Genomic DNA, 112,525 nt, shown 5'->3' on the forward strand with positions numbered 1-112,525 from the left:
GATGGTGGCTAGATCCACCTCTGGTCGACTAATTCGTTCCAGAAACGAATGTGTCATGAGAATCCTTTCATAAAACCTATGAAAAACGTTTTGCGACTAGATCGTAATGAAATAAACGTCGGTAACACTCCATGACTAACTCCAAGCAACTTTCACCTAGGATCAAAATCACGGCAGAAATGTTTCTCGTGAAACCTACAGAAAGAACGCTACTTTAACATATGTTTACATATCACCGATCTACAAACTTCGTAAAACCGGTCCCCGTTACTTACGCGAAAAATCCTTCGTACAATCAGACCAAGTCTTACGAAGAAACTTTCTAAAGTTAACATAACAGGCTTTATGAAGAACCATGCGGCTCGCTGGCTTCTTCTTTCTTTTCCCTCGGTCACATCCGAGAAGGCAGTTGTCCCGCCACTGACTCCACACTGGTTATGTAGCAAACCTCTTGGGCTTCGTCTTCCTCAAGCAAAAAGATTTGATTTTCATAAGACTATAGGTCACATTGTACGAAATATTCGTCGTATAACTGAAACCTAGAGCGGAGAATCGTTTTCTACGACTATCGGCCATATTAGCATGGATAACCCCGACAAACTTGGCCTATCAATCTCAACAAGCTCTCTTTAGCCCTCGGTCAATTACGCCTTCCACTAAAGGTCCACACCAATATTTGCCATCCTCTTTAAGGACGATCGTAAACTAACATTACCTTAAATGTTAAAGTACCATGGTCTGATCCTCGACCTACAACATCCATGGCTATCTGAGTGAACACATCTCTCATGCCAAGCAAAACTATTTGAGAAACCATAGCTCCATCACTTAACGGCTAAACGACAATCTACGATTCGTCTAAAAACGTCGTGTGACTATTAAGAGAATAATTATCGTATAGCCTACAGCCAGAAGTCATATGATAAATTCTTCGTAACGAAACTCAGTCCTAACAACCAAATGGTTAAAGGAGGATTTAAACGTTTCGAAAATTGACCGAGTTCAATACGCTCCACAATTCACTTTAAGCCCGCAACGTTTTACCCATAATACGCGGCATGTAAGATAAAATCCGTAACAAAGCTTCTAGACTATACGAAACATCCTAAAAAAAATGCACGAAATAGATCTCGGAAAGCCAACACTTCACAAAGCACTATGAAGGAAAACGCTTCTTCCCATTAAAAAATTTACGCGTCACCTCAGTCCTAATTCCTCGATCGCAAATCAAATCATTAGCATCCAAACAGGAACAACAATTTTGGCTGCGAACATCCGTAGTCAAACAAGAACGTTTCTCAAACGCAGGGCTAAGACTAAACCCTTGCAACATCGCAAAACATCTTCAAGCCCGTGAACATTTCAAGCAAGAAACGCGGCATACGAAAGAATAACAAATCTTCAGTCTCGCGAGACGTCGCAGACGCCTGAAGATTCGTTCTTCGACGAAATTTCCTTCCTCGATAAAAACACTTTCTTGGAAGACCAGACAGTCGTACGCACTAACATCTTCTCAAAACATATCCTTCGCAAAGACTCGAAACAGTATTTTTTACCATTAAGTTTGTTGCTGATAACAACGAACTCTTAACGTCCTAAACAGACTTAGCCATCTCGTGGAGATGACTCTCGTACATCCGACACAAGGATAATAGCGCTATAAAAGAAACCCAAAATTTTTGGTCAGCACTTCCAGGAGGCTTAAAAATTGTCCTTGGAAAGATTCTCGGTTCCAACCATACAAGTCGTATAAGCCGAGAACCTATCGCGGACTTTAAATCGGTATGGAATAAGGATGAAACTGAAACGGGATACGTAAGTCGAATTAGTCATCGCACTCTCTAAAACCAGGAGTAAACCTAGGTCTTGCCCTAAACCTAGCGCACTGGTCTCTAACATCTCTAGGCATAGTATCAAAAACCTTGATACGAGATCCCAAAATTTGTCTATTTGCCAATATTCGAGCGTCTTCAGAAATCCCGCAAGATTTACACACTGCGGAAAACTCTCGAAACAGATCACGGATATAGCAGTTCACACAGAGTTAGATTACGAGATGACAACTCGTAGTCTTCCTTCTACACCCATATAAAATGCCATCGGAAGCAACACGCCTGAAAACCGCTACATAAAAACTAGACCGTAAAGGTCTCGCTGGAAAACAAGTCATAAGAACCTTAACTCCAAGACGAACTACGAAAGGCTTGATCCCTTCAACAAGGGTGCGTAGGCAGCCGTCATAAGGCGCAGCCCCAATCTAATCGCGTTCTACTCTTAGAAGAGCGAGAAGACCACTTACCACGAACCTTTTCGACCATTAATTCTGCCGAACTCACCTAACTTGCCAAGCCACTCGCTAAAACCTCACGCTAGAAGCTCATGGTTCTAACGAGCTGGGGGCTAACTGTTGGGGTCAAAATCGGTCACGACGGAATCAATGTCTGAAAGTCCGTGTTGAGGTCGAAAACGGTTGCAACGAAGTTAACGTCAAAATCCCCGAAGAAGAAAACGTAGAAAACTTCTTCGACAAATACTTTTTCGAAATAGATTCTTCTTTACAAAAAGCTTTGCGGAAGAAACGCGAGCCATCGGACAAGAGCTCGAAGAGGGTCGCTACGCAGCAACCGAACGCATGTTCCGCTCGGTCGCTACGTAGCGACCGAGCTCTTCCGAAACGTTGATACGACATCAGTCCATGCATTCTCGTCTACCCTTCGATGCTATCTCTCGAATATCGTAGCGAACCCATCTCACGTTCCCCGCCATTTCTAAGTTATCAATCAAACTCTACCGTAAAAACCCACGGAAAGTTCATTTTTTTTCGAAAGAAGCCATAATAAACGCTTCGAGTCGAAAGACGGCCCAAAGGGACCTAAGACACGACTTGAGGCCCAACTTACGATTTCTTAACCAACAGCCCGTAAACCGCATGTCGGTTTACGCCTGGTCCGCAAGGGAAGGTAAATGTCAATTTTCTGCGGATAAATACGAAATTTCGAAGATAATTACGAAGTTCAGAAAAAATGGAATATCTCCATTTTTATTCTATGACGGCTTAAGGGCAGAAGAGGAAAGGCGTAAACCGACCTTGGAGCTAGTATATAAGGGGTCCTAGGCGAGAGACATAAGGGGAGAACTCTTTTAGACTCAGAACTCTCTGCACTTAGAAACTTAGGCTTATTTCTCGACAAGTTTGGTTTCTATGACTGGCACTCAATCACTAGACGAACTCGCCTAGGCAGTTTGATCTCTTGTCCAGCTCTACCAATTGAACTACGTTCGGCTTGATCCTCGAAAGGGGTACGTAGGCAGCCTTTCATAAGGTTTAGTCCGAAATCAATCAAAGCCTTTTAGATATCTTTTTCGTCTTTTGTTATCGAGCTGCGACTCAACTAGGATTAGGGTTTTATGTTGCTAGAACTAGGTAACTCGCTGACGGCCCCTGCGGCCAAAGCCTTTGTATTCTCTTGTAATGATTGCAACGCTCTTACGCGAATTCGAAATAAGATCTACTTTCTTTGTAAATTCGTTTTATCATGTTTTCTCATATTTTCCGCATTTATTTGGTTACTTGTCGTTGGCTCTCGCAGAGATCCGGGTTCTCTGGAAAATTAGGGTTTTCCTAAGTTTCCTTATTTTACGGAAATCGACAGTGTGAATTTCGGTTCCCATAGAGATTATACCATCGGCGGCTCAAGAAAGAGAGAGTCGGTCAGCTTTTTCTTTTTTTTATGTCTTTATGTTTTCCTTTTCCTAGTTGGATTATGATTTGTACTGTTTCTATTTATCTGTGACGGTCTAATTTCCTATATAAAGAACCTCTATGTTATGAATAAAGATAGACTTTTTCATTACTTTCACAACATACGAAGGATTTATAGTATCTATGTGTCAGAGTTATGGACTGATACGACAAATCATTATTACAAATGCGTTTTGACTTTTGACACAACTTACTATTTTCTCCCTTCCGTATCAGTTTAATTTGTGTTTAGAAAGAAAAAAATTGTTTCAAAATAATTGATGTTCTCATTATTCTAGGTATAATTTAATATCATTTGAGCTTTATAACCAATTACAAAATACTGAACTTTTTTTTTATTGGTTGAATTAATTTCATTTAATGATATTTTTATTTAACCAAGATAAATTATATAGAATTTTGTGTTTTCTTAATCGATGAATTTATGTCGGGCGTGTTTTAGGCCCTATATCTCGGTAAGCATAGGTAAATAGGGTCACTTTGGGGATTAAGGAAAAGTGTACAGTCTCATGTCCACTTACCTAATAAAAAACCTTTTTGTTGTTATCCAGCGCAAATTCCTTATAATATTTGTATACTATATTTTGTTTGAAGTTGGTTAAAACTTGTCTGTTTCTAGCCTTTATCTATCACGCAACACATATATGGGCATGATCAACATATATATATATATTATTTTTTTGGTGTAAGATCAAATACCTATATTCCATTTTCTATAGGCTCTAGCTACAATATGTAATATAAATATTCTTACAAATGTTGTTAGGTCAATCATGTTGGGAATGTCATAAAATCATTTGTACTTACTCTTGTTAAAGTCGCAATGTCAAAGTTTGACAATCATATAAAATTAGGTGGTTATAATGTTTTGCTAGAAACCGCTTATAATCTACGGTTTAAGAATCTGTTACTAATTTTATATGATCCTAAAAAATCACACACCTAAGCAGACTAGCAGACTAGATCAATAATATTTAAGGTTTAAAGTAATATGTTATATACAATATAAAATGTTATATGTATATATACATATGTGTTATGCTCGTCTGCACAGACATATATGAGAAGAATGATTAATGTAATCACTTTTTAAATTGGGCGGAGTCCATTAACCTTTAATTAGATTATTGTACGTGTATTATATAATGACACAAGATGTTGTATTGATGATGGAGTTTGGCCGTAACCTAAATATTAAATCAAAGGAGACGAATTGTTCGTTGAGAAGATCTTGCGGCACTAGCATCCCATTCCGATCTAGTCTGTGTGCGTGTGAATACCGGTAGAGGCACGACGTTTAGAGTGCTCGAAACTTTGGGTTAATCATGCTCGAGAAACTACATCAAGAGGGTTCTCTGAATATGCAGTTTTTAGTTGTTTAGTTTATAAACTTATATATTCACCAAAAAGTCATTTTTTTTAAATCAATGCTGGTGAATCAATGCTGGTGAATGAATATGAAAAATTAATAGTGAAAGAGAGTGACCACAACAAGGAAATGGACCTTCATGTAGACAATTACTTACGGAGGCAAAACACGCGTTCCTTCACTTTCCCCCTCTCTCTCTCTATCTTTCTCGGGATTAGAGAAAACAAAGTTTCTTCCTTTTTTATCTGACTCGACGCTTTGAGTCGCTTAGACTCAGACACTCAGGTGAAGAAAAATAGCAAACGGGTTGGGTGAGTTCTCATCTCTAAGCAACAAAAGTTGTTTCCTTTTGATCTCCTACGTCACCATTGATGTATGCTTAAAGCCTTATCGTTTGCTGGTTGCTTTGAGCATTATGATAAAGTTTCGTTCTTTATCTCTCTCCCTAGGATCAAGTTAGGAACTTTTGTTAGTACTTTCGTTAATTTATGATAAAGTTTCGTTCTTTATTTCTCTCTCTGTGTGTTTTATGAAGTAGAAGAGGAGTCTTTGAATGGTTTGGTGCTTCCATGGACATTCACGAGCATGGAGTTCGGGTGGGCAAGGAGAAGAGGCGGATTCAATGCAAACACTGCGGAAAACAAATGTCTGGCTGGTATCGTCTGAAACATCACTTGAGTGGTGTAGGTGGAGATGCAACTCCCTGCCTACAAGTTACATCTTCTGTTAGAGAGGCGTTTCGTACTACTACTACTACTACTGGTTCTAAGCGTGGGAGAAGCGGAGATTCTAAAGCTAACGAACAGGTTTGGTGCTCGTATCCAAACTGTTTTGATTTTTCATCCAATGGATTCAGAGAAATGATGATGACTGTGAGTGGTCGTACCATCCCTGATCCTCACGGTTCGATGTTTCGAGAAGTGTTGAAAGAAGTGGAAGATCATGTGGAGAAGGTTAAAGACTCGTGGGCTGTCACGGGTTGTAGTATCTTGCTGGATGCTTGGGTTGATCACAAAGGCCATGATCTGGTTACTTTCGTCGCGGATTCTCCAGCTGGTTCAGTTTATCTGAAGTCCTTTGACGTTTCTGATATTAAACATGACAGTAAGGCGTTAATCTCCCTAGTAGATGGGCTTGTTGATGAGGTTGGAGTCCATAACGTGATTCAGATCGTTGCGTGTTCAGCTTCTGGTTGGGTTGGTGAGTTAGGAGAGTCTTATGTGGGCAACAAGAAGGGAGTATTCTGGTCTGTGAGTGTGTCTCACTGCTTCGAGCTTATGCTGATGAAGATTGGAGAAATAGATTCACTTGGAGAGTTAGTTGAAGCAGTTAATATGATCACAGATTACGTCAACAGCAACCCTTTGGCTTTGAAGCTTGTCAGAGATCAAGATCACAGTCATGGACTACTAGACATGGCTGTACTCTCCTCCGAGTTTGAGTTTTTCATGCCGTACTTAACCGTAGAGAGTATTTTCAGAGCCAAGGACGAGTTGGCAGCCATGTTTGCTTCTTCATCTGATTGGAACAAAGAAGAAGAAGACATAGCGATATCCAACTTGGTTAATGATTCGAGTTTATGGGAAACTGTTGAGAGAGTTCTGAAATGCTCGTCTCCTCTGATTCACGGTTTAATCTGGCTCTCTAGTGCTAACAACAATCAGCATGTTGGACATGTCTATGACAATATGGATGTCATAAAGGAGAGTATAGCGAGGGAGTTTGATAACGATGAACTATGTTACATGCCGTTATGGGATGTGATTGATGATGTCTGGAACAAGCTTCACAGTCCTCTTCATGCTGCTGGATACTTCCTGAACCCGGATGCTTTCTACTCGACTGGTTTCCATCTTGATGCAGAAGTAGCCATCGGTCTTATCTCTTCTCTTGTTCATATTGTAAAAGAACTTGACGTTCAAGTTAAAGTTGCCACTCAGCTTGATGTGTACAAAGTCCGTGAAGGCTGCTTTAATGAGACCAGTCAAGCTGATCAGGTTTATGGATTGTCTCCAGGTGTGTGTGTGTGTGAACCTCTTGACTTTTCATATATAATTGTAGACACTTGTGTTGTTGATACTAATCGGTGAGCAAAGGGTTATGTTAATTTGTTTGAATGTCTCTTTGCAGCTGAGTGGTGGGCTGAGAAGGCGAGCCAGCACCCGGAACTGCAGAGTTTCGCTATTAAGATTCTGAGCCAGACATGTGAAGGCGCTTCCAGGTACATGCTGAAGAGAAATGTGGCAGAGAAGCTGTTGCTTACGAGGGGAATGAGTCGTTGTGAGAAACAGCATCTGGAAGAGTTGGCGTTTGTTCATTACAATCTTCATCTACAGAGCTGCAGAGCCAAACTAAGTGAAGAGCAGTGAAGAGATTGTGCTGCAAGGTATGTTCATTTATGGGACTGGCCTGTTCAGATTAGCCAATGCGCAGATATTAGTTTAGTAGTTTGTACTTTCCTTGAAGTTTATATTTTAAATCAACGCTGGTGAGAATATTGGATATCATGGGATAGTAGTTATTGGCTTACCCAAAATTTGTGTTATATGTTAATAAATGAATAAAGTCCCACATCACTAGTTTGAGAAATAATTAACTAACGTATAAAAAATAGAGTCAATCTAATTATAGATAATTGGTTTTAAGTTGAAAATCCATGATAATCCTAAATCTATATATAGAAAAAAAATGTTTGCTTCTCTTACATGACGCCACGTCATAAATTCGTTGATCGTGAGTGCGACATCTGTCATCTTTACTTAAACTCATCGTTTCATTAATTTTTGATGTGGGCTGCTGCATTTCAATTTTTGATGTGGGCTGCTGCATTTCATAATTGTTTACAGTTTAGTGGACTTTTTGTTCACACCGTGATATTGTCCAAATACAGAGAGATAGCCACTATAATGAAAACATATGTAAAGACTGAAACTTTGGAAACGGGAAGGAAAAGAAGGAGCGTACCGTAAGTTTCTGGATGCTACTGACTTCGCCTTGGTTGGAGGCGATATCAACGGTGACGGTTCATTTCGCCGCCACCTTCGGTAACTCAATAACATTCAAGAGTTTAAAATTATTGGCAATGGGTTTTGCAGAGTATGAAGAAGCAGAGGGACGAGGATGATGAGCAACAACACTGAAGAGATTAAAAAGGAAAATCAAGCCAATTAATAAAAACATTCCACAGTTTAAGCGGTGACGAGTAAATCAGATCGGTTTCTCAATTCCGCTATGACTCGATCAAGAGAGAAATATAGTTTTTTTTTTGTCTAAAGAAATATAGATATTATGAAAGCAAAGATTGCTCCGAACGAATCATAAGAAGATAAAGGAAGCAATCAAAGGTTTTTATTTCATTTTTTAATTAGTTATTGAGAATTAACATGAATGGAAGTGTCATACACGCGCAGAGACATGAGTGTTGGTGAGATATGAGATATACAGATTTTAAACTTAAAAGGAAAACAGACAGGAAGCAATGCGTTCAATTTCCATTGAGTCTTTTCTTTTGAGCCTTTTGTTTCAAAGAAAAACGACTAAACATAGCCGGATTTACTTCGGTTTAGTTTAGATTCGATTCAGCTTAAATGCATGCATGATTTTAAGCTACACAAGTTTCATTCAATAAATAAATCAACGGAAAAATTTATTATAAGAAATTGAGTTAATTGAAATTCATAAGACAGCAAACAATAAATAATTAAAAATAATTTTATAATTTTATAATTATCTAGTTACTTATATTTATATAATATTTATATATCAAAATAACATAAATATATGATTATAATTAATATTTAAATAAAAAAAACCCGGACATAGTCCGGACCGATCCTAGTTTAACATATTTTTTTTTCATCTAGAACCTATCCTCCCACCTCGTTATTGTGAGTCTGTTACTTGATTACAATAAACCGGGTCTTTCATTTCCTTTATCGAAGAAATGGTTAGGTTCTTTCTTGTATCCTTTAAAAAATATCACATATAACACGGTAGTAGTTGAACCCAATAGAATAAGAGACGCGGCCACAGTTTACTATCATATTCTTATTCGAACGCTGGCTTGACCAACTCGTCCCTTATTATATCTAATCTATCAAAATAGAAGTACAATTTGAAAGTAACTTTCAATTCATCTTTATAATTACAAATGAATATCATTGAATTAATTAGTTTAATAAAGTATTTTACTTTTGAAAGTAACCGAGTAGAACCAACAATCAATGTGATTATTATTCTAGAGAATATTCCTTAATTCATTTCAATCACACTAACCATAAAGATATCAATCTTTTGATTCTGAGAAGTTTTATTTAACTAACCAGAAATTATACTAGCCTTAATAATTATTATAAAATGAGTTTTGAAAATCGAGCAATGCTTTTCATATACCACTTTACATAATATACGCAATATATGTTATAGATTGTAAATACAAATTTTAATTATTTTTCATATAAACAATAATCAAATAAAAGTACCCACCAACATTACTAATAAAGTTACACAACTTACAAAACTAAGTTATAATTTCTTAAAGTAATTGTATAAACAAACTGAAAAATTATATAAATCGAAAAACGTATCCGCACGGGTGTGCGGGTCAAACTCTAGTTCACTAATTAAAATCAAAGAAACCGTATAAATGAACGAGAAACCAAAGATTTTATGAACAACCTGCAAGGTTGCAATCATATTCCTCCTTTGCGTTATCTCTCTTCAGTCTTCACTCAAATCTTTTCTATTTTTCAAAAATGAAGGTTCGTTTCTTTTTTTACAATTCTCTGAACAAATTTAAGAAATTTACATTTCAATGGTTTTAAAATTATATATATTACGTGATGCGGGTTATATGCTTATACCATCGGCTTCTAAATTAAATTGCAGAAGATAGTTGTATTCCAGTTCACAGTTTTTGATGAAAGCATCAAAGAGAGAGCTAAGGAAATTGCCAGCGAGTTTCCAGGTACACAAACACTAATTCATGTTTATGTTAAATTAATTATGAACTAGACCATGATCCGCGCGCCAGCACGGATATGAATTTTCAATTTTTAATTATTTATTTTATTAAATGATGTATTTGTAAAATTTATTCATATTATATTCATTAAGTAAATATTTTTTTTTTTGCATCTTAAACTATCTATTTTTTTACGAATGTGTGATATCATCTAAAAAATATAAAAAAATGAGTATACATAGTTAATTAGATAATTGTAAAAACATAAATTTTTCTTTCGTTTGCGATATCATATAAATAATGATCCGCACAGTTAACAAAATCATGATTTTTTTTATGTGTAATTTTTTTTATTTTGACAATTTCCTTAAAACTATATTAAATTTTACATATTTTAATTAGAATATTTTTAATATCTTTACCTTTTTATTTGAAATGCAACTCAATATTTTTTAAAAAATTATAACAAAATATTTAAAAAATATTTTTAGAATTTGTTTGAAAAATATGAAAATTACATTTTAAATTAAAATTATCCTAAAATATGATAAGTTTTGATGTATACGAAAACTCAAATTATGTCAAAAATAATTATATTCAATGATAATAAAAATTTAAATTGATTATTTTAAAAAAATATATATTTACAAAAATATTGTTTGAAAGAAAATTCATTTCTCTTTCAAATATAAAATGAAAATATTATAATTAAATAATAAAAAATATAAATAAAAACCATAAATTTAGCAAATGACAACTGAGTTATATTATGCTCAAATTTTATTTCTAACAATTTAGCAAATGACAAATGAGTTATGAGCAAATAATACCATATAATTTAGCAAATAACATCGATCATCTATTCTGGAGAGTTTTTCCGCAGATGGAAGATCATCAGTTTGCATGGATACTTTGGTACATTTGGAAAGGTAGAAATAATAAGGTTTTCAGTAATTTGGACATGGATCCTATGGACACGCTAAAATTGGCTGAAACAGAATCCACATTGTGGGCTGAGGCACAAGTAAAGAATGATCAGAGGATACCATTACCATCAGCAGCTACGGTACTGCCGGCGATCCCAGGAAGATGGTGTTTTACGGATGGCTCGTGGAAGGAGGGTTTTAATTTTTCAGGACAAGGTTGGTTCAGTACTCTGGAAGGTTTTGATGGTTTGTTGGGGGCTCGAAATGTGAGGGCTACTCTCTCGCCTCTCCATGCAGAAATGGAAGCATTATTATGGGCAATGGAATGTATGAAGAACTTGCGTCAATCTCAAGTGACGTTTGCAACGGATTGTTCTCAACTGGTGAAGATGGTTTCGGAACCAGAGGAATGGCCAGCTTTTGCAAATTATTTGGAAGATATCAAGATCCTGAGGGAGAGCTTCACCCGATCAGAGCTCATCTATGTACCACGGACGCACAATTCAAAGGCGGATAGTCTAGCACGCAGTGCTCGAAATCAATCGTCTTTCGTCGTTCACATGGATGCAGATCACCCAGTTTGGTTCACAGAGTCAGTATGAGTCTGTATTTTGATGACAAAAAAAAAAAAAAAAATACCATATAATTTTTAAAAACATAGCAATTCTTAAATATTTTTTGAATAAATAAATATTTTTTTGTTTAATCAACTGAAAATAATATCCGTACAATTGTGTGAGTCAAATTCTTGTTTTATTGATGCATGTTATATATTAGTGCTGTATGTTTTAGGTAACATTTTAATGATGCACGTTTTTTAAAATCTCCATTATTAAAATTATGCACGTAAGGATAACTCATGAGTTTTTTTTGTTGATTAAATGACATTATGTCCAAATTTATTTAAGGATATTTCATTAAGGTAACTGAAAAAGACAAACAATAAAATAGGAAGTTTAAATTCATTTAAGCATATTTCATTAATGTAACTGAAAAGACAAGTAATAAATTAGGCAGTTTTATTCGTTTTAGGATATTTCATAAATGCAACTGGAAAAGACAAGCAAAAAAATAGGGAGTTTAATTAATGAAGTAGGAACATTTTCAAATGGGTACTTCTCTTTTAATAATATAGATTTATGATGATTGATATTCAATTTAGTAATTTACATATTATCTGCTCGGGCTTTAACAAAAAAAATAAGAGTTTGTTTTATTTCATATATATATATATATATATATATATATATATATATATTAATATTTGTTTTACGTGTTTAGTGTTTACTATTTTTAATATTTACCATATATTTAAACATTTATATGACTTTTCAAACATAAAATTTGATAGTTTACATGTTGTAGTTGAATTTATTGTTTCAAACGTCAATTATTTTTTCGTAGATATTTATCTTATTGGATTTGTATTTGTTATAGTGTTAATATATATATATATATATATATATATATATATATATATATATATATATATATTTATATATAAGCTAAATAAGTGGAACTATCATATATTTTAGGAATATTATGTAAAACTAATGAAGATTATGATATTTCAAAATCGGAAAGTGTGATTATTCTGTTAAGGTATTTGAGTACAATTTTGATTTAGTAAAATTTAGATATTTGGTATAATAAATGGTTAGTCATAATTTTTTGGATTTTGATCAAAAAAATTATTTATCTTATTAAAAAATCAAACAATGATTATTTTAACCTCATATATAGAGTAGACATCAAACGAAACCAAAAACACAAATCAATTTAATTGAAATCGGTATTCAAGACCGGTCTAAGGCTCATAAATAAATAAATAAATCATATGAAATTAACTTTTAGTCGGGCTAAATCAGCCTAATTCATGACATGGCTACAAATAGAAACCAATAATTAATTGTTTTCAATCCATATAGTTAGTATTATAGGTAACAGATATTTAATATTCGGTAACTTATCTGACGAAGAATTATGATAATATGAAAAATGGAGAAAAATAATTAATGTTAGGAATAGAAAAAGGAATGAAAGAAATGTTGAAAAGAGGATTAGTTATATTTTGTACTTCAGAAGATAAGTTATAATTCATCACTTTAGCTCTTATTTTGAATCTAATGTTATGACACAAATCCATCTAACTCTCAAAAAGAAGATGCATCCTTGTAAAAATATCTTTTAATTAAATAAAATTTTCATTCTCTTCAAAAATTAGGAGTTACTAAGGTGGTAGAGGTTGAAGGAGAAGATCAGCTAGAGGTGAGGGGAGAATTTCGTACGTTTGAATTGACAAAGGAACTAATGAAGATAGATGAATCTGTTGAGACAATCAAGATTGTACCAGATGGAGTAACGGAGCCAGAAGTCAAGATCCAGCAGCAAGATGAAGGCAAACTACCTACTAACATACAAAAAACGTGTAAGTGGCCCAGTGATGTTGCCAGTAGCTCAAATGGGAGAGGAGTGCAAGCATATGAATTTTTAGGGCAGGCAATAGATGTTGCTAAGATGGCCAAAGATATGGGTGTTGGTGCTGCTAAGCAGGCCAAAGATATGGGTGTTGGTGTTGGTGTTGCTGATAAGGCAATAGGTTTAGGTATGAATTATTATCGAAATAAAAAAGAAAAAGAGGTTAAGGCAAAGCTAGAACCTAAGCTGAAAGCAGAACAAAAAAACATTTGGGTACAACTTCCTGAAGCGCAGAAACGAGGTCCCTTTGAAGCGGAGAAACAAAAGAAGATCAGGGAGGAGGAAGAAACAAGCTGAAGAGATAAAACAAAGGAAGATCAGGGAGGAGGAGATGAGGAAACAAGCTGAGGAGATGAAACAAAAGAAGATCAGGGAGGAGAAGATGAAAAAACAGGCTGAAGAGATGAAACAAAAGAAGAAGGAGGAACAAAGGAGGAAACAAGCTGAAGAGATGGAACAAAGGAAGATCAGGCTGGACAAGGAGAAGAAAAAGATGATGGAAAAAGATTTAGCAATTAAGAAAGAAGAGGAAAAACTAAAGATCTGGCAGGAGAAGATGAAGAACTCAGGTGCTTGCATCATCTTGTGAACACACATCTTACTTTCCTCTTAAGTCTTTTCAGATTTTTATTTTGAGGTGGTGATCGGTTTGAGCTAGAATTTCATCTCATTTTTTTCTAAACTAAAGAATATTTCTCCTCATTTTTAGTGCTTTTTTTTGTTAATTAACCATAAGATTATCATCTGATGCGCAGGAGGAACGTCATGGACAGGAACCACAGGGAGTTTGTGGGGGCAACCTATCCACACAAACAAGTGCATGGATGGAACTACAAACCGAAGAAACAAGTGCATCAACGCAAAACCAACGTTTAACACAAAGACGAAAAGAGGAATCACGAGGAGTTGACAAAAAAGGGAAGAACCACCAATAAACTATTTATTCTAATTCTAAAGAAGCTGAACAGGGTTTAAGCTTTTCATGATAAAACGTTCCTAGTCCATTTCATCTTTTAAAATAAAATTTGTGTCCTTCTTTGCTATATGATATTTTATCAAATTTGGCTTTCTATTTTTTTTGTTTGCCTTAAGACTTGATCTTCCAAGTTGTGGTGGTTGAGTGATATCATTTTTTCTTTTTTTGGTAAAAGAAAATTACTCTAAAAGCTTGTGAAAGGATCTTCGAATAGTGATCTGCACCACACATGACTTATTAACACAATTACAATTGTTTCATACAAGCATCAGTAGGGCTGAGTAGCAAAGGGAAGCTTTTTGTAACCAACAACTCTTCTGAGTAAGCTATGTTTAGTCTGTAAAAAGTCTAACCGTCTTCATAAGAACCAAGAGCCAACAGTGTACATTTTTCAAATAAAATATACTCTTTCAGTTCCTAAATGACTTTTTAGTATTTTTACACTTATTAAGAAAACACATTAAACTACCATAATAAATGTATCGTTTTCTGCAATTTTCAATTTTTAATAATTTTTAACCAATATTAATTCAATAAAGTCAATTAATTTTCTTGAAGTTTACAATTTTATCATAGAAAACACAAAAAATACATCTTTCTGAAACAAAATTTTTTTCTAAAAACTTTATCATTAAGAAACGGATGGAGTATATGAGAAAAAAAAATGTCTTATGTTTGGAACTTGTGATGTTCTTGGAAGTGTTATACTGTCATTGTTGCAAAACTTACAAATGTATTGCACCAGTATTTAGATGGATATGAGGAGAATGTATTAGCTAATAGGCTTTTGCCAAAAATGCTACATAGTTATACAACAAAACGAAGGGATCAAAATAGTGAATTATGACCCCAAGAATTCAATAGGATTCAAGTTAAAAAAAAGAAGCACCAAAATTTGAATCAAAAATCACAAATTACATTATGCACATTCGTCTATACCTTAAGAATACATGTAAATAAAACATCTATGTACCTCCTTGTTGGAGTCCCTGAATTAGTAGAGTAGCTGTTGAAGAATCTCCTTTGCTCTTGACCTCCTAAACTGGCTTGCACATTTGCGTCCTTCCTTCTAAGCATGAGATATCTATGTTGATCAGTCAGAAGTTGAGGTTGATGCGTCAGCGGCTCTCTGCCGCACCATCTCCTTCACAGCAGCTCTGCGTCTTGAATCTGCCTGTTGTTGCTTTCTACTATCATGAGCTCTCAAGTCTCTGTCAAACCCCACAATGCCATATCATTAGAAGAGATAGATAAAACATCACCCTTCTTGAACAAAGTAGTTCACATCACCTACCTGCATTTGGGTACTCTACATTGAGAATCTCTGCAGTTTCTGGCGTGCATTCGGAAGATAGCCCACATTTTCTTACAATGAATACAGCCTTTGCCTTTGGTCTTACATACAAGGCCATGCCTGACCAGAAGCTTAATCGCGCGACACCTTGGATACTGGCACTGTGTGGTGCAGCATGCCAACATGTGTAGAAGCAGTTCTCTTAACTGCAGCACCGGCAAGCAAAACTTGTATTAACAAATAAGCAAAACAAGAAGCCAAGTGAAGTTTGAAAGAGTAAAAGAGATACCAATGCAGTCTGATTAGTTTTTGTGTTGGGGACAACTGAATCAGTAGCAGCTGGACGGCTAATGAGGCTGTGTGGATGGTTAATGCCCTTTGAGTAGCAAACACTGCAAACTTCATAGTCAGGACAGGCTTCGCAGCGCCAACCTTGAGCAGGTTCAAGCTCTTGCTGGCAGATGGCGCATGCCGTTGCAAACGCAGGGACTGTTGGATTGTGGAGATGATAGAGAATCATCATGGAAGAGTGCTTTGCCCGCCTCAGCGTGTCGTACTGATAGTGGTTTCCTTGGCAGAGACTTAGGAAAGCTTGCCTTGTATCAAAGAACTCGCTCTCGAGGATGTCATCACTGTCTTTAATTTCAGTAGGAACGTCTTCAATAGCAATCTGCAGAGAGAGAGAGAGAGAGAGACCAAAACCTTGTCATGTTCTAAACCGACCATGAAGAGAAAACAAATTTGTTAAAAGCTTGGGAAACTTACAGGATATAGAACATGCTTCTCCCTCTGATTGACAGGATGTTTCTCCTTGTCGACACGGTTCTTTTCCACTTCATGACACCTGTTGTAAGAGAAAGCTCATAAGAGGCAGCCAAAAGAAATTTATATGTGATTCTGGTTAGATAGATTAAGAAATTTTTACATTAAGAGTTTTGGTGATTTTCCATTTAATTTATTAGTTTTGAATGGTCGAACTTGTACTTCTCCAGCAGTACTTGTCATTAAATTAAATGGAAGAAAGCTTTTTGGTTCATGTATATATCTTAGAATGGTCCAACGTATACTCTCCAGCATTTAGTAATAAAAGTTATTTGGCTACAAAATTATAGAGATTTGAAATTGATAATAATTAAATGTAGTTTCAAATAGATAAATAATGAGGTGAGTTGTGATATGTAGAACTTACTTGTCACAAATCTGAAAATTCTTACACTGGTTGCACACCCAGCGATATCCAGATACCATGAGAGTGCAACAATGCTTGCAGCAATGTTGCAAATGCACCATGATGAAATCTTCCTTCATTGGAAGAATGATCTCACCCAGCTACAAAGAAGGAGTGAGCAATGAATATTGTTATCTCTTTCTTAAACAAAAGCATAGCAGACAGAACTTAAACTTACTTTATGCATTAGCAGGAGATCCTTTGAGGCATTAACAGAAAGATCCAGCTGGCCTACTGCTTTTAGAGCCCTTTTGGATATGACCTTTTTGGACATTACTTTTCTATTTGACTTCTTCCCATCTTCTTCTTGGCTCATTTGATCTATCAAATCCTCCGCGGCGCCTGGCCAGTAGTCCCCATCAAAATACGGTAGCCTTGCTGCTGTTACCTTAGCTCTACATTCACCAGACTGGACGAAGAAATGATCATAGAAGTTTGTACACTCAACGACCACTTTTTCCTTGGAAGCTTTCCTCAGCATTGCTAAATACCTGAAAAAGAATTGAGTATTATTACATTATTACACATCATGATGAAAATTTTCTCTTGTATGTGAAAATATTATTACATACCATTCCCTTAGTTTGTCAGTCTTTGGCGTTTTCTGAATCTCAGGATGACAGTATAGAATGTAATCTTCACCCTTAAGAGGAGGGCATGCCCATATATAGCAGCTTGAGAACCCACGTTTCTTACAGTAATCAAGATAACCAATCTGCAAATCCCCACAAGGCCATTGTTGATAAGACAGCAACACAGGAGCGTGTAAGCAACTGAGATCGGAAGAAAGATAGCTTACCAGGATTTCATGGTATACAAAAGTACGGAGGGCCTCTCCAGACACAGTTCTAACGTCAGGTCTGAAGTACTTAACAGAATCTAAATAGGAAAGGTATACACGCCGCTGATTGGGAGACGCGGAATCAGTTCCAAACTCCTGGACGTACATGCCGAATAAGCAAACTTCAACACCTTCAATCTTCTGAAACAACAGAATGGCCTGAAAGAATGAAAAAAAAAAGTACATATTAGTTAGCTGATAGTGAAAGACTAAAGAAGCATCATTAGAAAATCAGAAAACAAATGAGAACCAAGAAGCTGTACCTTGGACTTATAAGGGAACTCTGATGAGTAATTCTCTTCTCGGAAAATGTCAAGGAAGCGTGGCTTTACTTCTAACATTTTGTCGATAGATGCAACAACTCTGATAACAAGTGAGTCAGCTCCCGGGACCTGGTGCATAAATTAAAAATTAAAAGAAGTAAACTACATCGTTATCATCCTAAACCTTAGCTATATAAGGAAAGAGCATTATGAGAAATAAACATATACACTAGGTGGATTTTCTTTACATTGGTGATAATTGGGGTAAGTGCTGTAGAATCTTTCTGCAACCAAAATATTTTCTAAAGAAAAAATCTCTTCCAGTTGATTTAGAAAGATTTTTTAAAAGCTACAGATTTTTCTTTCCTTTCTTTTTTTTGGCTTTAGAAAGAAAAATTTACAAGTAAATAATTAAATCTCATCAAACCTACAACCAAAAATCTACAGCGCAAAAACAATCTACAGCATTAATTCTCCAGCAAAATATATAAAGATACAGTTTGTTCCAATCATTCCATTTCCATCCATCCATATTATTAAAACAGAAGTACAAAAAAAAATACCCCTTAATTTTACCATTTATTTACATTAGAATGCCATTGAGATATTTATTAAACATATATTTAAGTATGCTTGTATTTTCCTAATTTAAATAATAGATTTAAGCATTTAATGTCTTTTCCTAATCTAAATAATAGATTTCCTTAATCAAATCTTAACCAACATAGTTTTCCTAATATATTTTATATTAACATATTAAATATTTTTAATATTTTTTAGTAATAAATAATAAAATAAAAAATTACACATCATAATCAATTTATATAACATATAAATAAAATATAAAATACTTTATTCATATATTATCAGTATAATGCTTTCATAATATAAGTCCAATTAGTTATAAATATTGGATTTTTTATATGACACATTGTGATATATAGACAATTAAAATCACAAAATATAATTATTCAAAGTAATAAATAAAATTGTTATGTTTTAAAATGTTATATTAAAAATTATGTAATACATTTTAATTTACAAATATATATTATACCATTAGTACAAAAAAAAAATTTAAAGTGAAAGCAAATATTTATACGGTCAAGCTCTAGAAATAAACAACAACAGCGCAAGATTATTTTTCTTTGACAAATTTATTTTAATAGATATTATAGTTCCAAATATGTTTATATATTTTATGTATTTATAAATTTATTTTCTTTGTTTTCAAGGGATGCTAAGATTTTGAAATTGGAAAAAATTATGACTCACCTCTATATTATTTTAATTAAGATAAAATTTATATCAGAATATTTTATTAAATTTTTAATTTTAATTTTTATTATAACTGCAAAGATTAATTTTCAATATAAATTTATGTTTAAAATACTACACATACATCATTTAATATAAACTAAAAAAACTAAAACCATAAAATAAACAAGGTCTAGTTAGCGGCCTTAAAGTGCTACTCCCTCCGTATTAATTTCATTTAATGATGTTTTCATTATTCTAGATAAAATTTAATATCATTTAAACTTTATGACCAATTGCAAAATACTGAATTTTTTTTATTGGTTGAATTAATTTCATTTAATGATATTTTTATGTAACCAAGATAAAATGTATAGAAGTTTGTATTTTCTTAATCCAAGTGCAAAAACCTTAAAAATCACTTAAAGTGATACAGAGGGAGTATTTTTTGTATCTTTCTTTAAGCCCTACATTTATTGACATCTTCCTAAACCCTAGCTACATAAGGAAAGATATGTCTCTCTATAAATCAACACATCATATGGTTGAATGTAAGTGGAAAATACAAACGAGCGGCCATGGGAAAAGTTACCTCATCGTAGCTTTTTACTTGAAGCCTAGCCCTCTCCTGTCTTTCCTGCTTCAGTTTCTTGAACAACCGCTGTTCCAAATGGTTGCTAAGAGTACTAGCTGGCAAACTTTTCGCCCCCAGGATAACACTTGGTGATACAGGCTTCCTTTCTCCTCGCTCCACCTCTTGTATATAGCAGTTAGGGCAAGTGTACTCGGCTTGTCCATGGTTCCTACGGCCGTTGAACAAAGCACAGATCTGATGCTGCCACGCTTGACATTTATCACATTGCACCCACTGCACAAAAACCATTGGTTCATACGAGAAAAAACAAGTTAAGATAATTGCAGAAACATCAGGTGAAGAAGAGAAGAGGCGTACCGGTTCTTCAACCTCCTCATCGTTTTTCTTTTTCTCAAACCTTGACTTGGGCACAGGTGTTCCATCGACAGAAACAGTGTTCGTACGCGCTTCGTTGTAGCAAGGAATGCAGACATAGTGGCGTGACTCACCGGACACAACGGTGTAGTGCATAGCATTTCTCTTGATACGTGCACCGCAAGGTGTGCAATATATAGGTGTTGGCTCAAATGCAAGCCTCTCAACAGCACATAACTGGCAAGAGTTTTCAGACATGGTGAGTCCCATTGCTTTGTTCTTTTCTGCCTTGGTTTTACTCTGCAAATAAAATTACAACAAAAGAAAAACTAGTGTTACCCCACTGTAAGAAAGGTATGCAGAAAGAGATAGAAAGATTCAGACAACAGCATATTGAAAACCATTCTTGGTAAAACCCAACCTTCCATTTAAAGCAAGAGTTACATCTAAGAACTTGTCAGCTTACCTGGCCTACCCACTGACGAAGACCGCGGATATGCTCCTCTACTTGCTCTGGAGTGAAGAGCTCAATCAATGAGACGCCCTTGATCTTTGACTTTCCGCTGCTAGAGGCAGCTAAAACGTCTGCAGACTGTTCCACTTTCTCTTCTTTGGGTGCTGCGCTTACTTCTTTCATACATTTTGATTTTTCTTGCTTTGGTACACAAACAGGTTCACCATCCAATGAAGAGTCCCCACCATGTCCTCCCACAGGCTTCTCCATCTCACGGGAAACAGGAAGCCTTCTCCTCGAAGGATCAGAACTCTCTGCATTCATAGGCACATCTGATCTGGAAACATCACTTTGTTGACTATATTTCTCTTGCAAACCCTTTGACAAATGAGTTTTACCCATACCAACAGACTTTTTGTGTGGTTCAGGGTAAGCAAACTGGGAGGGTTTCTCTACTTTCACACGCTTTGGAGAAGGTTGCAGATCATCATCAACAACAACAGAAGGAGTTTCAGAGTCTCTTTCATTAGCAACACGCATTGACTCAAAGGCTTCCTTGCGTCTATGCTCAGCTTTCCTTAGGAGGGCAAGCTTTTCCTTTTGTTTCTTCTTGAAGCTTTTGACATAAACACAGACCGGGCATGCTTCATCCTCGCAGTGCTTATTATGATGAATCAGTTTTCTCGTTTGAAGACAGTACTGATATGCACAAGCAGGGGCCTTGCAGTAATCAATATGGTTCAATAGCGTTTTGGCAGTGAAACAGTACTTGCTTTCACAGTTATCTTCCGCTGCATTGCATTTGCGAACATGTAGCAGGAACAAAAGCCACCGCCGCTGATTTATATAACTTGGATCACTATCTCCATTCAACTGTTTACTCATCAAGGTGTTGCTTCCTTCTGGAACATGTGGAGCCTCCAGGATGCTTCTAGGAGCAACAGTTTTGGTAGTTTCATGCTTAATAGGTAACATTTGACTTGAGTTTACCCCAAACTGTTCTCTCTCTCCATTAAAATCTTTGGATACTTGTGTCAAATTCTGAGAAGGTGAATGCCACTGTCCCATACTTGATACTTGATGCACTCCACCGGAGAGGTTATTCACATCTTTCCATTGAGGTATCTGCTGCGTCTGATTATGAGTTTGTTGTTGGAAAGATGATGAAATATTTAGCTGGCTACTACTCTGAACACCAACATAGTCTTCTTTGACAGCGTTCTGTGTGTACTGGTGTTGAGGCTTGGCTGGTTCTACTTGATTCACAGCCTGCATCTGAAAAGCTTCATTATAATAGTCCGCTCGAGGCTCATGCTTAACTTGACTAACAATGTTTGAAGCTCGCGGAGGCTGACGATAAGCATCATTGTTCATTAAGTTCTCTTGTTGCTGGTACTGACCAAGATGAGCTGGCTGGTTGAACTGATTGTCTAATGGTTGATGACTCACCTGAGCCAGATTCCCATTCTCAAACTGTTGAGGTAGTTGATGCTTTATCAATGGAGTCTTGTCCACTGCTTGAAGGGTCGTCTGATTACTACCAAAGGAAACATCAACTCTCCTCATAGGGTTCAGACTCATTGTATTCATATCCACAGAAGCTTCCACTGAGCCTGATGATCCATAGAGATTCCCAGACCCAAAAGTACCAGAGTTGCTCATTGAGTATCCTTCACATGGAAAAAAACAACTTTACAATGAGTCACATACTCGTTAAGGGAGACTAACAATAGAGCACAGAAATTCAAATAGCAAAAGGAAAATTAGAGAGATTTACTGTGAACATGTGACACCTGCTGCAACTGATCGACAGGCTGCTGCAAAGGTTGTGATGAAGTTGAAAAATTCGTGGAGCTAAGGACCCCTTGAGATCCCATGTGGCCATTAGCAGCCAGGTGTACATTGTTCCCACTCATTCCTACACCAGCATTCTGAGGAATACTGATCATCCCAGACGCATTCTGGTGCATGTTTGACCTGAAACGACCTCCCAACTGCTGATCAAGGCTGTATTGCTGCTGCATACGGTCATCTGAAACACCAGGACGTTGCCTCAGAAGCTGAGATTGGTTTACAAACTCAGACCCAACAGCCGGAAGCTTGCCACCGTCTCTAGAAGTTTCTCCATTTCGATGAGACTGGTATACATCAGCGTTAGTACTGTTGTTAAATCCAGGAGTAGGCATCATCTGGCCAGTGTTGGCAGGTAATTGCTGACGACCATTAATCATTTGACCTGTCAAAAAAATAAAAGAATCAGTAGAGAGTCTTTGCAGGGTCAAGCTTACATGAATACAGTAGAATACAGTAGAGTCTACTGACTGATATTACCTCCATTGATGCGATTAGTTGGCAATAGCCTTCCGGTTTCGGCTGCTGCATCTGCTAAGTTATTATTACTGTTAAAGGTGCTAGTGTTCACCATAGGGGTGGTAGTATGAGTTTGACCCCATCCATGAGAAACCCCAGGTGTCTGAGCCATCATGCCGGCCGAGCTTGAAGGATTAGGACGGTGCTGACCACCAAACATTTGATGCAGAATAGATTTTATCCGAACCTCAAAACTTTGGAAATCTAAGTACTCCTCCTGCGAAAAAAGAAAGAAATACTCATCAAGATTCAAGAATAGTGTTCTTTGAGAGATTCCATTTCTGGAAGTACTAATAGCGACTACTTAGGAATATTTAATGAATTGTAACAATGAGAAGATAAAAACAAGGAGGAACCTTTGACGTGGCCGTTTTAAACATTGCATTTTCTAACCGCTTTGCAACCTCAAATAATTTTGCCTTGGAGGCATCATCAGTCTTTGTAGGCTGCCTCTGCTGTAACCAAGCGAAGCTGGAAAAAAAAAACTCAAGTAAATAAGGTTATTTTCCATGTACACAAACTTTACAAAACATAAGATAACTTCAACAACAACAAAAAAAAATTATTATTACAGTTGCATTACCAAGCTAAACCTCAAAAAATCAGGTATCAAAAAAATCGAGAAATAAAAAAAATAAATTGCGTAAGCAGCTAAGATATTAGAAAGTGTTCAAACAGACGTTGCACAAAACAGGAAACTACTTGTGTCCAAATGGTATATATATGCACTAGTATCGAGTAACCACATACACAGCAAATGCAAATTAAAAGACAACAAAGAAACATTCTTACATCTTATTCAGCATCTCCTGCCGTACCCTGAGACCATCTTGTTGTACACCATTAGGCTGAGACGAAACACCTGGAGCAGAAACCGCAACCGGATTCTGCATTTGTCCCAGCTGAGGAACATTCCTGTTCTGTCCCTGAGCCATTCTCAAACTCTTACGGAAACAGAGAGAGAGAGTTAAAAGCTATGGAGAATGCAGAACCGAAGAAGCCCTCTGCTTCGCCAAAACAAACCCGATCATCACCACAACAATGAACAACAATCTACAAATTCAAAAAAAAAAAAAAAAAAAAAACAGATTGAGCTCGCTCACATGTAGTAAACAAACAATCTCAGATACCACCCACCTCGTGAATTACGCCTTAAAAGGGAAAGACTTTTAATTTAAAAAAGATTATCAATTAAACGATTCAGGTAACCCTAGCTCGCGATCAATCAAATTGAGAAAAAGATTAAAAAAAACCCTAAACCTGAATTAATTGGGGGAAATCAACGATTCCAATCCGAGAAGGCAATTCGCGAGAACGCGACGGAGATGGAAGGTCGCCGCCGGAGAATCGATGCACAATTTAAGGGAGAGAAAAAAAAAACGGCGGATGAGAAAAGAAAGGACGACGGAGAAGAATGGTCGGTGGGGCGTAGGATAATGACGGAGTTAATAAATAGTATCCATTTTTGGACATAAAAGTCAATATTTTTATTACCAAGCTAGTAGACTTAATTCGTGTTTTGGGGTAAGATAACAGAAATAATGATTCTACGGACAGAACACAACAACGTGAGTTTATTACTACCCAATCAACGTTTGCAGATGAGCCCCGGTCTTTGTTGTCATCTAGTATAAAGTCAATTAATAAAGCCGGAAAGCCACGTGGAAATTGCTTATTATGGTATTGGTTGGTTTCCTCCGAATGGGGAAATTACCGAGGATATTCCAATTCTATTAGAGAATGATAAGGCTAATATAGTAATTTGGTTAATTGTTTGAAGACGACTTGCCGTTTTTTGGACTCTGTAACGGGACGCAGTTGCATCGTTGAAACAGTAAACGCGACCAGTACCTCTTATGCCATGGTTGAAAACTTGAAACAATATATCAGTATGGGCTGGACAAAAAATCCGAATCCGAAGAACCGAACCGAACCTGATCCGAAAAAGTAGTACCGAACACGAACCTAAATTGATTAAATATCCGAACGGGTTCAAAATTTTGGTATCCAGAGAACCGAAACCGAATCCGACCCGAACCGAAGTATTTCGGGTAACCGAATGTATCCGAAATAGATTTATATATCTAAATATATTAATTATTTTTAGATTCAATGTATATTAAAAACATTTAAAATATATAAGATACTTTTAAGTTGTCTAAAATACTTGAAAATATATACAAATATTCAAAAGTAAATTTCTAAAATAGCTGAAATATACTCAAAACACCAAAAATAGTTGAAATGTCTACTGATTATCTATCAAAATATTCAAACTAAACTAATTTATATGTTAAGTTTAGTTACTCTGACATATGTTATTCAAATTTATATGTGATATAGTATTTTATTTACAGATTTTGAGAAATTGAAACTATATATTGAATTTTAAAAATTTTAAAATCATTTAAATGAGTTATCCGAACCCGAACCGAAATTTAAAAATACCCGAATGGGGCTAAAATCTTTAACCCCGAAAACCCGAAACCCGAATAAATCCGAACCGAACCCGAATGGGTACCCGAACGCCCACCCCTAGATCAGTAGATGTTCTTGTTAGTAGTTTGTTTCTTCAGATTTCTATATGTGTTCATACGAATACCGTAAGGTTTTAAATGTTTTAACTTACCTATTCAATTTTGTTAATATGATATTATTGTCAAATCCATAATGATATAACTGTTTGCACAAGAAGGGTGAATAAATGTTTCCACTGATGAATAATGTGGAAACAACGGGCCTTGGGATTGGGATAGTACACTTGAGAGATAACCCTAATACGGTGAATCTGCAGTCAGTGGCGGATCTAGGCACATTTGTAGTCGGGGGCACCGATACTAAAAACTTTTGCATCATCTTTTCTAAATTAAGAATAGTTAACCAAATAAACTTTAACTATTAAAAAAAGAAATTAGGGGCACTTTTGCATAATCTTCTCTAAATTAAGAATAGTAACCAAATAAACTTTAACTATTAAAGAAAAAATAAAAAAGAGTAGGGGGCACATGACCCCATACCCATGCAACTGTGTCCGCCCCTGTCTGCAGTTCGATCTCTGTTGGTCACCCGATAATTTAACAGTACATTTATGGAGTCCACAGAATAGTCGGTTGATCTCGATCCCCGGACACAGTGGCTAATTCAAAAAAAATAAAAAAAATGTGATTTTATGTACATATGTGATTAATGGTTCCAAGCATTGTGGCGTGGGATGCCAGTTTCGGTTAATTGGCTCTATGAGCTTTCCTTCTCCGTAACTATGTGGTTCTTTGTCATTTTTAGTGAGCTGACTTAGCAAAGCTCTGAGAACCATTTGATCGGATGGATTGGGACTCTTGGAGACTATACCGGAGTGGTTGGCTTGGTTATGTGACAATTTAATTTGGAGAAGCATGGCACTTGCTGGTTGATGATGTGATGATGATTGAAGTTGATGTAAGTCTAGGTCCGGTCCAGTACATACTACTGCCTAAAATAAAAATACATTTGGCGCCCTCATGAATCGAACCAGGTACCAGCGACAACTTAAGGTAACGTGCAACCACTAGACCACAAGCGAATTTCAGTATTTATGGTGCCTCTAAAATCTTAATATACATTGGCGCCTAAAGCACCAGCTTTATATCAGGGTCAGCCCTGTGTAAGTCTATCAATGCAGACGATGTTTATCAGTGTAGGTTTTCATGTTGTTGTCTATGTAGACTTCATTGTTGTTCTTGTGGAAAACTCTACACAAGTTTTTATGCATCATCAATGCAGATGATGTCTATGTAGACTTCATTGTTATCAGCTCACCTTTTCTGTTTTTCTCCAACATATAAGTTTTTCATTAAAACAAAAACAAATGTCAAAGTAAGATTAAAAGAGTGGATGTTTGTGCCACGTCAAGATCATCTTAAATAAGCCACAAACAAATCTTCGTAAAATCCTCAGCAAAATTCTTTAAAAGACAAATAATGTTCAGGTTGAATGTGAAACAAAGGTAAAGTCAAAAATCTTGCCATAATTCAAGATTAATATGATTGTGACATCCCCAGGGCGCATGATTCGTGCTAAATTTGATATTTACATTTAAGACAAACATAATACATTCAAGAAATATCTAAAAATTAAGAAACAAACAAAAATATCGAACCTTTGAGTGAGCCATGTTCTTATCATGTAAAAATGTTTTGATTCATTATCTACCATTGTACTTTATTATGAAAATTTAGATACTTGGACACTGTAGGGAGCATTTATCAACATATTTTTTTTCTTCCATTTGAACTCATTTAGCACATGGTTTCATAAAAACGAACGATTCTCCCGATCGATGGAATTCTGGGATTACTCCTGTGAGTAAACACTTTTATGCAAACTTCTTCCGCTTGATTGACACCATATTCTATTCTCGTAAGATGATACACACTGGCTAAAAGGACTCAAGTTGCGTTATATACCCATCACCAATACATTGCAGGATTCATCATGACAGGAGCTTTTGCTAGCTAACCATTTCATTCTTATTACTTTTTCAAGCTGACAGTTTTTGTTCCCTTTATCTTAATTTCCTATATAAAACAAAAATTATTTTGCATGTTAGAGACAATCCAAAATGCAAATCCTCTCCGTATTGGCTAAGTTTATCATCTAATGCACCCGTTTAGTTATTTTATACCAATCAGTGTCAAGTTTGGTGTAAAAATTTAAGGATGAAAAAACATCTTTAATTGACTTTGGTCAAGTGTTGGTCCATATCAACAATGACAACATATCTGATGTGTGGCGTAAATATATTTGTAATAACAAAAAAAGTTGCTTAAGAATGCTTTCGTAATCGATCTGACATGTAGATATGAAGAAAGACGTCAGTCATATGAGTTGTGTTAGTGCAGTGAAGACTGAGTTTTAGAAGCTGAAGAAAACAACTCCTCAATGTATTTATGTACCAGTCGTGAAGCACTATATGAAGTTGTACCGGAAGTGCTACGGTAGTGAAGCTGAAGTGAAGCTGTGTAGCTGATTTGAATACTGAAATTGGAGCCGACTTAGAGCTGAAGTAAAGACTATTTGGAGGCTAAACAAGCTATGATTTACCTTAGAGAAAAAGTAAATCATCAAGGGAAGATTTTCAAAAGACTTTGAAGAAGATTTGAAAATATTCCATAAAGGAAGATATGGTAATATCTCTTCTTTGATAAGTTGGCTAGGGTAACCCACGAAATCTAGTAGAGAAAGACGTGTCTAGGATTATGTACCACCTCAAGAGAAGGTTGTAACTTGTAACCATAAGGGCTTTGGTGTTGAATTATAGTAGACACAAAACATAAGGGTTAGGGGTCATGAGGGGGTCAGAAGGATTATTGGGTTAGTTTGATCTAGGAACTTGTTAGGCTAATGTCTCTGTCTGGAATGTGACACGTTGGTCAATTAAGAAGAGAGGTAGTAAGACACTTTATCTATGAAAGATAAACCTTCATTATTATTCTGTTATAATACTTTGTGAAATAAATAAAGCATTGTATTTGTGGAGCTGTTTGTTTCACCATTTGCCATCTCCATCCAAATGATTCATTTGTATGATCTATTCAAATGATCCATTCAGATTTTTGTGATTGTTTGTTTGTCCATCCACATAGCTCATCTAGATAAATCATCTAAATGGATCTTATGTTTGTTTCTTTATTTTCATTTCCTTTCAAATGAGTTTAGTAAAGAAATTACCAAAATATCCTTTTGTTGATTTAATCACATGTTTAATATTAATTTTAACTACATTACATTTAATTATTTAGTTTAATATATTTACATTAGAATTATTTCAAAATTAACGAGTTTTCTTTTTAAGGTTTGGGCGGGAAAACAAGTTTTTCGGTTTTAGCGAGAAAACACATTTTTTATGTTTTGGCGGAAAACAAGATTTTTCGGTTCTGGCGGGAAAATGATATTTTCGGTTTTGGCGGGAAAATACAAATTTTTGGTTTTGGCGAGAAAACAATTTTTTGCGGTTTTGGCAGGAAAACATGTTTTTGGCGAGAAAACACGTTTTTGCGGTTTTGGACGGAACCACGTTTTTGCGATTTTGGCGGGAAAACGCATTTTTGCGATTTTGGCGGGAAAACGTGTTTTTGCGGTTTTGTCGGGAAAACACGTTTTTGGCGGGAAAACGCAATTTTTGCGGTTTTGGCGGGAAAACGCGTTTTTGCAGTTTTGGCGGGAAAACGCATTTTTGCGGTTTTGGCGGGAAAACGCGTTTTTGCGGTTTTGGCAAGAAAACACGTTTTTACGGTTTTGGCGGGAAAACGCGTTTTTACGGTTTTGGCGAGAAAACGCGTTTTTGCGGTTTTAGCGAGAAAACGCGTTTTTACGGTTTTGGCGGGAAACGCGTTTTTGCGGTTTTGGCGGGAAAACGCGTTTTTGCGGTTTTGGCGGGAAAACGCGTTTTTGCGGTTTTGGCGGGAAAACGCGTTTTGGCGGTTTTGGCGGGAAAATGCGTTTTGCGGTTTGGCGGAGAAACATGTTTTTGGCGGGAACACATATTTACGGTTTTCGCAGGAAAACGAGATTTTTTCGGTTTTGGCGGGAAAATACAAATTTTCGGTTTTGGTGAGAAAACACGTTTTTTTATTTTGGCGGGAAAACACGTTTTTGCAATTTTGGCGGGAAAACACGGTTCGCGACTTTAGCGGGAAAACGTGTTTTTTTTGTGTTTTGACGGAAAAAAATATTTTGGGATGTTGGCGTGAAAACATTTTTTTTGTGATTTTGGCATGAAAACATGTTTTCGGTTTTTGCGGAAAAACACGTTTTTGCAATTTTGACGAGAAAATATTTTTTTGCAATTTTAGCGGGAAAATGCCTTTTGGAGTTTTGGCGTGAAAAAAGAGTTTTTAGCACGGGAAAAAGTGTTTTTATAGTTTTGTCAGTTTTCGTTTGTGACAAAAATGATATTATGTTTCGGTTTGTAATTTGTGAATTACATTAGGGGTATAATAGACATTATACCATTTTGAATGAACCATCTTCATTCAAATGATCCAAATTGGTTCAGCTGAATAGACTTTAAAATTAAGCTTAAATTTTCAAAAGTCATCCGGATGATCCATCTGAATGAATTGCAATTTTAGTGCCTAAACAAACAAAACTCTCATTTTCATCCAGATGGTTCATCCAGATGGATAAACAAACAGGCCCTGTATGTTTTCTTGCACTTTCAAGCTGCATTTTTTAGTAAATAAAATGGTCCAATAATTTTTGTCTGCGTATATAAATGCATCACAGATTCACAATAAAAGTTGTTCGTCACTCTCTGTTTTCAATCACATGCGTTGGATTTCTTCACCCACCTCGATTCAGTAACAACATCACTGAATACCACAATAACAAAAGCTCAACTCACTTATTTCTACATTTTACTCACAAATTCAAGGGTTGTCATCACCAATCGCATTCTATCAAGAATTTGTAAATAAAAAAATGAAAGCAGCTACTTAATTATGCTTCAATGGGTTATATAACACTGACATGAATTTATGCAATTATTTTATCCTAGCTTCATTACATGTACAATATTACACTCTTTTTTTTTATGCGACAATATTACACTTTCAGAGTTCTGTAATACGTATTTGTATCAAGGGACAAATGGCAAGAAAAATAATAAAAAATAAATAACTATATCGTTTGAATAGTAAATACTGTATCCTAACCGGGACATCTAACTCTAGTGGTAAAGGGCTCACAGCTGTGAGTACCGCCACCTGGGTTCGATTCCCGGCCACTGCGAAATTTAACATTTGGGCCGCAGCGACACAGATTAGTCCCTTGGGCCTGGAAAGTCTTTGGGAAAACTGTGTATAATTCAAAAAAAAAAAAAAAATACTGTATCCAAAATGAAGACAATAAGAAATGAAGAACAAAGTAGTGTAACTGAACGAGAGAACGTGATGGTTCTCAGTCTTTCGCCCTCTGATAGATTCTCATGATGCTTGTATACAAATGTCTTTTTTCTCTTTTTCAACATATCTCTGCACCTATTTATTAATTTTTTTTTTTTTTGAATGAAACCTATTTATTAATTGATATTTCTGCATTATATTTTGGGATAAACAGTCACGAGTCCACGACAAATGCCCTAAGTAGAAAAGGCCGATAAGAAAGGTAGAATTAGTTAGAAATAGATACCGAGTCTAGTATATCAAATGGACATTAAGATGTTAGTGTTGTTTTCACATCCCATACATAAATATAAAAACATCAAAATTCAAAACTAGTCCAGTAAGGACTCTATAAACCTAGCTAACCTACTTCTGGTTGCTTCGACGAGATATAAACACGTTATGAAATGATAATATGGTGGGATGCACTACACATCTATGAACTAGGACAATGCACGTCCTTATCCTAATCTGGCAACAATTGCCAAACTGTTTATGGTGCGAGAGTTACAACTCTATCATTCTATATATGTAAATGAAATGCTGAGGAATTGGTGGTAGGTAGCCTCTCTCGTACCTGCCCGGTATTATATATGATTACTTTTGTTATGAGTGTGGAAAACCTACATCTGTATATTGGCCTTTAGACTTTAGTGAATGTGAATGGAACAAAAGGGGACATATATATTAGCTGCAGCACAAAGAGAGGGCCAGCTTGAACAAAAATGGCACATTCAATAGTAAATATTTAAAAGTGCACAGTATGAGGAATGTGAAACAGCAAAAAAAAGAGACAAAAAAATTGAAGTGACAAAAGTGTGCATGTGATTGCAATGGCAATGAAGACGTATATGAGTTATTACCGTTAACGTACATATTGGAAGTATGTGTTAATGAATAGCTGCAACACTTTGTCGTCTTTCCAGCAAAAAAAAAAAAAACACTTTGTTGTCTTCTTCTCAGCAACTATTTGTTGTACTTTTCTTTTTTTTTTTGTCTTCAATCCCATTAATTACCTGCTTTAAAATCACTACATGGGCCTTTAGACTTTCCAGCCCGTTTAAAATATATCAGGGCCTTATCCAATTTATATAAGGGAAAGAGGAAACCCTAGCTATATGTAAGTTCAGCGAGCAGAGACGACGCATCTAAGTTCGGCGAATTCACCATGAGAGCCAAGGTATGAAATACTTCTCTGGGAATCTATGGTCTTGTTGTGTTGTTGTCTAGCTCTCTTATTTTTTATGGTTTCTGCTATTCATAAAAGTTTGTTACGAGCTTAGTATCACAAACTCATGTTCTTGATTCTGTCATTTCATGTCTTGTTCGAACGGAAAACGAAACTAGTTGGACTGATATTATCATTGTTGTGATTTGGTTAATTTCTTGCAGTGGAAGAAGAAGCGCATGAGGAGATTGAAGAGGAAGCGCAGGAAGATGAGACAGAGATCTAAGTAGTCTGTGTCATCGTGCCTTATCCATAAATCTCTGTGATCCCTTTCTTGTTTCTTGAACCCTTTATGTTTCTTGTTCTTACATTTAACGTTTCAAACAATCGTCTGTAGAACATGTTTTGCTCGTGATTTAAATAATGGTCTAAGAGTATAGATGTTATGTTTATTACAAGTTTAGTGATTGAAGTAATGGTTTAAGAGTCTTGATGAATGATCGAAACGTACTTTATTAAGAAAAACAACAAACAAGAACGCATATAGAAATGACTTCCGCTACATAAGTTTAACGAATACTATCATCAGTACGTGTTCCGGGGACGTCTTTAACGTCGCGGTGCATCTGTGTCTGATCTCCAGTGATTTCAGACGCTGCCTGATCCTTTCCCTTTTCGATGCCTTGAGCGCTTGAGAACAGCTCTACAGGCTCAGACTCTGCGATCTTGCCTCCTTCCAGTGGTGTCCCATGTTTGTATCTCACTCGAATCGCCTCGTCTTCCGATTGCTTCGTTTGAGCGGTCGCATACTTTATGTCGTCCTTGTTCTTTGCCATCTCTATGGTTTAATGGATAATGACTTGACATGAGACATATATAAACAGTGCGAGGTTCTTCGTGTCACGCTCTGTACTCTCTTGCTGTGCTTACTCCTTGTTGTGTTTCTCTTTTGTTGACACGTTCACACTAGTTGCAATGTCGTCAAATAAACACGCAGTTGTCTTTGTACCTAAGTTTTGTGTTACGAAAAAGATCTACAGATTAGTGAATTAAATTATTTGCAAAAAACTTAATTATAACTTGAACTGCTAAGAAATGAGACGTATCACCTACCTTCTATCTCCTCTTTTAATACCCTATAGTATGTTTCAAGTATTTTCTTTAAACATCAAAAGAGAAGAGAGAGAGTTAGTTCATATTCCTACACAAATAGAATTGACTCAATGATGAAGAAGATGAGAATGATGATGCTGTTAAGGAGATGCAAGAGCGTGTCCACACAACTAGGTCGTTCATACTCCTACACAAGCCTCAGATCCCAATCCGCAAGAAGAGATCCACAAGACCATCTCCATGACATCGGCCAAAGCGGCCCTACACCATCTTTGTACCAGACAGTGTTGGTAGGACGTACCAAGAAACCTTACTTGATCAGTAAGCAACACCTGAAGCACCCTCTACTCAACGCTCTTGTGGAGAAGCAACAGATGTACGACGAAGATGATGGTAATGAAGATGGAAGCTGTGTAATTACGGTGAAATGTGAAGTTGTTTTGTTTGACCATCTCCTTTGGATGCTAGAAAACGGAGACCAAGGGCACATACTTGAATCTTTAGATGACTTTGCACATCTCTATCTCTCCCCTTGATTAGGTTTCACTTGTTGTCTTCCTTCTATTACAAGTTACAATTGTTTATGCATCGGTTTAAACCTTAAAGCCTTAGTTCCTTTGCTTGGAAGTATATGTATCAATATGTTGTCTTCCTTTACTTGAGTGCTGATGGTTAACAAGACATCCTACCAAAGTGCTGCTTCTTTTTTCTGTATTAGAAATGAAAACAATTAACAACTAATACTCTCTCTGTATTTAAAAATTGATTTTTTAGATTTTATTTTTATATTTAAAGATTCATGTTTTAGATTTTTACTTAATTCACTTTATTTTAAAACTAAAACATAAAATCTAAAATATGAATGGTAGAATTTTATTGGAAATAAAACGAAACTAAAAATAGTAATTTTTTTTAAACAAAAGACAAAACTAAACTAGGCAGATTCTAGAACCGAGACGCATTTCAGAAGAACTAAATCAACATAAACTATAGCAGAAAGCTAAGTCCTAGTGTTTTGCACCTTTGGAATATACTAGTGAAAGTGGAGAAGTATTCCTTACATAGTAAAAACTAAAAATAGTAATTAAAAATATGAATTTAATTTTATTAATAAATGTGTAGTTTCTAAAATATTAATTTTTCAAATAGGGAGTGAATATAAGGCAAATGATTAATGGGCCTTGTTAGGAGATTTTTGTGTAGGCTCTTTTAGAGTACTACGGAACGATGGATAAGCTGGTTTTTATGAAGTGTTTGTGTATGTTTCGTGGGGATTTAGTGAGATAATGAAGATATAGGATTGAAGAGATTTTTATTAGATAGAACAAGCAAGAATAAGCGAGGTTACAAAGTATTAGGTAAGAACCCTAATTCTAGCCGTCTAATTCTAATTTATAAGCCTTGGAGAAGTCGATCCCTTGCTTTAGGGATTTAGGAGCTCTTATATAGTCGTTTTGAAGTCGGTTTTATTTAGGTTAAATTATTCCATATTTGGAAAAATGGAAGGTTCTCCTTGTCGAAAATCTTCCATTTCTTGGAAGGGAGGTTGGACCGACCCCAGGGTTCCTTTTAGCGGGGACATGAAGCGTTCCTTTATCGAGGACCCGGGGGCCTGGGTCCTGCCTGTAGGCTGGAGGAAATGATACCGAGGTATTTTTCTCCAACAGTTTGCCTCTTATTTCTCAATTTCGTCATCGAAGTCGGGGAATAACCTGTGCACTCAAGTCAACCGGGGTTGCTCATTCTCAGCAGGCCCCCCTTAGGCAGGACTCCGCTCCATCGGTCTCGCTATCCTGGGTTCCACTCAAGCCAGAGCTCATTCTGAACCCAGGTGAGGATCGGTTCCTCTTTATTTAGCCAGAGATTGATAGTAGTTTCTCTAGATGATGAGGCTGGGATCCTTTGAACCGGAAAAAGGCGGGAGTGTGATCTTTAGGGCTGATGAATAGCGGTTTTCCTTCCTGGATCAGATTTCCTTTGTTCTAGGCCGGTCGCTCTTTGCTAAGGATTCTCTAGGAGATTTGAAAATTTTGATTTCCTTTTCTCCGTCTTCAAAAAGGAAAGGGTTAGGCGTATATTTAGGATGCACGACGCTTCTCACCAGATCATCCCTGATTTGAGAAAGATGAATTCTGATTTACCCTCTCTTCCGGCCTCGCTCGTAGGTGGTCGCGTAAAGCCTCGTTGCCTATTTGCTGACCCTTTTTCATCACCTGTTGCTTCTCACGGAGAAGTCCCCGAGGCTGATAATGAGGCGATCCCGATGGCGCCCTTGAAGCAACGTCGCTCATATGTTCTTGATGACGGCCCATGCTCTGAGATCCAGGAGGGGGATCTGATGGCTATCCGGAGGAGATATGCAATTCATTCTTCGATACAGATGAGGAGTCCTTCTGAGTTTGAACGCGCTGCTGACGGGGGACCAAGCGAGATGGCCTTCTTTGAGGCATACTTGGTGGCAGATTTTCGGGGGATCATTCCGTCACTCGTGGCTGAGATATCGTCGTTCTTTGGTTTCTGCCCTTCTCAACTTACTCCCTTATCCTGGAGGACTCTAATGTCGATCCAAGTACGTGGGGAGCTCTATGGCCTCGACATCGGGATACATGAGGTTATGTATTCCTATTACTTTGCCCCGCTGACGATCATGCCCAGAGTATATCATCTTCAACCCCGCGATGGCACCCCTTTGGTTGAGGAGCCTTCGAGAGGTACCAGGGGTAACTACCCCTTTGGGAATAACTGGAACAGCTGATACGCATTTATGAAGATTCATGAACCCATCCTTTACCCTATGTTCTGGCGTACCGTCGGTAAGTCTTGTCTTTTGTACTTCATTCTCCTGCGGTTGTTGATTTGTCGATGATCGGTTTTGTTTTCAGATGTGGCTCGTCCGGTGTCCTTCCTTAGGGAAGCAGTGGTGAAACAGGTGCTAGCGATTTCTCGGCATTTCCGTAGAGTACCATTCCAAGTGAGTAAGGAAGTCTTGCGCCACAGCCGTCTTTGGGGTAAGTTCTTGCTTCTTAGTCCTTGCTCGGTAGGATTTCGTCTTCTTACTCTTCTATTTTTAAGGGAATATTGCGAGACTCCCTGCTTTGGTTCTTTACGACGAGTATCAACAGGCTGGGACGTAAAGAAGGCGCTCTTTCTACAATCCTCCACCTCGTTTGGCTAGAGCGACGCCGTCTTCTGGTTGGATTAGACCAGACTCAGTCGGGACTCCGACTGGAGGGGTTCCACTAATGGGCATTCAGCAGAGGCTGCCCACCGAGCTGTTCCTTCTACGTAACCGGGTGCGAGATATGGCGGCTCAACGTGACTTATTGATTCGGCAGGTGAGAGTTTCGGCTAGATGGGAGCTTGAGAAGGAATGGTTGGAAGGAAGGACGGAGTACTGGGATCCCGTGGGAGAATATCGTCAGCATCCGCTTTGGTCTGAGGGATTGGGTCGCCATTCTGGAGGGTTTTTTCAAGTCACCTAGAGGTCCGTTGCGGAGTCTCGAGTATCAGCTGGTCCGCCTTTCTAGATGTTTATTGGTTTTTGTCGAACCTGTTTTTCTTTGAATAATGGCTTCTTGTTACCTTTCTTGATTCTCTTTGGAACAATGATTTTCCGTAATGAATTCCTTTTCCCTGCAAGCTTTGCTTCTTGTTTTCTCGTGAGTTCGGGATTCCAAGGTTGGAATCTTAGCTCTGACGATATAGGATTCATAAGTCTTTCTGGGGACCCTGAGGTCGTTGGCCTATAGGCTATATAGATCGTTTATAGATTTTTTGGTTTTCGGGCTTTGAGGCCATTTAGGAACTTCTATACTTAGGATCCTGAGATCGTAGTTGGGCCCGTGGGTTATAAAGAACTTGGAGGTTTACCTTTTTCAGGTCCTGAAGAAATCATTTCAGGGCCCGGCGACTGCTTGGGGACCCGAAGGCTTTCAAACACTCGGGGGTTTTGAATTTTTAGTTTAAGGGACTGTATTCTGCCTGCCTAGGTGAGGCCGCTACTGATACCTGTTGGGATTTCGCATTCTGCAGCTCGGAAGTTGGCTACTATCGAGTTCCCGTGCTGCATGCGGCTTCTACATGAAGCCACTATCAGACTTAGAGGGTGCTGGAATGGGTGAAAACCCAAATGCCAGGCTTACGCTGCTTTCCCGTACTTTTGCACTTTTGCTCCCTGTTATTACAATACTTTTGCAATTATACCTTGTGTCCCCTGTATTATTTTAGCACGTAGCGTTTTAATACATGTACCTTTCACGTTTGGGTATTTATTTAGTTTGGGACCCCGATATGCCTGAGGCTATACAGGGGTTTTAGGTAGTATTGACGGCATACTCGGGCTTGCGCAGACCCATTCATACCTTATGTCTCATACCTGTATTGTTTTCCTGTGGTCTTACAACTTTTTATTGAGGGTTGGCCAGGATCGAAGGTCGTTTGGACCTAATCCAGCTCGTTTGCCCCTTTAAATATTATGGTATTCCTACCACCCTTTTATAGTCGAAACTATTTTATTGTATAAGCTTTGTCCGGAGACGTTTCAGCGTACATAGGAGTAGGAATCCGTAATGCTTAAATAATAGATATAGAAAATATGATCCGGGGGTCGATGTTAAAAATGATAAGCTCTGAGGTGCAAGGCATTCCAGCAATTGGGTTGTATTTTACCTTTAGTGTCTTGCAGCCTGTATGCTCCTGCTCCCCACACCCCGATTAACTTGTAGGGTCCCTCCCATCCTGGGGTGAGTCTCCCAGTTGTTTTATCTGCTCGTCGTAGGACCCAATCGCCTTGCTGAAAGGTTATGGTTTTGACCTTCTTGTTGTAGGTATTGGCTACTTCTTGCTGGTATGACCAGTTTCTCAGTCGAGCAGCTTCTCTTTTTTCGTCAAGTAGGTCGAGACTCAGCGACATTAGCTCATGATTTTCCTCCTGAGAGGTGGTCCCCGAGACCGTGGTCTTCACATGCATCTCGGTTGGGATTATAACCTCTGCTCCATGTACCAACGCATATGGGGTCTCCTGCGTTGATGTCTTGGGGGTAGTCTGATAGGCCCAAAGGACACCATGTAGCTCTTCCGCCAAGTTTCCTTGAGAACTCCCCAAGCGTTTCTTTAGCAGCATATTTACCACAATCTTGTTTGTGGATTCCGCTTGGCCATTAGATTGAGGGTGTCGAGGTGTAGCGAAAGAGAATCTTATGCCCCAGTCTTTACAGAACTCCTTGAAATTGTGGCTTGTAAACTGAGGGCCGTTGTCTGTAACAATTTTCTCTGGGACCTCGAACCGCGTGATCACGTGGGTCCATATGAATTTTCTGATTTGGAGGTCGGTTATCTTGCTGAGTGCTTCTGCTTCGATCCACTTTGAAAAATAGTCTGCTACTATTAGGAGGAAAACGTTCTGCCCCGGCGCCATGAGAAATTTCCCCACTATGTCCATGCTCCATTTCCTGAAAGGCCAGGGTGAGCTTATGGACTTGAGATTCTCTGGAGGTAGTTTGGAAACTGGAGCGTGTCTTTAGCATTTGTCGCAGAGTCTAGCCTTTTGATTGACGTCCTCAGCCATCGTGGGCCAGTAGTATCTTGCTCTTTTAGCTCTCAATACTAGGTTTCTTCCGCTGGAGTGAGACCCACAATCTCCCTCGTGTAGTTCCACCAGGATCCTAGCTGCTTCACGGGGTGTGATGCATCTCAGGTATGGGGCAGAGAATGACCTGTGGTATAGCTTTCCCTGAGAGAGGCATTATCTAGCGGCTTTCTTCTTAATTTTCCTATTCTCATTGCGATCTTTTGGGAGTATGTCATCCTCCATATATCAGACTAAGGGAGTCATCCATGTTTCTTCCTCTTCAATGGCGGAGACCTCCTCGTTCGATGGCTCTACTAGGGTGGTCGGCCATTGGAGTACCAGCAAAGGGATACTCATATGGGTGTGCGTCTCAAGGGTGGACCCTAGGTTAGCCAAAGCGTCGGCTTGCGAATTCTGTTCTCTGGGAATCTGAGTGAGTTTGCAGCTTTTGAACTTCTTGATGAGATGCTGCGCGACTGCCAGATACCGGATCATGCTATCGTCTTTGGCATGGTATCCTCCTTGTGCTTGATTGATAATTAGTTGGGAGTCACTGTAAACTTGGATATTTTCTGCACCTAGCTAGTGGGCGAGCGATAATCCAGCGATCAAGGCCTCATACTCGCTCTCGTTATTCGTTGCTTTGAAGTTACATCTTACGGCTCTCGAGGCCGTGTTCCCTGTTGGAGACGTGTTGCAGTACCCACAACTGAGGTTCCCATCATCCGCAAAGGTCCTACCACAAGGTCCGGTTCAAGGGTTATAAGAGCTGGATTTGCCAAAGCTGTCCAGGAGTTGCTTGCACAGGAACAAACCGGATTCAAGCAACTATTGATCCAGGAGTTAGCCGACTTAAAGCTTGAAGACACCAGCGAACCATTAGAGGTTCCAGACTCCTCTCATTCAAGTCAGTTCTCCTCCATTGATCAGAATGAAGCCGGCTTGACCATTTCCACCTTCATCCTCAATTCATCCAACCAACTTGCTTCCGGTTCAGAGATATAGCCGTCATCAGAAGGAGTAGTATGCTGTTGTACTCTTTTTCCTTATCTGGTTTTGTAAGACCCGATCCCGGCCGACTAGGCCGTGGTCGATGCCTTACGTCGCTCAGTCCATACCCGGACCGAACCTCTAAAAATTTTGCCATTTATTTAAAATATCGCCCATTGGCGAGGGCTAACTCAGATCCTAGCTCAAGACTACCTTAGTCATTCCCTAGCTAGATCCTTTCAACTTATGCACAGCGGAATAGTATCTACTTAACCATTGGTCTATAACCAATATAATACTTGTCTGGTCGAATCACCTCGGCTACTGTTCAGTAAACACAACTGCCAGCTAGCTCCAAGGTCGATCCTGAACCTAGACCAAGTCATAAAATCAGAGGTTCCATTCCCCTAACCATTCTATCTAGATCTATGCAACATTGCTAGATCATACCTTTGCCACATCCACGGAGCTTGTTAGCTCATCGGCCCAGCTACTCTAGCTGAATGAACTCATAAACCAGCTGATCGAGCTGCCACACTCGAACTGAGCTAGGACCGAGCTATGGCCAGCTGCCATATACTGCGTCCAGCTCCTTTACACCTGCATAAAATCTTCCCTTGGGTACTTAGTCATTCAGCCAACCATCCCCACAGACATAAGTAACCCTTGAGAAGTCTTCAAACAGCTAAGGACATGCATCTGGCCCTTACCGGCTCGTGCACTGTCCCACATCCTTTTTGCCTTATCAACTTATGATACCAAGTCCAGCTCATGGACTAACAATGCCCATCAGATCCTAAGTCAATCAACCAACCACCCCACATGACCCAGAACTGATGAGTCTTCACACATACCTAACCGGCCATGGAACCATGCCCCAACGAAGCCGATCATTAAGTACTTAGATGAGTAGGATCTCGGTTTGATCACACATATGGAAAATGTCCCATACCATTCTCCAAAGCATCACACATCTGTGAACGTCCCATACCATCCACAAAAGTGTTTATAGTATACCTCAATCCTCATCATACTAAGATACCTTGATCCAATCAGTCCTGCTCTTACAACCGGTGCATCTTTTGATCAATCAGATCAGACACCTTGATCCATCATCTATGGATCAGGTCGTCCATCCTTACCCATGATCAGATCACACACGGCCTTCCTTGAATAATAACACCAAGCTCAGTACTTATGGTCCACGCCACCAAGTACAAGCTAGAATCTTCCTTATGGCTCGTAGCCAATGCTTTGCACATAGCTTACCAACCCAAGGTTGATAACTAACATTCCTTATGATCAATAATCATAAGTGACAAATTTCACAATACACAAGCATATGATCCGGCAACCTAACACAAGGATCTATCATTGCATGGCTGGTTCCTTAACTAATCGATCATTTTCTCATTAAACCCAAATCTGGCCGATTTCAAATGTGATCCAAAAACTAAATAAAATTCATGTAAATTCATGATAATTCCCAACTAAGAGAATGTCATAATCAGAATTTGCAGAACCGGCCTCGATCCTAGAGATCTCGGCCACGAACAGCCAAACCGGCCAAACTGACCATCTCTAAATCAATTCGATAAAACTCAATAAAAATCATGATAATTCATGATAAATCCCGACTAAGAGATTCCCATAATCAGATTCCAAAGAATCAAACCTGACCATATAGATCTTGATCAAGAACAGCCCGGCCAAGGCCATGGGCACCATTCCTGAACCGACCAAAGCCATGGTTTAATGTCATCAAGTCTGATCCAACAGACTACACCATAATCATTCATAATATATATATTCCTCAAGGACGTGCCATACTTGGCCATGATCAATTCCACAGTCAACAGAATTGTAATTCAAAAGGTAATCATAAAACCGGTTACCTTATACATGATCTGATTAGATCATGTGCAATTCCTTATTATGTTCGGCCATGCTCCTCCAGTGCACGCCTCTATCAATCCTTATCATATACTTCCATTATTGATAAGTTCCATTCATGGGTCGCACCCATCCTCCTTTCCATGGAACTCCCATGAAACCACTTTCTACACTGCATCTACCTTAAAGGCTGTCTAGGCCTGTAAGAGTGGAGTCTGGCCTTTCCCCTTCTCTCCTGGTTATCTGCGTGTGTTCCCAAGACACAGAGGAATCCCAGGATGTGATCATCCATGATCGAACATCATCACAGGGTCGTCCATGACTTCCCCCTTCAGTGCCCATGAAACTGCCTTTCTACACACATCTGCCCTTAAGGCTGTTTTGGCCTTTGGGAATGAGTTCCGGTCATCTACCTTCTTTCCTCACCATTTCGGGTGTTCTCAGACCCTGGAGGATGCTTTAGGTGATAACATCACGGATCAAAGCCACCAGAAAGTCGTTCAAAACTTCCCCCCTTGATCTCTTCCAAAACTGCCTCTTTATGGCCTTCACACAACCATGGGTCTTGGATTGGGAATCCGACCAACTCTCTATATTTTCTCTGTGCTTCTTTGTGTTTCAGGATGTAGGAGGAAGCCCTGGCGTGCCTGCAAAGGCACGGACTTGCCTGCCTTTTATAGAAGAAGGGGTGGTTACTTTTTAACCATTGCATCCCTTCGGTTTCAATCCTGGCCATTGATTTAATCAATGGTCCAGATCACACCCTTTCGCTTCTGGCAGTTACCAGACGTCCTGGAACTGTCAAACCACTCCTGGACATGTCCGAAGCAAGCCCACACGGATTGTCCTTTCTCCTGGCTCAATCCCAAGGGCCCACCAGCCCATCGGCACACATGGGTCACCCATATGGCCCAGCCACTGTCCAGACCCGGCCCAACTGCCCGAGACCTGAACACTCAGTCCAGCTGAGTTGAGCTGATCCCCAGCTGAGTGAGCTAGACAATCCAGCTCAGGGAGCTGACCTACACTTTAGTGAATTACACCGAGCTGCACTACACTTCACCTAGCTGGTCGAGCTTGCAAACTGCATCGCCCAGCTGTTATACACTGCGTCTAGCTTGCTTCCTTTATATTCTTCAATCCTTCTAAGTCCCTTGGTCTATTTCCAGACCTAGACTTAGTTTTCCCATGATCCATTTTGATCATTCACTTCATCGAGCTTCACCTGGACCTTGTCCAGCTACCAGCTCGCTTGTCCAGCTCCTTTGAGCTTGTCTCCTTCTTGGATTAGCTATGCCTTAGCTTCCTGATGCCCTTGACCTTACCTTCAGGCCATGATATACTTGTCTTTAGGTCATATGACCTGACTGGTGCATTTCCTCGCACCGCAGTCCGTCCAGACGATCCTATCCTGGATCGGGGACATGACAGGTTTTGTCCCACTGGGTTTTCTCGAAAGGTTTTAACGAGGCAACTTGCAAGCATACTAGGAATTCTGATCCGGACTTCTCAAACCGACAACCAGATGTCGGGTTTATTTTAATTTATTTGGTTAAGACTTTGGGCTATTGTTTCAGCCTCATTTTCGGCCAGCTTGTTTAAGGCCTTTTTATCTTTGAGTCTCATAAGGGATAAACCCTATGTAACTCCATGTAGTTGGCGATTTTTGCCTGAAGTCTTTTATGAATAATTTTGCCTTTGCAAACCTATAACCCTAAGTCTTTTTCTGTGAGAAACAAGAGAGAGTAGCCGAGTCTTATCAAGCTTCAACCACCAAGCTTGTGGCGATTCTTCACCTCCATTCCATCCATCGATTTGCCTTGAGAGTGATACACATCCAGCAAGCCAAATCTCATAGCTATCCACCTCCATCCACTGTTCTTGTTGAGAGAGATACACATCCAGCAACAAGGATCCATCCCCCATATTTCTATCCTTCTCTTGTTTTGTTTCAGTTGCATCATATAGTTCTAGATTTTTCCATTCAATATAAAAACCCATAAAAAGTCACATTTACTTCTGTTCTTCATTCAACATTTAGTTTTCTTCTTTCATCATTTTGATTCATAAAGAAAACTCATAAAAATAACTCTTTTTCGTTTCAGGAACCAGATCGGCCATCTCCCTCTCCATTGCGTCCGTCTAGCCGATCTTCCGTCTGTCTGTCCGTCCGACCTGTCCAAGCCTAGCCAAAACCAAACCTTAGTCAAGCCATCCGTGTAGTACGAATCCCAGCCTGCAACATTTGGTATCAGAGCTGAAGTTTCCTGCGAAACTCAGTTCTTTCTGAACCCTAGCCGTCACAATTCAAAAAAAAATATTTACTTTCCTTATTTTTCAAATTCTCGGATTGTTCTCCAAGTTTTCGATTTTGAAATTTTAAAAAAATATATATATATATTAAAGAAGTTTTACTTTCTTTCCAAGTTTTCGAAAATAAAAAAAAATATTCCCTCTTTCCTTTTTCAAACTTGATACGATTTTAGCTTAAATTTTTTGCATTTACTCCTAGTCTTGGTCGATACTCAAGTATCCGACCCAAGCAACTATTTAATCCCCTCTTGCCTCTAATCTTTCTTTGAGTATCTTTTCAGAGAACTATGGGAGATGTAGGTCAAGACCAAGCGGCCTTAAACACTCAGGGCGAGCCTTAGGGCTATCACCACCGAGCTTGCTCAGCTACGCCAGGGAGGCAGGCCCCACGGACCTCGACCACCAGGAAGGCATCAGCCGGACCCGCATGACACTGACTCGGATGCGGACAGTACCGATGATACGCGCAGTCAGGACGAGGAGAGGCCGAACCGGGAAGGTAGGAGGCACGCGCGAGGACTTCGGGCCCATGTAGGAGGAGGCCGCGACCATAGAGGAGGTCGAGACCGAGAGGAGGAAGAGCCCTGGTTGGGAGGCAAGGCGCTTAAGCTTCACCCCCCAACGTTTGCCGCCAAGGTTGATCCGGATGCCTACATCGTGTGGGAGAAGCGCATGGAGTACATCTTCGACTATTACCAATATAGTGAGGCCAAGAAGGTTGCCCTAGCAGCAGGCCAGCTGACGGACAATGCTCTTTCGAGGTGGGATCGATACGTTGCTAAGTCCGGGCCAGTGTGGAGAGCGCGTAATTGGACCGAGATGCGGACCAAGCTTCGCGCGAGGTACATTCCATCTTACTACCAGCGTGATGTGCTAAAACGTTTTCGTAAACTTACGCAGGGAACTAAGACTGTGGAGGAGTACTTTGAGGAGTTCGAGGCACTCAGGAATAAGCTTGAGACCGACGAGCCCGAGGAGACAATGATGTCCCAATTCCTGGAAGGGCTGCAAGACCGCATTGCCCGCAAGGTGGAGAGACAACAATATGAAGACTTCAACGATCTATTGCACTTTGCTACGCAAGCCGAGCAGCACATCAAGCGCAAGACGGCCAGTACCAGCCGCAACAAACCTGCTTGGACTCAACCGGGTTCAAAGCAAGGCGACAAGGGCAAGACGATTGAGATTGAGAGCCGATTCAAGACAAACCAGGCTGAATCGTCTAATGCATCTAAGCCGGAGCAGGGTAAGACTCAAGCCCAAACTTTGCGTACTCGTGACATCATTTGTTATAAGTGTCAGGGCAACGGCCACTACGCTCGGGATTGTCCAAACAAACGAGTGATGGTCCTAAAGGGGGATGGCGAGTATGAATCCCAAGATGAGGCAGAGGCCGCGACAGTGATTTCTGATGAGGAAGTAACCGATTACCCGGAGACAGGCGAGCTGCTAGTGATCCGGAGGGCTCTTAGCACCCTCTTTGACCCAGAGACCATCCAGCGGGAGAACATCTTCCACACCAGATGTAGTATTGATCACAAGGTATGTAGTTTGATCATAGATGGCGGATCTTGTACTAACGTGGCTAGCAAGTATCTTGTTGATAAGCTAGGGTTGGTCAAAACTGCCCATCCTCGACCATACAGTCTCAAATGGCTCAATGATGAGACTGAGCTCAAGATTGCCGAACAAGTTGTTGTGTCCTTCAGTATTGGCAAGTACCAAGACCACGTCAAGTGTGATGTTGTGCCCATGCAAGCCGGCCATATACTTCTAGGAAGGCCGTGGCAGTTTGACAAGGAGACGCTTCATCATGGCCGCACCAACATCTACAGTTTTGTCCACAACAACAAGAAGCACATACTAGCACCTCTCAGCCCTCGAGAAGTTCATGATATGCAGAAGGCAATGACGCAGTCCGGCCAGGTAAGTAACACTAACCTTTACATGACTTCCGGACAAGTGCTTAAATCATTACAACGTGAGACACAGGTGCTACTAATGATCTTTAAAGAAGGTTGTTTTGCAGATTTAGAAGCTCCTGAAGTACCGGACGTATTACAAGACCTCATGGGACGTTACAAGGATGTCTTCCCTGTTGAGATTCCGGCCGGTTTACCCCCTGTCCGTGGCATAGAACATCAGATCGATCTTGTACCCGGCGCGCCACTACCAAACCGAGCCGCTTACCGTGTCAACCCGGAGGAAGCTAAGGAGCTGGAACGGCAGGTCCAAGATCTCTTGGACAAAGGCTACATCCGCGAGAGCCTTAGTCCCTGTGCGGTTCCGGTCCAACTAGTGCCTAAGAAGGATGGGACGTGGCGCATGTGTGTGGACTGCCGAGCCATCAACAACATAACCATCAAATATCGGTACCCTATACCTAGATTAGATTATATGTTGGATGAACTGAGTGGGTCTGTTGTGTTTTGTAAGATTGATCTCAGGAGTGGATACCATCAAGTCCGCATGAAGGAAGGAGATGAGTGGAAAACCGCCTTCAAGACCAAGCAAGGTCTATACGAGTGGCTGGTGATGCCGTTTGGCCTTACCAACGCCCCTAGCACCTTCATGAGACTCATGAATGAGGTCCTCCGACCTTACATTGGTAAATTCGTGGTTGTATACTTTGATGATATCTTGATTTACAGCAGGTCTTTAACTGAGCACATGGGACACCTTGAACAGGTTTTGAAAGCCTTAAGGCAAGAAGGCCTTTATGCTAACCTTAAGAAATGTGTATTCTGCACTGATCAGTTAGTATTTTTAGGCTTTGTTGTGAGTTCACAGGGACTGAAGGTTGATGAGGGGAAGGTCAAGGCAATACAAGACTGGCCGACCCCGACCACGATCAGACATATCCGCAGCTTCCATGGACTGGCCAGTTTCTATCGACGATTTGTGAAGGATTTCAGTACCATTGCCGCCCCAATGACCTCCGTGATCAAGAAGAACGTAACCTTTGTTTGGGGCCCTACCCAAGAGGAGTCTTTCAACAGGCTTAAATATAGTTTGACACATACACCGGTTCTAACTCTTCCTAACTTTGATAAACCTTTTGAGATTGAGTGTGATGCTTCAGGGACAGGGATATGAGCTGTACTGACCCAAGGGGGCCGGCCAGTGGCTTTCTTCAGTGAGAAATTGAGTGGAACCGCCCTCAATTATCCCACCTATGATAAAGAGCTATATGCTCTAGTAAGGTCACTTGAAACTTGGCAACATTATCTTCTGTCTAAAGAGTTTATTATTCATACAGATCACGAGACTCTTAAGCATTTGAGGGGCCAGACCACACTAAAGAAGAGGCATGCTAGATGGCTGGAATTCGTGGAGACTTTTCCCTATGTGATCAAGTACAAGAAAGGAAAGGACAACGTAGTGGCAGATGCTCTATCCCGGCGCCACACCCTCATTACCACCATGGAGGCTAAGATCTTGGGTTTTGAACAACTTAAAATGTCTTATGAAACTGACCCTGATTTTTCTGAGCTTTACAGTAACACGGCTAAGGGAGCCATGGGTCCATTCTATCAGCAGGACGGGTTTCTTTTCAAGGAGAAACGCCTGTGCATTTCTCATGGTTCCATGCGAGACTTACTGACCCGAGAAGCTCATGGGGGCGGGTTGATGGGGCATTTTGGTCGAGACAAAACCCTGAGCGTCCTGTCCGACCACTTCTATTAGACCCGGATGAGGCGCTACGTCGAGAGCCTTGGCGCCAAGTGAACTGTCTGTCTCAAAACCAAATCCAGGTCGTATCCTTATGGTTTACACATGCCTTTACCTATTCCTATTACACCATGGGTCGATCTGTCTATGGACTTTGTGTTGGGCTTGCCCAAGATAGAACACAAGGATTCTATTTTTGTTGTAGTGGAAAGGTTCTCCAAGATGGCACATTTCATTTCGTGTTCCAAGACCAATGATGCAAGCCAAACCACCGATCTCTTCTTCAAGGAAGTGGTGCACTTACATGGAGTGCCTCGTACCATTGTGTCCGACCGAGACACAAAATTCCTCAGCCACTTCAGGAGGACCTTGTGGAAAAAGCTTGGAACCAAGCTCCTTTTCTCGACCACTTGCCACCCACAGACTGATGGTCAGACCGAGGTAGTAAACCGTACACTCTCTCAGTTGTTGAGGGCTACGGTGGGTAAGAATCTTAGAAATTGGTTGAGTTGTTTGCCTTTCATTGAGTTTGCTTATAACCATGCAAGGCACTCTATTACTAATCTCTCCCCTTTTGAGATCGTGTATGGCTTTAGACCAGAGACTCCCATGGACCTATCCGCACTGCCCCCAGCCATGCAAGTTAGCCAGAGTGGTGACAAAAAGGCTGAGTTTGTGAAGATCTTGCACCGGCAAGTCAAGGAGACTTTGGAGAAGAAGGCTGAACGGAACCGGATCAAGCTCAACAAGGGGCGCACATAAGTTATCTTCCAACCAGGCGACTGGGTGTGGCTCTATATGAGGCCAGAGAGGTTCCCGGAAGAGAGGAAGAGCAAACTATCCCCGCGGGGGGACGGACCATTCCGAGTGCTCGACCGAATCAATGACAATGCCTACCGGCTAGAGCTGCCAGGTAAGTTCCAGGTTTCCCGAACGTTCAATGTGTCTGATCTGTCTCCTTATATTGCAGATGACGAAGATGTTCTGAGGACAGAACCTGTTCAAGAGGGAGGGGATGTTGCAGTACCCACAACTGAGGTTCCCATCATCCGCAAAGGTCCTACCACAAGGTCCGGTTCAAGGGTTATAAGAGCTGGATTTGCCAAAGCTGTCCAGGAGTTGCTTGCACAGGAACAAACCGGATTCAAGCAACTATTGATCCATGAGTTGGCCGACTTAAAGCTTGAAGACACCATCGAACCATTAGAGGTTCCAGACTCCTCTCATTCAAGTCTGTTCTCCTCCATTGATCAGAATGAAGCCGGCTTGACCATTTCCACCTTCATCCTCAATCCATCCAACCAACTTGCTTCCGGTTCAGAGATATAGCCGTCATCAGAAGGGGTAGTATGCTGTTGTACTCTTTTTCCTTATCAGGTTTTGTCCCACTGGGTTTTCCCGAAAGGTTTTAACGAGGAACTATGCAAGCATACTATGAATTCTGATCCGGACTTCTCAAACCGACAACCAGATGTCTGGTTTATTTTAATTTATTTGGTTAAGATTTTGGGCTATTGTTTCAGCCTCATTTTCGGCCAGCTTGTTTAAGGCCTTTTTATCTTTGAGTCTCATAAGGGATTGTTGCAGGCTGGAAGCTGGGTCGCCCAAATGGTTGTTGGAGGTTCAAATCGGATCAACCAAAGATGTGACCGGTTGGTCGGTATGGTCTGAAATCGATTGTAAAACCTGAAACAAATGAAAGATGAATGAGATACGAATGCTATGAAGAATAAACTAAGATAAATAAACAAAGAAAAATGATAGATATGGCGGAATCAAGCTGCTGGATGTGTATCACTCTCAGCTTGATCAAAAGATGGATTGAAGTGGATTTGCGGAGGAGGTTTATTTTGATTGAATCTCTCAATCGGATGGAATGGTGGGACGATGTGATTGACTCTCTCAATCTGTGTACTGAGCTTATTTGATTTGCACAAATAAACTAGACTCACGAAATCAATAGAACAACAAAGAATCTCTCTTTGAATCCTTAAGACCGATATTTTATACAAAGAACAATCTTTGATAAAAACTGAATAACTTTTTATTAACTTGGTGATTAAGGGTAATCTTTACAATGGACGTCTAGGAGCTTATATAATGCTCAGAGACAAAGGTCCTAACGTTCTAAAACAAATAGAAAAGGAAACAAATCAAAACTAAGAAAGAAATCGAAAACTAGCCGTTGGAGCCTTTTGTGGGATTTTGGCTCCAAGTAAAGAATCTGATCTTTCTTGAACCTGGATGGTTTAAGGGGATAAGAGAGCTTTCTTGGGACCTTCTTGAATGCTTGATAGATGCTTATCTCGTCCTTTCCTTGGTAGAAAAAGAGCTGTTGGAGTTTGAATGCAAGAGACTCCAAATAAGGCAGTTCGGTGATAATGGGGATCTTCTTATTCCTATGTGGGCTGGTGCATGGGATGAAGTTGTAGAACTCTTCTGGCTCGTGTATAATGTCTCCTGGATGTCTTGGTTTATTCTGGATGTCGTCTGGTTCTCCTGGTTGGATTGGAATTGCTTGGAAGGGATCAAACCGAAAGATTGTCCAATCTTTCCATAAATAGCTCCGATTTGATTTAAGTGATTCTCCATTGAACCGACTGATCTCCTGGGTTCTGGTGCAGCTAAGGACTTCTGTAATACCTCCTGATTGGTTAAGATGATCTCCTGGTTCCCATAAATAGCTCTGGGTCGAACCAAGTTGAATTGGTTGAAGACTTTCCATAGATGACGTCGGTTTGGTCGGTTCTGGGGAATTGATCATAACTCCTAATTTCCGTGGCCATTTCTCCTGATCTTGGGCTTTCTGGAAAGCTGATAAACTCCTCTTGACTCCTATGATGGGCTTTGCTTCATTCCGCTCCTTAATTGAGCTTGAATCTTCTTCTAAAGTCGGGTACTCGCAGATGGACGGGTTGAGAAACCTCTGAATTGTAAAATTCATAACTTCTTTCCCCGTGAATATATTGGCCCAATTCCAATTGGCCTGGACTCCTTTTTTAGTGTAGAATCCATAAAAATTAGACTCGTGATTTAAACCCTCCTGGTTTGTAAGATATGGCATTTTTAGTGCAAGTATATCCTGGTTGGCACCTTGGCTGGTTGAGTAGGGTGTTGGGTCGACCTCTGGTTCAGCTGCTGAATTGCTGGCTGCAACAAGGATAAACCCTATATAACTCCATGTAGTTGGCGATTTTTGCCTGAAGTCTTTTATGAATAATTTTGCCTTTGCAAACCTATAACCCTAAGTCTTTTTCTGTGAGAAACAAGAGAGTGATACACATCCAGCAAGCCAAATCCCATAGCTATCCACCTCCATCCACTGTTCTTGTTGAGAGAGGTACACATCCAGCAACAAGGATCCATCCCCCATATTTCTATCCTTCTCTTGTTTTGTTTCAGTTGCATCATATAGTTCTAGATTTTTCCATTCAATATAAAAACCCATAAAAAGTCACATTTGCTTCTGTTCTTCATTCAACATTTACTTTTCTTCTTTCATCATTTTGATTCATAAAGAAAACTCATAAAAATAACTCTTTTTCGTTTCAGGAACCAGATCGGCCATCTCCCTCTCCATCGCGCCCGTCTAACCGATCTTCCGTTTGTATGTCCGTCCGACCTGTCCAAGCCTAGCCAAAACCAAGCCTCAGTCAAGCCATCCGTGTAGTACAAATCCCAGCCTGCAACAAGACGTGAGCACAATCCCTACTCCTGCCACTCGAACATTAATGGAGCCGTCAACATGCAAGGTCCATTCTCCCTTTTCTTCTACCCCGTTCCGGAGACGTGTCTCCTGTTCGAGAGCCGGGAGCAGAGCCGGAGAGAATTCGGCTACAAAATCTGCTAGGACCTGGGATTTAATCGTCGTGGCAGGCCTGAAGATCACGTCTTATTTCCCAAGTTCGACTGCCCATTTCGCCAGCCGCCTGGAAACCTCAGGCTTGTGCAGGACCAGCTTTATGGGGAAGGAGGTAACAACCACAATTGGGTGAGCTTGAAAATAAGGCTGCAACTTTCGAGCGTCGACCATCAGGGCTAGGGCTAATTTCTCCAGATGGCTACAGCGGGTTTCCACATCCAGGAGGGCTTTACTCACGCAGTAGATTGGCAGCTGCATAATTCCCTCTTCTCGGGCCAGGACGGCGCTGACAGCATGTTCTGAGACCGCAAAATACAATAGCAAGACCTCACCAAGCAAGGGTTTAGATAAGAGGGAAGGAGTGATGAGGTAGGCCTTGAGCTCAAGGAGAGCCGATTCACACTTCTCGGTCCACTTGAATCCTTTGGATTCTTTAGAGTTTCAAAGAAGGGATGGGATTTGTCGGAGAGTCTGGATATGAATCTGCTCAAAGCCACCATCCTACCGGTCAGCTTCTGGACTTCTTTGACGTTTCTTGGAGAGGGAATCGAGTGGATGGCCTTGATCTGCTCTGGATTGGCTTCGATGCCCCGGTGGGTCACGATACACCCTAAAAATTTTCCGGAACTGATGTCGAATGAGCACTTGGCTGGGTTGAGCTTCATGTTGTATCTTCGGAGGGTAGAGATGGCTTGTTGTAAGTGTGATATATGATCCTTTGCTTCCAGGGACTTTACCAGCATATCGTCGATGCATACTTCCATAGTTTGCCCTATCTGATCTGCGAACATCATATTTACCAGCCTCTGGTACGTCGATCCGGCGTTCTTCATACCGAAGGGCATGACCTTGTAGCAATAGATCCCTTGGGACGTCATGAAGGAGGTCTTCTCTTGGTCTTCGGGATGCATGAGTATTTGGTTATAGCCGGAGAAGGCATCCATGAAGCTCATTAGTTGGTGTCCAGCTGTGGCATCGACAAGCTTATCGATATGAGACAGAGGGAAAGGGTCTTTTGGACAAGACTTGTTGAGGTCTGTGAAATCAATGCAGGCTCACCATTTTGCATTCTTTTTCCTGACTACGACCTCGTTGGCCAGCCATTCTGGATACTGCACTTCTCGAATGAACCATGCTTTCAACAAACTTTTGACTTCTTCGTTGATAATAGTATCTCTTTCCGGAGCAAACTTCCTTCGCTTCTGCCTAATAGGTTGGTGCAAGGGATCTACTTGCAGCTGGTGCATAATGATCTCTGGGTCGATCCTGGGCATATCCAAGTGGGACCACACGAAACAATCGGAGTTTGATCTAAGGAAGTCTATTAGCCTTCTTCTCAGCCCCTCGGAGAGTTTGGAGCCGATCTTGAGGTTACGGGTCGAGTTTCCTTCTACCAATGGCACGTCATCCATATCTTCAATCTCGGGTTCTTCCGTATGTGGAGCCTGAGGCTTGCTTTGAGAGGGTTGAGCTACCTCAGCCTGTTTCTTTAGAGCGACCTGGTAGCAGTGGCGAGCGGCTTCCTGATCTCCTTTAATCGCTCTAATGCCCCAGGGTGTGAGGAATTTCATTATCTGATGGAGAGTTGAGGGGACTGCCCCCATGTCGTGAATCCATGCTCGGCCCAGGATCCCGTTATAGGAAGAGTGGCAGTTAACAACCAGGAACTTGGTGTGTAAGCTGACTCCTTCAGCGTAGGTAGGAAGATTGGTTTCCCCCGTTGTTCGTTTGATTTATCCGCTGAACCCGATGAGGGCGGTCATTTTACGTATCAGGGCATTCTCCTCCAGCCCTAGACCTTGATATGCGGCCTGGAAGATGATGTTACAAGAGCTACCACTGTCCACCAGTATCCTCTTGACTAGACAGTTCGCTATAGTAAGCGATATGACGAGGGCGTCATGATGTGGAACAAAGACCTTCTCTCGTTCTTCGCCAGTGAAGCCTATCTTGTCTATCCCAGGGTGTTCCGATTTGATGGTTTCAGGGTCGTCCCCTACACCTTTGGTATTCTTCTTGACGGCGGGGTGGCTTACATCACCTGCCTCCAGTCCTCCGGATATGACGTAGGCTTGATGTAGTTTAGTTTCCTGGCTTCACAAGTCGCCGGGTAGCCCCTGGGGCTCGGCTTTTCTTCAAACGGCTTCAGACAGTTCGTCGTGCTCATCCATGCCATCATCACGTAGTTAGATTACTCCTCTCATTCTAGCGCCAAACTGTTAGGGGATTTTTGTGTAGACTCTTTTAGAGTACCACAGAACGATGGATAAACTGGTTTTTATGAAGTGTTTGTGTATGTTTCGTGGGGATTTAGTGAGATAATGAAGATATTGACTTGAAGAGATTTTTATTAGATAGAACAAGCAAGAATAAGCGAGGTTACAAAGTATTAGGTAATAACCCTAATTCTACCCGTCTAGTTCTAATCTCTAAGCCTTGGAGAAGTCGATCCCTTACTTTAGGGATTTAGAAACTCTTATATAGTCGTCTTGAAGTCGGTTTGATTTAGGTTAAACTTTTCCATATTCGGAAAAATAGAAGGTTTTCCTTGTCGGAAGTCTTCCATTTTTTGGAAAGGAAGTCGGTCCCTGGGACCGATCCCAGGATTTCTTTTAGCGGGGACCTAGAGCGTTCCTTTATCGCGGACCCGGGGACCTGGGTCCTGTCTGGAGGCCGGAGGAAACTATACCGAAATATTTTTCCCCAACACGCCTAAGTGAAAGCCCATAAACCGGAGAATAACTGTATTTGATCAAACAAAAAGTTGGCAAATCGGAACCAGACAAGATAAGGTTTCTGACATCAATCCACTAAGACACACTAAGCCATAATTAATACCGACCAGAAGCGCGTTGTTACTATAAAAAGTTGTAAACTTTATGGATACTTTAGTACTTTACCCACTAATCTTTTTGAGATTAAACTGAAGTTTAATCATTTTCTAATCTAGAAAAAGATAAAGGATGTAACTTTACTCTTTCCTTCCAATGAAGTATTGAACTAACAAGTTTCAACTAGTGTTTCAGTGGACTTATGGCCACGGCTCGTTGACTAAGGGTTTATGAATCCTCAGGTAATCTAATCCAAACTCTTTGATCTGATCAGTATCTGACACTCTTAGTGGGTTCTCTGCATCAATAGCTTCAAAGTTCAAAACTTTGTTCTTCTCTTTGATCATCTTTAGCTTCTCTTGTCGCTTGTGTAGCTGTGATTGTCAATCAAAACCAAAAAGGAGAGACTTTGTGATTTAGTTACTGTAGCAACAATGCGTCAGCCAGGATCATCAGGTCAACACTGTGAGTTCACGGCAGCGTCTTACTTCTCATGGCCGACTTCAAGCAGGCTGAGCAACGCTGCGGAGGAGAGAGCCAACTACTTCTCAAACTTGCAGAAGGAGGAGGATGAGGAGGAAGAGGTTTCTCCTGAACCAGCTTCCTCCGAGCCCAAAGGACAACGAGCCACTACTTTACTCGAGCTCATGACCATAAGAGCCTTCCACAGCAAGATCTTGCGCTGTTACAGTCTTGGAACCGCCATAGGGTTCCGGATCAGAAGAGGAGTTCTCACGGATATACCTGCTATCATTGTGTTTGTGTCTCGGAAAGTGCATAAGCAGTGGCTTAGCCCTCTTCAGTGTCTTCCTACTGCACTTGAGGTACAGTTTGAAATCTTTAAAAGTTTGGTAGTGTTAGAATGGTTGTGAATGAATGTGTGGTTTTGGGGGAGTTGATTTAGGGAGCAGGAGGGATATGGTGTGATGTAGATGTGGTGGAGTTTTCATATTTTGGAGAACCTGATCATCAGCCTACTCCTAAACAAACATTCACCACTGATATTGTTGATCATCTCCAAGGGTCTGATCCCTTCATTGGATCTGGCTCTCAGGTATAATCTCATTTGTGATTTGATGTTATGGAAACGACTGCCTGTTATGAACAAACTCGAATTAACTTAAAAGAAAACAAATAAACTTAATAAAGCAAAACAAATTGAGGCAAATATCCATGTGAATGAATAAATTTACAATCCCTTAAACCCGTTATACTATTTTTCCTAATCCTAAAAGACGGACCGTATTTTTTACTGGTCCACAAAGATTTAAGACACTTCCAGAATTAACAACCGCAAACTCGATATAACTTTGTGTTGTGATGTTCCTAACCCCAATCAGGTGGCAAGCCAGGAGACTTGTGGGACTTTAGGTGCAATAGTGAGAAGTCAAACAGGAGGCAGACAAGTTGGGTTTGTGACTAACCGCCATGTTGCTGTTAACTTAGACTACCCAAGCCAGAAGATGTTTCATCCTCTCCCTCCTGCACTTGGCCCTGGTGTCTACCTTGGAGCCGTTGAGAGAGCCACTTCCTTCATCACGGATGATCTTTGGTTTGGCATTTTCGCTGGCACCAATCCAGGTTTTCAAAAAACATCAAGTTCTTGAAGTTAAACATCAGCAACTCCTCGCAATAACTTTTAATGTATTTTTTGCAGAGACGTTTGTGAGAGCAGATGGAGCATTCATCCCCTTTGCAGACGACTACGACCTGTCACGTGTCACAACCTCTGTCAAAGGTGGAGTAGGAGAGATTGGAGAGGTCAAAGCCATTGAGCTGCAGTCACCAGTTGGGAGTTTAGTAGGGAAACAGGTGGTGAAAGTTGGAAGAAGCTCTGGCTTGACTACAGGAACTGTTCTGGCTTATGCTTTGGAGTACAATGACGAGAGAGGTGTCTGCTTCCTCACTGACTTCCTTGTTGTTGGGGAGAACCATCGCAGTCCCTTTGATCTTGAAGGAGATAGCGGGAGCTTGATAGTGATGAAGGGAGAGGAGGAGAATGCGAGGCCTATTGGGATCATATGGGGAGGCACTGGAAGCCGTGGGAGGCTGAAGCTTAAAGTGGGTGAGTCTCCAGAGAGCTGGACTACTGGAGTTGATCTAGGAAGACTTCTTACACATCTTCAGCTTGATCTAATCACCACCGATGAAGGGCTGAAAGGTAATCTTGCATGCGGTTATTACCCGAACATGCCGAACCAAAACAAAAAAACAAAAAAAAAACACGCTGAACCAAACCGAAAAGTTTGGTTTCGGGTTAGAAGGTTCGGTTCAGTTTGGATACTAAAACATTACAGTTTTTGGTTCGGTAATTGGTTAGTTCGGTTTTCTAAAAAAAAAATATTTACCAAACAATACCAAACTTAACAAAAATTTTGAACTGAACTAACCAAACTAACCAAATCTAAACTGAAATTAACCAAAAATTTCTGAATTTTATTCTATTTAAACTGAAAATTTAATGAGCTAACCACAAAATCAAAAAGTTTGGTAAATTTTTTGAAACCGAACTAACCGAACCGAATTTCTTTTCGGTTCACTTTGGTGAGATTTCGACCAATCCGAACTAACGGATTTCTGAACTAACTGACCCGAACTAACCGAACCCGCAGACCTAGTAATCTTTTACTTGTTACAGCATATAGAAGTAACACGACTTGTGTTTGTGTTGTTGTACAGCGGCAGTGCAAGAGCAACGAGCTGCTTCAACAACGGGAATGAGCTCAATGGTTGCAGACTCATCACCTCCGTATGTGAATCTCAAGAAAGAGAAGAGAAGCCCTGAGGAGAAGTTAGAGGCGTCGTTAGGACCTCTTCAGGTGCAACACATTGATCTTGAAGAGAGGATAGAGACAAAAGGAGGCCCTCCGAGTGTGGAGCACCAGTTCATGCCTAGCTTCAGCGGTCAGTGTTCTGTGTCTGCTTGGCCTGAGACTGCTAGAGAGGATCTTGTTGCCGGTCTTGCAAATGGTGGATGCGATGGGGATTTATGTGTAGGACTGCGTTTAGGAGAAGGGGACAATGGAGGTAAACGCAGACGCACTGAGATGACCAAGGATAGAATGAGACCCGCTGAATAGACGTAAGTTCAAGAACTTTTGTCGCCTTGAAGATTGATTGTCTTGCTGTTCTCCACACTTTGATTGGAAATGTTATTCGGACTGGAACATAGTCAACTTTAGATTCAGTTTGATTGTCTTTTTTCTTCTGTTCGTCTAAAATTCCATTTCTCAACGTTCATCATTGTATCATTGAAGTCACAAAGTTAATGTCATACCTTTTGAAGTTGAAAATGAACATTGGGCCATTATTTAAGAGAGTTTTTGAAGTTGAAAAACAGTCAGCACATTATCACAAATCAAATTCCACATAAAGATTGGTTAACCATTCTCTTACTCAAATACTCATTCCATTCTCACTTTAACTTATATTTCCGAGGTTACTTGTGTTGTCTGGACTGTTCCAATCATGTTTCAGGGTCAATGATTGTACATTGCTGTGTATAAGCTATGGAACATCAGAGACTACATAAAGCTGTGTGAATGGCTCTTATTATTTGTAAATTTTACATTGTATAGCATGTTCTGTGATACTCTCATCTTTGCACAAAGAAGAATGTTCATATGGTTTTTGATAAATACAAGATTTGAATTCATTTCATTTGAAGATAAGACTGAAAATATTCTAACTAATTGTCTAAAAATACAGACATTTCGTTGCTGTGATTACAAACAAGTCCAAGATCTCTAAGAGTGTTGTTGGACCATCTTAGCTAGCCAAATCCATCAAGGCATCAACCCCCTCACAATCCAGAGCAATGCCTTGGACCAACCAAAATGAAAACTCCAAGGCCTTCCTTCCTTCTTGGTCATTATGAACTATTTGCCTTTTCTTTTTTTTTTCTTCTAGAGCAGACAGTATCATCCTCAGCTTCGAGGTGGTGTCTGATCTTCAAAAGGAAGTGGAACCGACATTGCATTCCCATAGAAATCTTCCAAGTTATAGAACGTTCTTTGCGGAGGCAAGAATAAATGGATCACCACATCTCCTGAAACCATACAACCAAAACATAAACTCTCACGCATTCGCCTTTACATCTTCATTACCAAACGCAAGTAAAGAAACTAACCAAAATCCAACAACGTCCATGCATTTGGCTTCACATCTCCATTAGCAACCTTCCCGTACTTCTTCTCAGCCATGTCTCTCATCCTGGACCTGCATCCTCACAGCTCATGATATGAGAAAGTCTGTTTATAGTGATATCAGTGGGAGAGAGAGTCTTAAAAGAGATATCTATACCCGATTGCATCGATTTGAGGTCGGGAAAACGCAGTGGCTATGATGAAAAACCGAGTCCAGTAGACGAGAGGCTTCACGAAGAGGACCTTAATGTCTCCAGCTTTCACCTCACTCGCAACTTTAGCCATTTCAACAGCAACTGCAAAGAGTGGATTTCTCCATTCCTTAACAATGCCAATGATTTTAAAAAGCATATTGTAAGTAAAAGGCTTTTTTGCTTATTACATGCTAAACTCTCTGCGTCATCATCAACCTCAGCTGTTGGAGACTTGAGATCGTCGCTCTTGTAAACAACCTTCCCATATTTGTTGAACAAGTCGTCGAACATCTCGTCACTGTCTTCACTTACATTCTACACATTACAGAGTCAAACAAACTCAACACAACTCAAAAAAAAAACAATGAGTAATAAAAAGGAACCCATCACTTGTACCAAATCCTAAAAGTCTTAAACGTTGAAACTTGAAAACCAAGCAAACATAAAGTTCCAATCTTTACCTGAATATCTCTACTTTCAAACCGATACAGTGAAACTAAAAGGAACCCATCACTTGTAGCAATTCTAAAGGTCTTAAAGGTTGAAACTTTGAAACCAAACAAACATAAAGTTCCAATCTTTACCTGAATATCTCTACTTTCAAACCGATACAGTGAAACTAAAAGGAACCCATCACTTGTAGCAATCCTAAACGTCTTAAAGGTTGAAACTTTGAATCCAAACAACCATAAAGTTCCAATCTTTAACTGAATATCTTTACTTTTCAAACCGAAACAGTGTAACTAAAAGGAACCCATCACTTGTACCAATTCTAAAAGTCTTAAAGGTTGAAACTTGGAAACCAAGCAACCATAAAGTTCCAATCTTTAACTGAATATCTCTACAATCAAACCGACCCAGGAAACTACTTCCTACAACAAACAGATGAAACCGCGAGGAACAGAGAAGCGGTGAGAGTTTGAACGTACCGAGAGGAAGCCATCTTCAGCTTCTCTTCCCACAGCAAAGCTCTTCGAGTTCGTTAGAGCTTTGTCTCTGGATAGTCGCCAAGAGCAAGTATATGGTGCCGATAGATCTCCATTGCTGAGGCGAAACATGGAAGCAGAAGAAGAACTCTTTCTGAGTCTTTGAGAGGACAAAAATGGTAAACGAAAATCTCCGGAAAGCAGAGCTCCGGCGACGTTGAGAACGGTTGAAGACGCCATTTTTATCGCTGGTTGGGAGATAAGTTTCGAAAACTCTTGTCGCCACTTAGGATCAGACAAGATATAATTATCCTTTAATTTTTAAAATTTTTAATAAACCATATATTTTGTTATATTATTTTATTTTACAAAAAAGAACTAAATCGATTAAATAACAATTTTAAACTGTTTGACAGCGAGGGACGAATAAAACCACAAAGCCATGATTATTCCTAAAAAACCCACAATGGAATTCTTAGTTTAAAAAAAAAAAAAAAAAAAAAAATTAAAAAGCAAACCAATCGCGGGCCGCCTCGTGTTAGTGGGGCCCGCGAACAGTGTAAGAAACTCACTAAGATCGGTTCTTAATTAGTAGTTTTTGTAACCGATCCTTAAGAGTTTTGTGGGGATCCACGCACTAAGAAACCCACTAAGGACCCCGGATAATCATGCTCTAAGAGCGTGATTAACCGGGGTTCTTAGGATGGGGTTCTTGTTGGAAGTTAAGAAACTGTTTTTTAACTTTTAACTAAAAAATTTAAGAATCGATTCTTAAATAAGGACTTTAAGAACCGGTTCTTAATTTTTTTAGCTAAAAATTAAGAAACAGTTTCTTTACTTCCGCTAAGAATCTCACTCTTAGGACTCCGGATTAATCATGGTCTAAGTTATAGTAGGAATGTAACATTTTCTAGAGAGAAAAAAAAAAGAACAAGTATGAATGTTTGTAAAACTGTAATTGTAAAACAAAAAAAAAACAAAAAAAACTGTAAGGTTGTGTCATGGGCTTGTTTACTTTATTTACAGTGTAAGACTTTAGTTGGGCCTAAATTCAAATGAGCCTGTTTTGAAGAACCATATCAGCTCATGAACATGAACAGTAAAACTTATAAATTGAGGCTTTGTTATTTTAGTTCTTTTACAAATATAAACAAATCAAGCTACCTTCATTGGTTGGATTAAAGGCTAGCTTGTTGAGATATTGAATTATAGAAAAGATAAGTTTTTTTCACTTCTAGTGATTATCTTTACTTCCATGTTTTTTTACATTTTTTGGCCGTGGAACCAAGTGTAGAAGTTTTTTTTGTTTATAACCTTTTGTAACCTCAACTTTCATTTTGTAAAATGAAATTTACATTCTTAGCAAAAAGATAAGATAAGATAAGATTTGAAAATGGGATGGACCACTAAAAGCATACTTACTAGAGTTCCCAAATTGGCATAAATCATTAATCATCATCAGCTATGCATACACACAAAAAATGTCGCAGTCTAAAATGCGTACATAACGCAGAGTGCCAAAAAACCTCAGATGTCACAATCTAACATAGGTCATAATCCCACGGAATCAATCGATATAATTTATGTGAGCTACTATATATGCTAGACAGACACACACATGTCTCTGCCTGCATATATCAATAAATTGATAATAATTATATATGGAGCAAACAAGTTTGGTTGGGGAAGTGTGATGAATTCGACAAGTTAGTGTAATTATAGAGGAAGAGAAGAGAGGGACAATCCAAAATAATACAAACGCACATCTACCTTCCTGTCAACGTTTCTATTATTATTAGGGATCTCACCTTTTTTGTACCATTTATTTAATGATGCATTATATTTCTGACAATTCTTTTTTTTTTGTTATATCACATCTATTCATATTAAACATATATATCTTTCAAAATTATTTAACATACCAAATCCATGGAGAAATGTGGTGCAATGGAATTGGAGAATAAGAAGATCCATTCATTTTATGCCGAAATTTGATGTTAAATTTAGGGACAATTTACGAAATAGTTAAGTTTTCAAAGAAAATGAAGTACATGACATTCATTTTGACATAATTAGGGAAGTAACAATTATAATTCTATTGATCCGGTTTTAATCTTCTCTCGTACAAGTAGCAGGTGGAAGAGAGATGTATAGATGACGTAGATAAAGTGAGGTATGGCTAATATTTACAGTAAACTGTTTACATCTGAGGGAATATAAGTAAGCTACATCATATTCATAATAATCGCATATGGTTTACATTCTTGAGTTTGAAAGTTCATGGATGTGTTATTTCATTTTGACAAAATAATATAGGACACTAACCTAACATCTAATTAACCCTACAGATTACACCCTCACACATCAAATAAATAGTATACTCAAACTCCTAATTCTTAAAGCTAAACCCTAATCTGTAAAATATAAACCCGAATATAATTTATAAATGTTTTTTATATTTTTTTAAAAATGCATCAACTACAGTATGAATCATAAATATTAAACCCTATACACCCACTTAAATACTATAACCCAAGTCAAACTCCTAATTACTAAATTGTTTCAGAAACAACCAGGAATGCATATTTTCTTGGTTTGAAAGGTTGTGCGTGTTCTATTCCATATTGTTGAAATAGTATAAGATCTCAACCCCACCTTTAACCCTTATAAACCCTCCTACAACCACTAAATACTACATCGAAACCCCTAATTAATAAATCTAAACTCTAATCAGTAAACTACAAAGCCAATATAACCTATAAATGTTGAAATAGTATAGAACCTCAACCTAATCTCTAACCCCCTACATAGTAAATACTCCCACAGCTACTAAATACTACACCCAAATCTTTAATTAGTAAATCTGAACCCTAATCAGTAAACTATGAAACCAAATATAACCTATGAATATTATTCGATGCAGCATCACATTGTAATCTATGCTATTTGACGGCATAATAAATTTTATTACATTTATGTTAACTATATATTTTAAAAAAAATCATATACACACCAATATAAAACTCATATACATACTGATACAAAACTCATATCAATGAAACATGGAACAACAACCAACACATAAAATTTGTAAACTATAGTTGCAAACAAGATTGAATCTTCTTTATCAAGCATCGAATGAAATATAACATAATAAACAGTACAATATTTATTAATAAACATGGCGAAAACAAAAGTGTCAAATTTAAAGGGAAGACAATCTATTTGATTTCATAAAATAGTATAGGAATACATCTTTTGTTCATCTCCTTCCTTTTCTCTGTTGCCTGCAGTTCTATAATCATGTATTCAAGTCTCTTTCTCCAACTTTGTTTTCGTCTTCGCCATATCTAATCTCACACGCAACAGAAAATAGATGCACAGAGCCGCAATGCCGGCGTCTTAGCTTTAGATTTCAGAATCGGTGAATTCTTTGACTTTCTTCTTCGAAAGAGTCCTCACAATAGGCATGCTCCTCCAAAATCCGTCGACGGGGACGTACTCGGAAGCTTTGTAATCGCTGAAGAAGCAGAAACAAGTTGTTACGCTTCCTCAGTTATTACCTGTTACAAACTTAATTCAGAGAAAGATTTGTGACAGACAAATAGCCACGTCGACTTGTTCCAATAAATAATATCTAATATATATTTAATTTTGTTTTGCAGGTTGTCCAGTTAATTAAAAGGGCAAAACTGTATTATTACACATTATACAAGAAATTAGGGTAAATGGTTAGTGAGTGAATTATAATTTTCTTTTGTGCTACTGGATGCAATTTCCCTTAAATTTATCTACGAATTTTAATTTATTTTTATAACATGGATTCATTTTGTATGAGTTCAGAAAAGAAAAGAGAAAGACATATCAATTTCACTCGTTTCTGTCATTATGTTTAGTGGGTGGGTGGAGTGATGATTCCCTTATCTTCACTCAGAAAATTTATTATTTTCATTAGCATCATATGTTAATCAATCTTGGCAGCTAATTGGCACGTTAATTAATTAATTTAAACATGACAAGTTTAGTCAAATTTTGATTCATATGTAACATGGAAAAGTGAGATTAGTTGTGGCACCCGATTCCAAAATGAAACGTTAACGTGGGGATAGGTCATCAAGATTAGGTGATGAAACCATGAGTGATAATAGAGGGATGATCTATTCCTTTATTTTATTACATGATTGTCATTATATATACGAGTCCTTGATAATTACGGCCCGTCTCGATCTACAAATTGCCTTGGATCCACGTAACGTGTGTAATAACTTGAAAATTCATACGACATCTTTGCTGTTCTACTCAATTATCACTTTATCAGATAGGTTTGGTGGGTCCACATGGGTGCATGAAATCGAGTGCAACGGTCAATAAAAATCGTGGAATATATAATTGTTGCGAGGAGTGGAAATTAAGGTCCTAGTGTAGTGTGTTTCCAATACAAGCAAGATGTTGACAATGGGCTCGATTCACCTATATATCCACCTCCCTTCTTCACCAAAATACCCCACTAATATAACTTTATATATCAGCTTGCTTTTAATTTCTAAACAATATATTTTGACAAAAAAACGTCAAATATATAATGTGGTGGTGGTTGTCATGTAGATGTTTGAGATATGTAATAGCGGAAACCTAAATCTTGATAACTGAATCCATTTTGCTTGTTGTGAAGATAACAAAATATTTGTTGATGGGAGAATAAGAAAGCGGAAACACTATTATTGAGGTTTATGGTTTATAATGACACATTGCTTTACTTTTTCCAATACATGTGATGCCATCTCGAGCCGTATCCAATTCCTTGCTCAACTAACTTTTCCGATGCATTGCTTTCACGTATTTTGTGTTTATCGATATCTACTAAATACGTGCCAAACACATAGTATTACATATATTGGACGTGCATATTGTTTACTTTTATATATTGACAAGTACATAACTTTTAGAACTGTAGGTATGGCATAGATGATGGCGTGATGTCTATCGAGAATATATGACAGAAGACCTTATGAATACTACAAAATATATTATGCATATATAGGGATGCTGAAAACGAGATTCCTTTGGAGAAAAGAACAATAAAGTTTGTTCCATATACAAATTTAGATGTGCGATTATGCGTTGGTGTGACATTGAGATTCTCATTATGGTGAAGGGTTGAGATGATGTGTGGAAAATAATAGATCAACAACTCTTTTAAATTCAACTAAAGAAAAAGAACTACTTTTATCAACTCAATGGAGTCATGCCTTTGCCCTCAAAAGCAGGCACGCCAAAACCACTTACCTACATATATTATTTTCTTCTATAAAATTTATATTCTTGCGAATCTAGATTAATTTTTAGTACTATTTGACTGGTGATATTTATTTAATGATTTACTCACTGCACATCTAGTAAAATAAAGCAATTGAATCATCATAGTCATACTTTGAAATATTCAAACAAGTTACTTTCTGCTCCCTCCGTTCCTTACTAATAGATTTTTTAGAAAAAAAAATTCATTTTAGAAAGATGTATTTTTTGTGTTTTCTATGAAAAAATGGTAAACTTCAAAAAAATTAATTGACTTTATTGGATTACTATCGGTTAAAAGTTATTGAAAATTGAAAATTATAGAAAACGATACATTTATTATGGTACTTTAATGTGTTTTCTTAATATGTGTGAAAATACTAAAAAGTCTATCTTTTAGGAACAGGTGGAGTATATATGTACCTCAATCCTCTCAACAATTGATTATTTAGGGTTTTAAAAAGAAATAAACTTGAACCTTACCTAAACAAAAAATGAGATGATGACACCATTATAATTTATAAACTAAACTAGTTCAAATGTGAGACTTATTCAGTTGATCTTCTTTTATCATCCGATATGTATGCAAGTTTTATAGTTTAATCCCATGTGAACGCGACTCTTTAGATAAGTAATATATTCAAGAACGAGCCTCGACTTTTGTTATTAGGCAACCTGCACCTTCAGTATTTTTTTTTAATATTGAGCTGTCGGTGATAAAAAAAATAGTCGTACGATGTCAGATTGGCCCAAACAATAATAAAATGTATGATACGACTAAATGTAATATAGTGGTAAAGATAATGTTCTGAAAAGCAGATGATGCAAAAGGCATGCCCATCTTAATGCGGTTGCTATGCTAACCTCGTGATTCTATGCCTCTCTTCATGCTCTAGCAATTAGCATTCCCAAGGCAACTTAATTTATGTTCCGGTGGCTTTATGTGAATTGAATGAGTTTGCAAACAAAAATAACTTACTTTATACGCTGTAGTACTTAATTGGAGATTAGTTTATTGGGTGACTGTTACTGAATACATTTGATCGGCATAAAAATAAGGAGTCCACCCGCAATAACAAAAAATAAGATGTGAATTCATATAAATGAAGAAAACAAATATAAGGTGTGTACTCACGGAAAAGTTAACCATATGGTTTACATCTTGCATGCATCTATATAGTCCAGATTGACTATATATTTGATCATAGATGTTCATAGCTTAATTAAATGCAAATATAAGCATGCACGATATTAGACTAAATACACATAATGCTAATAAAAAATAAAAGGTTCAACTACTAAATAAAACGTAATCTGACCTAGTTATAAATATACGAGAGACGATAATGTTGAGAATTAAGAAAACAGTTGACATGCGATGCAAGCATTCCTAATTAAAAAAAAACATTCCTAATTATAAATTAGTGTATGTTACGTATTTTCATTAGTATTATTAATGTATCATTTAAAAATGAACGACTTTCATTTCAGCGTATAATTATGCTTAGAAGGATAAACTTAGAATATATCAATCAGATTAATATAAAAACTAGATCCTGATCCGCACTGGCGCGCGGATGTGAATTTTCAGTTTTTAATTATTTATTTTATTAAATGATGTATTTGAAAAATTCATTCATATTATATTCATTAAATAATTTTTTTTTTTGCATCTTAAACTATCTAGTTTTTTACGAATGTGTGATATCATATAAAATAATATAAAAAAATGAGAATACATAGTTAATTAGATAATTGTAAAAACCTAAATTTTTCTTTCGTTTCCGATATCATATAAATAATGATCCGCCCAGTTAGCTAAAATCATGATTTTTTTTATGTGTAATTTTTTTTTTATTTTGACAATTTCCTTAAAACTATATTAAATTTTACATATTTTAGTTGGAATATTTTTAATATCTTGACCTTTTTTTTTGAAATGCAACTCAATATTTTTTTAAAAATTATAACAAAATATTTAAAAAATATTTTTAGAATTTGTTTGAAAAATATGAAAATTACATTTTAAATTAAAATTATCCTAAAATATGATAAGTTTTGATGTAAACAAAAACTCAAATTATGTCAAAAATAATTATATTCAATGATAATAACAATTTAAATTGATTATTTTTAAAAAAATACATTTACAAAAATATTGTTTGAAAGAAAATTCATTTCTCTTTCAAATATAAAATGAAAATATTATAATTAAATAATAAAAAATATAAATAAAAACCATAAATTTAGCAAATGACAACTGAATTATATTATGCCAAAATTTTATTTCTAACAATTTAGCAAATGACAAATGAGTTATGAGCAAATAATACCATATAATTTTTAAAAACATAGCCATTCTTAAATATTTTTTTAATTCAATCAACTGAAAATAATATTCGTACAATTGTGTGAGTCAAATTCTAGTTTTATTGATGCATGTTATATATTAGTGCTGTATATTTTAGGTAACATTTTAATGATGCACGTTTTTTAAAATCTACATTATTAAAATTATGCACGTAAGGATAACTCATGAGTTTTTTTTGTTGATTAAATGACATTATGTCCAAATTTATTTAAGGATATTTCATTAAGATAACTGAAAAGGACAAACAATAAAATAGGAAGTTTAAATTCATTTAAGCATATTTCATTAATGTAACTGAAAAAACAAGTAATAAATTAGGCAGTTTTTTTTGTTTTAGGATATTTCATAAATGCAACTGAAAAAAACAAAGAAAAAAATAGGGAATTTAATTAATGAAGTAAGAACATTTTCAAATGAGTATTTTTCTTTTAATAATATAGATGAAATGATATAACCCAAATCATTTTTAGAGAAGATATATCTTTTTTTTAGCAACTGAGAAGATATGTCTATATAATTAATTCTCCACCATACGAGGTGAATGACACCACAGCCATTTCCTTCTTGATAAAAAGATTAATAAAAGAAATATGAAAATTTGTTTACAGAATGAGTTAGAACTTTCAATAAAAACCAATCAAAATATCTTCTAGGGATGGTGAGTATAATCCAAACCAAGAACAAGAAACCAATTAGTTTTCCTCTTAATGTGCAATGACACTACATGGAAGAGAGATAATGGCGACACGTGGCATTATTCTAGGTTAACATACGTGGCAGGGTAACAGACAAAACAGTATTAACAATTAAAAAAACCACAAACAAAATTAGAAAAAGAGGTAAAGAAGCAGCGGTGGGTACACCGTACCTTTCTCAACGGCTGCTTTTTATTTTCTTTTATTTATCAAAATTTCTCTTTAAGCTAAAACTAAAATAAAATTGAAAATAATGCCAAGCTGGCACCTCACACGTGCCCATGCGACCCTAGTATCCCGGCAACTCCATCACACGTGGACCACAGATCCCACACTTGAACATAGGGGACTTCGGTTATTTTCTCGGTCGGTTCAGATTCGGTTCGATTTGGTTAGTTTGATTCTAGTATTTTTCCAAGTGAAATAAACCATAGTTAGTTTGGTTTGGTACAGTTCGGTTTGTGTTCGATTCAGTTTATATTTGGTTCGGTTTCCATTTGGTTCGGTTTGATTTATTTTTTGGATCAGTTTATTTAGGTTTTTCTTAGTTTAATTTTTTTAAGATAAATTATGTTTTAAAGCATAAATTATGTAAACTATGTGAACTAATTTCAATATAAAACTGAAGTAAAAACTTTTAAAAAGTCATAAAAATATATAAGCATTTAAACAAATGAAAGTTAACTAAAATAAAAAAACCAACATTATTAGTAATTTTTTTATATCATTATTAAAAAGCTTACAATGAATCATCTTCTATGTGACGCTGTGGAGAAGAACTTTTGTTTTTAATAAAACTTGCTTTAGGTTTTAGGTTTTAGGTTTAGATTTAATATCCATGTTTACATATATAAGAATATAAAGATACAAACTTTTCTTGTTTTTAAAATCAAATATTTTAATAATTATATATTCGGTTAGAATAATATATGTTATAAATGAAAAATGGAAAATATGTAGTATGGTATTAGAATTTTAGTATATTGGTATTACTAATATTTTTAATTTAAATAATTACAAAAACACATCGGTTTCTCGGCTCGGTTCGGTTTAAAACCGAACCATTCGAATTGGAAAAATCTTCAACTGAATGGTTTGAAATAGACTTTGGTTCGGTTGGTTCGGTTTAACTTGGTTGGGTTTGGTTTTTTTGTCTACCCTATTTTAACATTTGTCATTTTGACACGTGGCATTGTCAGTGCCGTCTGTACTCTGCCTCATTTACGGATTCGCCCCGTTGGAATCTAACGGACCTGTCCAAGTCTGTCCCAACGGATAAGGCATTCTTCAAATTTTTGTTGGCATCTTCCGTTTTTTAAATAAATAACTTTTTTTGTTCAGAAATTCTGAGCCTTGGCGTTTTCAAATTCATGCATGCATAGCAGTTATTTTGTAGTTTTATTAAACATAAAATGAGTAATTTCCCAATCTACTACAACGAATTAATGGCATGTTTTTTTTGGGGGTTAAATGATACTGTGATGTTTCAAATACTCCCTCCGTTCTCGAAAGTAAGATTTTCTAAAGTTTATTCTTGTTTCATAAAAATAGATTTTTTATATTTTTAAGGTATTTTGTATATTTTTTAGAAACTTTAATTATGAATATTTGAATGGAACTTTAGAAAATCTTACTTTCGAGAACGGATGGAGTATTTGAAATATCCCAGTATCATTTAACCCCTTTAATTATGAATATTTGAATTGATTAAATTTTATTGGTGGATAATTATTGGAAAGTGTATTGAAAAGTAAATTGTAGATTAAATTGTAAATATTTATTATTTTCTTAATAAACGTGAAAACTCTAGAAAATCTTACTTTCGGGAACAAGAGCGTATAAAATTGAGATCTGATCTAACATACAATGATCGTTTGTTTGAAAACGATACGAATAATTTAAGAGGGTCACAAGATGCACAACTCTTGTCACATGAGCCACCCCTTTTGATGTACCACAATTTTGGCGTTTATACATTAAACACACATTGGCATTTACGTATGTATTCACACACTACATACAATGAATCTTCCACGGTTTCTTACACCAAACACTTCTGTTACCAATATAGATTTACTTGTCGTCAGTTTTGACCAGTAATATGAAGAAAAAAAACGACAAGAGTTAGGCGAAACAAGAGAGAAACAACAATTTATAGTAAAAAAATAAAATAAAAGAACGTAAATGAGGTAGATATACAGATTTTAGTCATTTTACAGATGTCGTTGTCAAATCTTTTTTTTTTTCTAATTAAGAAACTTCTTTAATGGTGACTGGTCAGCCGGATAACCGAAGTATCCTCATGCTTAATGTTTTTCTTTTGCCTTTAATAATAAACAATGCTATCTAGAAAACAACAAAACCACAATTAGAAAATAAATAAATAAAAAACACATCACATCTTCCTCTCTGTTCTCTATAAATTAGCAGACAAGGGTGGTGTTGGTTTCTGCTTTGATATTTGTTTTTTAGTTTTCTCCTCTCTGTGAAACCGTATATTAAAACCCTTCACAACCTTCCATTACTTCTTCCACCACCATCTTTCACGTTTTTAAACGCTCCCTTCTGAATCGCCCATTTAATAGCTTTGAACCAGTTTCGATGGCCGTTGAAGCACACCATCTTAATCCATTATTTTCTTCCAACAGGTATGTGTTCTTCTCATTCTCTCCTCTTTGTTATTTTCTACGTTTTTTTTCCAACAAAACCTAACGTTACGGCTTGTTTTCTTTACAGAGAAATGATGTATCCCGTTGAAGCAAACGGTTTAGTCTACACAAACCAGATCAGATACAACACTCTTCCAGCGACTGCGATGCCATTTAACCATACCATGGAATGTCAAACTTCTACGTTTAATCCCATTTACAACACATCACCGGTTGATTTTTTGGTTCACCAGTCCAAACCAACGATCCATTCCGTTGATAGTTCTGTCACACACAACAGCGACAATAATAATGGCAACAACGTTAACTATCTTCCTCCTGTGTCGTCTTTGAGAAAACGCCCCAGAGAAGAATCGGTTGTTGAAAACCCTATGCCAAGCCAGAAACGTTGCACCGATCCTCTCATGTTCCTAGGACAAGACTTGTCTTCTAACGTCCAACGCCACAACTTAGATATCGACCGCTTGATCTCTAATCATGTAAGTGTTATTAATTATTAAACATTTTTATAACTTAATTTTTTGCTGGTTCATATCGACTGATGATGTTTGACAATATTTTTATTAGGTCGAGATAATAAGAATGGGGATTGAAGAGAAGAGAAAACAACAAGTTAGGAAGATAATGGAAGCTATTGAGCAAGGGTTGATGAAGACACTTAGAGCCAAAGACGATGAGATCAATCACATAGGCAAACTCAACCTCTTTCTTGAAGAGAAGGTTAAGTCTCTCACTGTAGAGAATCAGTTATGGCGTGACATGGCACAGTCTAATGAAGCCACCGTAAACTCCCTACGGTCCAATCTCCAACAAGTCCTCGCCGCAGTGGAACGTAACCGCTGGGAGGAGCCTACAACTGCTGATGACGCGCAGTCTTGTTGCGGAAGCAACGACGAGGGTGATAGTACGATGATGCGCACGGTTTCAAGTACGATGTGTAGAGGCTGTGGGAAAGGAGAAGCTAGTGTGTTACTGTTACCATGCAGACACATGTGTCTATGCAGTGTGTGTGGTTCTTCGATTAACACTTGTCCAATCTGTAAATCTCCAAAGACCGCTAGTCTTCATGTTAATCTTTCCTAACAATACTCAGTAAATTGTAAATGTCCTAAAATAGTAAATAGTTGAAACAGTATTAAAAAAATCGTGGTTTTTAAAACTGTACCAATAGTGATGATGATGGAGCACGAATCTTTGACATGTGTGTCAGTTCTTTAATGCAGAAGGGGGTTCACGAGGGTCATCCTGTTGCTGAAAATCGTGGGTTAGGTTTATACCCACTTTCCAATGTCATATTGCAACAAAAAAAGTGGCAAGTTTCGTGGTTCAACTACTAGTCTTTCTCCCATATATCAACGTCACTTTTCACGAGATGGGTTTTCACTAGCATATACTTTCGTTGAAACGTTACAAGTCTTTGTGTTTTTCTAGAAATTTTATTATTATTCGATACGAAAAGTAAAAGTAAGTGGTCGAAATCGTGGGTTATGAGTGACAGACCAGTAAACTAAAAGCAAAGATGAAATAAAAAAAGCCATTTCAACTTTTTCCTCTATACTCGAGAGAACTGATGCTCAAAGAAACTGAAGGAGTGGGTCAAGTGCAAGTTAGCCAGTGGTAGATTTTAAGCGCAGGTTGGAAAAGAAACAAAAGTTTGACTAGCCGTTACGAAATCGCATTAAACTGACGTGGAAGACGCGCGCAAATGTCGCTGTGACAAAGAGTGGGTCCAATGTTGAGTAGTTTCCAACTTATCCTGTTTATATTAATATAATAATATATCTCATTAATATAACATTTTCGAGGGCAAAAAATAAATAAAGGAGAATTGTAAAATCATAAGGTAAAGAGAGAGTTCCACCAAAACCTCTATTATCTAATGATTTTAATTAGGATTTTTATTCTTGGCTTTGGTTATATTCCATCAAGTATGTGACAAAAGCATATTTTATATTTGGACCAAAAATATTCGAAATACTCGTGAAAAGGAAAAGAAGTCGTATATATTAATCTTTTGGAGTTATATATTCGTACGGGAGTGAAAACTTAAATGCTGATAAAATAGGGTTAAAAGAGTTTTGGATTATAACGTAGTTTAACGTGTTAAAAAGGTTACATGAACTGATAGATTGGCTTATGGAAAGAAGAAAATAGAATTAAAGAATCGATGTGCGTAAATAACAAGCTTGTGTTGTCCCTTTCATATCAAATAAACGCATTTCAATAAATAAATAAAAACTGTATATATTACACCCAACATAATCACCACATCATCTTCGTATTCAAATACCCTATCTATTTGTTACTCCCTCTCCCTCTGTTCTTAAACATCCATAATTTAGAAAAAAAAATTATTTCAAAAAAATACATTTTTCATATTTTTAATGCATAAACTAAATGTAAATTGTAAACTTAAAAAAACATAAATGTATTTATTAAAATTCTATTGATTAAAACTCGTGGAAAATAGTTGATTACAGAAAATAATATATTAATAACTAAAATTTAATATTTTTTTTAATAAGTGTGAAAATCCTAAAATATGAATTTTTTAGGAACAGAAGAAGTATATATTATTGAAATGTCAATGCAGTCAATAATTCAATGCTGTGTTTACATGCTATCATGCAATCAACCACGCATCATCAAGTGAACTAGCTATTATATGGATTTTGAATTCGAAGGAAGTTTGACTGAGATTAATATAATGTAATTTAATCTATAACGTTGATGAGTTCGCACGCACGTAAATGTACAGATGTAAAACTAGAGCGAGGTTTCGAGGAACCACGTACTAGTTTTAGTTATTTGAAGCATGTGAAATGTTGTTGGCTCACGTTCTCTTTTCACGCTACTTTTTAAATATTTTCTTTTAGTTTTCTAATTTTTAATGCAGAGTTTTCTAATACAAATAAATAAACGCATACTGAAACATTTATGTCACTGGAAAGAGATCGTATAAAATTTACCGCTAGAATAGCACTTTCATTGATTAGGTCGTATATATAGTACATATAATTCTAGCACGACTCTGAAACTTATTTGTGAAATGGTCCCGGGCTGAATCATCAACATTCACGTTATTATTGCCGTCTCTTCACGCTGTTTTTGTATTTTTGTGACATTATTAACTTGTCTGCTATTAACACGATACAGACGTTTGCGATTTTGATCATCAAGTCACGTCAAACAAATACTCCTCAATATTTTTTCCTTCAACTTTAAAATCGAACGAGTAGTTTTTTTCCTTTCTTCTAAAACAACCAAAGATCACATAAAAAAAGTTCTGATAGTTGGCCATAAGGCTATGTATGCGACACACACACATACGCAACTACGCACCAGCCGCAGGAACAAGAATCTTTATTAATACTAATAGATTATGTAATAGTACGATACTGTGTGTAACATAGTAAGCTTGCGAATCGGTAACTGAAAGCACACTGTCGGTAGAAAAAAAAGTTATTTTATTTAGGTAACAAATCTTAAAATTGGAGTCCACAAAGAAAAAGACAAAACTCGGCATTTAAAAACTTTTTGAAACATTAAACATTACACAAACACATCAACATCGCACCGCCGGGCCAAGCTTTATTTTTCCTATTATTTAATTTTTATTAATTTAAATGCGGGCTGCTTTGGGCCCACTCCTGGGACCGTTTCCCTTTATTTCCCCTTCTCCAACACGTGAATCTGATTCCATGCTTGGAACTTTCCTCAACTTCCATTTTAAATATCAAAGAAAACTCTCCTATCTTACACGTTACTATTTTAATCCATCAGTTAATCAGATATTTATGTATATTATACAGTTCAAAGTATTATGCTTGCAGGTGACATGCTGATATGTTAAATTTCACGCAATAATATTAAAGTTATCTGAATTTAAAATCGTTATTGGATGTGTTTAGAACCGACTTTTACATTTTCTTTTATTATCAATTTTGAAAATTATATCAGCATGGAAGAGCTTAACCTATTGAAGGGTTCTTGAGACGAAGTTTTTAGCGGAATATAAGAACCTGACTCTTAACTTTTAACTAAAAAGACTAAGAACCGGCTCTTAAATAATAGTTTTAAGAGACGGTTCTTAACTTTTTTAGTTAAAAATTAAGAAACGGATTCTTATATTCAGTTAAGAACTTCATCGTAAAAATCTCCTAATAATCATGCTCTTGTAGGTTGTGTGTTATGAGTGTCGTCACCTTTACCATCTGATATAGTACACCATTCAACAATGGAATTTTCTTTTTTTCTTTCTCAAATGAACTTTCATAAAAGTCAATAGAATACAATAATTCTGGTGACACATTACACACTCCAAATAATATAGTAGTCAGGAATAGTATTAAAGAAAATTTGTTAGATTTCCGAGTGGGGTCACAACATAAAGTTTTTCATTTTTTGGAATTTCTCATTCTTCCAGGTTTTCTTTTCTTAATGGAAATGATATAAGTCATCTTTAACTTTCAATGTACTCAGTACTTAGATGAATGAACATGATTTACCTTTTTATATTATAAGCAGTAGTAATGTATTCCACTACTTGGTTTTGAATATTATCTATGAAAAAGAAGAAGAAATTTCCACGGCAAAGACGGCATTAGAAAAGTTATACAAATTAATATCATCATCATTTCGACATTGATTGATTTTTGGGTCGGTTTTCATTTGTTCTGTAGCCTAACCTCGAATAATCAACGTCCCTACTTTATTAGTTTATATAATTATATTACAGAAATCAAATATGCTTTTAGACAAAAACTTTGGATGAGACCTCATATTCATAAATGGCGTACCATGTCAACCATGGACCAACGATGATATCGATGCCCTCATTTCGTTATCTTTTCTTCTTTCTCACAAATCTTTGGCAAATATTCTACTTTTCATACCAAAATGGAACCCAACTTTCGGTTTCTATCTAAGTCGTCGATACTCTGTGATGCAGTTAATAAATTAGTTAGTTGTGATTAAAGATGTCGACTGTTTATTTCACTTGAAATTGTTGCATTTATCATGTATGTGATTGTGCTTTTTACAAGTATCAATCAAATCCTAACCAGAGGAGTGTTATCAAACCAAACCTTATTTCACATAGGCCCAAGAGCTAGTAAACTAAAAGTAATCAAAACTTTAAAATAATACCTTAAGTAAGATTTTAAAATGTGAAACAAAACTATAAAGAATTAGATTTGATAAAAAAAAAACTAAAGATTTAGTAAAACACAGAAAAAATAGGAGAGGTGATTAGAGAGATAAAGGGGAACATGATCCTCAATTCTAGACTTTATATTGTTCCCTACTTTGTGATGTGGGAGTTTATTTGACAAGTATAGTATATATAATTCGTATCAATTTGCAAAAGCCACATTATAATACAATTTCTTAATGTGCCATTTTCGTCAGGTCTTGGATCTATCAAACAATAGCAATTATATACATTGTAGTGACAGATCTAACTGTGCTTTTGATTGGACAACAAAAATATGCAGTTAAATAAGAGGTGTGAGAGGGATATCAAGGGTTTAAAGGAGTAGCCTATACCACTATTGCCCAGTTGCCCTAATCCTTTTTCTGATTTGATTTTGGCAAAATTAATTTTGTACATACGCAAGTATCATCCTCTCTAATAGCACAAAAAAAAACAAAACATCATGTGGTTAGATGAAAGACATAATTAGAAGTTTATGTTTCTATCCAAGACAAAAAACATTATATGGTTAAGACATGACACTGATATATTTGATAGGAACAAGACATGAACATTTACGGGTAAAGACTGTACTTTCTTATGGATGAATAAAGGTGAGAAAATAGTTTGGTTGTTGTCCACATTAGGAACCAACCACTCGAAAAAAATCTAACCATTAATATCATGCATAGTTCTTTAGTGGGGGCAAGTGGTAAGTATCACAATTCACACACAATATGAAATTTTAATATCGATCTACAGAAAATGGAGCTTAGAATTCAAACAATTATTATGTCCCTTTTCGTACGCATGTGAATTTCGAAACAAGAGTAAAGCAATGCAATGATGGTATGACGAAGAATAAATTCACAAGATAGATAATTAGAGTAAAGCTAAAGAAAAAAGTGATGGAAAAAACAAGATGTGCGTCGGCTACTTTGTCAAAGGGAGAAAAATAGTAAAAAGACAGGCTTGAGGTCGAAGATGAGTCCACATTAAATTAAAAGATAGCAAGATATCATACATATCCTATACACATGGAATATTCTTTAATTGTTTAGTAAAACAAAATCACGAAGATCACTATTGATTATGATGATTTATGCGATTACGATTCCAATAAGAGTTTAGTTTATTTATTATATGATGATGATGGTGATTAATAGTGGTGCAAGCAAGGAAGATGAATGGTGTGAAGTGATGGATGAATGGTGTCCTTAGTGTCCAGCAGGCCATGACAACAACAAAACACGATTACTTAATTGAATCAAGAAAGCAAATATGGACCCCATCCACCACAAAGACGGACCATAAAGATTGAGTCCCTACAAAATCAAGATGCCTAAGTAGGATGATTGTGACACACTTTATTTCATCTGTAGGATCCAATCAATAGTGTGTATCACCATTATAATATTAACATTTTACAGGTGAGTGGAAAACTAGTGCTTCGAACTTAGCTAGGCAATGTGATAAACTTGCAATTTTAATAACATGTATTGCGGATGGATTTCATAAAATCCAAAGTGTCGCATATCTCTATTACCTTCCACTAAGTGGTGGAGGCGATGACATGTTCCAGTTCAGCTGGAAAGTTTGGTTTACCCAAGTCTTTTCGTTTGTAAGAGAAAAAGAAGAAGATAGTATGCAACTGGGCTATAAGAAGAAAACAATATGGGGCAATCAAACATACTAACAATAACTTAATAATTAGACATCCATATGGTTCGTTTCAAGCCCATTAAACAAAGTGCATCGAGCATGAATGAATACTATACATCGCAAGTTGAGACAGAAACTAATGGTCTACCTGTAAAACCTTACTCAAACAGCCCAAGAAAAAAAAAACAAAAAGGATATCATTATTGAAAGAATCTCATCAAACTAAACGGAGAATATTCATCAAGGAAAGAGTAAAGACAAAACTAAACCGGGCCAGATAACTCTAGATTGAAAACTAACCATAAAGAGTCTTAAGAGGGAGGTAAAGTAATTGAGAGTATCTTTAGATCCAGGTTATCTGGTTAGTCTTGTATCTCCAAGCCATTTCTAAATGAAATGAATTCACATTTTGACAAAAGAAAAGACATTCAACGTACGAACAATTATATATGTATCGCTCATAGTTTTGTCTTCAAAAGATTTATTGTTACCAAGAACGTAAAAGGAAAATGTAGGTTAAATAATATAGGAGAAACGGAGAACATATAAATCATATATTTTATTTTATTGAATGAACAGCTATTGGAAGTTTACAAAAAAAAAAAAAAAAAGCTATTGGATAATGATGGTGCTGCCCAGGATCGAAACGGAGAATATTATTATATGGATCAATATGGGTACGTATATATATAATCATGTAAGTTCATATACACAATAAGATACATATAATATGTATATAACAGAAAACTGATGATCACTGATCAGTCTATCGTCCCTTGCAACATCCAACAAAAGGTCCAAGTACTATACTAGTAATCAACTTATCAGGTTAATTCAAGACACCTAACTAAGAAAAGAAGGGCCGAAAGCAAATTCCACAACCGATCGTAACTCGTCCCAGTTCTCGTAGGTTATATCGTGAATGTTGTCGTTTGAGAAATGTGGAACCGTACTATCGACTTGTGTAGTAATAGTTGTGTCCACTGGAATGGGCTGGTGTTGATGGGGCGTTTGGCGAAGCTGGAAAACGTTCCTCTCATAGTTCTCTTTGCGTTCCATAACGTTGATATTATTGGTACTACTACTACTCTCATTGTCACCAAAACTGATATAAGCTTCTTGATACTTAGATTGTTGCGGCTTCATGCGTTTCCCACCTGCTAACTCTCTCCAGTCCGGAGTGTATTTTCTACTAGACACATTTCTCTTGAATATCCGGCATAACGTCCACACTTCCTGCAATCAGATATCATATGAATCAATTAGGGACGTCCTGACATCTATGTGACCTAAAATAATTATGGTAGAAAAGCTGAATGATTGATACATATATGTATGTTTTGAATAGTTTAGAGGCAAGATAATGATACATATTAAGACAAAATTTGAGGGCTAAGAAAAATATTTCATTTGGCTGTCCCCCGGTCCTAGAATCAATCTTGAGCATTGTGATTTTTTTTTTTAATAATAGGAAGATTCCACACCGAAGTTCATAACTGTATTTGATATGCTTAAAACGTGTAGCCAACCATAATATATATGATCATGCATGCATTCATTATTGAGTAGGTTACAAACTTACAGCATGTAACAAGGAAGAAGGAGTAGGGTTAACGAGAGTGGAGCCACCAGGGATGGTGTCATTGGCTGTTGGGAGGCGAAACTCGTGCATCATCCAATCAGTCTTGCTTCCTTTCCCGGCGCTTCCAAGATAATAAACGAGTGTCTTCTTTAGACCTATCACGGCTTTGCTGGAGCCATCGGAATAGACAGGCTTATCGATTCCTGTGGCTTTCCAAAAACCGGAACCAGTCACTCGGTTCGGTCTTATGCTGTTTCTGTACTTTCTTCCTCTTCTGCAGAAGAAGTAGCTCTCCTTTTCCGTATTACTTGAGCCTTCAAACAAACACACCTCTAATCAGCAGCTTATAACTACAATTTTATGTGTTAAATTTTATTACACAAAATGCATGAAGTTTTTCCTTTTATTTTCGTACTGAGAATAAACTCAAAAAATATATTTGGTATATACATGCAAGAGTGAGTGAGAAAACTTACGAGGAAGATCCCATGGATCGAATTTGTAGATATCAATTTGGCTGATTATCTCATCTATCTTGCTAGATTTCTTGAGGAATACTTTTTTAGAGAGATAAAAACCTACAAGCTCTTCATCGGTCGGATGAAACCTAAACCCTGGAAGTTTTAACACTTGTTTCTCTTCTTCTTCTTGTTCCTCCCTTCTTGTGTCCCATGATCCCATCGCCTCCTCCATGCCTTTAGTTTACTGTTTTATTGTTTGGCTCTTAGGACTCTTACATTAGAATCTTCTTGAGATTGTATAAAGAGAACATGTGTCGTGTGTGTTCATTTATATGAAAAAGATCGATATGGTCAAGTCCTTCCTGTTGACTTATTAATCCCTCTTGATCAATTATCGGACCCAGTAAAAGTCTTTTGAGCATGAGATTTTAGAATTAGTCTTTTTCGCTACCTAATATGACGCTTTCACCCTTCGTTCACTAGAGAGGCCAAGAAGGATGCCAAGGAGAGGACTGACTTTTGATCACACTGATTTAATTGTTTTGTGTTCTCTATTCCAACATTATCTCACGAGGATTCAAACAAACATTAAACTCCTTCTAGGCTCATCATTACTGTTTGCATATTATATTCTCGGCCAAGACGAAATTATCTATCTATCATAATGACTTTAAGGCATAATTTCTACTTCGTGCTCGCAAAGGTAAGATTTGTATGCTTTTGATCCGAAACTTTTAACTTGGACAGATGAACAAAAGAAAAAGAGAAGCATGAGGATTTAGCTCTTATAATTTTTTATTCTGTAATTTCTACGAAATTGACAATGACCAAGCCACCTAATGAAGACCGAATATTACCACTCAGCTCCATTCTCACTTCTCCAAAAGATTTTAACTGGTTATTGTAGTTCAACTTAAGTTTACACATGAAGCAACACTACAAGAAAACATCAGGGATTCTGAGGGAAAAAATCGTCGGAATTTCGTCGGAATAACGTTATTCCGACAACATACCGACGAAACACGCCGTCGGAAATAATTCCTCGGAATTTCTTTTTTTCCTCGGAAATCCCTCGGAATTTTCCGACGGAACTCCGAGGAAAAAAATTTCCGAGGAAATTCCGAGGATCAACAGTTTGTCGGAAATGTCCTCGGAATATACCGAGGGAGAACTTCGTCGGTATAATTCCTCGGAAGTTCATCGATCGATGCGTGTTTGGACATATATACATCGATCGATAGGAGTATACCGACGGACATTTTCCTCGGTTTATTCCGAGGAACTTTTCCCTCGGTATATTCCGAGGGAACTTGTCCCTCGGAATATGCCGACGGAACTGGTTCCTCGGAATAAACAGAGGAACCTGTCCCTCGGTATAGCCCGAAAGTTTTTTAAAAAATGCATCGATCGATGCGTTTTTGTTCAAAAACGCATCGATCGATCTAATGAAAAATATAATTAAAAATATAATTTTAAAAAAATAAAATTTCTGAAATTTAAATTCGAAAATATGAAATTAAAAGTAAAATTGAAATCATATTAATTAATATTCAAAGTTTCACAAATAAAAATAAAACATTCCGAGTTTGTGGAAAAAAAAAAAACTACGGGTCTGACACGCCCGGGAACACCTCGTTCGGGTACATCCTCTGCATCATCTCCATCATTTGCTGGTTCAGCCTCCTCTGTGCCTCATAGCCCGCCTGTTGAGCCGCCATCTGGGTCTCCAACAAAGATATACGATCATCTTTGTCCTTCAACTGGGCCGTAAGTACTTCTGGATCAACAAAGGGCAGTGGTGCAGAAGAAGGGGGAACCGACCGGGTGCGACGACCCAAACCGACCAAACGTCCCTTCTTCTTTGGAACCGACTGAATAGAAAAAAGCCAAATTTAGAAATTTAAACCAAGAAATAAATGAATTGAACTTTTAAAAACCAAGAACTTACGGATTCAACGATTTCGTTGATTCGAAACCGGGACAAGTTGGTCGAAGCCGTCGAAGCGTCATCCTCGGTTTGAAGCTGAGACACTTCGTCTACCACCTGAGTTTGGACCAGGTCGACCACGTCCCTCACAAGACCGCCATCAATCTGGCCGGTCTTCTTGTTGGTATACGCCCTCCTCATTAGGGCGAGATCATCAACCGGCTCGCCATCATTTTCTTCCGCCTTGAAAAAAAACATAAATTAAAGAAACATTAGAAATTAGAAGAAATGCACAATAAATTTAAATTCTGAAACTCAAATAATTGAAGAAAAAGCGGTTGAACTTACCATGCGATCTCCGAGAGTGGCAATAGATTGAGCACCCAAGTTATGCTTGTAGATGCCCTTCCCTTTACGGTCGCTCCTGCGGTTGGTGGAGTTGGTGGAAGAAGTTTCTTTCGTCTCTTCCTTATCCCAATGCGCACACAACTCCTTCCAGACCGTGTCGTTCATCGACTTTGGGACCTTTTAATAAAAAAAAAAGAAAAAGTTTAATAAATTAAAAAATAGTTTAATAAATTAAAAAATGGTTTAATAAATTAAATCGAACCTTATTGATTTCCCACTTCTTCTTCCACTCGTGGATCTGCTTTCCATAGTTGTCCATTACTTTATGGACGAAGTGGTGATAGATAAAGAGCGTCTCATCGGAATTCCAGTTGAACTCTTGCTGAAAAAAAAACACAATTAGTAGAAAATTTATATTAAAGATTAAAAATATAAGTAAAAAATTAGAATACTTACCGCAAACTGACGAAACCACAGAACCTGCTTGTCGGTTGGGAAGTGAGTGAAAGTCGGATGTCCACTGTCGAGGGCCGAGTACATCATACGGTTGATCCATGCGCTGATCCCGTTCCCGGATCGGTTGAACCTTATTAAAAGAACAAACGGTTAATAATGAATCCAAATTTAAAGAAAAAAAAATGTTTAATTACCATGTTTGACCCCGTCCATGTGGATACGGAGTGAGATACGGAAGATGGTCACGACCGGGCTGTTGAACCAACTCCGCAACACGCATCACTCCCGGAGGACCCGGAGGAACAGGAGCGGATGCAGCAGCGGGAGCGAGAGGAGCAGGAGCGGGTGCAGCAGAGGGAGATGTATGGTTGGAGCTGTGGGGCGAAGGGGAATCCTGAAAATGGCTGGAATCCCGAGACTGGCTCCCCGTACCACCACGACCACGACGCTGTCGAGGCCGGGTCTGATCATCATGAGACCTGTAAATTTAAAAAATATATTTAATAAATACAGAAATATATAAATTAATTTTTTTTAAAAAAAAATCCCAAATAATTTAATCACAAAAAAAGATTTATATATATTTAAAATTTTTAATAAATATATAAAAATAGTTCTAATAAACAAAAAATTTGTAATAAATAAAAATAGTTTAATAATTACAAAAAATAGTTTTAATAATATATATATATTAAAAATATTTTTAAATCCCAAATAATAGTTTTTAATCACAAAAAAAGTTTTATAGATATTTAAAATGTTGTGTAAAATCCAAAAAATCGAATTTATATAGAAATTTTTTTTTTGTAAAGTCCAAAAAATTGAATTTATATAGAAAAATCGTTTTGTAAAATACAAAAATCGATTTTATAAATACAAAAAAAAAAATTATAAAAAAATTCTAAATCAATTCAACAAAACAAATCATTCAACCAAATCACAATTCTAAACCTATTATACAACCAAATCACAATCCTAACCAATCACCCTAACAAAAATCTATCAAAACTACACAAAAACCTAACAAATAGAACCTAAGAGAGTGGGATAGGGTCCTTACATGATTTGTGTAAGAAAAGGGGGAGATCGCCAGAGATATCGTCGGATTTCAGGGGGAAATCGCCGGAGAAAAAAGAGAGGAGTCACGCAGAGGAAAAAGAAAGAAATGGGGAAGAAGAAGTGGCTCGTGGTTATAAAACCTAGGGTCCGACGGACATTATCCGTCGGAATTCCGTCGGAATTCTAATTTCAATTTTCGCGAAATATTTGCCCGGTAAAATGAAAATATTCCGAGGAAATTCCGACGGATAGTAAAATATCCGTCGGAATTTCCTCGAAATATTCCGAGGAAATACCGAGGAACTAGTGTTTGGGGTTTCAAAACATCAATTTTTTTTGCCGTATTTCATTTCTTATACAATTGTAATGCATACCATTGAGGATTCTTTGTATAGATGAGCATAAACCATGAAATAAAAAATTTCAAAACTAATTGAAAGTATTCCCTTTACCGTTCATTAAAAGGTATAAGTGTTTGTCTTATGTTGCGAGATTTCGTTCATACAATCGGAAAAGTGTTAATTATACGGTAAGGAACAAATTTTTGACTTCATAATGACCGTAAGACACTTAATAAGGGTTATATAGGTGTTATTCAAACGGCAAAACGTTGTTTTCGGTTTTAAAACCCTATTTCCTCGGAATTTTCTCGGATTATTCCGAGGGAACTCCGAGGAAACCCTCTTCTTCCTCGGAATTTCCTCGGAATATTCTGAGGAAATTCCGAGGACCTAGTGTTTGGGGTTTCAAAACGTAATTTTTTTTTAAATAAACGCATCGAGCGATGCGTTTTTGAATAAAAACAAATCGATCGATCGAGAATCTCAATTGTTCCTCGGAATGTCCTCGGAAAATCTTGTATGTTTTTTTAAAAACGCATCGATCGATGTGTTTTTGAATAAAAACGAATCGATCGATTACTAAGATGGACCGGGCCGTAAGATTGTGATCGATCGATGAGAGTAACCCATCGATCGATCGAGAATCTCAATTGTTCCTCGGAATGTCCTCGGAAAATCTTGTATGTTTTTTTAAAAACGCATCGATCGATGTGTTTTTGAATAAAAACGAATCGATCGATTACTAAGATGGACCGGGCCGTAAGATTGTGATCGATCGATGAGAGTAACCCATCGATCGATCGAGAATCTCAATTGTTCCTCGGAATGTCCTTGGAATGTCCTCGGAAAATCTTGTATGTTTTTTTAAAAACGCATCGATCGATGCGTTTCTGAACAAAAACGCATCGATCGATTACAAAGATGGACCGGGCCGTGAGATTGTGATCGATCGATGCGTTATAGAACAAAAACGCATCGATCGATGCGTGTTCGGAAAACAGAATTATAAGGCAAAACCCTACCTTTTCTGGATCTAAGCCTTAGAACTCTCATCCCCTCCGATTTCCCCTATAATTCGCCCCCCCTTTCTCCCTCTATAATCATCCGATTTGAACAATTTTGGGCTCCATTCCACTTGATTTTTCGAGCTCTACCTGATTCCTACACTCGTCTTCACCCTAAGACAGGTATACTCCGCGAATCTCCACATTCTGAAATCGTGTTCTTGAGCAATTTTTTGGGTTTTGTGAATTTCTTATTTCCGTGTTGATTCCTTGATCAAATATGCATGAAACAGATGTTTAAACATGGAATAGAACACAATTGTCTGTGATCAACGAGTTTGGAACAGGATTTGAGATGATTTAGGGATTGAGAATTTTTTTCAATTTGTTTTTTTTTTATCACAACTCGATTTCGCTTTTCATTTTCATGTTGCTTTGAGTTCTTAATTGATTATAACCATGTTGAGAGCAATGATTCTATTTTGTAGAGAATGAAGCGCACGAAAATGTCAGCAAAGAAGAACACACAAGAAGAGGGTTCGTCTCAGCTGGAGAAGCAAAGGCCAAAGAAGTGGGATAAGTCTGATACCACCCACTACAACAACATGAAGAAGGTAGCCGTTCCGGCTACACAACTAGCATGTCCTGAGACGATGACAATATTGGGAATCCAAGCAGACATTGAAGGACTGTTCCAGAACATGGGTCTAGGCCAACTATGCAACCTCAACGAACCCACTTATCCGGAGTTGGTACGCCAGTTCATAGCATCCGCATACGTCACCCGTCCCGATGATAGCCATCAGGAAGGTTTTCTGGCATTCGTAGTGCAGAAAGTATACTATGAGGTATCTTTCACAGACCTCTGCGGACTATTTGGATTGAGTGCAGGGGAGAGGACATCTGGTCTTTATTGGACTTCAGAGCTGTTGAACTTCTGGGAAACGATTGGCACAGGGGTTTATAGATCTTCTCAGGCAAAGGAGTCACTTATCCGGAGCCCAGTACTGAGATATGCCCACGCCTCATTGGCTCATTGCTATACGGGACAACCACAGCCGCATCAGTCACGCAATGGGAGTTGTGCCTCCTGTACCAAGGTGTGAGGCATTTGCTACCGGCATTTGGAAACTCTACATTCCCACCTGCTACTGCCTTCAACATGGGAGCGGTGCTGGCCGCAAACTTAGCAGGATACAAGGGGAAAGTAACCAATTCCAAGAGCAATGCATGTGGATTTGGTGCAGTGATTACTCGGATCCTTAGACATGTGGGTGTAGACTGCAAGAACCAGCAGGTAGCACTGGACAGATCGAACAACATTGCTTGGAACTACCTGGATGTCATTTCTCTAGTAAGTAAGGAGTTCATAGCTGGTCCCCACTCGAGGATCCATCGGGATGGTCCTTACGTCTACGTATTCCAGGACCGAGCGAAGAAAACACTCTACTGCCACCTGCCTCAGATCGATCTGACTTCTCTTCTTTCAGAGGCTGCAGTTGAGTTCCTACCCCCTGCTACCGCACTAGTAGACAAGCCATCCTTCTTCACGCCAAAATATCAGACCAAAGGCAAGGGCGTGGTTGATGAAGAAGGAGAAGATGAGGCTGCACAAGCCATTCCAGATGATTCACAAGATGATTCACAACCCCATCAGCTACTCCCATCAGACTCCAGCCAGTACAAGCTGCAAGAGCTTCCACCGAACGCCACTTCGCGCCAGCAACAACATTGGAGAGATCAGAGCATAAAGACAAACAACGACATGCTACACAAGATCTGGGCTGCCATTTCACGTATCAGGCCGTGTCGTTGCCAAAAGGATGATGTAGTTCATCGGGACAACTCTCCATCCAGCTCTGGTTCGGGTTCGAGTGGTACACACAGGGTAAGAAAGAGGTCCAAGAGACCCAACGATGCAGGAACATCTGGAGCAGGAGACGAGGAGTAGGAACTATCACCGGCTATTTTATTTTCTTTTCTATTCTAATGTTTTATGGTCTTTTTTTCTGTTAATTTTGAACTGAGTTTTTTTTGGGTTTCTTAATTATGAGTTCGTATTTCTTTTCAGGTTTCTTGCTAGATTTGGTTTTGAACTGAGTAGTTTTTAATTCGTATTCAGCTTTGCCTTGCTAGATAAACCAAATAACTATTATCCGAGGAAAGAGGTTATATCAAGTGTTCCTCGGAATTTCCTCGGTATTTCTTAAAAAAAAAAAGAATAATATGTTCAATGGTAGTCTGTTTCCGAGTCATCATCACCAGATGAATCTGAATCTGGATCTTGGTGAAACTCTCCAATCACTGGTTCATCCTCTACGTGAACGACGGCTTCCTCTCCAAAGTCGGTTAAATCGACTACAAGGCCAACTCCAGCTAAATCTTCTGCTGCACTTAAGTTGCCGGATGTGCTTGGTTGTAGTGGGTCTTCCAGCTCAGAACTTCCCTGAACTCGGCCTCTCGGGTTGAGTCTTGTAACAGTAACCCATGGATCATCTCTGTTCCTTACCCGGGGTACTTGATATAACAAACCTGTAACATTTAGAAAAATTATAAATTAATACACATGATGATGAATCATTCTGAATAATTAACATTTAATTACCTGATCGGCCTGAGAAGCAAGAATGAAAGGATCATAATATTGCAGCTTTCGCCTCGAATTTACTGATGTAACACCAAATGCATCTGTTCTCACACCTCGATCTGGGGTGTTGTCGTGCCAATCACAATAGAAAACAGTACAGCGCAATCCAACCATGCCCAAATACTTAATTTCCAAAATCTCATGTATGTGTCCGTAGTATACATCATCTCCTGATGCAGAACAAACGCCAGCATCATAAGTCGTACTCGAACGTCTCCTCTTCTGAGTTGTGAATGCATATCCTCGAGTACAAAATCTCGGATATGACTTCACAACAAAGTTTGGTCCAACGACCATCTCACGTATCCAATCGTCAAATGTTTCACCTCTGGCCAAACCAGCAGACACCTATTAATAGCACATATATATATATTATATCAATAAATGTGAATTAGTATAAATATGTGATAAAATATATTTTAATTTGTTTAAAGCACTCACATAAGTAAACATCCATCCACTAAATTCTCTCTGCTTCATTTCTTCTAGTTCGTCCTCTGTGGCGTATCTATACTCGAACCGCTTTTCTGCCATGAAAATCCTGTATATGATGACAATAATGTAATTAATTAAGATTTAAATTTCAACTTGTTAAAATAAAAATTTGTAAGCTCATTTATTTACCTCTCATATTGAAGAACGTCTTCGCAGTTGGTGAGCAAATATGTTTGCAAATGACTGCGCTCCTGCTCAGTAAGTCGACGGTCCTTTGGTTTTCCGCTAAGTCGTCCAACATCTGTGAAAATGTCTGGAACCGTAACATGATATGTTGCCCGTTCGCCTCTATCATCATGCCGAGCAGGTCTTCTGTTTTTGGTCTGAACTTCTGCTGGAAAGTAGTACTCGGCAAAGTTTGAAGTTTCTTCATTGATCATCTGTGCGACTATAGAACCTTCCACCCTACTTAAATTTTTCACCATCTTCTTCAAATGGAACATATACCGCTCATACAGATACATCCATCTATACTGCACAGGACCACCAAGTTCCAATTCTCTTGCCAGGTGAATAACAAGATGCTCCATAACATCAAAAAATGAGGGAGGAAATATCTTCTCAAGGTTGCACTGAATCACGGCTATGTTAGTCTTCAAATTTTCAATACCTTCAAGAGTCACTGATCTCGTGCATAAATCGCGGAAGAAACCACTTATCCCTGCAATTGCTTCATGAACATTTCGTGGTAATAGTTCCTTGAAGGCGAACGGAAGGAGGCGCTGCATCATTACATGGCAATCGTGGCTTTTCAAGCCAGTAAACTTTCCTTCCTTTCTGTCGATACAGTTACGCAAATTTGATGCGTAACCGTCTGGAAATTCCACATCGTTTGAAATCCAATCAAAGAACGCATCTTTTCCCGCTGCATCAAGTCGGTATATGGGAAAAGGAGCCCTACCATTCTCATCAACATGAAGTTCTGAACGAGCACATATATCGACTAAATCCAGTCTTGACTTCAAATTATCCTTTGTTTTACCTTGAACATTAAGGATCGTGTTCATGAGATTGTCAAAAAAGTTCTTCTCAATATGCATGACATCTAAATTATGCCTTAGCAGATGATCCTCCCAGTATGGCAGATCCCAGAAAATACTTTTTTTGTGCCAGTTATGTAGTTCTCCAACAGCATCTACCGGAAAACGCTCATGTCCACCGACTTCTGGCGTCCTTTCTGCACCAAAATCTCTTAGTTGTATCTTCAAATCTTTCCCACAAATTTCCGGAGGTGGACTGTCAAACACCCTCTTGTTCTTCGTAAACAAATTCCTACTCCTACGATATGGATGATCAGGTGGTAGGAATCTCCTGTGACAGTCAAACCAACACGTTTTCCTTCCGTGTTTTAGTTGGAAAGCATCAGTGTTATCTTGACAATATGGACATGATAGCCTTCCATGCGTTGTCCATCCAGACAACATACCATATGCTGGAAAATCACTTATTGTCCACATTAGTACTGCCCGCATTTGAAAGTTTTCTTTACACGAAACATCGTATGTTTCAGCACCTTGAGCCCATAGTTGTTGCAACTCATATATTAGTGGCTGAAGAAACACATCAAGTGATCTCTTAGGATGCTCTGGTCCGGGAACGAGAATCGAGAGAAACAAAAACTCTCGTCGCAAGCACAAGTTTGGGGGGAGGTTGTATGGTGTAAGAATGACGGGCCATAGAGAATACTGTCTTCCACTCTTGCCAAACGGACTGAAACCATCAGTACATAATCCAAGGTAGACATTTCTTCTCTCATACGCAAAGTCGGGATACTTTGATTGGAAATGCTTCCACGCTTTTGCATCTGAAGGATGTCTGATCTCACCATCTGTTGAGTGCTCCGCATGCCATCTCATTGGTTGCGCTGTGCGTTCAGACAGATACAACCTCTGCAACCTTTCCGTCAAAGGTAAATACCACATCCTTTTATATGGCACTGGAACTCTTCCACTCGTATCTTTATAACGAGGCTTTCCACAAAATTTGCATGTAACCCGCTGTTCATCCGCCCTCCAATAAATCATGCAGTTGTCGCTGCATACATCTATTACCTGATACGATAAACCAAGACCAGCTACGAGTTTCTGAACCTCGTAGTATGAACCAGGAGCTACATTATCCTCGGGTAGAATACCTTTTACAAAATCAGCAATCGCATCCACACAGTCTTCAGCCAAATTATAATCTGTTTTAATGCCCATCAATCTTGTAGCAGATGATAAAGCTGAATGACCATCTCTGCAACCTTCGTACAATGGTTGCTTTCCAGCATCCAACATATCATAAAATCTCCTAGCTTCTGCATTGGGTAAATCTTCCCCTCTAAAATGATCATTTACCATCTGCTCAGTACCTACACCATAATCTACATCCGTTCTAATTGGTTCTTCTAATCTAACCGCTGGCTGAGGTTCGCTAGTACTACCATGTTCATAATCAGTTTCCCCATGATGATACCAAATTTTGTAACTTCGTGTAAACCCACTCAAATATAGATGAGTCCAAACATCCCACTCTTTAATAACCTTTCTATTTTTACAATTAGAGCAAGGACATCTTAACATACCTGTTTTTGCTTCCGGTTGTCGGTGAACTAACCCCATGAATTCGGTTATACCTCGTTGGTATTCTTCCGTAAGCAATCTCGTGTTCGGATCCAAATGAGGTCGATCGATCCAAGAACGAAAATAATTTGAAGAAGACATATTTTTTATGAATCAAATTCGTGTGTAAATAGAGTAAGAGAGAGGATGAAGATATGGAGTGAAAGAAGAGGAAGAGGACTGCTTGTATTTATAGTTCAAATCCTGCCGACATACCGAGGAAATTCCGACGGAAAAGGCTAGTTCGTCGGAATTTCCTCGGAATTTTGTAAAATCCCCCAACGGCTCTCCAACGGCTATAATATTTCCTCGGAATTCATCGGTTTTTTCCGACGAACACATTGTTCCTCGGAATTTCCTCGGAATATTCCGACGGAATGAGGTTTCCTCGGAATGCCGTCGGTATATTCCGAGGAAATTCCGAGGAACCCCAATTTTGTGTTTCCTCGGAATTTCCTCGGAAAGTCCTCGGTATATTCCGAGGATTTCATTTTCCGTCGGAATGTCCGTCAGAATACCGCTCTGTTTTCTTGTAGTGCAATTGTTATCTCTTCTTAAGACGAAAAGGTAACTATCTGACTTAGTTTAACAAATAGTTAGTTCTCATTTCTATTTCAATATTTAGAATAGTTCTATGGAAATATCTTATTGTATATAAAAGTTATAAAATAGCAAACTTTTAATAAATCAGAAAAAGCGATCATCTGAGTCTGAGAACTTCTATTCTGATTTGTATTATCCAAGAATTTTTATTTTCTTACTATTACAAACTAGAATGATTAAGTTTCCACCAAAAAACCTTGTTGGATATTTTCCCACTACGGAAAAAATTCATGGAAGCCACAATTTTAACAAATAACAATTATACTGTATTTGAATTGGTCAAATTTATTCTTTTTATTCTCATTCTAAAAAATACTACTTTCACTATATCCGATTTTTCATGTTTCGATCTTATACTCTACAACTAGACGTATATCTCAACATTTAACTATTTAAAATAACCACTTAACAAAGTCCTAACTATAAACAAACTAACGGTAAACAGAATAAAATCTAAAGAAATTTTCAAAAGTCTTGATATAAAACAATAAGTTTTCGACCAAATAATAAATGATAATATCTTCAATCTCATACGATGATAGGTTAGATGATTTGTGTTTTTTTTTTTGTCACATGAATTGGTGGTGATAACTTATAGGTGTGAGTTAACTATCAGCAAACCGCGAGGCTACTAAATCTCTCGATAGGAGAAGTCTGCTTAATCAAAGCTATGGAAATATTGTCAAGTAAAGACTTAAAAAGTGGTGGAATGACACTGTAATGCTATTTCTCCTGCTGTAAATAATGCTCCCATAATTATTAAATTTCCAATGCACTGAAGAGTTTCCCATTAATACGTTGCTCATTGACAAAACTCATTAGAGAAAAAGCTATTCAAGATAATGTTGGTTCTGACTTTTTTGTCCAAAACTGTACAACATCTTTAGAAATGCTTTTACCTTTAGTTACTTTTATTGGAGTGTATAAAGATTTAAATTTAAGTACTAAAGTAATTTTGATGTAAAAGAGAAGTAGGGAACCATAAAAATAGCAGCCAGTATCTTAGTATAATAATTGTTACATAAAGATCATAAGACACCATTCAAAATTGGAATGAACATAATTTCCCCTATTTATTTGTTTGTTAAAATTTGTAGAGTCAATTCGTTGCGGCTGGTCAAGTCAAGAATAATTCACCCAGAGTCATCAACGGTTGACCCCAAGTTGTTCAGGTTGGACATCTTCTCCATCTACTGTAAACCATATTTAGTTTATCATTTATAAGATGCTTAGAACGTCAAAAAAATGTTATCGTGGAAAAGTAAACCAGAACATACATATAAATTGAGTATATATAAAGTTATAAACCCATATACCTTAGAACATGTTTATTCGGAGTTTTTAGTGAGGTTCTTAATGTGTGGACTCCCACAAAACCCTTAAAGATCGGTTACAAAAACTACTAATTAAAAACCAATTTTAGTGAGTTTTTTCCACTGTTCGCGGATCCCACTGACTCGTGGCGATCCGCGATTGGTTTGCTTTTTAATTTTTTTTTAGACCAAAAAAAAACCTAAGAAACCGTTTCTTAAGGAAAAATATGCTCTTAAGAGTTTGTCCCACTCTCGTAAATGCTCTAAAATTTAAGAAGCATTGAAATTTGTAGCTGAGAATACGTGCCATGGGACGCCAAACAAGAGGGAGAAAAAAATGCGAGTGCGACGAATTGATGATGTAAGAATACGATGATCAATCTAGTATAGATTTTTCTTTATTCGGAGAAAGATCCGAGGCAATTGGTATAATCATGATGGCTCGTTGATTAAATTTGATCGTGGACTGACTTTGAAAAGACAAAATTACATTGCACTACTTTCGTCATAAACTGTTTCGTGTATAAATTAAATTCTTCAAAATGGTTGTAGAAGAAATTAATATGATTTGCGGTTAGCTAATATGATACAAATACAGTTGATATTGTCCGTACATAATAAACGTTATGATCATACATAACAGTTATGTAAGATATGCGTGTAAGAAAGCTAATCTTTTGATAGTATACTAGATTGTACACTCGCTACTGTATTAATAATTTAGATTAGTTTTATAATAACTTTTAAACTAATTATTTAATTTATTTATATAATTTTCTTATCTGAAATATGATTTGTTGTTTTTATTATTTATGTCTATTTATAACTATACTCTCTTATTAGCCATTTAGTTATTTGTATTTATAAATGTAACAATTATGTATATAAGCATATTCATAATTTTTGAAAAATATTAATTTGTATTTAAAATATTATATAAATTGCTTGATGCATGTAAACTGTTAATACATTATACTATTTTATCATACATTTTACATAGATTTTATTTGAATAACATAAACGATTGAACTATATGCATAATATCTAATTTTGCTTTGTATTTAGAAAAAAAAACTTTACAATTAATGTGTGATTGTTATACGTATGTGATAGTATAAAATTTATATTTAAAATTTAATCACAATAAATATTTTGATGAAATTTAATTAATATTAAATAGCCTTTGTAAGATAATATAAAAAGTAAAGTAAATATAATGAATTTAGCTAATGTTATGTAACATTTTATTTATTGAATTATTAATATTGAGAATCTAAAGTATTAGATTTATCTACTACTTGATCTAATTAATTATTTGTATTGTAGTTAAGCTTTCATGATCGTATAATGTAATAAAATATTTATAATTTATTTTTTGCTATAATAGATAATATTTGTTTGTTTTGGAGTTTAGGTGAATATTTTTAAGATCATTTGAAAACTATTAAATAATTTTGATAGTTGGTTTTTCTAGTTGCCAAATGCTGACGATAAGATAGCAAAAGTGTTAGATAGCGTATTCATTGTAATCTTGAAATTTGTTTTCTACATGTTCAAAATTTGTATGTTTTTAGTTTGTTGATTATAATACTTAGATAGTATATACATATATATATATATTTTTTTTTTTGTCATCATTTAGATAGTATATTTATATTGATAAATTCATATCAATTGTTTTTTCGTTTATTCTTTTATGTTATCTTTCATGCTAATTTATTGTTAGTCTTCGTTATAAATTTTATTTAAAATCTTAACTAACTTATTTGACATGCTTTCTTAGGCACTTTATTTTCCATTTATCTTATAAACGTTGTTCTTTAAATATTTTCTTCAACATAACTCAACAGAGAGCATCTTAAATTTTATATGTTATATGAGGTGAATCACACTAATGATTATAAGAATTTATCATGTAGTTAACTTTAAGAACAATAATTTTTAAAAATCTTGTAAATCACATCATGTTAGATTTATTTCAGTATAACTTATTTGGTTAGTTTCTATGAAGATTTTGACTCTAACTGACTAAAAAAACATAAGATAATATTGTTGATTAATATTAAAAAAATTAATGGATAATTAAATTGGTTAATTTCTTTTGATTGATTAAAAATAATTTGAAACTCATAAATAAATTATGGTTTGGGGCTCTCAATTTGTTCTCTTACTTAACATATTTAAGAGAGAGCGAGTGTAAATTTTCAATTTTTTTTTTATATTTGAATTATTCTCTAGTATATCCGGTATTTTCTGCTGTGATACATTTTTTGTCTATCGGATTTTGTTTTCGGCTTGTATGATTTACTTTCTATCGTGTATGTTTTTCGTTTTTGTTCACTGTTACTCTTCATTCACTTCAAGCCCTATATTTCTTTTCATGAGGATTATGCGATTATTTGATTAGAATATTATTAAAGAAAATACATTTGATATTGGTTTCTAATTTATTTTTAAGAGTATATTTTATTTTGTGTTCTTGCATGTTAAACATCGTGTATTCTTTATCTTTTATTTTATTTTAGCTTTTTTTTAAAAAAAATTCCAAATATTTTGTATATGTATGAGTCGATTCCATTTTAATGATTTATTTATTAGTTTGTATTATTTGATGCTAAATTATATTTTGTATTGAAATAATCAGTTTTGGAAATTTTAACATTTTACAAATAGTAAACTATAATTATTATTTTTATCTCTTGATTGGTTGTTTATAATCTTATGTGTATACTCTTAATGACTTATAGCCTCAAATTTAGTAAATAAAACGATGATTTAGCTTATTTTGGTGTTTTAAAATAATATGTGAGTATTCTCAATGATTTATATCCTCAAATTATATATAGTATATGTTATTTGTGAATATTTTCAATAGCATATAGCTTAAACTTTGAAAATCATGAGTTACATTTATTTACTTATAATTGTTTAAAAGCCTTGTATTTTAAAAATTAATTCTTATTTTGTATTTTATTTTAACGTCAAATTTCTAAAAATATTAAATATATTAAGCGAATTTATTTATAATGTTTTAATTTTGTTAATTTACTTTGTTTGATATTGGTTTCTAATTTATTTTTAAATGAAAATTGTTTTGAAAATGTTGACCTTTTTGAAAATTAAAATTAAAGCAATGATTTATCATAATAAAATTGGTTGTTTTAAATCATGTGTGGACACGTTCACTACTTATAGCCTCAATTTTTTTATAACATCACCTAAACTTGTATTTAATATAAATTAATGTTAAATTTCCAAATACTTAGTATATATATGAGTCAATTCTATTTTAATTATTTATTTAGTAGTTTTTTATATTGAATTCCATTTTGTATTCTAATAATCAATAATAAACTACAATTATGTTTTTTTGTATTTTGATTGGTTGCTTATAATTCTATGTGTATATTTTCAATGGCTTTTTAGCCTATGTTTTTATATAGTAAATAAAATGATGATTTAATATATTTTTGGTGTTTTAAAAATATTATGTGAATATTTTTAATTATTGATACTTTTAGCTTGTACATAGTATATGTTATTTGTGAATATTTTCATTAGCATATAGCCTAAAATTTGAAAATCATAAGTTAAATTTATTTACTTATAATTTTTTGAAAGTCTTGCATTTTTAAATTAATTATTATTTTGTATTTATATTTTTATGTTAAAATTGAAAAATATTTTTTATATTAATTTAACTTATTTGTAACTTTTTACTTTTGTTAACTTAACTAATTTGATATTGATTTCCATTTTATTCAGAAATAAATATTTTTAGAAGGATTAACATTTTTGAAAATAATAAATGGAAATAACAATTTGTCATAATATGATTGGTCGTTTTAAATCCTACGTGGTCGTTTTAAATCATATGTGTTTTAAATCATATTATTTAATATTTTCATTAGCATATAACCTAAAATTTAAAAATCATGTGTTTTAAATTTTTATAGTTCTAATTGTTCAAATATCTTGCATTTTCAGTTAATTATTGTATTTTAATATATATTAATTTTTGAAAATATATTATGTATTAAGTTAACTTATATGTAATTCTTTGACTTTGTTAAGTTTGTCATAGTTAAATTTATGTATATATTATTTTGAAATAAATGATTTTTTGTAATATTGACACTTTTAAAAATATCAAGCTAAAATGCTGATTTGTCATATTATGATTGGAGGTTTTAAACCCTATGTGGACGCTCTTGATAGCTTATATAGCCTCAACATTTTTAAAAATAGTAAACTAAAATAATGATTTGTCATACTACGATTAGTCGTTTAAATCATAAATTTGGAAAACTTCTATTTTATGTTTAATATACATATAACGTTTAAAACTTCTATTTTATGTTAATACTAGATCTCGATCCGCGCAACCGCGCTGGTTTTTGTTTTCATTTATTTTTATATAAATATTTTGTTTTCAATTCTAAATTGGTATGTATTATAATATATATGTGTCCATCAAATTTTAAAACATAATAAGTTTACTGCATATTTTTTCATTGAATAGATTGTTTCAAACTTTCACATGTATATGTATCTTCTTCTATATATATATTTTCAAATTATTATTTTATTATTAAAATTGTAATAAAGATTAGTAAAATATTGTTTTATTGTCATATTCAAAGATATTGTAACATTTCATAAATTTAGAAAGTTTTTAAAAAATTAAAATTTTCGCTTCATAGATTTATATTATCGAGTAAATAATTAAAAATTTAGTTTTTGTTTAATTTTTAAAATAAATTATATAGTTTAAAATTTGTTTTCATTGGTTTAAAGTAGTAAAGATTAATAATTGTTAGATAATATGATTTTAGTTATTTAATTTTTTTTATAATAATTTTAAAAGTTAACATCGACAAATATTTAAATATTTAGCATATAGAGGTATAGTATTACAACATTAAATTATATCTATTTAATTTATACTATCTATAAATCCAATGGATCATCTATTGTTTAAATTCAATTATTGATAGCCCAATAAAAATTTCTAGTAGACCCAAAATTTAAATGATAAGACTAGATATTAAATGTAACATGATTTTCTAGGAATATGTCCAATAGATCCATTTTCTAAAAAGTCACACATGAATCAAAGTTGTGACTTCTGTTTTAATATATAAGATACATAAATTTAGAAAGCTGACAATAAAAAAAACTGACAAAAAAAACATAAATTTGGAAATCATGAAATTTTTAAAACTAATAATTATCTTTTATTAGCCTACTTAATTATATAATATATATTTTTTAAACTATTTATGTAAGGATATTTTTTGACTTTTTAAATTTTGATTTTTAAATCTAATAGTTATATATCGACATTAAATATTAAAACTTTTATTTTATGTTAATATACATAAATTTGAAAAGCTGACAAAAAAATACATAAATTTAGAAATCGTGTCTTTTTAAAACTAATAATTATCTTTTATTAGCCTACTTAATTATATAATATATTTTTTTTAAACTATTTTTTTGGCAACATTACGTTCTCAATGGCTTATAGCCTCAACTTTTATATAGTATAGATTTAGCTTATCTAAACACGTCATTTATCATAGATTTATTTGAATTTGAGTTAACGAGTTTTAATTGAGCTTAAGGGAAAAAATCATATACTCTCTTAAAAACAAATGATATTTTATAGAAGGAAGCAATGGCACGAGCTTTGAAAATCTGAAAACGTCCAACGTCACAATGTTTGAAGTACATTAATTAAACACACACGTTTCACGATCACGTCACAACTAGAAATGTTAAGAATTCTCACGCTTGCCTTTTCAAAAAAAAAAAAAAAAGAATTCTCACGCTTATGTCATATGGACTTTCTTCAAAATTGTCGCATTTTAAAACGGTATTCGTTTCCTTCTTTTATACTCAACAAAACAATTGTGTGCGACCTAGACCCGAGGATACGTCTAAACTCAAAATCTCGTATGCCATGAAAACGAAATGATAAATTGAAACAAAAATTTCAAATTAAAATTTTCTCAAAAAAAAAAAAATTTCAAATTAATAGGAAAGAGAAAAAAAAAGAGTCTCGTTATCTAAATTGGAAATCCTTACAGAAACTGGCGAAAAGAAAATCATTACAGTGAAAATCATTAGTCCCGTCAGACTAGCATTTTGAAATATGTAATGTATTGGTTTAGAAAACTCAATCAGTATCCTAACATGCGTGTAAATTTCATAAAGTTGCATCACGTACGTGTTATTGAGTGCACACGAAGAAGGCATTTTCCTTTATTGGGATCGAACAAACATAAAAAAAAAAAGAAAAAAAAATTGTGGTTAATCCTTATAAAAAAAGAATTGTGGTTAATTTGGCACAGACACTGATAGAAGTGGTAATAGTATCAATCGGCACGAGCAAAGTCGAGAGACTTCTTGCCATCGTGTGGTTGGCTGAAGAAGTTGTTCATGTAGTCTTGAAATAACACCTCTTTGTAACGAGCCACCCCGTCACGTTCCACCACTTCGGGCAATGGACCAATCTTCTCCGAGAGATTAGGTGCCGTGAAAATAGGCACAGAGACTCTCGATCCGATGTTTGTGGTTCGAACCCTATGCTCCGCACTTTTATACTTCCCATTGCTTAGAATCTGTTGATAAAATTTTATATAGTGCCTTACTAGAGTATTCTAAGTAGAGACGAATCTAACATTCTATATAAATAAATATAAGTTAAGGTGTTCTTAAGTATGGGAAACCTGCAAAGTATCGCCAACATTGATGACTAAGGCTCCATTGAGAGGAGGGATCTCAAGCCAGTCACCGTTATCTACTTTAACGTAGAGACCACCAATGCCATCTTGTAATAAAACAGTTAACATTCCCATGTCGGAGTGACGACCGACGCCTATAGTGAGCTCGGGGCTGGGACATGTTGGGTAGTAGTTCATGTTGACCATCTTGGTCCCCATCAAACTGTTCATTCTCTCTTCTTCAAGGATCACTCCTACATCCTCCACCAAAACTTCAACTATTCTTTTCACCATTGCCATTGATGATTTTAGGAAATCAAGTGCCACCTCTCTGTCACACATAACACATATACGCATTAGTAATGATAGAATATAGTTAACTTGCTATTTTAGTTCAAACTAGCATGCTCTACTTGTATAACACAAAATTGATGTATTTATAACAGTTGGAACATGAAAATGTGACCGAGTTTGCTCGGCAACAAAGGTTTCTTTATCCATTCTTAGATTAAATAGAAATCACTCTATTGTATTAGAAAATGAGTATAGGTTTTTATTTATACCTGCATTGTAGAGGCCAGTGTTGAAGAGCTTGCTTGTGATCATATTTTAATAGATTAAATAGAAATCACTCTATTTTATTAGAAAATGAGTATAGGTTTTTATTTATACCTGCATTGTAGAGGCCAGTGTTGAAGAGCCTCGTCGTCATTGGTGTAAAGCATGCTCACATAATCTTTCCACTCAATGGCCTTCTCCTTCTCTGGTACGAAGCTTGTCCCGTACTTAACTAGCTTGCTTGGACTCACTTCTTTTAGGTAAACCGCTTTGTTCTCAGGAGGTTGTTCGAAAAACTCATGAGCTGACATTTTCAGCAATTCAAGCAGCTCTACCGAAACACCATGGTTCACCACCTGCCATTTGCATTTAATCTTTAAATTATAATCTTCTCTTACTAAAGATGCAATTAGTAACCGGGTCAAATTTACATATTCACGCAATAGAGTTATTCTAACCTCTAGATTCACCGGCCAATAAGATTTCATTACTTGAAATTTTATATCTTTTAAAAAAGAAAACAAAATATTATCAAGTTATATTATGTTTTTAAAATAAAAAAGTAAAAAAAAAATAGCAGCTACAGAAAAAAGAATTAAAAAAATATTTTTAACATCGTCAGCAAAATATTAAACCCTAAACCCTAAACCCTAAACCCTAAACCCTAAATCCTAATCCCTAAACCCTAAATCCTAAACCCTAAACCCTTGGGTAAACCTAAACCCTTGGGTAAACCCTAAACCCTTGGATAAACTCTAAACCCTTGGGTAAACCCTAAATCCTTGGATAAATCCTAAACTCTAAACAAAAACACTAAACCCTAAAACTCTAAACCCTAGATCCTAAACCCTAAACCCTTGAGTGTTTTCGTGTTTAGTGATTTTGATTTAGAGTTTAAGATTTATCTTAGAGTTTAAGATTTATCCTAGAGTTTAGGGTTTACCCAAGGGTTTATGATTTATGGTTTAAGGGTTAGGATTTAGGGTTTAATGTTTTGCTGACGACGTTAAAAATATTTTTTTTGTAATTATTACTATTTTTTATTTATTTCTTTTTACCTTTTAATTTTAAAAAGATAATATAATTTGACAATATTTTGTTTTCTTTTTTAAAAGATATCGAATATGAAATAACACAATCATATTGGTTGGTGAACTTAGGGGGTGAACCCAAGAATAAGTCCACGCAATATATGACTCATTTCTTTAGTTTTGGTTAATTATATCGCAAAAGAAAATGGCTTACACCAACCTAAAATGATGTGTGTCTGCCATTACTCACCTGGAAGAAGCCAAGCGTCTCAGCAGCTTCAACAATTTGTTTGGCCACCTCCGTGTGGCATGGACCGTCTAGCTGGGAAATATCTATTGGCTGGACCGCTTCACACGTTTGGCCGTTTGGGGTCGCGATTCGCTCAGAGAGCGGTTGGACAAAAGGCTGTGGAACACAAGATATGCCAGAGTCTATCAGACCCTTCACGCCATTACCTTCTTTGACCACGAAGTTGAACAGTGTGTCTCGGTCCTCGTAATTGGCAGACATTGTCTCCATGTTCTTCTTTCGAAAATGAATGTTGAGAGGTCCTAACAAGGAGACGGTGTATATATACCGACTAAATGTATGGAGAGCATTACTTCTTCTTTTTTGGTCTGATCGAGAAATCAGTACTTGAGATCATGTTTTAGATGTAGTTCATATTAGTTACAGTGTGGGATCACGCTATAATCACTTGGTACTCCCCCAGAACTGATAGTTGATTTGACTAATCATAGGCGTGTATAGTGCCACAACTTTTTAGCAATGCTTAGAAAATCGTGCTTCATACTAACTACTAGTATACTACCATGAGCCACGCCTCTCTCTTCAGCTTAACATCTTCATAATCAAGTAGCTAATCTATTATGGGCCTAAAACCAAAAGCCCATTAGTGTCGAATAATTTCACTTAAATTAGAAGCCCAGCAAGGCCGAGGCATATGTTCTTAAATTCTCGAAATAACTTTTGAATATCAAAAGTCTGAAACTCGGAGTTACTTTTTCTTTCTTTCTTTCTTTTCTAATGGAGCTCTTTAATATATCGGTTGACTTTAATCATCATTATTTTTCTCGCTGTTAACAATCAGTAAAATATATTCCATATGTTTTATATTAAATGTCATTCTGAGTTTGTGCACATAGATTAAAAAAATAATTAATTTTGTAATTTTTCTATATAAAAACATAATTAATTATACACCAAATCATATTTTAACCAATATAAAAATAAATTGATGAACAAAATTTTGCTTTGAAAATAGAAAACAACACTTATTTTGTAACGAAAAATTTTATGTACAATGACACTTAATATGAAACGAAGAGAATAACTGATTATCTCAGTTGAACAAAAAAATGGTATATTGTATTAATGAATTATGCATTTGTAATGAATAATATGTTTCTATCTACCTAAGAAAATGATAAAGCTAGATAGTTATGTTGAACTAAATTGTGCAGTATCACCTTTAATTGTTTCAAGGTGTTCTTAGGCTCCGAATGGGAAAGGCGGATCAAGCGTTGCGGATCTAGCGGATCAAGTGGATCGAGCAGAACAAGAGTGGTTCAAGCCGGATCTAGCGGTTCAAGTGCGGATCTAGCGGTTCTAAACTTATGTATGAATGGTGGAAGTGAATAAAAAGTGGTTCAAAGTACTGTTTAAATTTAAATTAATTTACATAAATTTTATAATACTACTTATTTTCATTATTAAAAGGACTTATTTAAAAAAATACTTTATAAATGAAAAAATCAAAATATAGGATCTCATAAACTTAATTATTTAATAGAATTATGATATACTATGGGAAATAAAATTTATATAGTCTTTTTTTTTACAACAAGCTTATACAGTGTTTTCATTCATTAATAAAACTGTTAGATGGAATTAGAAACATAATTTATATTATGTTTTGTACATCTAATAGAACAAAATTACATTGAATTAAAAGTAAAACATAATTCTATTATATTTTTAACTTATAATTTGAATATAAATTCTTATTTAAAGCTGACCAAAGTACTGTATAAAATTTAAATAATGTATATAAATTAAAAAAGGTTTTAAGTACAAATATAATTTTTTGATATATATTACTTATATATATATATATATATATATTAAGCAACTAGAAGATCAATTTTTAAATATTTAAATAAATTCAAAACTAATGTAAATTCAAATTAAACATATAAAAAATTCAAATACAATAATCAAAAAAATCAATACATATGGTTTTTATTTGCCCATAATGTATTTGCAATTTGTTCTCTTATATTCGCCATTGCATCGCCTTCAGGTGTAACAATTGTATAAATATTATTATTATAAGTTTATATTGTATTAAGTAAACTCAAAGTATTATGTTGCTAAAATTAGTTTAACCTAATTACAAAATAACTATATAATATTAATTAACTAAATTCATTTTAATTACCATAAATTATAAACATATACATGAATGTACCTTAATAAATAGTGGAAATGAGAATGCTGAAAAACACGTTTTAGAACACGTTTTACAAATAACAAAGAAAGAAAATTTTAAAGAGAGAAAGATGAAGTTTTTTTGTAAAGAGATTGTATCATATGCATGCTATTTATAGTCAAACAAAATTGATATTTCTAAAATTAAAATTGTTTTATCCTTATTGAATTGTGTGCCCACCCACTTGTTCCACTCCTATCTTCAAGTAAAAGCATTTTTTTTTTTTTTTGCAATGCAATTCAACGTATTTCTGAACACAAGTGGAGCACCCACTTTTTATTATTTATTGTCAATAGTTTTGTAAATGTGAATGCACAAGTGGATCATCCACTAAGGGTGGAGGAACGGTCTTTTATCCTCTCCCCGTCCAAACTCTAAAAGTGTAAAAGAAATTAGTAGGAAAAAGGAGATGGGAGAGGGATGTCTTGTCAAGAATGAGAAAATTGTGAAAGAGACAATGGAAGTGAAACCTCGCATTTGGGTAACAAAGATCGCTATTGTTACACAGTTGCATGCAATAAGAAGCCTAAAGACGTCTTTATTTTGATTAGCTTCCCACTTTCTGATTTGAACTTTGTTAATAGATGTCATGATTGGATATTTAAGTGACTTTAAAATCATATAAACAGATATTAGGCCAGTTTTTTCCAGTTCAGTGGGAAAGGTCAACCCATCAAGTCTAGTAACTGATAATTTTCTACAAAGATTCTGTCGGACCCTGTCTTGTGGCCATCGTTGCATGATCTTATTTTCCAAAATCCCACGAACTATGCTCAGTTTGTTTTTATTTTTTCGAACATTTTCAATTGCTGCATGATTAGAAAACACGTGGCTCTGTTGATCTCATTGTAGATTCTTTATTGGATGCAACACCACTTTAATAAGCTGCATAATCCTATGTTATATGCTTCCCATAATCAAACTCCTCATCCATAATAGAATAATCAAGCAACAAAATGACCAACCTTCTTACCAAAAGAGCTGCACTTTCTCTTGTAGTTTATTTAGCTGCAATAAAAAAGTGTATTAAATAGAAAGTTTGGTCCTTAAAAATGCACCAAAAGAACATAAATTGTTGACCTATCTAATTTATATTTAAAGCCAAATAGGAATAAAATTATCCTGATTTGCTATCTTTTTCCAAGATATATATTGGAATGTCAAAATTGCATTAAAACATAAATAATATAGCTGAGGCCAGGATTTGAAATTAGACATATATATTAGCTCTTTCTGCCATTGAAAGGGTAAGTTGTTGATTGTAGCTTTCGTTTTCAGCATGCATAGAGAGCGACCTTCACTGCTGTAACGGTAATACAGGCTTTACGAAATTTGGAAAATCCAACACCGAATCTTTCTAACATTTTTAGTGAAGTGGACAAATAAAGCATTTTCTATTTATTATTTTCAACGCATCGCAACATGTGAAAGCGCAGTTCCTCCAAAATACATTATACTATATGCAAATTATAATTTAAACCAGCGTGAATACCTGAATAATTATGCTTCTTATCACTTGTTTTAAAAAAAATCAACTCATATTGCCTTTTTCTGTTCAAGTTGACCAGTAATATATAGAAGACAACAAAAGTTGGAGATAGTGGAAGTTCACCGAAATTATTGAAAACATGGGTAAACACTGATTATCTTTCTTCTTGATGTATGAAAGAAAACTGACAATGGGAGGATAACAGTTAATGATTACTTGATGCGATCTTTCTATCATGGTTTTGACTTCAGCATCTGCGATAGTTTGAGTCATGCGACCTAAGTCAGTAAACAGAGTCAACTCACTTCAGTAATATCAATATATTTTTTCTATGATACATAAAAATTGTATCATAAAAAAAAATTGTTAAGACTTTTTGTTTGAATCCGTTTTGAGAAGTGATGATTCGTATGAACTGTTATTAACGTGTAAAATAAGAATAAGGGAGCACAAATTGAGGTAAATATCTTTTGTTTAATTTTTCTTTTTCACAATAATTGATTGTGTGGTTGAATAATCACAAATTCTATAAGACATTTATGTAGAATTTAAAATATGATATTAATATCAATAAAAAGATGATAATATATTATATATCTCTGTAATATCATGTTTTGGACTTATGGTTTTCTGTCTTAGGCCTTAACAGAACATGTTAATTTTATATCACTCTAAACATAATATTAATAAGTAAGATGTAAATTTTTTTTTTTTTTTTGTAACTGAAGTAAGATGTAAATTGAACAAATTAAAATATACATATAAACATATATCAGTTTTGTGGTTAGGTAACTATCACTAGAATTGAGAAGTGTGTTGAGAAGAAAAATGGAAAAATAAAAAGAATAGATGAGAAGGGCTTCAGCCTTCAACTTCACATATATTCGTCAAAGCAGAAAATAAAGGGGACAAGCTCAGAGAATATATTTTACAGATTTTTTGAAGCCTTATTATATATGTTTGTTTCAAGAATTATATGTCTTAAAAAGGTGATTGGAACTTGGTTCCGTATATCATGTCTCTCCTCTCCACTCTCTCTCTATGTTTACACTATATTTATACACCCTATCAATCAACTTTAATTTGTAGACAGGATTCCCTAGCCCCCCCACCTATCGTTGCAAGAATTTGGTGTACAACTTATCATGTTTCTGTGTTTTGTTATTACGACCAATTAATCGGCATTATTCTTTTATATCCATTCATATATAAGCATGGAAAAGAAAGAAAAGAAGGCCACACGCTATATTAAGTTAAGTCATTCGTCTTATGATCCCTTAAAATTACATCATATATTCCTTAATAAACATTGGTTCCATATGAATCCACTAGTTAATTAATCTTTTATCGACTCACCAATTTATTCGAATCGTAAAAGGGTGTTGCTTGCCATAATAATCTCAGCAATCTTTTAACTCCTCCTTTAAAGAATCCATCTCTTTCTTTTTTGGGTTTTGAATAAAGCTTTAATTTATTGATTTTTTTAAAGACAGTAATAAATTAATTAGCAGGAACAATTTGCCCTTGTATTGAGTTCACTATTGGTTGAAATTATTCTCACGTCATGGATTTGATGACCAAGTGACAATCAAAAATATGATGATCAATTGAAGTTCTTTTATTTATATTCTAAGGAGAATCTTCATGTTCATTAACCCTATGAATAATTAAGTATATTATGATAACAAATATATCATAAAATAACTAACCTGCGTAATTATAATGAAACAGAACTAATCGATCACATTTTATACCAAGCCACATTAATTAATTGATTCAGCAGTAAAGAGAGAGGTAGCATAGGATCAGAAGCTCCATGTGTTTGGATGATGAGCATCTGCAGGAGCGTTCAATTCACAAGGAAATGAAATCAGACTAGACATTGCCTCTTGAAGCCATCTATCGTCGGTTTCCATCTGCTAAAAATGGCATGTAATATTGGTTGATTAATTTTAAAACTGTCAATCGTAAATGAAAAAATTGTAAATAAAATTATACTATTCTGGAACAATAATAAGAACTAATAATACCTGGTTTAGATAGTCGTCTGATCCAGAAAACACATCTTCGTCTTTTTCAGAATGGTTGTTGTGATTCTTAGACATGTGAGATTGTTGCTCACATGTGTCATTGTTTCTTGCAAACCGTCCTCGAACACGAACACGCCGATCAGCTAGGGTTTTACGACACACATACTGCATATATATTATATTATACTTGTTAAAACTCTAGCTCTTTCATAATTCATAACATTAATTTACTAAATAATAATGACTGTGTATACGTACCTTGATAGTCTTATTGAAGTTGCGTTGGTTCTTTTTCTTCAAGTACCTCATGATTCTGTCTTTACGTTCTTCAACCGAATAGCGTCCCACTTTTGTGTTCGGCTCAGCTTGTGTCCCTCCTTCACTATTTCCCTGCTTCATACAAATATTTTATTTGATTTTGTTTCTTAAGAATAATAATACCATTGTAAGACAAAATATATTTACTAAGTGGAAACGTTCATGTTTACCCAGGATTGCTCTCCAGTGGACAGATGGAACAAGGACTTGATCTCCTGTGAATAGCCGTAGTACTCTTGATCCCCAACATGAAAATATTGTGTGCCATTCACATTCTCACCCACTTTCTGGTAGTAATTGTTGTAATCCGGCACATAAACGTCAGAAACCCCAAAAACTTGCGGGAAAAACGTGGATTCCGGGTTAGAAGTTGGGTTGAAGGAGCCGTAGCCGTCGTCAAAGTAATTGGATAGAGCTGAGACGTCAGGACATGAAGACGAGCCGTGAAACTGCGACGGAGTCTCACCGGAAAATGTGAAATCGGAGTAGAACTGAGGATGAGATGATGCCATGATGAGAGGACAAGCTTTTATTCGTTTAGGGTTGTTTGAGAGGAAATAACAATCTGTGCAAGCATGTTTATATATAGAGAGATGAGTTCGTGTGGGATGTTACAAGTTATTGTTCGGGCAGGCTGACCGAACACACCAGACTTACAGTTATTTAGTGAGACTCTGCTCTGTTAATAACTTCTTACACTCTCTTTTCAAGCTGGCAAATCCTCTTTTTATTCATTAATTTTCTTACCTTGACATCTTGATTATTACCAGCTCATTCTTCCTTTTTATGATTTTTTTTTTGAAAGTTTTCCTTTTTATGTTTTAACTGTTTCAGTTTTCACATTTTTCAAATTTATTTCTAAATTCATCAACCTATCTTTCTCTCTTTTATTCTTTTTCAAAAAAATATCTTTCTCTCCGTTACTTGTTAATAATATTTAATTTTCTTTATAAACTTCAACATGTTTAACGACAAAATGTTTTTTGACCGTAAAGGTTGTGTCTTGTTTCTCATGCATGATTCTAAAAATTACGATGTACATTGCTTTAAATATATATATATATATATATATATATATTTATTTTCTTTTCCGGATGCTTATTTGATTGGAAGGTGTGTGACAGATTGGTAATGATGCAACAACTATAAGTCTATAATATGAAAATTCAAACTAGTATACATTAAACCTACTGATACAGTAAATGCATATGTAGAATGGTGATTCGTTTGATAATGGAGCACAGCTGAATATATTAGTTATCTAATTTAAGCCACACCAATTGTCCTCAGCTGCCAATGATCTTGTCTCGTCTTTTTCTCATAAAACAGAAAAAGAAGAATTTATAAAATGAGAATAATGTTTTCGCGTTATAGCAAATGGCCGTACACAGACACACGCGCTATGAAAACTACGTAAAGAGAAACCCTACCCCTAGCTCCAGAATCTTAACACATGTTCAATTCCAATATTTTGCACCCAATTAAATTATCATTTACTCCAAGTACAAAACAGCCCTACGACTTCAGAAGACACACCCTTCTTATATACTTTAACTGTATAATTTATTTACAAAATTGACAATAAACTTATATTTGTCACTTAACTCACCCTTTTTTTTTTTTAACTCACCCTTTCTTTCCACGGTTGATCAGTTGATATACTCTGGTTACATAATGATAGTGGTATTGTATGAAAACCATGCATGCTCTTATTATCTTGATTATGCAAGTTCTATCCAAAACATTAGTCGCATGTCGATTCTTTAAATAATGGGGGAGATCATGACTACTTCCCGAAACCCAATTTTTTCGAAGTTTAACATTGAAGGACTAGAATCCTATAATCCTTCAAACCTTCAACAACCCTACTACCAATCATGTACGTGTTCTTTAGTTTTTAAGAATAAGAAAAAAGTTGAGACTGCCGAAAATCAAATAAGGCATATGCATGGGATTATAAGCATATTGTTTTTTTTTTTTTTTGACGTCGAAAGACCATTCTATTACTCAAACTTGAGGTGGTCTGGGTAACCAAATCGGAATAGAGCAATCAATAAAAAACAACTCCCTATGGAATGATCTTGCAGTCCTAGCTAAAAAATCTGAAGTCTGATTGCGCCCGTGGAACATGAATGATGTTGAAGTCCGGGAAGCATATCTGTAACGTCTCTATCCTCTCCAATTCTGTCGCAAAGCTTAGCCAAGCCTGGGGGTCCTTTATCATTGCAATCAGCTCATTGCAGTCTGTCCCGAAGCTCCGACATGTTGAGTGTTGAAGCATATTCTCCATCGCCCACTGCAGTGCTTCTACTTCCGAATGCAAAGCTGATTCGCGTCGAGTGAAATTCTTTGTTCCCATAAGTTGAATGTTCTCATCACTATCCGTCCATACCCAGCCGCATCCACTAAAGTGAGCAGAAGATGTCCAAGATCCATCTAACAAGCAAATATTACCCAAACGTATGACTTGGGATACCTCAGGGATATTATCTTGAACCACTGGTTGTACCACTGGTTGTACCGCATTGTTAGCATCAAACCAGGTTTGACATTCACTCTCTGCATGTCGAACTAGCTCCAAAGGATCTCTATCTATTCCCCTGAAGAGTTTGTCATTCCTAGCCTTCCAAATATACCATAATATCCAGGGATAAGGATCCCTGTCTTGTTCTGGCTCGATGATGCTATTCTTCCTCCAAAACAGATAATCCATATTTGTGTATACGCTTGATACCGGAAATATATCTGAGCTTGTTGGAGTCGATGATAATGATCAAGCTTGAAGAGCTGGCGGACATTCAAAAAATGCATGGGTCACAGTTTCCTCTGATTCTCCGCATCTTGGACAGTAATTTTCACAGCTCATATTGCGTCGTGTTAAGTTCCTCGTTACTGACACATGACCAGTCACCAGTTGCCATATAAGATGACATATCTTCTTCGGCGCCTTTACCTTCCAGGCAAAGGCTTGGAACTTTGTGATGCTTGGCTCTACAACTTCCTTCTCTACCGCTGGTTTTAATACATTCTGTGCCACCCAGTATCCAGATTTAACCGTGTATTGGCCATTCCTTGTGTAGTTCCAGCAGAAAGTATCTCAATGATGAGTTGAGCTTATGGCTAAACTCCTTATGAGAGGTATGTCCTCAGGACTAACAAAATTCTCCAGTAGACCAACATCCCACTCCTTCGATACCTGATCAATGAGATCGCTGACTCTCATATTAGGATGCATGGCTGGCGCTATGGAGATAGCTGGTCTCGCAGGGATCGTTGGAATCCACGGATCCTCCCACACCTTGACTTCGTACCCTGAATGTATCTTATGTCTGATCCCTAATAACAACAACTTCCTTGCTGCAGTAATGCTCGTCCACACATAGGATGGGCTGGTAGCATTATTCACTCTTAGTGGAGAACTCAATCTATAGTATTTCCCCTTCAATACCCGTGCAACCAGAGAATCAGGGAACTGAAATAGCCTCCATAGTTGTTTCGCCAATAGGACCAGATTGAACTCATGGATCATACGAAAACCAATCTCACCCTCCTCTCTTGGTAAACATACTTTCTCCCAATTCGCCCAGTGTATCCCTCTTTTTGATGGATTTGAACTCCATCAAAACTGTGCATCGGCACTGGCAATAAGCATATTGTTATCTGTGACAAAAAAATGCATTGTCATAAAATACGGAGGACCGCCTCCAAACATGTTCAGTGAGATGGGAGATTCGAAGAAAGATGATGGATGGGTCATGACATGACTGAATATGCATTCAAAGATTAAAGCATGACATGTTTTTCCTTACCTTGTCTTGTTATCTGTAAAGTTGTACAACTTCACAATATTGGATTCTCTTTCCATGATCTTCTTAATTTCAAACTAGTCTCGTGGGATAGACAATGAAATATTTTATGAGAAAAAAGGAAGATCTCTTAAATATTTCAAACTGCATCATATAAGATGTCAGTTTTTTGTAATTTTATAAGATGTTAGTTATATGCCATCTACGGTAGTAAAAGTAACATGGATATTGATTTTAACAAATTGCTTTGCATACATGCATAGAAAGAGGATATGACCTACTTCAAACTTATCTACTATCGTCCTATTTGTTGATTCGATTATATATGCCCTAAAAACACTCAACAATCCCAAGGAATAGTTAATTCTCACTGAAATTCTGCGTCGTGTTTTTATTCAAAGGATCAATACTACCTCCGTTCCCGAAAGTAAGATGTTTTAGATTTTTTTCTTGTTCCACAAAGATAGATTTTCTATATTGTTAAGGTAGTTTTTTATACTTTTGAGGAACATTAATTGAGAATATTTGAATTGATTAAATTTCATTGGTGAAAAGTTATTGGAAAATGTATAATAAAGTTAAAAATAAATTAAATTATAAACATTTATTAAATTTTTAATAAGCGTGCATACTCTAGAAAATCTTACTTTCAGGAACAGAGGAAGTACCTTTTTTATTAATTTATATATATAATTCTCTTTTTTTTTTTTGGTTTTTCATTCAAAATTCAAACTCAAAAAGTTGTCTTGGAAATCTTGCTTTCATATGTTCTGTTAAATTAAAGAGAAACTGATATCTTAGTTCGATCTTTGTTATCTGAAAAGATTCCTACCTTTAACTATCATACACTGAAAAGAAGCATTTATTATTCTACAAAATAAAACTGACAAAGACAGTAAATCTCTTAAAATGTATTATAAACTGTCCCAAAATTTCAGATTTTATTATATATTGTTGTCGAAACAAAAGAAAGAACATTTTCAGAGAAACTCCGAAAGAAATATAAATGAAAGAATTCAATGAAAAAAAGCTCAAAGTGAATTTGTGCAAGTTGTGTTTGGCTATTGTTGCTGGTGCATGTTGCCTGAGAAGTGAATCTAATATATGTAGCTGTTCCCTTGAAGAACAAAAAAGAAGCATGAAAGTTGGTTTTCATTTTACATAAAATTCAATCCACTTTTGAAGAGTATCCTTGTCAGAGCTAGTTGCATTTTCTATTGTTTATGCCACCAGAAAAAAATAAAAATAAAATAAAACTGGTTTTACTGTATAGATATGTTCTGATTTTGTTCTACATATTACCGGGTTCGAGTTGCCGCCCTAGCATTATCTTTCTTTATTCCTAGAAAATAGAATACCAAGTTTCTGTTCATTTCTCATAGTTCTAAATGAAATTAAACCAGAAAGAGAGAGGGATCAAGGAAAAAGAGGGAATGTGATTTATTATTCGGTTTTCTTAAAAAAAATTGCTATTTGGTTCTCTAATCTAAAAATGTAATATCAGGTTTTACTTTGAATCAGAATCATTAGCAACATGATCATGAACCATTTCAACAACAATACTACTATGTAATATGAACAATTCACAAGAATGCAAGAAAATATATCCGCTCCATGAGTCC

At 36.5% G+C, this 112,525-nt stretch overlaps 12 protein-coding genes and 1 long non-coding RNA gene across 21 annotated transcripts; 6 read left to right on the top strand and 7 right to left on the bottom strand.

Annotated features, from left to right (window-relative positions):
• The first annotated feature begins 5,306 nt into the window (after positions 1-5,306).
• Positions 5,307-8,277, top strand: BNAC01G38100D. Of its 5 annotated transcripts, XR_007318080.1 has the most exons (5): positions 5,456-5,555; positions 5,671-7,148; positions 7,263-7,518; positions 8,023-8,148; positions 8,228-8,277. XR_007318080.1 is itself a non-coding variant. In XM_048744645.1 (4 exons), the coding sequence occupies exons 1-3, from the start codon at positions 5,548-5,550 to the stop codon at positions 7,499-7,501; spliced, it is 1,725 nt and encodes a 574-aa protein (XP_048600602.1). In that variant the 5' UTR covers positions 5,456-5,547; the 3' UTR covers positions 7,502-7,518; positions 8,023-8,277. The 5 variants fall into 5 exon arrangements, 4 of the variants coding, with proteins under 4 accessions (XP_013749617.3, XP_048600603.1, XP_048600602.1 ...); XM_048744645.1 differs by having other exon boundaries at positions 8,023-8,277; XM_013894163.3 differs by lacking the exons at positions 5,456-5,555; positions 8,023-8,148; positions 8,228-8,277 and adding an exon at positions 5,307-5,443 and having other exon boundaries at positions 7,263-7,708.
• Positions 8,278-13,331: 5,054 nt separating this feature from the next.
• Positions 13,332-14,088, top strand: LOC125580083 (golgin subfamily A member 6-like protein 7). Its single transcript, XM_048744052.1, has 2 exons — positions 13,332-13,613; positions 13,729-14,088. The coding sequence occupies exons 1-2, from the start codon at positions 13,332-13,334 to the stop codon at positions 14,086-14,088; spliced, it is 642 nt and encodes a 213-aa protein (XP_048600009.1).
• Positions 14,089-15,222: 1,134 nt separating this feature from the next.
• Positions 15,223-24,660, bottom strand: LOC111210900 (histone acetyltransferase HAC5). 2 transcript variants are annotated; one of them, XM_048744647.1, is made up of 17 exons: positions 24,392-24,660; positions 23,924-24,184; positions 23,488-23,602; positions 23,093-23,348; positions 22,539-22,997; positions 20,774-22,431; positions 20,311-20,607; positions 19,951-20,226; positions 18,102-18,230; positions 17,797-17,997; positions 17,570-17,712; positions 17,176-17,488; positions 16,959-17,098; positions 16,535-16,613; positions 16,059-16,439; positions 15,770-15,975; positions 15,223-15,686 (listed from the first exon to the last, which is right to left on the bottom strand). In XM_048744647.1, exons 2-17 carry the CDS (start codon positions 24,064-24,066, stop codon positions 15,569-15,571), a joined length of 4,914 nt encoding a protein of 1,637 aa, XP_048600604.1. In that variant the 5' UTR covers positions 24,067-24,184; positions 24,392-24,660; the 3' UTR covers positions 15,223-15,568. The 2 variants fall into 2 exon arrangements, with proteins under 2 accessions (XP_048600604.1, XP_048600605.1); XM_048744648.1 differs by lacking the exons at positions 23,093-23,348; positions 23,488-23,602; positions 23,924-24,184; positions 24,392-24,660 and having other exon boundaries at positions 22,555-22,790.
• Positions 24,661-32,075: 7,415 nt separating this feature from the next.
• On the top strand, positions 32,076-32,670 carry LOC111210899. The gene is made up of 2 exons (XR_002662156.2): positions 32,076-32,230; positions 32,443-32,670. It is a non-coding gene; the product is annotated as an uncharacterized LOC111210899 (long non-coding RNA).
• Positions 32,671-32,715: 45 nt separating this feature from the next.
• On the bottom strand, positions 32,716-33,082 carry LOC111210898 (SEED MATURATION PROTEIN 1-like). Its single transcript, XM_022711659.2, has one exon. The coding sequence runs from the start codon at positions 33,052-33,054 to the stop codon at positions 32,788-32,790; it is 267 nt and encodes an 88-aa protein (XP_022567380.1). The 5' UTR covers positions 33,055-33,082; the 3' UTR covers positions 32,716-32,787.
• A 309-nt stretch (positions 33,083-33,391) lies between these two features.
• Positions 33,392-34,080, top strand: LOC111210897 (auxin-responsive protein SAUR78-like). The gene has a single exon (XM_022711658.2). The coding sequence runs from the start codon at positions 33,442-33,444 to the stop codon at positions 33,865-33,867; it is 426 nt and encodes a 141-aa protein (XP_022567379.1). The 5' UTR covers positions 33,392-33,441; the 3' UTR covers positions 33,868-34,080.
• A 3,327-nt stretch (positions 34,081-37,407) lies between these two features.
• On the bottom strand, positions 37,408-38,771 carry LOC111210888 (uncharacterized protein K02A2.6-like). The gene is made up of 2 exons (XM_022711649.1): positions 38,000-38,771; positions 37,408-37,505 (listed from the first exon to the last, which is right to left on the bottom strand). The coding sequence occupies exons 1-2, from the start codon at positions 38,769-38,771 to the stop codon at positions 37,408-37,410; spliced, it is 870 nt and encodes a 289-aa protein (XP_022567370.1).
• Positions 38,772-54,442: 15,671 nt separating this feature from the next.
• Positions 54,443-57,754, top strand: LOC111210894 (protein NARROW LEAF 1-like). The gene is made up of 6 exons (XM_022711655.2): positions 54,443-54,703; positions 54,836-55,285; positions 55,366-55,515; positions 55,802-56,042; positions 56,119-56,622; positions 57,141-57,754. The coding sequence occupies exons 2-6, from the start codon at positions 54,896-54,898 to the stop codon at positions 57,539-57,541; spliced, it is 1,686 nt and encodes a 561-aa protein (XP_022567376.1). The 5' UTR covers positions 54,443-54,703; positions 54,836-54,895; the 3' UTR covers positions 57,542-57,754.
• Positions 57,755-57,996: 242 nt separating this feature from the next.
• On the bottom strand, positions 57,997-60,075 carry LOC111210896 (protein Iojap, chloroplastic). Its single transcript, XM_022711657.2, has 5 exons — positions 59,730-60,075; positions 58,989-59,115; positions 58,764-58,902; positions 58,591-58,679; positions 57,997-58,509 (listed from the first exon to the last, which is right to left on the bottom strand). The coding sequence occupies exons 1-5, from the start codon at positions 59,964-59,966 to the stop codon at positions 58,388-58,390; spliced, it is 714 nt and encodes a 237-aa protein (XP_022567378.1). The 5' UTR covers positions 59,967-60,075; the 3' UTR covers positions 57,997-58,387.
• Positions 60,076-70,447: 10,372 nt separating this feature from the next.
• On the top strand, positions 70,448-71,900 carry LOC106377491 (probable BOI-related E3 ubiquitin-protein ligase 3). Its single transcript, XM_013817736.3, has 3 exons — positions 70,448-70,735; positions 70,824-71,235; positions 71,324-71,900. Exons 1-3 carry the CDS (start codon positions 70,689-70,691, stop codon positions 71,837-71,839), a joined length of 975 nt encoding a protein of 324 aa, XP_013673190.2. The 5' UTR covers positions 70,448-70,688; the 3' UTR covers positions 71,840-71,900.
• Positions 71,901-78,298: 6,398 nt separating this feature from the next.
• On the bottom strand, positions 78,299-79,971 carry LOC111210895 (transcription factor JUNGBRUNNEN 1-like). The gene is made up of 3 exons (XM_022711656.2): positions 79,671-79,971; positions 79,195-79,508; positions 78,299-78,848 (listed from the first exon to the last, which is right to left on the bottom strand). The coding sequence occupies exons 1-3, from the start codon at positions 79,885-79,887 to the stop codon at positions 78,456-78,458; spliced, it is 924 nt and encodes a 307-aa protein (XP_022567377.1). The 5' UTR covers positions 79,888-79,971; the 3' UTR covers positions 78,299-78,455.
• A 17,947-nt stretch (positions 79,972-97,918) lies between these two features.
• On the bottom strand, positions 97,919-103,472 carry LOC106375542 (scopoletin 8-hydroxylase). The gene is made up of 4 exons (XM_022711632.2): positions 101,019-103,472; positions 99,852-100,093; positions 99,186-99,510; positions 97,919-99,077 (listed from the first exon to the last, which is right to left on the bottom strand). Exons 1-4 carry the CDS (start codon positions 101,286-101,288, stop codon positions 98,832-98,834), a joined length of 1,083 nt encoding a protein of 360 aa, XP_022567353.1. The 5' UTR covers positions 101,289-103,472; the 3' UTR covers positions 97,919-98,831.
• Positions 103,473-106,234: 2,762 nt separating this feature from the next.
• Positions 106,235-107,956, bottom strand: LOC106374286 (two-component response regulator-like APRR1). 4 transcript variants are annotated; one of them, XM_013814352.3, is made up of 4 exons: positions 107,268-107,956; positions 107,038-107,172; positions 106,780-106,944; positions 106,235-106,668 (listed from the first exon to the last, which is right to left on the bottom strand). In XM_013814352.3, exons 1-4 carry the CDS (start codon positions 107,607-107,609, stop codon positions 106,555-106,557), a joined length of 756 nt encoding a protein of 251 aa, XP_013669806.1. In that variant the 5' UTR covers positions 107,610-107,956; the 3' UTR covers positions 106,235-106,554. The 4 variants fall into 4 exon arrangements, with proteins under 4 accessions (XP_013669806.1, XP_013669808.1, XP_013669807.1 ...); XM_013814354.3 differs by having other exon boundaries at positions 106,235-106,665; positions 107,268-107,954; XM_013814353.3 differs by having other exon boundaries at positions 106,244-106,668; positions 107,038-107,169; positions 107,268-107,943.
• Between the last annotated feature and the right edge of the window lie 4,569 nt (positions 107,957-112,525).

Source organism: Brassica napus, chromosome C1, assembly GCF_020379485.1.
Source record: "Brassica napus cultivar Da-Ae chromosome C1, Da-Ae, whole genome shotgun sequence".
Lineage (NCBI taxonomy): Eukaryota > Viridiplantae > Streptophyta > Magnoliopsida > Brassicales > Brassicaceae > Brassica > Brassica napus.

Bases quoted from the DNA above. Each gene is read 5' to 3' on its own strand.
- BNAC01G38100D (XM_048744645.1), top strand. The intron at 7,149-7,262 runs GTGTGTGTGTGT...GTCTCTTTGCAG, and splicing joins GGTTTATGGATTGTCTCCAG to CTGAGTGGTGGGCTGAGAAG.
- LOC125580083 (XM_048744052.1), top strand. From the start codon at position 13,332: ATGAAGATAGATGAATCTGTTGAGACAATCAAGATTGTACCAGATGGA. The intron at 13,614-13,728 runs GCAATAGGTTTA...AACTTCCTGAAG, and splicing joins GTGTTGGTGTTGCTGATAAG to CGCAGAAACGAGGTCCCTTT.
- LOC111210900 (XM_048744647.1), bottom strand. From the start codon at position 24,066: ATGGCTCAGGGACAGAACAGGAATGTTCCTCAGCTGGGACAAATGCAG. The intron at 22,432-22,538 runs GTAAATCTCTCT...TTCCATGTGAAG, and splicing joins GCAGGTGTCACATGTTCACA to GATACTCAATGAGCAACTCT. The intron at 17,998-18,101 runs GTACAGCTTCTT...TCATTCTTTCAG, and splicing joins AGTTCCCTTATAAGTCCAAG to GCCATTCTGTTGTTTCAGAA.
- LOC111210898 (XM_022711659.2), bottom strand. From the start codon at position 33,054: ATGGCAAAGAACAAGGACGACATAAAGTATGCGACCGCTCAAACGAAG.
- LOC111210897 (XM_022711658.2), top strand. From the start codon at position 33,442: ATGATGAAGAAGATGAGAATGATGATGCTGTTAAGGAGATGCAAGAGC.
- LOC111210888 (XM_022711649.1), bottom strand. From the start codon at position 38,771: ATGGACATAGTGGGGAAATTTCTCATGGCGCCGGGGCAGAACGTTTTC. The intron at 37,506-37,999 runs GTAAAATACAAC...TTGTAATAACAG, and splicing joins CAGGCTGCAAGACACTAAAG to GGAGCAAAAGTGCAAAAGTA.
- LOC111210894 (XM_022711655.2), top strand. From the start codon at position 54,896: ATGCGTCAGCCAGGATCATCAGGTCAACACTGTGAGTTCACGGCAGCG. The intron at 55,516-55,801 runs GTATAATCTCAT...AACCCCAATCAG, and splicing joins TCATTGGATCTGGCTCTCAG to GTGGCAAGCCAGGAGACTTG. The intron at 56,623-57,140 runs GTAATCTTGCAT...GTTGTTGTACAG, and splicing joins CACCGATGAAGGGCTGAAAG to CGGCAGTGCAAGAGCAACGA.
- LOC111210896 (XM_022711657.2), bottom strand. From the start codon at position 59,966: ATGGCGTCTTCAACCGTTCTCAACGTCGCCGGAGCTCTGCTTTCCGGA. The intron at 59,116-59,729 runs GTACGTTCAAAC...TGTAATGTGTAG, and splicing joins CTGAAGATGGCTTCCTCTCG to AATGTAAGTGAAGACAGTGA. The intron at 58,680-58,763 runs GTATAGATATCT...GTGAGGATGCAG, and splicing joins CCTCAAATCGATGCAATCGG to GTCCAGGATGAGAGACATGG.
- LOC106377491 (XM_013817736.3), top strand. From the start codon at position 70,689: ATGGCCGTTGAAGCACACCATCTTAATCCATTATTTTCTTCCAACAG. The intron at 70,736-70,823 runs GTATGTGTTCTT...TTTTCTTTACAG, and splicing joins CCATTATTTTCTTCCAACAG to AGAAATGATGTATCCCGTTG. The intron at 71,236-71,323 runs GTAAGTGTTATT...TATTTTTATTAG, and splicing joins ACCGCTTGATCTCTAATCAT to GTCGAGATAATAAGAATGGG.
- LOC111210895 (XM_022711656.2), bottom strand. From the start codon at position 79,887: ATGGAGGAGGCGATGGGATCATGGGACACAAGAAGGGAGGAACAAGAA. The intron at 79,509-79,670 runs GTAAGTTTTCTC...GTTTGTTTGAAG, and splicing joins CGATCCATGGGATCTTCCTC to GCTCAAGTAATACGGAAAAG. The intron at 78,849-79,194 runs GTAAGTTTGTAA...ATCTGATTGCAG, and splicing joins CTTCTTCCTTGTTACATGCT to GAAGTGTGGACGTTATGCCG.
- LOC106375542 (XM_022711632.2), bottom strand. From the start codon at position 101,288: ATGGAGACAATGTCTGCCAATTACGAGGACCGAGACACACTGTTCAAC. The intron at 100,094-101,018 runs GTGAGTAATGGC...TGCAAATGGCAG, and splicing joins AGACGCTTGGCTTCTTCCAG to GTGGTGAACCATGGTGTTTC. The intron at 99,511-99,851 runs GTATAAATAAAA...TATGTGTGACAG, and splicing joins CACTGGCCTCTACAATGCAG to AGAGGTGGCACTTGATTTCC.
- LOC106374286 (XM_013814352.3), bottom strand. From the start codon at position 107,609: ATGGCATCATCTCATCCTCAGTTCTACTCCGATTTCACATTTTCCGGT. The intron at 107,173-107,267 runs GTAAACATGAAC...ATTTGTATGAAG, and splicing joins CCACTGGAGAGCAATCCTGG to CAGGGAAATAGTGAAGGAGG. The intron at 106,669-106,779 runs GTATTATTAGTT...TGCCATTTTTAG, and splicing joins CAGACGACTATCTAAACCAG to CAGATGGAAACCGACGATAG.